Source organism: Rhineura floridana, chromosome 1 (assembly GCF_030035675.1).
Source record: "Rhineura floridana isolate rRhiFlo1 chromosome 1, rRhiFlo1.hap2, whole genome shotgun sequence".
Taxonomy (NCBI): Eukaryota; Metazoa; Chordata; class Lepidosauria; order Squamata; family Rhineuridae; genus Rhineura; species Rhineura floridana.
This window is the reverse complement of record NC_084480.1, coordinates 45,136,791-45,250,230: the sequence shown is the minus strand read 5'-3', so window position 1 is coordinate 45,250,230 and position 113,440 is coordinate 45,136,791. Positions and strand designations below refer to the sequence as shown.

At 41.2% G+C, this 113,440-nt stretch overlaps 1 protein-coding gene across 2 annotated transcripts; it reads right to left on the bottom strand.

Annotated features, from left to right (window-relative positions):
• Window positions 1–1,521: 1,521 nt before the first annotated feature.
• On the bottom strand, window positions 1,522–112,639 carry HOMER1 (homer scaffold protein 1). Of its 2 annotated transcripts, XM_061619879.1 has the most exons (9): window positions 110,949–112,639; window positions 65,220–65,376; window positions 59,899–60,030; window positions 51,857–51,949; window positions 45,773–45,915; window positions 26,456–26,612; window positions 18,847–18,957; window positions 6,564–6,644; window positions 1,522–4,481 (listed from the first exon to the last, which is right to left on the bottom strand). In XM_061619879.1, exons 1-9 carry the CDS (start codon window positions 110,951–110,953, stop codon window positions 4,293–4,295), a joined length of 1,068 nt encoding a protein of 355 aa, XP_061475863.1. In that variant the 5' UTR covers window positions 110,954–112,639; the 3' UTR covers window positions 1,522–4,292. The 2 variants fall into 2 exon arrangements, with proteins under 2 accessions (XP_061475863.1, XP_061475871.1); XM_061619887.1 differs by lacking the exons at window positions 1,522–4,481; window positions 6,564–6,644; window positions 18,847–18,957; window positions 26,456–26,612 and adding an exon at window positions 43,628–45,129 and having other exon boundaries at window positions 110,949–112,636.
• Window positions 112,640–113,440: the final 801 nt, after the last annotated feature.

Below are 113,440 nucleotides of genomic sequence, written 5' to 3'. Positions count from 1 at the left end.
AGCCTACAACTGTGCTACAGCTTTCAACAATTCATTAACCATCCAACCAGACAATTCGTGCTAAAATGCTGCTTGCTACCAGGTTGATATCACATATTAAAGTGTGGCAGTATTTTACATTAGCCTCTCTGAATATTACACTCCGTCTGCCAAAACCAGAAAATCTGTTGGAAATTCTACAATAATATTGCCATTTTGGCACAAAAAGCCTATTTACCAGAATGGAAACATAGCTATCTACTTATGTTTTCCAAAAGGAACCTTGCTTTTCTAGGGAGTTGGCTAGCAACAAAGAAAGGAAAAAGCTAATTTCCAGTCCTGTCCCACTGATGTTTACTTGGAAGTAACTGAGGCTATGCAAGTGTAAGGGTCTTTAGAACCACATCCTTATTAATTTTGAAGCACTATATTATTATCTATTCTCTCTTACCTAAGAATTTTAAAAAATCATTTTGGCTCATGTCTGACTGGAGGAAGGGGTGGTGCCTATTGAAAGAATCCTCCTGTGTACCAGGTTGGGATGAACAGTGGCTGTTGCGGCTGCCTTCTTTTCTTCTTCCTCCTCCTCATTGTTGTTGTTGATTCTTGTGTCTGACATGGCACCCCAGCTGGGTCTGCTTGTCACAAGGTAGGAAGCAGAACTGGAGCTCAAACTGGAGTCCCTGCCTTCCACAGAAGATGTAAAAGAGACTGCTTTGCAGCCCCAGAGGGTGGGGCCTTCTCCAGAGTAGGTGGCCTCCTGCACTAGAGGGGAGAACAGTGGGAGAGGTGGCTTGGATGGGGGGAGCCACTGCAGCAGGAAAATGGGATCTGAAAATTGCCTTGCCTCTTCTTGCAGTGGGAGCATTTACTGGATTATATTCCTTCTGGATTCAACCTTATATTAATTATCACTGCAGATCACACAAAGATGCAAGCAGAAAATTGGCTCCTGTAAACTCTAGATGACTTGTGAATGGGTTTCTTGGAGACCTGATCAATCCATTTGACATTTTGTCCTGTTCTATGTTGCTTACTAAGGCTGAGTTTCTAAATATACTGAAACTTAATTCCCAGTATACATGTACAAGATGCTGCTGCAGTCAAGGTACTATTGGGTTGGATCCTGACTTCATCATGCTTAGAGCAGACCTACATAAATAAATAAGACTTAAGTTAGTCATGGCTAACAAGTCCTAGTGGTTTCAAAGAGTCTGACTAACTTAAGTTCCATTAATTTTAATGGATTTATTCAAAGTATGACTAACCCATTGCTAAATCTAGACTAGGTTTTGGGGGAATGAAGTAGCTGGAACACTCTGGAGTAGAGTTATGAGAAAGAGGCTCCAATAACCAATTTGCAGACGGGGATGTACTTATAAAACCTTTTTATGTCAAAGTCAGAATTTCACAACATGACACTCTAATTCAAAATCCAATAGCACCTGAAGGTTTAAGATAAATGCTGCCATCCCTTGAACGGTTTGTAAAAGAGCTGAAGAAAAAATTGAGTAAAATACATTCTCCAGAACAGCAACTGTATTTCAAAATAAAAATTGTATTTTGTTGGGTTTTAAAAGATTTCTTTTTAAAACAAGACTCCATAATAGTCATATAACAAGTTATACACAAGGTAATTGTTCTCCCATGTAAGATCTTGTTTTTAGTCCACAATACCCAACATTTTCTGGCATATAGATTCCCACAGTTTCTCTTAAGATAGATACAATATGCAATTCCAGGCTCTGGGAAAAATGACTTTTTCTATTATGCCAATTATTACCTTAATAATACAGAAGTGTAGCGGCTAAAGTAGGTATGATTACCTAATCAGGAACTTCAGAATACAATTTCTAGAATACAATTTCTAAACATCCACCTACCATAAATGAACATTAAAATATTCTTAACAATCAGATTTTATTTATATGTGCACTTAATTCCACCTTATCCCATATACATATTAGATGACTTTTGGGAATTCAATGGTGCAGCCCTCATAGATTTTATTTTTACAAACAACAGAACCCAAAGTCAAGCATCTTAGTATACATGAGAAAAGAAATTCTCAAATATTGATTTCCAATTTTTAAATTTAATTTCAATAGGAAAATATTAAAAATGTGCACATTTAAATTTTTCCATGTACTGTATATACATGTGTGTGTGTACATATTACAAATCATTTTCTTGTACCACACATATACACAGCATTTAAGCGGAAATATTTTGTAAACTATTTCCCCACATGTAAATGTCATTGTATTAAAAATTTTGATCTCATTAAAAATAATGTTACATTTTTTGCCATCAAATTTCTGTTCTAACTTGTTATAATTAAGAAGAACCAGCATGAACCCACTTCATTCCTCCCATAATTACACTAATTTTACACTTTGCTGAAGATGTTTCCAATTGACACTCATATAGCAAGAGAATCAGGTACAAACTTCTCCAGGTAAATTAAAATCAGGTAATCACTACTGTCCTGGACCTGATAAAGTTACACATCATCAACATCTACCTATTAAAAAAAATCACCATAGAAAGCTTTTATCTATGAATGCAATTAACAAATATTTTCCCCAATAATAAATAAAATAAGTGGCAGAACACTCTAAATTATGGAGGAAACTTAAATGATGTGTACAGTACATACAGTATAATACATAATAATTTAGTGTTAGCAAAACAGTAATCCTGACATTTCAGGAGACACCTGTTAAGTTACAGATAAAGAAAAATGGCATTTTATAAATTAACCCATCATGTATTTCTCCCAATTTGAATACAAATTAGAATGTGTGTATTATACAGTATATACATAGAGTACACACATAAAAAACCCGATTTATATTACCTAGTTTTGAATAGCAGTCCTTTAGTGGAAAAAAATGTCTATTGTACAGAGTTTATGTTCAAACTGGATTTTGTATTTAACATTCGAATTAATTGGGGTATAAAGAAAAAGTCAGTGCATCTTTGTATTTCATTCTTTTTCTTTCATTTTTAAAAATCCTCTCCAGTATTAGACAATTTACAGCAAGACTATCCCATAATGCAACTCCCATTCGGTAAGCAGTCATGTGACACTTGGCTTATCTTTCATTTTTTTCTTTAAAATAAAAAAGATTATATAAAGATAATACATGGTTGGCAAAAGTCTTTGTAAATTACATCAAAACAACTTTAAAACATGTTCAGTGAGGATAACTGAATTCAGTTCCTGTTTTGAAGTTCAGAATATTGCCTGGTGTAGTTTGTGATAAAGATGTGATGTGAAGATTCAAAGAGGAGGAAAAAAATCTCCAATTTCCTGTGATTATACAATTTCTAAAAAACATTTTTTTAAAAACTGAGGAAGGTCAACATAAAGAAAATGCCCTGGCCAATTGCTGTATATCCACAACGTGATCTATAATAATATGCTGCACTGATTATTCAGAAGACTTTTCTTGCTAAATGAATTAATGAAATGTATTTTGGTGACAGTGAATATTAAACATATGTGATGTTAAATAAGAATAGATTGATCCTCATCCGTATATAGCAAATTATAAAATATTTTTGAGGGACTCACCTGTCTTCATAGATAGGCTTCAAAGTGGAATACAGAACTTCTACATACATGAACTTAAGCAGAGAAAAGTAAACCTTACACTGGACAATATTATAGAACACCAGAGTGAACATCATAAATAAATACAGCATCTTCCAGTATAAAAAAGGGAAGAACTCTATACAAGCAGTTAATCACTAGGTTTGAATTAAAGATGCAACTCTCTCTCACTCCTGGCAAGAATTAACTGGTAATGCACTGTTTCTTAACAGTGCAAAATATCCTGAGAAATTATTAAGAGTACAACAAAAGAGAGGGCCGACATCATAAAGTTCTTGCACAAAACACAACAATTAGTTATCTTAACCAACAAAACAAAAAACAAAACAAAACAAAACAGATAATCTACGTTGTGTCTAACACTGAAAAGGATTTAATTTGGGGCACTTCTCATTATTTCACTGGCTAATAATAGAAAAGGATTGCATTCAATTACTGTTAATATCTTTCGAGTCATCTATGGCCAATTATATACAAGGAGGTAATTTGTAATTCAAGTTATTTTATTTTTTACCGACTAACTACAAGCTGAATTCTAAAATTTTACACGGAAATATAATGTTGAAAATTTAAAACAGGCCCTCCTGGAGGAGCATTTTCCTAATTTTGTGCAACTTTGATGCAGAGCCCAACAATGTCCTATGAAGAGAGACAGTGCATCTTTAAGAAGGTTGGCACTGAGATCCCATTTTCTTTAGCTGCATTCTATTAGCTTGGCCAGGTTATCTCGTAGTTCTGTTAGTTCAAAGATTTTGCCATCAAGAATTTCTAAAAGTGTTTTCAAGTTATTGCGAAAAGCTTCTTGTTCATTCTGACTTTTCTCCAGACGTTGTTCTAGATCAGACAATTGTCCTTCTAAGTCTTTGTTTCGAACTTCCACTTCCTTTAAGAAAAATATGCAATATGTTTCATTTGTAAATACAGTATTATCTTTTTTCAATTTTTTTGTACAGAACATGGGGCTGGAGTGATCATCAAACTCTACAGGGTTGTCTCTGTCCAACTAGAGAGCAAGGCTCACATTCCCCACTGAAGGTACTTGCATAGGATAGGGGAAAATGTTCATGAATGCTCTATCATTGCATGGACAGAAGGGTGTCTTTATCACTACTTTACATAAAATTAGGAAGGAAATACAGGTCACCGGTTTGTGGACTAGCCTACACAATAGGATTTAGCATCTTAGCAAACATATTTTAGTCATTAAAAAGCCATTCAATTAAATATAGTTTTAAAAGGAAGACTTTGTTTTTTGCAGTTTCCAGAGCCAGTTCATTCAGGACAGTTAAACTTTAACACATTAAATCGTAGTTAAGAATGTTGCTTTTTTCACATAGCAAAAAATGTGTCACCACATACACTTGTTCTGCAACAGATTCTTTTGCACTTATTTAAGAATCTTTTTCATAATTTTCTCAAGGGCATGTATACCCCTGAATGTTCTCAAATGTCAAATGAAAATGTAGCATTGAGGCTACAAGAGACCATGGCATCATTTTTGCATGACTATGGTCTCACTTATTACCAAGTAACTGACCAGCCAATGTTGAGTACTCTGAGAATCTAAAGGCAATGAACAGCAAAACGCATGTTTGTTATCTTTTCAGCAACTATTGAAGACCTTCCTCTTTCAACAAGCCTTTTAAGTCAAGACCTTATCCCAGTTTGTGTCTGTCTTGGAATTGCTTTTTAATATGTTTTTAAGTCTTTTTTTTTAAGTAAAAAAAACAATGCTTTTAACCTTTTTTAAAAAATGTCTTGAAAGCTTTTAAAAAACGTTTTTAAGCATGTTTTGTTTTAATTATTTTAAAGTCTGTTTTTATGTTTTAAGGTGTTTTTAGTGCTTTTCTGCGCTGCCCTGGGCTCCTGCTGGGAGGAAGGGTGGGATATAAATCAAATAATAAATAAATAAGTATTTGAAGAGACAAAAGATACCAATGCCTGCAATAATTTGCTAAAGAATGCGGTTCCAAAGGCGATGAACACAGAAACTCCTACCATAAATTTCAACAGACACATAAGGGAGGGGTTATAACATGGTGACTGTTCCAGCAGGAATTAATCCTAGCTGTTTGATTACGTTTGGTTGTTTGCCATTTCGTAGCATTATACAATGCAGCCCAAGTATTCAAGTATTAATTTCAGCATTTTTGCAAATTATTTTCAAGCAAACAAGTTTTAAACAACACTGCTAATATTGGGCATAAAAAGTTTCTCAATTTCTCTATGCTTCCCTCCTGGCAGATGTATTGTTGCTAGGCATTTTCACTAACTTTTACAGGGATGGGGAACCTTTGCCCCCTCCAAATATTGCTGAACTGCAACTCCCATCATCTCTAGACACTGATCATTTTGAGGTTGATGGGAGCTGCATTCCAACAGCAGCTGGAGGGCCACACGTTCCCCACTCCTCATTTAGGGCTCCTTGATTACTGATGGGATTAAATTAAAGTTTTAATTTGTTTTTCATGCTTCTGCTATAGCCAAAAGGCATAATTAAGCTCTACTTGGACTCAGTTGCCTGTCCAGGAAGGCATCAGCTCAAGGCTCTACTTCAGGGCTGGGGACCCAGGGGCCCTCCAAATGTTGATGGACTCCGATTCCCATCAGTTCCAGTCAGCATGGCTAATTGTCAGAGATGATGAGAGTTTTAAAAAGCAAACAAAAAGTGAGAACGTGGGTGCAGAGAAAATATACAAGAAAAAGAAGTGATAGAACACTGCTGTGGGGTGTCTTTCCCTGCACAATGAAACAAACTTTCCTTCTTCCATCACATTTGTTCAATGATCACACTACTCTTGCAGGAAAAGAGCTACCACCACCCAAGCAGTAAGGAGGACTCTACCGCAACCCCAAAATGACTGCCTGTGCAAGTCTTGTACAAAATTCAAGTTCTCCACCATATTTCCCCTTAGTTTTTAAATTTTATTTACATGCACGCTGCCCTCTTCACCCTGTAACTTACTTGTAGCTTCTGAGTTAAAGAGTCCCTCTGTGCCTGAAGCTCTCTGGCATTATCAATTTCTTGTCTCAATTTTTCTATTTCCTAAAGGGAATAAAACAGCACATTATCCAAAGTCACCTTAACGCAGATGCTAATTTTCTTTCGGAACAAATAATCCTTATTCTAATCAGAACTGACACTGAATTCCTGATTACCAAAACATTAAGACCTGGGGTCAACAATTCCTGTAATTTATTTACTTGCCAACAATGAGCGGTACATGCTGCACTATTCAGCCTGGGTAATGAATAAGTGCAGAGCAGGAATGTCATAGTGGCTTTAATTTCAATATAATATAGAAAGCCAGATTTCATCTTTAACTTGAAGAAATATCCTTTAAGCATTATATATAAGAGCAAGATGCTAAGCTTGTACACACAAGATAAGGTGCAGGATTGACAATGCTGCAGCAGCCATTTGTTGCTTCCTTTTCTCACAGGTACTTATGCAGTACAAGTGGGAGCAGAGAGTGGGCCAGACCACATCAATCTTTTTTAAAAGGGCACCCTGAGAACCATCTGGCCAGCCCTAGATCTTTGAACTTCAGCATGTTGCTCAAAACATAACACATTTCCCAGTAGAGAGCACAATTCATGCTCAAGGTTCATAAGCATAGGAGGAGGAGGAGGATTATGCTGCAATAACTGTAACTGAGTCATAAGAATCAGCTGCAAGAGAGCCAGTTTTTCAGTGCACTTTGCTAGTGATGAAGACACCTGGGAAGAAACACTGCAAAGAAAAAGGATGAGATTGTGGTTATAAGGAAGTGGGGACAATTGTCTATTTTATAGCATGAGAAAGCCTGAGGAATCATACTAAAATATACCCAACAATGAATAACAGAGAACATCTAAAGGAATGTTGAAATAATTTAGTCAAGCTAGACACTAACAACATTGGCTTAGATCCTAACTAGCACCCATAATCAGAAAGATTGCAAGATTTAAAGCAGACATTCATGGAACTTGCAAACATCTCCACACTTCTTAGAGCAATAAAGGTCTACCAGTTAGCTGACTAGGAAGAAACTTCCCTGAAGGCATGTTATTTCAGAACTGCAGAGAGATATCTTTAACTGTCTTCTGAAACATCTGGTGCCAATTACTGACAGAGAAAGACTAACATGCTTCTGGGACTATAGATGTAATATTAAAAAAGCAATCCCTACCCTACCTATTACTCATTCTTTTGGGAAGTGAATGTGCTTTGCTAAAGGTAATAAAGATGCTTTTTGAACTTCCTACCAATACATGGCCCCATACTGTAGGGGTCATTCTGTAGATCATAATCACTAGAGGAAGTAACTTTAATTCTAATGCACTAGGCACTTCAAGCACTTTAGACCAGTATATAAAAGCCATTAATCTTTTAGAAACAGGTTACAGTCTGTCTATCTGATGGCATGCTTTCATGCTTCTAAGAAGAACACAGGGAATCTACTGCCTTTTGAAATAAGTATGTATTCTGATATAAAATCCTATTTATTATACAGCCACAAGAGTGGCTATATATTATAGCTAGCATGGATTTTTCACATTCCACCATGTTAAATTGAAAATATCCCCCACACTATTCTGCTGCTTCCCATAAGCTCATTTCAAAACAAATTCTTACAAAACTTATAGTCCTGCTTGCTTAACAACCCTTCAAGTTTTCATAGTTATTCACAAAACATTCAAAGAGAATCTAGAGTTCAAAATGTAAATCAAGAGGGGGGGAAATCCAGACCCTTGTTGAACTTTTCTGTCAGTAGCTCCATACTCTGACCTTCATCTTCTGCAGTTTAAAAGTTAAAAAAATGCATGGCTGATTTTTAATTAATTTAAGAAAATTAAAATTGAAGTCTATGATAAGTGTGGGTATGCTGAGTAAGAACCAACTGTCAATGTATTAAATACTAGACTAACAACTGTTTGGCTTGGCTAAACAGGGGGCTACACCCATGCCAGATATTTATTCCACTTTAAACAGTCATGAGTTCCCCCAAAGAGTCCTGGGAAGTGTAGTCTGTGAACGGTGCTGAGCGTTGTTAGGAGACTCCTATTCCCCTTACAGAGCTCTAATGGCCAGAGGGGTTTAACAGTCAACCCCTCTTCTGGTGATTGTACCTCTGTGAGGGGAATAGGGCATCACCTAGCAACTCTCAGAACGCTTCACAAACCACACTTCATAGGATTCTTTGGGGGAAGCCATGACTGTTTAAAGTGAAATAAAGGTCTGGTGTGCATGTGGTTTAAATTTTGGTGGGATACTACATGTGTCTGCTGTAGAATAAAAACGTGGGGGAAACCCTGAAAAACAATGATATTGTTAACAATGTTTTCCTTTTGGAAAGGAAAGGGGCTTTTCCTCTGCGCAGTGCCCACACACCAAATCTCCTTCCCTCCCCTCCCCCACAGTCAGTTTCATCTGTCCTAAGCATGATTGCACAGGAGTAAATCCCACTGAACTCAGTAAGCATGCAAATTATCAAAGCAGCCTTGCCCTCCTTCCCCCTCTCCCCTCCCTTCCTCCTCCCCTCCCCTCCCCACTCCAGCCCTCCCCCTTCTTCTCCTCCCCTGTAGTCAGTTTCACCTTTCCTAAGCATGATTGCACAGGAGTAAATCCCACTGAACTCAATAAGCATGCAAATTATCAATCCATTCTCAGCAAACTTGCACAGGATCCCAGATTAAAAAGAAAAGAAATTAATGGCAAAAAACCCTTGCAGTTTAAGAATGTACCTATAGACAACAGATATTTCTATCAAACTTTAAAAAGCAGAGAACCTGGGCAGCTATAGTGAATGCATCAGGGGAGCAGGAGACCTGACCTCCTCTCTGAGATATTGTACTGCCCTACAAATTTGTCAAAATGCAAACACCATTTGGGTTGGTCTTTCACAGTTCAATCCACTTCCTGTATAGCTTGGAATAATTTGGTAACATGTGCCTGATGCATTCATCTGCCCAATTTCCCTGCTTTTTAAAGTTTGATAGAATATCTGTTGGCTATAGGTACATTCTCAAACCGCATGGGATTTTTTGCCTATCAGTGAGTTTAAATAGTTTTATTTTTTTATTTTTCCATACATAAATAATTAAAGGAAAGAGAGAATAAGGTTTGGTCAACAGAATGTTGCCCTTCTAAAATAGCAAAATCAAAGCTCAGAAGTCATATTACAATGGCAAAAATGGCCTTCTCAAATCAAAATTAACAGGAAAGGAAAAAGAGCGGAGCAGAGGGAACTGTCTCAGTTGATCTACAGGTGAGGACATATAAGCAAGCCAGCTTTCGGAGAGCGAGCGAACAGAGTGAGCGAACAGGCAGAGCAAACAGGAGTTTGACAAAGGAGCTGTAGTGAGGAAAGGAAAAAGAGCAAAGCAGAGCAGAGGGAGCTGTCTCAGTTGATCTACAGCGCACTGCATACTAGTGGGACTCTCAAGTTTATCCTGAAGTAGGACAGGACAAAGCCACTACAAAACAAGTAGTTAGAAAGAAACAAAAGGTACAAGAGAGAATGAATGGGAAGGATGCTCCAGTGGTTGTGACCTGCAAGGTGTGTGCCATGTTTGTTTTCTTGCCTGAGAACAATATGGCATACACCTGCAACAAGTGCAAGCTCGTGGCACTGTTGGAAGAAAAGGTGAGAGGCCTGGAACGGCGGGTGGCTACACTGAGGACTGTAAGAGAAGAGGAAGAGTTCTTAGACAGAATGCTGGAACAACAGCAGCAAAGAGAGGTGGAGGTGGAGGAGCAACAGCATGTGGTAGCAGAAGAGGAGACTGTGATGTTCCTGTATTAATGTATATATGGTAAGTGCTGTTTGTATAGAAGATATGTGGTAAGTGGAATGAAAGAGGAGGGGGGAGTAAATGAGCAGTAGAATGCTGGATGATTGGCTGAGTGTTTGGATGGCTGAGAGTATAAATGGAAGGATGACAGTTGAATCTGGGTGGACGTGAGTGGGTTGTTTGAGAGGTGTTTGGTGGACGTTAGTGGGTTGTTTTGGTGGAGTTTGGAGGTGGGTGTGAGTTGGTGTATGTCAGGAGAGCGTGGAGAAAGAGGGAGGTGGAGTTCGGATTAGTAATAAGTCAAATATCACAGTAATAGATGAAACCATAAGCTTGTAGATCATTATCAAAGTTATCTTGTTATTAATGTTATTTAATAAATACTATTTTGGTTTACCGAAGGCCTGATCCTTGGCTGGGGTTTCACAGACCAGAAGGGAGGGTAAGGTAATGACCAAGGCTGAAGGGAAACAGTAACAAATGGTGGCAGCGGTGAAGAGGAGAAGATAACATTATAAGTATCCAGAGCAACCCCGAGTTATGAGTTATCTGCATTGATACAAGGGGGTTGGGAACAGCATAGGCACGCAGTCACGAATGTAACCGGATAGAGAGACTCAGGCAAGGTCTCTGGGAACATTGGTTGTAGAACGTGACTGGTGGTGCTGCCTAGCAGGGGGATCTATTGAGATCTGTGCTAGAGCGGAGAGAGAAACCATAAAAAAGGACAGTCTGGACTGGTGGAGTCCCTGGTGGTGCCTAGTGAAAGGCAGTAGCCACGCGCAGGTAGGAACCTGACAGGGAGAGCTAGGGAAGGGCGTCACAGAGACTCCTTTGGAAAGGAATAACGAAGTGGAGGAAACTCTGTGGGAAAGGGTGACAGTTAGCAGAAGAGCTAGAAGACACCCTTCACCAGTGGAGCTATGGAACCGCTTTCAACCACTCGAGGAGGAGACTGGAGGACAACCTGTGTAGGAAGAATTACAGGAGACCCCGTGCGACAACGAACAAGAGGCTGAAGCTCAATCAAGCAGGGCCAATGAAACTACACCCCACAACAAGAGAAAAGTACTAGTAGTAGGAGACTCCCTACTGCGTGCAATCAAAACCCAAGTATGCTGAGAAGATCCGTGGACTCGCCAGGTATGCTGTCTACCAGGAGGACGGATTAGAGATGTGATGGAAAGGTTGCCATGACTCATCAAGCCCACAAACAGGTATCCCTTTCTCCTCATCCATGTGGGAACAAATGACACTGCCAAACGGAGCTATGAAGAAATCACATCAGACTTTGAAGCTCTGGGAAGGAAACTCAAGGACTTTGGGGCCCAGATAGTTTTTTCATCCATCCTTCCAGTACTTAGAAGAGGAGTAGAAAGGGAAAGAAAAATACTCCATGTGAATGAATGGCTACGAAGGTGGTGCAGCCGTGAGAGATTTGGATTCTGGGACCATGGGCTATGCTTCCTGGAAGATGGACTGCTGGCAAGTGATGGGTTGCATTTCACAAGGACTGGGAAGAATGTGTTTGGCCACAGCATGGAGAAGTTCATCAGGAGGGCTTTAAACTGAATCCCAAAGGGGAGGGAGACGTAAACTTGGTGGTAACGACTGATGAAGGCTTATGCACAGTAGCGGGACCAAAGAGATCGGCTCTAATAGGGCCTAGTAACAGCCCTCAAAAAATGTAGTAAGGAAGCCAAGCCATAAATCACATGGTCTTCGATGTCTGTATACTAATGCGCAGAGCATGGGAAACAACAGGACGAACTTGAACTCTTAATACAGGTGGGCAATTACGACTTGATAGGTATAACTGAAACTTTGTGGGATGACTCCCATGACTGGAATACAGCAATTGAAGGATACAACTTGCTCAAGAAGAACAGGAGGAATAAAAAGGGAGGTGGAGTTGCACTATATGTTAAAAATATATATCCCTGCACAGAAATACAGAAAGATGAGCTTGGTAGCTCCACCGAGAGTATCTGGATTAAAATTAATGGGGCAAGTAACAAAAGGAATGTGGTGATTGGAGTCTACTACCGACCACCCAATGAAGGAGAAGATGAGAATGCAACTTTTGAAAACCAAATTGCCAATGTTTCGAGGAGGCATGATGTAGTAGTAATGGGGGATTTCAATTATCCCAATATTTGTTGGGAGACAAATTCTGCCAAACACGGCCCCTCCAAGAAATTTCTGACTTGTCTTGCAGATAACTTCCTCCTACAGAAAGTGGAGGAAGCAACCAGAGGATCAGCTATCCTGGACTCAATTCTAACCAATAGAGATGATTTGGTGGATGAAGTGGCAGTTACGGGAACTCTGGGGGAAAGTGACCACAACATACTTGAATTCTTGATTTTAACAGAAGCAAAAGTTGAGAGTAGCCATACACACACCCTGGACTTCAGGAAAGCTGATTTTAATAAACTCAGAACAATTGTAAGTACAGTTCCGTGTCAAGCCACCCTAATGAGAAAAGGATTCCAAGATGGGTGGGAGTTTCTAAAAAAGGAAATTCTAAAAGTGCAATGGCAAGCAATTCCAAGAAGGAAAAAGAGGGGAAATAGCAGAAGAAGCCAATGTGGCTTCACAAAAAGCGTAGAGATGACCTGAAAACAAAAAAGGATACATACAGAAAGTGGAAAGAAGGCCAGGCCACAAAGGAAGAGCACAGGCAGGTATCATGGAAGTGCAGGGATGGTGTCAGGAAGGCTAAAGCTGAAAATGAGCTGAGGCTAGCGAGGGATGCTAAAAGCAACAAAAAAGCTTTTTTCAAGTATGTCCATAGTAAAAGACAGAGAAAAGAAATGGTGGCACAGCTACTCAATGAGGATGGCAAAATGATCACAGATGACAAAGAAAAGGCAGAAGTGCTCAATTCCTCCTTTGGCTCAGTCTTCTCCCAAAAAAGGGTCTAGGACCCTCCTGGGAATCATGAAGTAGAAGGGTCAGGATTGGACCTTGAGATTGATAGACAAACGGTCAAGGAATACCTAATCATTTTGAATGAGTTCAAATCAGCAGGGCCCGATAAACTGTATCCTAGAGTATTGAAGGAACTGGTTGAAGAACTCTCAGAACCGCTGTCTATTATCTTTGCAAAATCATGGAGGACCGGTGAAGTGCCGGATGACTGGAGGAGAGCTAATGTTGTCCCTATCTTCAAAAAGGGCAAAAAGGGGGAACCAGGGAACTACAGACCAGTCAGCCTAACATCAATCCCTGGAAAAATTCTGGAGCAGATTATAAAGCAGTCAGTCTGTAAGCACCTTGAAAGCAATGCAGTGATTACTAGGAGCCAACATGGATTTATGAAGAACAAATCCTGCTAAACTAATTTCATCTCATTTGTTGATCGGGTAACCTCCCTTGTAGACTGTGGGAATGCTGTGAACATAATATATCTCAACTTCAGCAAAGCTTTTGACAGAGTGCCCCATGATATTCTGATTAGCAAGCTAGCTAAATGTGGGCTGGATGGAACAACTATTAGATGGATCCACAGTTGGCTCCAGAATCGTACTCAAAGAGTGCTTATCAATGCTTCCTTCTCAAACTGGGCGGAAGTAACAAGTGGGGTACCACAGGGCTTGGTCCTCGGCCCAGTGCTCTTTAACATTTTTATTAATGACTTGGATGAGGAGGTACAAAGTATGCTTATCAAATCTGCAGATGATACAAAATTGGGGGGCATAGCTAATACCATGGAAGACAGAAAGAAAATTCAAAGAGACCTTGATAGGCTGGAGCATTGGGCTGAAAACAACAGAATGAAATTCAACAGGGATAAATGCCAAATTTTACAAACCAAATGCACAGTTATAAGATGGGGGATACTTGGCTCAGCAGTACGACATGTGAGAAGGATCTTGGAATTGTCGTTGATCACAAGCTGAATATGAGCCAACAGTGTGATGTGGCTGCAAAAAAGGCAAATGCTATATTAGGCTGCATTAACAGAAGTATAGTTTCCAAATCGCGTGAAGTACTATTTCCCCTCTATTCAGCACTGGTTAGGCCTCATCTTGAATACTGTGTCCAGTTCTGGTCTCCGCACTTCAAGAAGGATGCAGACAAACTGGAATGGTTTCAAAGGGCATCAAAGATGATCAGGGGACTGGAAACAAAGCCGTATGAGGAGAGACTGAAAGAAATGGGCATGTTTAGCCTGGAGAAGACTGAGGGGAAATATGATAGCACTCTTCAAGTACATGAAAGGTTGTCACATAGAGGGCCGGGATCTCTTCTCGATTGTCCCAGAGTGCAGGACACGGAATAATGGGCTCAAGTTGCAGGAAGCCAGATTTCGACTGGACATCAGGAAAAACTTCCTAACTGTTAGAGCTATAGGACAATGGAACCAATTACCTAGAGAGGTAGTGGGCTCTCCAACACTGGAAGCAATCAAGAGGAAGCTGGACAGCCATCTGTCGGGAATGCTTTGATTAGGATTCCTGCATTGAGCAGGGGGTTGGACTTGATGGCCTTGTAGGCCCCTTCCAACTCTACTATTCTATGATTCTATGATCATTTTTCCCATTGTAACATAACTTCTGTAACATAAGAGATCATATTGCAAACATACTTTGGACAATGGAAAGGACCAAGGAATTTCAAAAGAAAATCACCCTGTGCTTTATAGATTACAGCAAAGGCTTTGACCATGTAAATCATGAAAAACTATGGAATGCTTTAAAAGAAATGGGGGTGCCACAGCATCTGATTGTCCTGATGCGCATCCTATACTCTGGACAAGAGGCTACTGTAAGGACAGAATATGGAGAAACTGATTGGTTCCTAATAGAAAAGGGTGTGAGACAGGGGTGTACTTTATCACCCTATTTGTTTAATCTGTACACAGAACATATAATACGGAAAGCAGGATTGGACCAAGATGAAGGAGGTGTGAAAATTGGGAGGGAGAAATATCAATAATTTAAGATATGCAGACGATACCATACTCTTACCAGAAACCAGTAATGATTTGAAATGAATGCTGATGAAAGTTAAAGAGGAAAGCACAAAAGCAGGACTACAGCTGAATGTCAATAGCTTGGCACAGTCATTAACCAAAATGGAGACAATAATCAAGAAATTAGAAGAAGGCTAGGACTGGGGACTACAGCTGTGAGAGAACTAGAAAAGGTCCTCAAATGCAAAGATGTATCACTGAACACCAAAGGATCATTCAGACCATGGTATTCCTGATTTCTATATATGGATGTGAAAGTTGGACAGTGAAAAAAGCGGGTAAGAGAAAAATCAACTCATTTGAAATGTGGTGTTGGAGGAGAGCTTTGCGCATACCATGGACTGCGAAAAAGACAAATAATTGGGTGTTAGAACAAATTAAACCAGAACTAAAATGATGAAACTGAGATTATCATACTTTGGACACATAATGAGAAGACATGATTCACTAGAAAAGACAATAATGCTGGGAAAAACAGAAGGGAGTAGAAAAAGAAGAAGACCAAAAAAGAGATGGATTGATTCCATAAAGGAAGCCACAGACTTGAACTTACAAGATCTGAACAGGGTGGTTCATGACAGATGCTATTGGAGGTCACTGATTCATAGGGTCGCCACAAGTCATAATCGACTTGAAGGCACATAACAACAACAACATACACACAGAGTATATATAGATTGCCATAAGGCAAATCTATAAACAGGCATTGCACCTTTCCTTGTTGCTTGCTCTATTGTGCCTCTTCCCTACCTAGTTCTTCCTCTCACAGGAGAACTGGTTTCTCAGTGGGGCAAACTTTTTTCTGGGAATTTTCCATTCATACGTTCATTCAAATGAGTTATAGTGAGCATTCTGCTGGTCCTTTTCTGTACACATCTGTGTCAAGAGGGTTGTTATTTATAGGCTGTGTTTTTTTGGGGGGATTATAAGGGAATCTGAACCCCATGCAGAGCTGCCTGGAGCAGGTCAGTTACCAAGTTCATGCTAGTTATTCCACAGTGGTTGACAATGTTCAATTCAGTTTAATTTATGTATCGCTTTACACTGCCAAAAGAACTCCCACAACAATTTACAGGGACCGTAACTTCTAAAATATAATATAGAATTAAAACTAAATAAATATACTTAAAGTGCTTCTCCACAAAAACAACATTTAAATAAGAACATAAGAACATAAGAAGAGCCTGCTGGATCAGGCCAGTGGCCCATCTAGTCCAGCATCCTGTTCTCACAGTGGCCAACCAGGTGCCTGGAGGAAGCCCGCAAGCAGGACCCGAGTGCAAGAACACTCTCCCCTCCTGAGGCTTCCAGCAACTGGTTTTCAGAAGCATGCTGCCTCTGACTAGGGTGGCAGAGCACAGCCATCATGGCTAGTAGCCATTGATAGCCCTGTCCTCCATGAATTTGTCTAATCTTCTTTTAAAGCCATCCAAACTGGTGGCCATTACTGCGTCTTGTGGGAGCAAATTCCGTAGTTTAACTATGTGCTGAGTAAAGAAGTACTTCCTTTTGTCTTAACCCTCCCACCCATGTAAGAATGAATATCAAAAATAAAACCAAAAGCCAGGCCATTAGCATTGTCCAAATGTTGGGCAGAATAAAGTATCTGCCTGGCAAGTTATTCTTGCGCATGTGCTGGAGACATTCCCCCACTGCCAGTTATGGACTAACCCCTTACATACGTAGCTGATGTATATCCTGTCCTGTCCTGACCTTGGCAAGAGATCTACAGAGCATGATGGAGCAAGGCAGCATCATGGAAAGCTTCTAGTGAGCAGCTTGCTCCAAAAAAGTCTAGGATTGGACTAAACCCTTGTATGCCTCCAGGGACAGATCTGGGCTCTGCCTTGTCCTTGAGGAATGGAAGGTCTTAAAAAGGCAGGCCTCTCAAGCTTAGGCACTTGTCCTCCCCTCAGTCAGTTCTTGTCTCTGTTTACTAGCCAACATGGTGATGGTGATCCCTGGCATGGAGGAATTGGTTTTTCAGGGGGTGAAGACTCCCAAGAATATGGACTCTAGAAGTTCTAATCCAGGAGTCCCTCGCTCAAGGGCCCCTGCTAAGATAGACTCTGCTTCTGGCCCAGTCAAGATGCTGAGGCCAGAATTGGATTCCAGCACCTCTGCCTCTCGTTCAATGGATCCCAGCTGTCCCTCCTCATCTGAGCTGGAGACTCCCACCTCAGTGGGAGTCCTGACAATGCGAGTGTGTTCTCACACTACCTTATCATGAGTATATTGGTGGCGTTGCCATGGAGGGGAGGAAGTCTGACCTCTTGATTAGAGTATTAACATCTGAATGTGCTGAGAATCAGCAAGAAAAAAATTAAGAGGCAGATCTCTTACATGCTGAAAAAATTATTTATTTACAGAATTGTGCCCAGATTAATCCAAATTCTGCCACGTTGCCATGCCCGCATCCACTTTTTCAAAGCATCAGTATTTGCTTGTTCTCAAATACAATTTTTAATGCACTTTCCAAAATATAGATCAGCTTAGCAATATTAAAGGTATCTTTTTTTTGAGAACAAGAAAGTATATTTTTTAAAAAGTGGATGCTTGAAATGTATCAACAACTGGATTAATCCTGGAATGATTCTGTAAACACATTTTTTTCAATACCTAAGAATGTCTCTTTCCCGCCACCCTTTCTTGCAACCAATTTGGTGCTAGTTTTCTTTTGTCTTTTTTTTTTTTTTTGCTTCCTGAGTACACATGATCCCAACTATATTATGCAGACACTAGTGGACAGCCAGCATAGGAGAACCATAGCAATTCTATCCTGTAATTAAACAATGCCCTTCAATGCAAAAAAAAAAAAAGTTTTTAAATTATTCCCCCCAACAGAGCACACTTTTCTTGAGTGATTTATACATTAAGCATTAAATTATTTTTTCTATAATATGTAGATTAATCAATGGAACTTGCCATTCTAAATCAGCAAGAGCCAAAACTTAAAAGACTTAAAGAACAACTTAGGGGGTCTCTCCCAGCCCCTCCCTCCAAAACCACCACCACCACCCCACAGCCCAATGAGGGCAGGATGCTCTGTAGCCATAGAATTTTGAGTGACAGATATATATTTGTAAATACAGTTATCCAAAATATAAGTTCTAGTTCAAGGGTGACATAGGTCTGTATCCATCTGGTTTAGAAAGATCTTTCTTTACATTTCCAATTAATTATTTTTTAGCTTCCTTCCACCCAATGAGGCATTGTATAATTTTGCATCTCATTCAACATGTTAGTCAATAGAATAAAAAACAGGTAAGAACATTACTTATTTTGTAACCCATATTTCTGTATACAAGTTTAGCTTACCTTTAAGAAACTGGTTGATTTTTCATTATCATCAGTCCCAGAGTGGAACACCAGTTCTTTTTCATTATCATTCAAATTTCTATCACCATTTTAAAATTTAACATTATGAACTGTCTATAAGACCTATTTCCAAGGCTACTTTAAGAGTCAGCTAACAAATGCAAGCAAGTACCTCTTCCTTTTTCTTGAGTGTAGTTTCTAATTCTTGTATTGTCTGGTTTAATTCTGTTTTATGAGTGTGGACCGCACTTGCTTGACTACTAACACACTCCAGCTCAGTCACCTACAAAAAGAAATACAAATAATAAGTATACAACTAAAGGACAATACAGAACATTTCTGCTTTCTTAAGCATCTATATCAAAGCATTGCTTGCTGAAGTGATTAATTAGTTTTTCACAGTATTTTGCAAAATGGTGGTAGAACTCTGCTCAATTGCTGTGGCTGATTCCACAGAAATGACAGAAGGAGGAGGCAGAGAGGCAGAAATAAAGTGATATGTATAAGCCTAAAAATGGGCTTATTTAATTCTGGAGACTCTGAAGGAGAACAAACTGCACTCTTCTAGTTGTCCAATGCACACTTATAACAATGTGACATAAGTGTTGCTACCTTGTAATCCTAAAGACCACATACAAGTTGTCACTCAGATGGTTGTAGGAAAGAAAAATTAATAGAACTTAAAAAATCTTCAAGCAGTAAGCAACATAAAACTGGAAACAATGTTATTAAAACAAAAAAAATTACATAAATTCAGTAAAACGGTAGTACAAAAGCATATAAAAACAGGAATTCCGAAAATTCAATCAGACAAAAACAGAGTCCAATCTGATGGGTCAGGGAAATTCTGGGGGGAAATGCATGTCTTTACAAGACATCTGAAGCAATTGATGGTTACTGCTTCATATATGGCAGAGAGAATGACATTTCATAGGAGAGGGGCAATAGCAGACTGCCACCATCCTCTCAAGCACCTTACCCCCAAAAAAGAGTATTTATGACCAGGCTGTAGTTGTCAAATACCTCAGGATCCAAGGAAGAGCTTCTTTTGGAGCAGTCAGACTACTGCACTTCAATGTTCCAGGCAGCCCCCTCCCAAGTGCAAAGATACATTAACCACTCTCTGGACCCACTGGGCCAGCTGGTGCTACATCAGTTTAAACTGAAGTCCCCTGGCTTGCTAAGTTTAAACTTCAGATTTCTAGATATAGGAAGCCATCTTATACTGGGTCAGCCCCTCGATCTATCCAGCCCAGTGTGTACGCTACATGCAAGGCAGATGCTCTACCACTGAGTTATGGCGCTTCCCCTATCCAGGAAGAAACAACCAACCTAGACTATGCATGAGAGACAAGCTGCATGTACACCACTCAAAAATCTACAAAATGATGAGCTGCATTGCACTGCAGTATAAAAACTGTACAGCCTAAAGTGGGAACAAACAAAAGGATGATGGCCTCAGATAAAAGTTCTGGGTGAAATTTGATTTGCTCTACTTTCTTCACTTCAAAATGCTTTTATTTTTATTATGACTAATGGTCCAGGAACTGTTAAAATAGCCTTTGTCCTGGAGTATGTACAATGCTTGGGCAAAAACTGAAGCAGGAGTTGGTAGAAATACAATGTGCTGATATAGGTGGTTGGAACAGTACCTGGCACAAAAAATATGGATCAATTGAGATGAGTACAAGTTTGCAGTACTGACAATTATAGCAATTCGTTTTTTCACCTACAGAATTAATATAGCAATAATGATAAATTTCTTCATGGATTGGGTTATTCTCATGTGCATGGCTAACTTTGAATTCTACAATTCCTGCTCTTACCAGATGGACCGTCAGAAAAAGGAAGAAAGAACTGAGGGGCACAGACTTTTTAAAGATTTCCAGTAATATCAATAAAGGACTATGAACAAAGATGTGTTTTTTGGCATTCTTCCCCCAAAGATACTAGATTTTATTGTTTTAATTTATGAACTTTTACATGGATCTGTAACTCACTATTACATGAAGAAAGGGGGATATCAAATGGTGTCCCAACACTGACAAAAAGCTCTTTGACACAGCGGAGGCTTTGTCAGCAGAACAAAGACGGAGACAATTTTCACCCATTTTCCTTATCCCTTGAGGTGCCCTGGGTGCCCCCCCCAAAACCTGCTCCAGAGTTTGGGTGGCCCTTTGGAACAGCATAGAAAATGGTACAGGAAGAATGCAGAGGACACGGAAAACAGCAAAAAAGGCTTTATTCTGATGATGGGAGCCTCCAAAGATGAAAGAGCCTTCCATCAGCAGAGGGACACCAGTTGGATACAAAGCAAATTTAAGCAGCAGTTCTATGCACATTTATCTACACGTAAGCCCCATTGAATACTCTGGAATATACATGGATAGATTTACACTGCATATCAATAAATGGCTGCAGTTTTATGGGAGATTAAAAGTGAGGGTGAACTGCTGCCCTGTGCTCCTTTTGGGAGTAAGGGAAGGATATAAATGTATTAGATAATAAAATAAAAGGGGGGATGTGTTGTGCCCTCTGCTAAAACTTGCCCATCACCTACCCTCATTAAACATTCCTGAGGACCAATGATCCCATGGAGAGTATGAGCCAGAAATATGTGCCATTGCTGAGGATGGAAGTGACCCAGGACCACAACATTTCAAGGTACAACTGTTCTCTGGGTTGCTAAGGGGTGCATGTCAACTGTTTGGTGGCATATTGGTGGCCTTTACTTGCCCTTCTGTAATACGGATTCAACACTCTATAGAAGTAAATGGAAAACTGCTATTCCTTATTCTAAGCCAGAAAGATGGAATCAGTTATTGGACTTAAAACAAATAAATGCAAATGTCACGGTAATAAATAAGAAAATAAATGACTACATGCACAATATTGTCTTTATTTTCCTTCAGCCTATGCTTTTTGCTCCATATTTCTTTGGACTTCCAGTTCTGAGTAGGAACTAAGGGGCTAGAGCCACAACTGTTTAAGCTGGGGCATGCAAGTTTAGTTACATGTGATCTGCAGGCACAATGAATTCCTATAAACATAGATATATGCAGTACAATCCAGTTGGAAACTGCTTCTGCTGATCTCCATGGATCAAATGCACATTTCTTATGCAGCAATCCTATACCCTCTTACTTGGAAGTAAGCCCAAGTGAACTTAAAGGGACTTACTTCTGAGTAGACATGCATAGGATTGTGCTGACAGGCATTTAAAGCACAAGCCTTTGCTCTTGTTCACCATCTGCCCTCTGAAGACACAGTCTTATAATGAAAGCTAAAATGGGGGGGGATCCTGGTAAAAGGTGTACGATGTGCGTTTTCTGTTACAGAGATATAGCTATGATTGGCTGCCTTGTTGATTATGACAATATTTAAGCATTTCCTTTCTAGATTTTTCAGCAAACTGGTTTACAGAGATCGGCTCTGAGATGCAAAAAAGAAAATATGTCACTGGATTTACTATCCAACTAAGAGCTTGGCTGAATTCAAGAACTATGCCTAATCCTTAAAAGAAAAAGAAAAAGGGAGAGTAGAAATGTGAAGAATGTAAACAGAATGTGCTCAGCCTTTTACTGGAAAAGGCACATTGATTAATCAACTTTATCCTGCTTTGCTCCACCTCTGCAGCCATCAAGGTGATCGCAAATTTAAGCTGGTTTGTTTTTTAAATACAAAAGTGCCACAAGTTTCCTTAGAGAGGAGGATTTATTAGTTCAGCCTGGACTGTCAGCTTTGCTTAGTAATTCCAGAGAGGACAGCACATGGCATGAGCTTTCACTGTTGTGATTTATGGCCACATTTATAAAAATATCTCACCATAATGTATAGCCAACTTCATAACTAACCTTCCATTATTATAACTTATGTCAATAATTTCAGAAAACAAAAGAGCCACCATCCTAGAAAAAGTAGCAGAGAAAATCTGTAGAAAACTATGGATGCATCATCTGCAGATCCAGCTTTTGGAAAATATGCATTTTCATATTTCTTTGAGTTTATGTTTGTTTATAAGCATATGAGTATGCTTAAAAACCTTTATCTAAGAGGCTAGTGCACACAGTATATTCACCATGCAGATGCTGCAGTTGATGCCACCATATCCGTATCATTTTAAAAATGCTTACATGGGAATCGTCATCATGTTGAGAGTCTTCAGTGGTCACTAAGAACATCTATGGGTGGTAAGGCAGGAATGGAAACTCACAGTGTGGAGACAACAAATGCAGTGATAAGCACTTCTAAATATAGCAGAGGGAGGGATCACTCATCAAGGAAAAAAATCTGTTTTCAGCTGTATCCCTCTAGCAGGTGTAAAGTGTAAACTGGCCTTGAATTGCTACAGGATGGGAATAGAAAGTGGCTTTGTTAAAGAGATGTATAACTAATGTCCCAGAGTGGTGAAGAGCTGGTACTCTGCCTCTGCCGATGTTACTTTGTTCCCCTCTCCTGAAACTTGGCTAGTTGGCTAATTCTCAAACTTTCAGCCTATATTCTACTTGGATCAGTCTTGAGTGCTCAGTCTCTGTGGGAGGGATTGGATGTAATTTGTAGCCCAGCACTGAGTAGTTTAACCCTCTTACCCAGTTTGGGATTCCTAACTCGCTATGTACCTACCCGTTCACTACGCTCGACGTCGAAGGCCCTTCTCCGGGTCCCAACTCATAAAGAGGCCCGGAGATCAACAACTAGATCTAGGGCCTTCTCGGTGGTGGCCCCCGAACTATGGAATGCCCTCCCAGACGAGATACGCCTGGCGCCTTCTTTGTTATCTTTTCGGCGCCAGGTAAAAACCTACCTTTTCGCCCAGGCTTTTTAAACATTTTAAATTTAATTTTAAACCTAATATGGATTTTAATTTATAAACTCATGGCAATTCTATTTCGGATTTTTATCATGTTATATTTTTCACACTTGCTCATATTTTAATTGTGATTTTATTTGTTGTACACCGCCCTGAGAGCTTTCTGCTATAGGGTGGTCTAGAAATGTAATAAAATAAAAATAAAAAAATAACTGGATACTGGACTTGATCCACACAACTTTCAACAATGCACCAAATATCCTATTTGTTATCATTGTAGGGTTGCTGTGGGCTCTTCTGTTGGCAGGTTATCCAGGCCAGGAAGATTTGGTACACTTCAACCTCTCTGCTCTCCTTGGAAGTTAAATGACAATTGGTTGATTAGTTCAGACAGATTATTGCAAATTCTGTTGCAACTTGTGGCACCAAGACCTGGGATGTGTATTACCACGAGCACAGCAAGCCAATGCGAGCTACCTAAGACACAAAAGACAGTCTCAGGACTTACTGAAACATCTCACCTGGATAAACGTCAGGGAGACACATGTAAACATGTTTATAGCCTTTTAGAGACAAACAACATGTTACAAGCAAGCACATGTAAATACTGTTCCACCAGACACTTTTTCTGATGAAATGAGGCTTTGGGAAAGAACCATTTTGAGCAGAGAAGCATTAGGAAGGGAGCAGGTGCTTAAGCCTTTCCCCAACAGACATTTCCCTTTCCATATTATCCTTCCAGGCGAGTATCCCTCCCCTTAAAAAAAATGGTCCTTCCAAGCATGTGTCTCACTGCATTTGGAACTAGCTATCAGGGAAAGGGTGAAACACCCCCCCACACACTTTTTAACTTAGAATGGGCTCCTCCCAACCTACTTTTCTTCAGAAACACAGCTGCCAGGGATTTGTTACACACATTTGCATATCATATGCAGTTTGCCCCTTAGACAACGTCAGAACTTCCATCCTTTATCCTCTGAAACATTTTTATCACTGTGGCATGCTGGGGTAAATACTTTGCAGTGATCTTCCCTGGAGAATGGGATACGCACAGAAAAATCTTTTGCATCCGGTGATGTTGGGCTTTAAGAAATTTGCATCCAAAATACCTCTCCTTTTTGTCTACAGTTATAACCCACCCAGGATTCTGATACTTTTTAAAAATGTTTTTAAATAAGTTGAAACTTGATATAACAAAATAGCACCAAGGCTACTTCTAGCTGCAATGCAAGCCTAGTTTCCTTCCCAGCTTTACAACTGAAATAACAGGCATGCACACCAGCAAATCATGCATGAGCCCAGTCAATATTCTTGCCATAACCTCCCATACTTCAGATGGTTATCTACTTTTCAATTTTTAGTATTATTTTAATATGTTCACTTGGCACCTCATAAATTGGAAAAAAATATTTTTCAAAAGCACAAAACTGCTCTAGGAATCCGTGATTCTTCAAGAGGACCAACTAGTCACCATAGTGCATTGCAGATTTCTATTTTACTCTTGCAGAACTATTTTTCCCCAGAGCTCAACCTTGATGAGGTACAAGGTATGTTTGAACAATGCAGTGAATGTGCTGCAAGGGCAAACGGTCTTCTAAAAATGTTATATATATATATGTCTTCACCCTTACAGCATCTTCTTCATGCAGGTACTTTATTTATCTTAATTAAACTTATTAATAGATCTAGAGAAAGAATATATTTTAGGCTGGGCTAAGTGTACAAACTAGGATAAATGGAACCACGGGAGATTAGAAAGATCAGTTCATTCTGAATGTCCACAGTTGCCTAATTTAAGAATTTACTGAGTCAGTGCTCAATTGAAGATGATCGCATGCAGTATATAAAGTGACAAATGTGTGCTTGCTACAATTTAACAATTAATTAAGGAATTTGGGGAAATACAGTACTTGCAAACAAAAAATGCCATCATGTCTGCCATATCTGGACTGAAATAGTTTGTCCGTGCCAATCTTTCTCCGCTAAGTCAGGAAGAAAGAATTTATTTTCCAGCTAGTTTGTGTTGTTTTCAAACGTTTCAATGGGCCCAAGCACACAGTTCTATATCGGGATCATGGCCATGATCGGTGTAATTCAGTAGCAGATAATCACTGTGGATATCTGAGCAGCATCAAGGTGCAGTGTCTGCAAGCTCACACAGCACTGTGGCACAGATTCAGTTGTGAATAAACCTTGCCTCTCTGATGAAGAATTTCTCTCAGTGGCCTTGTTTGCATGCCATTTTAAACCATATCTAAGCTTAACTATATTTTAAAGGTGAACACGCAGCATGGTGGTGCACATTGCTAAAATAGTGGGTGCTTTGCTCCTCCCCCTCTCCTGCTTCACTGTCAGGAGCTTAAGCCATGATCTGGCTTAGCGTTTTGTTTAAACCTGGGCTTGTGGTTTGTTTCCCCCAAACAAAGCATGAGCAATAAGGCAAGAACAAACCTAGGCTACAGCTAATCATTTGTTTGGAGAGAGACAAACCAAAAGTCTGGATTCAGATGTAACGCTAAGCCAGACCATGGCTTAGTTTTCATCAGGACAGCAGGAACAAAGAGCCTGTAATTTCAGTTTCATGCACCAGAATGCTGTGCATTCAGAGTTAAACTTAGCTATTGTTGAAAGTGACTCACAAACCAGACCAATGTTTGTCCAAGTACATTAGATGGATCTTTATGATTGACCCAGCATTATAGACTTAATTTAGTAATATGTATTTAAATACTGAGATGGTTTGTTAGAAAAATTTGTATGTTAGACTAATAACAGACAATTTCTTACTGCAGGACAGGAAATCAGAGAAATTAGCATATTAGAACTTTATAACTTATTTTCATAATAAGTTTATATTTCATCAGGAACTGAAAATAAAGCTCAGTTTACATGAATGTTGTTAACTGTTAAAGCAACATTTTTACTGCACTTTTTCTTTGTTTATAACACTATGGTAGATCCACTAACTCACCCGCTTGTGTAGACGTTCTGCTTCCTCCTGATATGCAGCAAGCTGTTGTTTCCATTGTTTCACATTGGCAGTGGACTCAAGCAGAGCTGCTGTCAGCTTGGCATTGTTACCCTTGAGCGTAGCGAGTTCTGCCTCCCAGTGCTTGCCGATTGCCGAACTATGGACAAAACAAAAAATGTCACAATAGTGGAGACCACAGCATCACTGGGTTGATTTTGCTCTCTGGTTCATGCCTATGCAGATGTCTTCAAATGTACCAGGGGCTTCTTTTTTAAGATATATGTTTACATTGATGTAAAAATATTTTGTTTAGAGGATGGGGGTGGGTGGAAGCTCAGTGGGAAAGCACATACATTGCATGCCAAAGATCCCAGGTTCAAACCCTGGCATGTTCTCCCCTTCAAATGTCAGGTTACAGGGCTGGGGAAGACCTCTCCCTGAGATAGCAGAGAGCCACTCACCAGTTAAAAGTACACATTAGTAGGGTAGATGGCTCAATAGTTTGACACAATATGAGGTAGCTCTGTATGTTCAAAACTGTTAGTGAACAGACATTAAAAGACAATTATCTTGATTCTATTATTTTATTGTGGACATGGCAATTATTGTTTGAATTCTTACACTAGATACACTCTAATAAATGTTAAAAAAACCCCAATGCAAATACCCATGATTACTTTCCCCAATATTAGGAAGCAGTAAGTAGAACTTTTAGCTGTATTATATTAATTAGCAATCTTGTAATATTCAAAGACACAGTTTGAAAGGAATGCTAAACCAAAGTTTAGTGCTATGGAAAGGAGCTTGGACAAGCCTCAGGCTCATGCGCTGCCCCTCTCCTGATCCAGCACAGCCTCAAGGAGATTAAAAATGGAAGCAGATGCTTCTAAACTACCCACAATTTGACATTATGTCTGAAGAGACGAAACTGTGTTTAGTTTGAACTATGTTTTACTGAAACAAGCCAGGATGAAACTGTGGTTTACAATCTGGCTTGTGTTAACAAACCACAGTTTAAACCAGAGGTAAACAACATGGTGTCTTCCAGATGTTGTTGAACAATTCCCATAATCCCTAACAATTGGCCATGCTGGTTGGGGCTGATGGGAGTTGAACATCATCTGAAATGTACCAAGTTAGCTACGCTTGGTTTAAACTAAACACAGTTCTCAGTTCAGATGTAATGATGAGCACCAGTTAGTTTAAACTGGTAAGCAGGTGTTTCCAATTTCCTTCTTGCAGCCATGCCATGCACATGCACCCATGGCTCACTGAAGCCTGTTCCCATAGCCCAGTGGTGGGGACTCTTCACCCCACAAGCCTAATTAGGCCTGCCAGGCCTTGGGGGTTGGCACACCAGGGAGCTTTGGGCAAACCACACCCACCTTTTCCAGGCCTGACACCATATTCAATGTAAGGCATGGGAAAGTTCAAGTCATGGCTTGAAACCTCATGCTGTAAGCTAAAAGAAAAAATCCAGGATGCAATGGATCTTCCTTTGCACTTGCATTTTGAGCAGTGTCTGTAAAGGAACATTTTCTCTTTGCAGGCATGGCTTGAATGGAAGAGTATGCTCCCAATTCTTTCCTTTGAAGCAGACTCGCCTGACATCAGGGTGATGTCAAAGTGGGATGGGGGAGGGGTGTGGATAATGTTCCTCATGACTGCCATAGCCCGAAAATATTTTTAGCATTAGGTCCAGATTGGAATGCACAGTCCTACTACCACGGTATGCAAATGCATGCTTCAAACTAAAATGTATGTTTATTTCTGTAGCATCTCTGAAAATGATTTATATGGCATAAGTTGTCTCTAGAAAAATAAAGATACCAGAAAAAAAGCATTCCAAGAACACAAAAGAAGCAGAAGATCAAAGAAGGGTACCACAGGGCTCAGTCTTGGGCCAAGTGCTCTTCAACATTTTTATGAATGACTTGGATGAGGAGATGCAGGGAATGCTTATCAAATTTGCAGATGATACAAAATTGGGAGGAATAGCTAATACCCTGGAAGACAGAAACAAAATTCAAAGGGATCTTGATAGGCTGGAGCATTGGACTGAAAACAACAGAATTAAATTTAACAGGGATAAAGGCAAGGTTCTACATCTAGGAAAAAGAAAGCAAAGGCACAGTTGTAAGTAAGATCGAGGATACTTGACTCAGCAGTACCACATGCGAGAAGGATCTTGGGACTGTTGCTGATCACAAGCTGAATACGAGAGAACAGTGTGATGTGGCTATAAACAAGGCAAATGCTATTTTAGGCTGCATTAACAGAAGTAGTTTCTAAATCGCATGAAGTATTGGTTCCCCTCTATTCTGCACTCGTGAGGTACTTGAGTACTGAAGCATGAAGTTTCAAGCCGTGCCTTGAACTTTCCCATGCCTCACATTGTATATGATGTCAAACAAACTTGAGCAGGTTCAGAGGAGGGCAACATGGATGATCAGGTGACTAGAAACAAAGCCCTATGAGGAGAGACTGAAAGAACTGGGTGCGTTGAGCCTTGAGAAGAGAAGACTGAGGACAGATATGATAGCACGCCTCAAGTGCTTGAAAGGTTGCTACACAGAGGAGGGCCAGAATCTCTTCTTGATCCTCCCAGAGTGCAGGACATAGAATAATGGGCTCAAGTTGCAGGAAGCTAGATTTTGACTGAACATCAGGAAAAAACTTCGTAACTGTTAGAGGGGTATGACAATGGAACCAATTACTTAGGGAGGTGGTGGGCTCTCCAGCACTGGAGGCATTCAAGAGGCAGCTGGACTACCACCTGATGGATATGCTTTAATTTGGATTCCTGCATTGAGCAGGGGGTTGGATTCAATGGCCTTATAGGCCCCTTCCAACTCTATGATTCTATGAAATAAAGAACCTTATGAGATGAAATTCAAAGAGTTATACCAGTTCATATGTCAGCAAAAAGGAAGGAAAGACATCACTACATCTTGGATTAACAAAAATGTAGGTATAAACCAGAGTTTAGAGCAATGAAACAAGCAGGGAGAAGGTTTAAAAACAAGTGGAGGACAACTCCAGATGAATGCAACTGATTCCTAGTTAATGCTCATTATCTGGTCTACTGAGTGGCAGTGATGGCCCTGAAGAAGACTTACTTTGGGGCTTCCATTACATCCTCATCATGTCAACTGAAGAAACTTTTCTGCGTAGCACAGGATCTTTTATAATCTAGCCCAAAGGAGGGGTAAAACAAATGGTGACCCACTGCGAGTTGTTTGCAAAGCATTTTGAGAATTCTTCTTCAGGTGAGGCTGTCAATGTGCTGAACCGGTGCCTGGCTGTGACAATGGACTGGATGAGGGCTAATAAACTGAGGCTCAATCCAGACAAGACTGAGATGCTGCTAGTGGGTGGTTCTTCTGACCAGATGGTGGATGTCCAACCTGTTCTGGATGGGGTTGCACTCTCCCTGAAGGAGCAGGTTCATAGCTTGGGGGTTCTCCTAGAACCATCTCTGTCACTTGAGGCTCAGGTAGCCTTGGTGGCACGGAATGCCTTCTACCAACTTTGGTTGGTGGCCCAACTACGTCCCTATCTGGACAGGGATAACCTGGCTTCAGTTGTCCATGCTCTGGTAACCTCCAAATTAGATTACTGCAATGCACTCTATGTGGGGCTGCCTTTGAAGACGGTTCGGAAACTGCAGCTTGTGCAAAATGCAGCGGCCAGATTGGTAACAGGAACCAGACGGTCCGAACATATAAAACCGATTGTGGCCCGCTTGCATTGGCTGCCTGTATGTTTCCAAGCTTGATTGAAGGTGCTGGTTTTGACCTATAAAGCCTTACACAGCTTGGGACCACAATTCCAGATGGAACGCCTCTCCCGATACGAACCCATCCATACACTACGTTCAAGATCAAAGGCCCTCCTCTGGGTGCCTACTCCAAGGGAAGCTCGGAGGATGGCAACAAGGGAGAGGGCCTTCTTAGTGGTGGCCCCCAAATTATGGAATGACCTTTCTGATGAGGTACGCCTGGCGCAAACACTGTTATCTTTTCGGCGCCAGGTCAAGACTTTCCTCTTCTCCCAGGCATTTTAGCATGTGTTTTTAAATTATTTTTATATTGTTTTGAATTTTAAAATTGTGTTTTAAATTGTTTTTAAAATACGTTTTTAAATTGTGTATTTGTTTTAATGTTTTTGATTGCTGTAAACCGCCCAGAGAGCTTTGGCTATGGGGCGGTATACGTGCAATCAATCAATCAATCAATCGTTTGGATCTGCTGGGAGCTTAATGCCTCTGTCACAGCAGGGGATAGCAGAGCACTATTTATTCCTGTTGTGTTGGATGAATTTCAGTTAGTATGGCTTGAGAACATGATCAAGGTAGTAGGACTGGTTCAGGCAACAACTTCTGTTTTTGTCCTTCATGGCCGATAAAATCTAGTAAGGAGGGGATAAATGGATGGACCAGGGAAGTTATCAATACCTCCATGCAAGAAGTGGAGATCCCTGCCTGCCTAAAGGAGCTTGATGGTACGACCCCTCCTTAAGAAATCTTCCCTGGATCCAGATACACAATTATCTGCTGGTCATTAATGTCCCTTCTTAGGCAATGTTCTTAAGCAAGTAGTCACAGGTCAGACCCAGGCTCTCTGGGACGAGACTGGTTTTCTAGATTCATCTAAGTCGAGTTTAGGCACAGAAACTGCCTTTCTCACCCTGTATGGTGTCCTTGTTGGGAGAGAGACAGGGGGAGTGTGTCCCTGTTAATTCTCCTTGATCTCTCAGCTGCTTTCAATACAGTCAACCATGCTATTCTTCTGGAGTGACTGTCTGAGTTGGGGATGGGCAGTCCTGTGTTGTGGCAGTTCTGATTCTATTTAGATGGCCACCTTCAAAGAGTGGTGCTTGGGAGATGTTCGGCTACATGGAGTCTTTAGTATGGAGTGCCACAAGATTTGATTCTATCCCCCATATTGTTCAACATTTACATGAAACTGCTGAGTGGGGTCATCCAGAGCTCTGAGTATGTTGTCAACAATAATTAGCTATAAATAAATAGCTACAATTCTTATTTGCATTGGCAGATGAGGCAGTAAATGTGCTAAACCAGTGTCTGGCTGTGGTAATGGACTAGATGACAGCAAACAAACTGAAACTTAATCCAGATACGACTGAGACACTTCGTAGGTAGTTCCCTAGACTGATGGGTGGTATTACAATCCTTCTGAAGGAGCAGGTGCACAGCCTGGGGATACTTCTGAATCCGCTGCTGTCACTTGAGGCACAAGGGCCTTGGTCCATCAGCCTTCAATCAGCTTTGGCTAGTGGCCCAGCTATGCCCCTATTTGAACAGGGATAGCCCAACTTCTGTGGTCCACAATCTAGTAATCTCTAGGTTAGATCACTGCAATGCATGATATGGGAATGCCTTTGAAGTTGGTTCAGGAACTACAGCTCCTACAGAATTCAGATTGAATTGCTGACTAGATTGCTGACTGGGGCAAGATCTGAGCACATAACAGGTCTGAGCATATAGCACCAATCTTGGCAGGACTGTACTTGCTACGAGTTAGTTTTGGGGCTCAATTCAAAGTGCTGGTTTTGACTTATAAAGCCTTATGCAGCTTAGGACCCCAATATCTCAAGAATCACATGAACCAGCCCAGATACTGTGTTGTTCACCTGAGGCCCTTTCCAATGTGCCCTCTCCAAGGGAGGTGTGGAGGGTGGTGACACGAGAATAAGCCTTTTCAGTGGTGGTTCTCCATTTTTTGAAAACTCTCCCCAAGGAGGCACACCTGGCACCATCATTGTCTGCTTTTAGGCACTAGGCAAAAACATTTTTATTTACCCTGGTCCTTAATCTGGAAGGCAACTAGTTATGTCTATGGCCTCTTTTTGCACTCATCCTTTAAGTGGGGTGGATAGGATTTGTTCTTTTTACATATATTTTTGGATGAGCACTTTAGGTCTGTTTTTATATTTGGTTTTTAATGTTTGTTATTTCTATTTTTATCCTGTAAGTTGCAACAAATAAATTATTATTAATAATATGAAACTAAAGTGTAATGGAGCAGTAGGTTAGGATACATTCTTTACAACATATTGGCTTCCAACTCTGACCAGAAGCTTCATGATGTAAATACTTGTTACACTTATGTGTTATAAAGAGTACACATACCCAAACCAGGTTTGCCACAAAATACATCTGGGTAATGATCTGGAGAGGTTACGCCTCTACTCCTAAGTATTTTAAATGGAAATGTACCTATATATTATAAATTATATAAATTATGTTACATATTTGATATCAGTATTCAGCTACAAAATATCTGATAGCAACTCTCTAGGGTTTCAGGCTCTGTCAGCCCTACCTGGAAACAGAATTAACCTGGGACCTTTCATATACAGAACATGTGCTTTACTACTGAGCTTCAGGCCTTCCCCAAGGTATGGCTTACAACTTTACAGGCTTTGCTGTGAACTGAGAAACAGAGACCAGAGGAAAGAACATATGTAGGAGGCAAGAAATAAGAAGGAAGAGTGGATTAGATAGGGGTCTGAAGAGAGGAAACATCAAAGAGAAAGGAAGGAGAGGAAAATACACGGCACAGTGCCACTGCCAGTCAGTGTAGACAATACTGAACTAGATAGACCAATGGTCTGATTTCGTGTAAGACAGCTTCCTCTTTTCCTAGGTTCACTGCCATTGTGTTGCACGCTACTGGAATCAAGAAAATTAAAAGAGAAACAGTTGGTACATTCTAGGTTCCTGCCTTGCCTGCTAATGCTGTTGTTGAGATACCAAGCTTGCAATCATCCCCTTTTCTAAATATTAGGGACAGATCAAAGTTTTTTGAACATGTTCACATTTAAGTTATGTTTTAAGGGCTTCTGGCATGTATTCTCACCTGTGTTCACCTTAAAGTTTAATTTACAATTTTTAGAGATAATACCAGAACTTGGATGCCATGGAAATAAAACAGCCAATGTTTTGCACAGCCCATAATTTTAAAACCTCCTTACAAAGTGGGGGAATGGGATACCATTTTGGAATTGTTCTTCCATGTAACAGAAGTAATGTGAGATAATGCAATTCAGGATTTTGTTGAGGTAAGGAGTGTAGTCATCTAGGGTCTCAGGGGTGTGTATCTTAGATCCCTTACTTTTTGGGAGCAGGGTCCCAATGTCTCCAACATCCTATGAGCCAATCAGCATGAAAGGGGAGTGTTTTAGCCACTGAGAAGAGTCTTCTAACATGACTCTTCCTTTCCTCTTGATTGGAGCCAATCAGAGTAAAAGGAGGTGAGTCAGTCACTGAGAAGACTCTTTTCAGTAGCTTACATTCCCCCCTTTCATGCTGATTGGGTCCTGTTGTGGGAGAAAGAATTAACAAGGTTCTCATTCTCAACCCAGCAACAAAAAGGGGGGGACGGTGGCTGTGACTATCAAGAAGGGACCCTGCATTTCTGAATTTGCTACTACACTACTGGTCGAGGCGAGTGATTCAACAGTTTCTAATCTTATTCAATTTAGAAGGAAGATGCATAGCCCTCTCTTACAAAAGGAATTACAAAGAATCTCAGATTTTTCTGTATGAATAGCAGCTTTACTATTGTTTGTGGGTGGACTGCACCATCGTCTTTTAGCAACTTAACTTATAGTTTTAAGAGAACTGCATGGAGAATTTTGGAGAGATTCACTTATATTTAGAATAGTAATATACTCCCAGTATATTACTATTACCAAGAGGCAGACAAAGGATTATACATTTGCTAAGAATTAATAATATATTTTTCAACACTGTGACTCAGCTTGTTTTCAAAGAAAGCTGGGCCATTTTAATATTACTTTATTTTCCTCCTCACTGCTGATAGATATGATCACCAGGGAAAAGGTGCATTTTCTATCCAAACTTACATTTACTTTTTCATTGCCACCATGTCTAACAGCTGATTGTGCTAATTGGTTTACCCCATTTACTGCTTTTTCCTAGGCTCAAGGCAACAAAATGTCTTCGCCCTATTAAAAAAAAAACACTAAAAGTTGCTGGAAACTTTCTTTTAAAATTTAGAAAATGCTCTGCAATTGCTAGTTAAATAATCCTTTATTTGACAATATGAACTATTATCTCTCTTGTGTATTGGAATGCAAGGTGTTTGAAAAGATCTAATCTCTCAGCTACTATAAGCTTGGGCTTCTCAAGCAAGCTACCCTTGTACTATTCTGTGTGAGAGAATGATTGCAATTTGATGTCAGCTGCATCCATTTGACCAAGAATAGGATCTGAATCATGATATACCAACTGGACCACATGTAGAGAGATCCGACCTTGCCTTGATTACTCATGCCCCAATCACATCCGGACTAGACTGTAAGACACTCTTAAGTGGGGCTATCTTTGATGGTTCAGAAACTTCAACAGGTGCAGAAGATGGCTACCTACATGTTATCTGGGCCCCAGGAAGTCAGAACATGCAACAATGGTCATGTACCAGCTGCACTGTATTTTTTAAATCTCAGTTTAAAGTGCTGGTTTTGAAGACCTAAACAGTTTGGGATCAAGTAATCTGAAGCATAGCTTACACTCATACGACCCCGCTCGATATTAAGATCTGCTTCAGAGGCCCTGCTTGTAAAGACCTGACTGTAAGGCTGATTCAGTTGCCAGGCACAAGAGGCAGGGCCTTCTCTAGGATGGCCCGCAGGTTATCGCGTGGCATTCCCTCTCCACTGAAGTATGCACAGTCCTGAGATTACAAACTTTTAAGTGGGTTTTAAAAAGTTAAATTATTTTGTACCACTCTGTCTGTGTGTTAAAAATTAGTGAGGTATTTTAAAAATGTTTTAGTATTATCATTTATGTAAAGGAATCTATACTGCTGTTTTATTACTTTTTGAATGAACCAGCCTATTTAATTTTTTTGTGTGCATTGCATACACACACACACACACACACACACACTGTTTATCTTAAAATTGTACGATTTTTGTTTTTAAATATTTTGGTAGGGCTATTCTTAACTCAAACTACACTGGAAAAATTAACAGAGTAAATGTGTGTGGTGAGAACTACACTTTTTCAGTTTTCATACGGCATCTGGTATAGCAATAGGTGGAGTATAAGTAATGATGGCTTTCATGGAAGCTGATATGTCCAGTGCTATTATTAGTGCTGTATTGAATGTGACTGCCCAAAACTCACTTAAGCCTATTGGATAGCACTTCCAGTACTGATAGAGACAAAAGGTCATAACTCCCTCCCTGATAGCCATGAACTTCTGCAAAAGTTATTTCTTATTCTCCTACTGTATCAATTTATTGTGGTGGATTTCCCTTGGATTTTATTTTAATTAAAAACGGTAAAAACCAGTACGGCTACCTCCATCCTTCCAATGCAATTTTTCTGGATGTTTGCCGTTTTAATTCTCCTCCAAGCAGTGAAATGCACATATCAACCAATTCTACTGCAGGGAACAGCTCCCTGCAGCAAGATTTCTCTTCTTCCATGATGGATAGATAGAAGGGTACTGCATGGTCATGGTGTTGGGTTACTACTAACTTTATTAGAAGGGACCTGCAACAAAATGCTGCAGTGTGGAGGGTTCCTGTTCTGGATTCCATCCACTCTGTTTTCCCTCCTTCTGGTTTTCCATTCCTCTGTCATAGTCGAATAGTGTTCCATGCCCACTGAATGCTGGACTATTTTTGAAAGTTTCCCTTCCTTCTTTTCCCCCTCTACAGTTCTTTTCTATTCTGAAAACCTTGAGGTTACCACCCAAGTCAGCTGATAACTCCCTGCTGTGAATGATGCCATACTGGCAAAATAAAGGACAGGGAGTTGGAGAATAAGTTTGCTATTTGCATGTATTATAGATCTATATGAAAAGTGTGTTTTCTAAAGACTCAAGCGGCTACTACAGAATTTCAAGATTAAGATTTGTTTCTATATTCATTTATTTAAAATATTTACAGACCACTATCCATCAAGAACTACTCAAAGGAATTTACATAGTAAGGACGATGAATTTCTTGTTAACATGCATTTCCTCATGAACTGTAATCATCATTAAACCTCTCATTTAAGTCCTCACCAGAGTTGGCTGTGGAGACCATGTCCAAGTGCCTGGACTCCGTGAGTGGATGGATGGGAAGGAACAGGCTAAAGCTGAATCCTGATAAAACGGAGGTACTGCTCATGGGAGACAAAGGAGGGTTGGGAAATATTGACCTGGTGTTTAATGGGGTAAAACTGCTCCTGAAGGACCAGGTCCACAGCCTCGGGGTGATTCTTGATTCCGGGCTGACCATGGAGGCTCAGGTTTCATCAGTATGCCGGGCAGCTTGGGGTCAACTACGTCTCATCCGGAGGCTGCAACCCTACCTTCCTGTCCACCAGCTCCCACTCGTAGTACATGCGCTGGTCACCTCTCGTTTAGACTATTGCAATGCGCTCTACGTGGGGTTACCCTTGAAAACAGTCCAGAAATTACAACTGGTACAAAACACGGCGGCCCGTTTACTTACGAATAGCCGCCATTATGATCATATTACCCCAGTGTTATACAATCTTCACTGGCTTCCAGTTGTATTCCGGGCTCAATTCAAGGTGTTGGTATTAACCTTTAAAGCCCTATACGGTTCCGGCCCAGTATACCTGAAGGAGTGCCTCCAACGTCATAAAGTATGCCGCCCTACAAGATCTGCCACTCAGGGCCTTCTCTCAGTTCCGCCGACTAAGGTAGTTAGGTTGGTGAGGACTCGGGAGAGGGCTTTTTCTGTGGCGGCCCCCATGATTTGGAACTCCCTCCCAATAGATCTTCGACATGCCCCTTCCCTAGACATATTTCGCCGGGGCCTGAAAACGTGGCTTTTTCATCAGGCCTTTACGATCCTTGAGACTTCCAAGATGAATTAGTTCTGGAACTGTAATATGAACAATCTACTAAATACTGTAATTCTTACTGTACTGTACTGGCTATATTGTTATTGTATTTTATTACATTTTATTGTAGGCCGCCTAGAGTGGCCATTGGCTAGATAGGCGGCCTATAAATTAAAGTTTATTATTATTATTATCAGTATTATCTACCACTAAAGCATAAGTACATCCTGAACTCAGGAGCAAGCCACATGATTAATGTCTTGTACAGTTTGGCCCTTGGTGCTGTTATTGCCATATTTCCACCGTAAGTGCAGCCTCTTTCTACTGGGATTATTCTAAAACAGGGGTGGAGAATCTTGGAGCCAAATGTGATCCTACAGGACTCTCCATTTGGCCACTGAGATTCTCTCCAGCCCACACACCTCACCAGCCTTACTTTACACCCTTCTTGAGTGTTTGTGCCTGGCTAAAATGCTTCTTTGAACTCTGATAATGACTCTTACTTGTCTGGAAAGAGAATAGAAAGGGGTTAGTGCAGAAACTTGCCTACTCTACAAATGTAAAGTTTACATTCATTGCTCTGCACAGTTTTGCCTCCAGCCCTGTCCACCACTGGCATGTGGCTCCTTGGAGGTTGCCCAGAAGGGAATGCTGCCCTCAAGCTGAAAAAAAGCCTGTCTTTTTCTTAAACTTCAAGAGCCCAGCTATAGAATCTGCCTTGTTGTTCCACTGTAAGGTAACGTCCTCTGTAATGACAAATTAATGGAATGAAAAGTCCTGTTGAGAGTAAAAAAAACAAACAATTGCTATTTTTCTATTTGCATTCATAGCAGAGGTACGGAAGGAGGTAAGAAATCCAGAGCCCAAACCTAGATATGTCTGTTTAGCCCTATGTATGTTGGCTCAGAAGTAAATACCAATCTGTTCAGATTTGGCTGGTGCGCACAAGTGTCTGACAAAGCTGGTGATTCTTATATTTTACATTGTTCAACAATAATTTGTTCAAACATAATCTGTTCATAATAAACATAAACAAACCTTGATACTAAGCATAAATAGCTATTTTGTTCAATTTCTGCAGAGTTTCAGAAATTAAACTAATAAGCCCTTGATATTCATCCTTGGGAAGATAACATATATAATTATTAATGTTTTCAAAATTGATCTTGAATGAAATGTAAATATAATATGAAGATAAGTTAAGGTTCTCTATGCTTCTACTTGTATTTTTATTTCTTCCATTTTTCTAGTTCTACCTGGAGACATCCAGGATTGAACCTGGGAACTTTGGCATGCAAAGCATGAGCTCTACCACTGAGCTTTTGTATTTATTTGGTAATAAAATACTCTAGCTTTTTTTTTTTTAACAAGGGAATAATCATCACGTAACCTTGTTGCATTTTTTATAAAAAAAAATTGAATCTAACATGAGTTAACTTAAGGGCGTTCACAAAAGGAAAGTTTCCCATCCCTTCTTGCAGCCTCCTCTGTCACACACACCCCATAATGCCTCTTGGGAAGGTCAAGTACCTTCCTGAACAAGGGATGTGAGGGATGCTGCTTTCTTTCTGCACATATCCTTAACTTAGCTTTGGTTCCAAGCTCAATTTTGGGCAATGCTCCTTTCTTCCAGCTGCCCTGCCCCCAGTAGCCCATCCCATTTGGTTCAGAAGAGTGCCACTAATTGGCCAAAGAACAAAATGCTTTTCGGGAGGAGGCAGATTTCTGCAAATGGGAGGAGAGGATGGGGAATTTTCGTTCTGCAAACTTTCTTAAATTAACTTCTCTTAAGATCCAAAGCAACATTTGTTAGATTCATGAGATGACTAATATTGAGATATGCTAAAGAAAATTGTAATCATTGTCTTAGAAATGCAAGCACCAAAGCTATTAGCAAGAGGCAGGGCATTGTGAGTCCTAATTTTCTAAGACCCACTGGCTGTCAGCAGCTCTCCACGGTTTCAGGCAGGAACCTGGAGACACCAGGGATTGAACCAGGGATCTCTTGCAGGCAAAGTATGCCTTCTACCACCAAGCGTTCGTATTTGGCAATGAAATACTCCAACAGTTTTTACTCTGACTTTTATATTATTTTTTCCTACTCTTTGGTTAGGGACTATTCCGTTTGTTCATTTGCTGTTAGAAGGACCTTGTTCCTTTCTCCTAAAAATACCCAAGTTTCCTTATTCAAGGGCTAACGTGAGTCAGCTCAAATATTTCATTAGAACTAGAATGGCATATCTGTGCTTGTATCCTCTCAGGCAAATGGGCTACCCTTGGGACACCTGGCCAGATTCCAATGAGAACTGTCCACATTTTATATGGAAGCTGCTTTTCTATGTGTCTTCTACATGACAGTACATTTGCTTCAAAAAATCTTGCTCAGAATTGAAATTATAATTATAATTTGTTTTTAATAATTTGTGTTACACTACTATTTAATCATAAGACCTTACACTTTGCTCTTATTTATATAGATAATGTATCTAACTATAGGATTTTGGTCACGATGATGGTGATGCCTTAAAATATTCACAAACATTCTAAGTGAGAATTAGAAAAGGAGCCACAGAATAACCTGAGGCAATCTCCTTTGAGAGAAGCAAGGCATCATGGCAGACTGGAGGAGCAGTTTCACAAGATAGGCAGGCTGAGTGAAAAGTGTTCACGTGCATATCTGTCACTCTCTGTATATAGAGAACACTCATATATAGCCAAAGCTCCACATTGTTGGCAAGAAGGAAGGATGAGAGCAAGAGTGCTGGGCAACAAAGGCTGTGAGCTAAAGTAACTGATAGAAGAAGGAACAGTAAGAGGAGCAAGAGCTTGAAGCAACTCAGAGGTTGTGAACCTACCAGTCACCAGAGCAAAGCGTTTCCGTTAGCCATACCTGGAGGGGAATGGCTTGATCTACCAATCAGTTGTGAAATCTCTTTGAAGCTGAATGAAAAAAAACACATTCAAGCTGTTCCCACCAGGTTTTACAGTAAAAGGGGGCAGGTTTGACTAGCACCCTGTGCCCCCATTTTCAGAAGAGAGAGGAGAAGAAGCACTGGAACCGTCAGAACAGTGAGTGTGTTTCTACTCTAAGTGGTGAAAGAATGGAGCTGGAGGGAAATGAAGAGCCAAGAATAAAGCAGAGCTACATAAAATTTTAATACTGGGCTAGGGTTGCTGCCTTTTTTCTGGCAGTGCCCCTGTGCCTTTAACAATCTGAATTGTACTTTGTTTTAACCAATTTAATATTGATTTTTGTTGTAATCTATCCTGGGACCTTATGGCGAAGGGCATGTACGAAAGCCAAATTATGATTATTTTCATTAGTATTATTAACCATTTAATAATGTGATTCAAAGCAAGCTTAAACTGCACACACAGGAAGTGCAAATATAGGAATACATTTGGATTCAAATTCAAGATATCTGCATGTGACCTAATTTGGTATATTAAAGCCTTTCATTAAAAAAAGTTTGCTACAAAGTAGAGTTATGAATACCTTATTACAACTGTAATACATACAAAAAACACCAGCCAGTCTTTAAAAGGTAAATTTCTATATTCATTCTTTAATAATAGCCCATAGGGGAAAAACAAGGATTTAACAAAAAAAATGTTACAGTAATGAATATACATGTAGCATTATCAAATGGTTTGCTATACAGAGAATAAAAATTAAACGTATTTTCTGAAAGAGCCTTTTCACTAAGGCAATCGATCAGATTTTTATGTCACAACTTTGAACATAAAAAAATTACTTTAATAGGCAAACAATTGCAACACCATAAATCTATTTTTGTTAACCTACAATGTATTTTCTAAAAAAACTATATATTAACATGCTCGAACAATAAGATATATAGCACTACCTTATGATACCAAAAAAAGGTGCTTAGGAACATCTTTAAATCACTGTTAAAAAGCTGTTTCAGCAGGATATCCCAAATCTTGTGGGAGGAAACCTCCTTGTGAGAGGAAAGAGGAAACCTTCCTCTTTCAACAAGCCTTTTAAGTCAATATCTTATCCCAGTCTGCATCTGTATTGTATTTGTTTTTAGGATTTTTTAAAGATGTTTTGTTTGTTTAACAATGTTTTTAAAAATAGGTTTTTAGCATTTTATCACTGTTGGCCACACTGGGCTCTCTTTGGGAGGAAGGGCAGGATATAAATTTAATAATAAATAAATGTAAATAAAAATCTCTGAGAAGCCATCTGCCATCTACTTATTAATCCCCAATTTTGAAAGGGTATTAAACAACGGACTTCATTTGTTGTCAACCAGTGTGCTAGTTTTCTTGTAAAAAGAACATTTAGTAACTTAAACACTGATTTTAGAAGCATCCAAAATCACACTCAAATTTATAAATTTGGCTACCTTTCTAGCAAAACCCCATGAGCTTTCACAATAAAAAGTAAATTATACACATGCAAAAACTTAACACATTTAAGATGTTCTTTTTTTCCCCACATGGTCTCCTTTGAAAAATATTTTTAAAAACCTAATTAAGATCTTTTTTGCCACAGTTCCATTATGAGGAAAAGAGAGCTATTGAAACACCCGCTGTTTAAAACACAGTGGGCAGCAAGAAAACGACATATTTACAAATCTTCAGCATTTAAGATCTATAGAATGTTTGTTACCATCAACAAGTCCTACAGAAATAGTTTAACTATAATCCAACTGTTAGCAACATTTTAAACCACAGTACATCTTAACTAAGGATATGTGGACACTATTATACCACACTGTGTGTTTTGCATTAATCCAATTGCATACATAAAGGTAACAAATTTATTCTATAATTCTAGGGTTCGGTCCACTGAACTTGACAAGGTGTAGGCACATGAAACTAGCATACAACTAGACATTACATTAATAAATTAATGTGAAGTATCGCACAATTTTCAGGTGATGGGGAAGTTTAGAAATTGATCCCTTTTGTGCGTGCTGTAAAACTAAATTTCAGTAAACATCACAGAGTATTTTTCTAATTCAGTAAAGGGGAAAATCTAGAGGTGCTGAAACCCTTTCTTGCTATTCAGAAATTAACTCGAACTTTCTTCCCAACGCATAGAAAGCTTTGGGGAAGATTTTCAGTGGGACTGTGGCACAAAGGTAAAGGGTGAAACTCTCTTCTCTCCTCGCTATTGTCTGGATCACATATACCTCATGGCTATTTAAAATTTAAAAAGGAATCATTCAGTGTCAATGTGTTTAACATAATGTGTCATTTAGTCCCAAGAAAGCTACACTGTCAGGATTGATGAACCATTACACTGGTCTAACTCAGACTGAGATAGTTCTTTATACTACATTTTTTTAAACAAACAAACAAAACTCCCAAATGCCTCTTCCAGCTTCAAAGAGACAAGGCAGACAGCTACAATGCTCTTCACAGCTGACATAAAGGCATGATAGGAAGCTGTGTACTGAGCAACACGTGCAATTTACCATTTGTCTGCCAACCTTGGAGCAATCACAACTTGTGTTACAAACAACACAATGGACTTATTTCTTTAACACTGTTCAGGCTTGCACTTAACAGGAGCAGGCTACAGTATTACACACATAAATCCCTCTCACTGCTTCTACTTTTATTTCAGTACTGTGCAGTAATTGAAAAACTGGGTCGCAATAAAAATCTGATTATAAAAGGGCTCTTGGAGAAGTTTAGACCATCCTCATTTTCATTTTATCAGGTTCGCAATTGTTACATATAGAGGAAGTACAGAGTAGAGGGAAAGTGAGTGTGTGTATATACACACAAACACAATAGACATGATAATTTAGCCTATTTCAGATTCTTAAACCTGGTTTCAGAAGCAAGCCTAAAATGGGGAATAGGGAAGTGAAGTAGAGACTATGGGGAAGGTAGAAAGGAACAGAAACAAGACATGCAATTTCTACTTAGATATATGTTCTTATCACAGCAGCCCATTTTCAGATGTGGATTTGAGATCCTCCCCCACTCACTCTCTTATTCATTCTCACACACACATAACTTGCATCATAGAAACCAGAGTATTTGTGTGCAAAAATATTCTTGACCTTCACTGAAATACACCTTTCTTATAAAAAAATTAAGTAGTTGTCTATAAAAATCTGTACCAAACTATAACATATCAATATAGATTTCAAGGTGGTCACCTCTGCATGCTAAATTATAACTTGCTAGTGAAATCTAGCTTTAAGTAACTTAGGGAGAGACAGTTCAAATGAGATCCAGGCAATAAATATAATTTTGTTTCAACAGAAGGTTCAGTACTGGAAGACCAATTCAATATTATAAAGTTTAATAGCACAATACTGTAAACATTTCTCTCTCTAATGTATTTACATATTGTAGAGATACACATAAAGCAGATTTAAACACTCAGACTTCTGTTACTTCTGATACAAAAATCCATAAATTTAAACTGTAGTACAACTGCTTATTTTCAGAAAAAAGGACTATCTGCTGTTGGCCTGAGAGACAATTTTTAAATTGTTACTAAACACACACGCGTAATTTACAACAATATAGTCAGGAGAGATCATTTTGTAATCTACAAGATGGGCCTTTGTTTACAACCTTCCAGAATCACTCCAGCTGCATCCATTCACAACTCAATATTCAATACTACAGACATTTGGAGTTGTTTAGTCCAACTCATAATATCTTTTGATGGCTAAAGGAGGAGTAAATATGTCTAGACAAATTGGGTACAGTTTCACCTGCATCATAGTCTGGATCTTAACATTCAGCACCCAAGTCTGCACATACACTTTTCACCACTGGGATGTCCTCATAGAATCAGTCAACTGTTTGAGATGGGATGGGGGAGGAGATTATATTCTGGTCCCCTTCTCCCATCACACAAGTGATTGGGACTGGCAGGTGTGCACACTTTAGTGCTCAGTAATCTTCAGATAAGAATGTTGTTGTTTCTTACAATGAAAAACCGTTTGCTTGGTTTGGAAATACAGCAGATCAAGAAAACTCAAACCCTGCTCCACCTTAAATTTTTCAAATGCACAAAAGCACATTAAGTTCAGCCCTTCTAGATGTGAGAAGACAGTTCACTATATAATTGCTTTTTAAGATGTTTAAGGGTTTTTTTACAAGATGTTTTGAAGATGTTTTGTTTTTGAGATGTTTTAAGATGTTTTTAGTGTTTTGTTCTTTGCTACCATGGGCTCCTTCTGGGAGGAAGGGCGGGATAGAAATTTAATAAATAATAATAAATGTCAAATCCTTGCCTGCACATCTCCGTGTGAAATATCCAATTCTGATTTCAACAATATATCCCGACCATAAAGCTGAAATTATTATATATAATAATGTGATCATTTTCTATTAAACATGTTTGTTTTGGATCTTAGCATTTCCTTTGCCATTCCCAATCTGCTTAAGTGTCATTTGTAATCCTAACAGAGAAGGATACAATTTAATCAAGAATTTGCAGTAATTCTCATTGCCCGCAAAACACACACACACAAATTAAACCAATAATTTTGAAGCAGTATTAAAAAATTTTGTATACCAGAAATAAATCACTAAATGGCCTGAACTGTAAAAAAAACCCCAAAATCTTAATATATGATCAGGTTACAGCATAACATGATCACCCATTCTATATAGCAATAACAAACTCAATTCTCCTAGTGTGGATCCTTATGTAATAATAACAGCACCATCCGCACACAGAAAGGAGGTATCTGTAGTCTTAGAAGAATCCAAAGGGTTGCAGAAGTACAAACAGTCTTTACATATGCTCCCCCAAAGCTGTCCCATGAAGAATGACAATGCTCAGTAGGCCTGGAATGCTGACTGACAGCTAGGGGAGGGGAGAAAATGGGAGGCAGGAGGAACTGAATGAAGTATCATAGAAGAGGGCATGGCTGGCTTGCATCCTGTACAGAAGTATTCCACACTGCAACATTCTGTTGCAGGTCTTACTTGTTTTTAAATATTCTGAAGTTAATATAAATATTACAGGAAGTCCCTTTAAAGGTATTAACTCTATTAAAGTCTCAGAGGCATTTGCATAGTGCATCTCAGGCAAAGAATAATAATAAATTAGTTTTTATTAAAATATTGTTTCCAAGGGAGATATCTTGAACCACAAAAGTAGCCATTTCATTCCATTCCTTTTTGTTCAAGAAAAGGTTAGGGCTGAGATGCACAGATAGGATGTGCACACAGGAGAATGAAATGTGCACTGGTAGAGCTTAGCTTCTTGTTTTTGCAGCAGTAGCTTCCACTACTGAAGAGACAAGCTTCATTTTAAACTGAATAGTGGTTCCATAGTAATAGTTTGGCTCCTTCACTTCATCCTATGCATACATGCTCCTGGACACTGGGCAATATAGTAAGCATCACGTCTTTTTAAATTTGAAGTTAAACAAATGGAGAAAGGTCATCTTAACAATAAAGTGCATGTATATTACTTAATAAGGATGTGTGAATGAAATCTGTACCTATGCGCAAATGGTAATGCGTTCTGGGTTGGTTCAGCCCTTGGTTCTGAGTTTTGCGTCACTTCTGGGGTTGTTCTTTCATCATCTGTTCCATTAATACTCTCAGGTGTAAGAGGAGATTGAATATCACCTCCTGCAGATTCCTTAAAGAAATAAAGTTGTGGTTAAACACTGAAGTGTCTGCACAAATATTTTTCCAACCAATAAACTTCTAAGGGTTGAATGTTACAGCTATTGTACACTTAGTAGGTGTAAGGAAAAAATGGCAACTTCCTCCATCATTTGATAAACAAATGGTTTTGTTTTTCTGCATCCAGTGCATACCCCCCCCTTACACTTGCCCATCTAATCAGCACACCATGGGATAAAAGTCTTCTTCTTTCCTTCACACCTCGCCTTCTCCCCTCCTGCCACCCCAATTTGTGGTTGTGGTGAAACATCACAAACACAGAACACAGTGAGGTTTTTTTTAAAAAAAAAAAAATAGAAGTATCACGTTCTGGTACATTATGCCCTGAAGAGTTGTTGGAGCAAAGAATCTCACTCAGTTCAAGACAGAGTTAAATAAACATCTTTTCTGATCCTGGCCACTCTGATCAGGGATGGGTATTTTTTCCCCTTCATGTGTTCCCTTCTCCCTTTTAATGTCACTTCAAGAGAATCAGAATTTGCAACTGTGATGAATCAGGAAGTTTGATGGCATGAAGATACACCCAATTAAATTTAAATTCCAAGAACGTGCACTCAGATTCTGCTTGTACTTTTTTTTGGGGGGGGGGATTTCCTAATAAATCATTTACTATATGTGGGATGGGGGGGATGAAAGGACCCCAACCAAAACTGGCAATAAGTGAGTGAGAGAGAGAGAGAGAGAGAGAGAGAGAGAGAGAGAGTTTTGAAAGCAACAAACAGAACTTCACTCAAGCTTGCTCTGGATCCCTTTAAGGATTCCGTTAATCACCTAAAGATATATGAACGTAATTGTGATTAACAAAACAGAGGTTTTTATTGTATTAACAAAATGTTTCAGCTTCCGCCTTCATCAGCTGCTAACAGACAAATGCTGTTACCAAGGTGGCAGTTATAGAGCTTTGAGGATGGAATGCTCAGAGGAGCTTCACTTGCAGAAGCTAAATAGTGGTGGTACTGTCCTCCAGGTTCAGTCCATGTAGTGCCAATATGTCCAGAGAGTATATCCAAAAGTTCTCCCTTTTAGTCAATGCTGCTGGATCTGTTGGCATCTCTATCGCTGTTATGGAAAAGTCCAACAGGCTGTGACCCTCAATGCTGAAATGTTTTGCAACTGGTTGCTCCACTTTTTTTTGTTAAGATTGCAGATTTGTGGTTTCTGAAGCATGTGCGTAGGTCAGTTGTGGTTATTCCTACATATTGGATATGACATCCTGGTCTTTTGCATTCGATTATATAATTATATTGCAGGACCTGCAGGTGATGTTCTGTTTGATGTAATATGTCCTGCCTGTCCTAGTGCTTGTAAAAATAGCTGTCTCCCTGAGGTACACACAGGTGATAGAGCGTTTGGCGGGACAAGGATGAGACCCTGGTGATAGGTGGTTTAAGCACAGCTCTCACTAACGGTCTACGCAAAATGCTACAACAGGAGGCCTGTTGATGGCTCTAGCAAGATGTTCAGAGTTTGCCAGCAATGGGTAGCTCTCGGTGATAGTTAGGAGATGCTGGATGGAAATCTACCACAAATGGAATCATTGCTCTCTGCTCTTTGACACCTCAGTATGATGGAGGAGGTTTTCTCTGGACAGAATGGAAGCTCGGTGAATGTTGCAATCAATAATATGTGGAGGATATCCTCTTAGAAAAAGGCGTTCTTTAAGTTCACTGATCTTTCTCTGGTATTTATCTTCAGTGTTGCAAAATTTATTTATTTGATGTCCCAAGAGTCCCATTTTTGTGTATGAATTTGAAATGGAGTTTTGCACATCAACTTAAAAACAAGTGTCTCGACAATCCAGAACATATGAACACAAATTTGGGCCCATATATTTGCATAACACATGCAGTGTGTTCAATGACTCAAACTCTATATATCAGGTTGTCATAGGCATTTTTTAAAGCCCAAGAGAGATCAAATGCTTCTTGTCACATATTGATAAAAATAACATTAGCTGGAAAATTATTTATTGTCCAGTTGCAGCATTATTTAAAGATACCTTATTGCCAATAACAAGATTTGAATCAAATGGAAGTTACATGTATGTGCGTGGACGCACGTGTGTGTGTATGTAACTGTTCTTGAGAATTCATACTATATCCAATGGTTCACTAGTTTAGGGAACTACATGCTCAGTCAAAAACACATGAATTTAGTATTTCTGTTACTAACTGAAAAATATTTAAGGATTAGGAGCATAGATGCAAGAGTACAATGCTCTCCACAAAGATGACAGTATGATAGTGATCCTTCGTCATGTTGACACTTAATATTAATTGCCTAAAATATTCTTCACCAATCATTGTAAACAGTAACACTCTCAAGCATTAGGAAACAATACAATTCAAACTGCACATTGCCAGCTTTCTCATGTTCCCTATGAAATGATTGTCCATTCAGGGGCATAAATATAAATCCTGGTTCCTGAAGGAGAAAAAATTGAGACACTCACTGCCATGTCAAGCAGTGCAATCCAGACTGACTGGCCAGGGAAGTTGGTGTTTACCCAGAATCCTGGATACTGCATGAACTTACTAACCCTTTTGGCAAAGCTACTCTTTGACAAAGGGGCCAGTTGGACTCAAATACTAATGTTAGGGAAAGAGGAGGTGATCAGTTTTTGCATTCCAATTATATGGGGAAACAAAAGTGCCTCACATGGGCACCTTCAAATTATTACTGCTACATAATTATTTAAGTATGAGAACACATTGCTATTAGTTTTCAAAATATTTAAGGCATGTACTATGCTCACATTTTCAACATTTCCTTTATAACTATAACCACTAGAATGTTCTCTAGGTCAAAGAAAACAGCAGTTTCTTGTTTTCAAGAATCCCTAGGCAAAAACATGAGATTGTGTATTTTAACACAAATGTGCCTAATTTCTAGAAGGCCATATTTCGCATTTCAGAGCAAATGGGACTACTATTTGAGGTGCTTAGAAGGTAGATGAGGAAATTAATTAGGGCAATGATTTTGTAATAGTCACTGTACATACTTAACAGCTTTCCTCTAAGTTTTCAAACAACTAGTCTTAAAGTGGCAGTACCAGAAGACTTCCAGGTAATAAAGGTGAGGAGCTGCACAGAGCTAACAGGTGTAAGAACATTGGCTGCACACACAGGTAAACAAATACGTTTGTACATGACCACAATGGTTCTCAGGTTTTCAAAACTAAGAGAGGGTGGGGAAGTATTAATTGAGGGGAAGGGACAAAACCACAGTGTGTGGATACTTCTCATCAAGCACTGTCCAGTAGTGTGGATGGGAAATATTGAGACAGAGTTCAATTGAAAATGCTCACGTGTGGACAAATGCTCACAAAAGTGCATATGGAAAAAATCCACTCTACGCACCCTACTGCACTCTGATATATACACAGCCTCCTATAAACAGTGAAAACAAGATGGAAAGGAAACCTAGTCTGTGATGCATTTTTTTTTAGCCCAGAGGCACTCCAAGGAGCTGGTACTTTGGTCTATATTCAAGTGGGATATCCCAGGGAAGTAAATGCAGAAGAGACTCAACAGTCTTAATGAGGAAAGTCCTACTAGTTGAGATTTAGCATCATGAGATTAAAATCTGTCTGCAATTTCCCACACCAGATAAAACTGGGTATATCCAACCCTTTTTACCACAACCTTCAATCTGAAATGGCATTTTTAGCAACTCTTAAAACAAATTTAAAAATGAAGGTTTTCTCTTACTGGAAAAGGGTCATATGGTGCACTGTGTGATTAAACAAATGTAACACAGACGGTATCTCTTACAACTGTCAACCAGAAATTAGGTTGATATCAGAAGCAACTAGGAAAGCATCACCATGGTCATGATGATTTGACCAGCACTAGCTGGGAGATGGCAAACTGGAGTAACTTCTGTGAGCAGACAAAAGTCAAAACAAATGATGCATAAATCCAAGTATGACTGTCCAGTGTAGAAGTACCTGTATTTATTCAAAAATTTATTAAAAGCAAGCTAAGATTTTGTGACCTCTATTTTGGTTGCAGCTCCTGGGCTTAAATACTAATGATGATGTAAGCAAGTTACAGAATACCATGAATCCTTAAACTGCTTGATATATAGCAAAAAAGTAAAAGAGGCTTCCCCTACACGCAACATTAAAGTAAAACAGGAGTTTATCAGCAGGCCTGTCATAAAAAATATATATATAATTCCCTCTATTTCTAATTTTCAGGGGTAAATGTCAATCATTATGTAGTCAAAATGGCACCACTTATGCACAAGAGGGAGGCCCCTGCACGCTTAGGGGATCCCTGAAGAATGCACAACTATAAAAAACCATTTACAAGAAAAATCAAAAGGGAATAAAAAATATGTATCACACACCAAAACAGAAAAAAGGAAACTTGCTCATGTGTGTGCCTGCATGTGAGAAAGGGAAAAGAACAGGAAGAAAACATGGTAGTAAGGACTTGCCCACTCACAGCACAAATTACTTTTTGACTATTACGACTGAACGATGGTGCTAGCTGTTTGCACGTGTGCAGTAAGGAGGAGGAGGAAGCAAGGGATACAAAGAGGTGGAAAGGGGATAACAATGGTGAGAGATGGGGACGGGGATAAGCCAGCAAAAAGAAAAAGACACAGGAGGCAACAGAAGAGGAGAGGAAGAACATAACAGATTGAGCAAAAGGGGAAAGAAAAGGAGAGGAAGGAAATGGGAACCAAAGGGGGGAAGACTGACTGAATAGCAGAGTAGGAATGTCAGAAACAGCAGTCAACTGTTGTATGAGCCATAGTGGGGAGGTAGCATTTTCAGTATGTTCATGCTTTTGCTTGCCTGCTTGGCAGACATGCACAACTTAGACAGATTGTTAATTGTTGTTTGTTGTTATCTCAGGCTGCTGCTGATAGTTTCCTTCTCTGTACAATATTGATATGTTTTATCATTTTATTGTTTTAATATTTTAAAGTGCTGGTCATCGACCGTAATAATAAATGATTGACTGATTGACAGACAGGACCAAGTTCTCAGTCTTCCCTGCAGGCTTTCCTGTGTCCCTACACCAAGCTCACCTGCCCATTAACCCTGGCAAGTATCTGGAGGGAAAGAAATCATTGTTTGGGGCCAGAAGGTACCCCAAGTCCCCTTTTCTCTCTCCATCTTCCAAAACACACTTTTCTTCAGCCCCCCAACCCACACTCTGCTTGGCTTTGGCCTCCTCTATTGCCCTCACTGCCCAAAATCCTTGCTATCCTCCTCCCCAGCCCCTCCCTGACACTTGCGCCTATCATTGCCCTGGATTTGATATAAGGCAGCAGTTGCCTGCCTGGGAAATTATCCTGCCTATCTTCCCCCCCTGCTCCTTATAGTTCCTGCTTCAGCTCCTTACAGTATCCTAGAAGAAGAGAACGCTAGCTAGCAGAATCCTGTACAGGAACACTCTCGTTAGAGGCAAGAATCCATAGCAGCATTTTGTTGCAGGTCTCATTTGTGCAGAATAAGAGGGATTAGGTAGAAGAGAGATGGAACCCTTTTCCGGTGATGAGCCGCTGACCCATGGGAAAAAGTAACACAAGTTGTGTGTGTATGTGTGCACATGCCTTCAATGATGAGCAAAGCCAGAGCCAAGAGGGAGCCAAGTTTGCAACATCGACGGACTGCACAGCTCTCTCTCGCTTGCTCTCTGTGCCACATATCTCTGTCTGTGCAATTCCAACCTATAGATTACTGCTACTGGAGCTGCATACACTCCTACAGAACCAATTGCAGAGCATTCCCAATGTATGATATGAAAGCCTTGTGCAGGAGTTTGAAGCAGTCTGCATGCAACTAAGCCCGTGTACACCATTTTATGAATTACTGAAGCCAATTTAGCAAAGCCATTAGTAGCATACAATCTGAACAGAGACCAGAACAAACGCACCTGTGAGGGTGTACTTGTTAATTCCATCTTTTCTTGGGATTTTTCCTTAGCTAGTCGTGCAGCTTCTTTAAATTCCTGAAATTTTTCTGCAAACTGAAGGAAAGATTATATAGTTATACACTATACATAACATAGTTTTGCCAAGCAGAATACCCTCCATACTAATAACTTGACTAGCAAGAAACATCTGCTCTCCAGTATTCGACAATGGTTCACAGATAAGCTCAACCCCAGCCAAAGTTTGAGAACACGTCTCCAACTCGAACATCTCAGAGTTCTCAAACTATGATTATGGGCTCGAAACTCTGTATGTGTAACAATACAACTAATAAACAACAACAAAAGCTACACGAAAATAAGAGTAAAAAAACTAAGAACCACAGACTAAAATGCAAATCACATATGAATTTTGGGAAGCTTTTTACTCTACTGGACACTCCAAAATCCTCAGGAAAAGTGAAAAAGAAAAAGAAGAAGAAGAGGAAACTTAAAAAGCCAGAAACAAAAAACTTGAGTGATAGCCTCTCAGTGGATGTGATCACCGTCTCTCCTACTGACGATATATGCTGTGAAGATTTCCCAAGACCTACATTAGAGGAAATTCCTGATCAATTGGATCGCTCCCAGTATATACAACAATCCTCTAGTGAAGATAAAAGATCAATAGATCAATTGCATCGCTCCCAGTATACACAACAATCCCCTAGTGAAGATAAAAGATCGATAGCAGAGGCAATTCAAGACCAACTTGATCTCTCCCAATATTCTAACGGAGACATAACAATGAATTCGAACACAGAACAATGGAAGCTTGTGCTAAATAAAGAAAAACTGGTTATACTGAATCTTACAAAACCTACTAGCTGGCTCAATCACAGAGGTCGAAGACAACATTTTTGGCAATTCTTTGAATCTCTACTGCCGGGTATGATTCAATTTAATGTAATTAAATCGGTACACTACCTTTCTTCTAATTATACGTCGATTAAAGTGTTAGTAACTTTTCACACTTCCACCGCTGTAAATTGTCTATATGAAGAAAGACTCTTCCTGGCATCCCATCATATTGAGTTAGCAAGAGTCTTTGAAAATCAGGCATCACTTCAAAGCCTTTGTCTACCTCACCTAAAGATATCTACTAGACAAACTATGACAAAGACAATTGGAAAATTAGAGAATACTCCACAATCAAACTTAGAGAATCAGTATCCCTTGGTAAAGACTTATTCTCGACTGTCGGAGAATATCTCATATACCAATTAACAACACTGTTAATCAAAAGAAATGTGATAATCTACCTGAAGAGCTCTTTCTGCTCGACTCCTACAAAGACTTTACCATAGATGAGCAGACTAAATTAATCACTAGACTGAAGCAACTGTTGATCGCTTTAGAAAATACGAAGACTTCAGAACCTTGACTAAAAGTAGTCCCTGAGAATGATAGAAATCAATTGCTTATACGAGGGAATGAGGAAATAGTGGAGGGGATCCATGGGATGGCCATTGGTGTTTTGAAGGATCGAGGGAGATACGCCCCGGGGAGACACTTACTTGATCGAACTAAGGGGGAATCCAACAGAACGTTGTTAACCCCCAAGTTGCTCTCTCATTCAGATACCCTGGATAGCCTTGGTGACAATTCCCCCGGGCTGAAAATGCTGCTTGTAAACGCCAGGTCAGTGAATGGCAAATCTAGTGCTATCCAGGAATTGATTCTGGATGAGCGCGCTGACCTGGCGTGTATCACAGAGACCTGGTTAGATGAGGCTGGGGGGGTTAATCTCTCCCAGCTTTGTCCTCCTGGTTTCTCTGTACACCAGCAGGCTAGACCTGGGGGACGGAGAGGTGGAGTCGCAGTGATTTTTCGAGATACCATCTACCTGACCAGGTACCCTCTCCCACAGTCCACAGGGTTTGAATGCGTTTTTTTGAAGTTGGGTACTCGGGACAAAATAGGGATTCTGTTGGTGTACCGCCCACCCTGCTGCCCAACTGTCTCCCTTCCTGAGCAAACCGGGGTAATCTTGGCTTTGGTACTGGAGTCTACCAGGCTTGTGGTACTGGGCGACTTCAATATCCATGCCGACGTTGCCGTTTCTGGAGTGGCTCAGGACTTCATGGCCTCCATGACAACCATGGGTTTGTCCCAAGTAATATCTGGTCCCACTCACGCTGCTGGTCATACCTTGGACCTTGTCTTCTGTGTTGGACGAGATGTTTGTGATCTCGGTGTGGAGGAACTTTCATTAGTTCCGTTGTCATGGACAGATCACTACCTGATTAGTTTTCGACTCACTGTGACTCAGAACCTCCGCAGGGGTGGGGGACCAATTAGAATGGTCCACCCCAGGACACTGATGGATCCTGATGGTTTCCTGATGGCTCTTGGGGATTTTCTGGTCACCATGGCAGGTGATTCTGTCGAAGCCTTGGTTGATTTTTGGAATGAAGAAATGACCAGGGTGGTGGACACAATCACTCCTAAGCGCCCCCTTCCACGGATCGGAGCCAAATCTACTCCCTGGTTTACTGGGGAGTTGGTGATGATGAAACGCGAAAGACGGAGGCTAGAGCGACGTTGGCAGAAAACTCTGAACGAATCTGATCGAACACGGGCTAGAGCATACCTTAAGACCTACTCCATAGCAGTGAGGACCCAGAAGAAATCTTTCTTCTCTGCTTCTATTGAATCTGCTGGGTCCCGCCCAGCAGAACTTTTTCGAGTTGTCAAAGGTCTCTTAAACTCTGACCCTCATGAATATACTGACCACTCCACAGCCCGTTGCCACGAGTTTGCACATTATTTTGCAGACAAAGTCGCTCAGATTCGTTCTGACTTAGACGCCAAGATTAATACAGTCTCTGTGGATGTAACTTTGGCTCCTGCTTGCCTAATTAGAATGGATTCTTTTCAGCTTGTTCTACCCGAGGATGTGGACAAAATCCTTGGAGAAGTACGCCCTACCACATGCATGTTAGATCCTTGCCCTTCTTGGCTTATAAAAACCGCCAGAGGAGGACTGGTTAAGTGGGTCATGGAAATGATTAATGCCTCTCTGGGACAGGGCAGAATACCGCCCTGTCTAAAGGAGGCAGTAATAAGACCTTTGTTGAAAAAACCCTCCTTGGACCCCTTATTATTAGGTAACTACCGCCCAGTCTCCAATATCCCTTTTCTTGGCAAGATAATAGAGCGGGTGGTGACTGCCCAGCTCCAGGGATTTTTGGATGAAACGGATTATCTAGATCCTTCTCAATCTGGTTTCAGGCCAGGCCATGGAACTGAGACAGCCTTGGTCGCCTTGGTTGATGACCTTCGCAGAGAACTGGACAGGGGGAGTGTGTCCCTGTTAGTTTTACTGGACCTCTCAGCTGCTTTCGATACCATCGGCCATGGTATCCTTCTGGGCCGCCTCGCTGGGATGGGCCTTGGAGGCATGGTACTACGGTGGCTCCGGTCCTTCCTAGAAGAACGAACCCAGAAGGTTGTTATGGGGGATGCCTGTTCGACCCCTTGGCCATTGACCTATGGGGTCCCACAGGGTTCGGTTCTGTCCCCCATGTTATTTAATATCTACATGAAACCGCTGGGAGAGGTTATCCGGAGTTTTGGGGTTCGGTGCCACCAATATGCAGATGACACCCAACTCTGTCTCTCCTTTCCGCCTGATAAAACCAAGGAGGCCGTCCAGACTCTAAACCAATGCTTGATATCAGTGATGGACTGGATGGGGGCGAACAAGCTGAGATTAAATCCTGACAAGACAGAGGTGCTCCTCGTCAATCGGAAGGCGGATCAGGGAATAGGGATTCAACTTGTGCTGGATGGGGTTACACTCCCCCTGAAATCACAGGTTCGCAGTTTGGGGGTGCTCCTGGACTCGGCTTTGAACCTGGAGGCGCAGGTCTCTGCTGTGGCCGGGAGTGCCTTCACTCAATTAAGATTGGTGCGCCAACTGCGTCCGTTCCTTGATCTGTCAAACTTGACCATGGTGACACATGCCTTAGTGACATCCCGTTTAGACTACTGTAACGCACTCTATGTGGGGCTGCCCTTGAAGACTGCTCAGAAACTGAAATTGGTACAAAGAGCTGCAGCCAGAATGTTGACTGGGGCGGGTTATAGAGATCATACAACCCCTATGCTGTATCAGCTCCATTGGTTGCCCATTTGTTTCCGGGCACAATTCAAGGTGCTGGTCTTGACCTATAAAGCCCTATACGGCTTAGGTCCAGGCTATCTGTCAGAGCGCTTCTCCCTCTATGAACCAGTCCGGACTCTAAGATCCTCCAGCGAGATCCTTCTTCTCACTCCTCCTTTTTCGCAAGTCTTTCTTACAGAGACACAGAATAGGGCTTTTTCGATCGCTGCCCCTAATCTGTGGAACTCTCTTCCTAGTGAGGTTCGGCTGGCCCCTTCATTATTGGCTTTTCGTGCACAGGTGAAGACTGCTCTATTCAGACAGGCTTGTAATTATAGTAGTTAGTTTTTAACTTACTTTGTATCTAACTCACTTAAATTGTTTAAATTGAATATAGTGATGTTTTTTAACTGTTTCTGTTTTATTGTAAGCCGCCCTGAGTTCCTTCAAAAATAGGGCGGGGTATAAATGTTTAAAATAAATAAATAAATAAATAATCTGAGGCAAATGGCACGTCTCATTTTTGAAAGATCATGCCATAGTGGCTACAAAGAAATCTGTTTTGCGTCATCATTCTATCTGAAAAATGCAATGTGGCACAGCTATTTGATTGTGAAGCCAGGCTCTATTGAGAGAGGCCAATCTATACTCATGGCAAGATTTGCCATCTAGCTTTTAGCCAAAAATCACGTATGTGGCTAAACTCTTGGTATAATAGTTAAATAGACTGAGAGCCCGAGGTATTGGGAGGGGAGAGGGAGAATTTTTCAGGGAACAGTTACCTTGCAGCTTTAGACACACTTGAATGCTGTCACTTTTTGACCACTGACAAGCTGAGTTTCTACTGAAGTATGGCAGAGATTGCTAATATGGCTGTGGCTGATTATTTCTGCCTAGGGATTGTTAAGGAAACTGGTACCTTACTGATCCTACTAGATTCTTTCTTTTTTTTTAACAGCTTTCCAATACTAGTCATCATTAATTTTCAGAATACAGCTTGGTAACCATTTATTTTGCGCAAGAGGCTGTGTGAGTTTTTCCTAACCCTGTAAACAATCCATTTTAAATGGCCTTCCACTTCAGGGCATCTGAATTCCTCAGTTCTTTTGGTAGGTCCCATAACTTCCCCTACTCCGTTGGAAAAACAAAGGATGAGAACCTTTGAATCCAATCATTATGAAAATTAAGGTGAAGAAACATTCTGCAAATGTACAGGATCTGGTATACACTTCCCATTACTCCTGCTTATGTCTCTGTTTGCAGCTATTGATTCTCACACAGGATTCATACTCTGAGCTGGGGAGCAAAGAGAGAAAAATGAATTCCCAAGCTCAGAGGAAAAGGGGCAGCATTTTCTTTATCTTCTTTAACACTTTGTTTCATATAAACCAGGAATGGGGAACCTGTGGCCCTCCAGTTATTGTTCAACTCCCATCATCCCCAGCCAGCATGCTAATGGTCAGGAATGATGTGAGTTGTAGCCCAACAACATCTGGAGGGCCAAAGGTTCCCCACCCCAATATAAACCTCTGAATTACTTGGATGTTTATCTCCAAGAATCATGTACGCATGCATTCAGGCACTTGTATTTAAAAAGTAACCCTTTTGTAATTTGCTAAACAGCCATTTTTTCCCCAGTCTCCTCACTTGTACTTGCTTTTTCATTTGTTTAATTTTTACTACTATTTAAGCACCTATAACCATTTCCAAATTCGATGCTTTCTTCAAATTCCATGCCAAGCACCAGCTGTACCCAGTCATGTATCACTCTCTAGAATGAGTGCATGCTCTAACAATTTCAGAGAATGTACGAGATTGAGCTACCTTTCCATCATTCAGAGACATGTCCATGTGTCAGCGGCGTCACTAGTGGGAGTGGGGGGGGGGGCGGACCTCCGGTGCGCGCCCTCCCAGGGGCATGAACGAAGTGGCTGGGCTTGCGTGCGCGTGCACTCGAGGCCAGCCACCCCGTCCATGCCCCTGGGAGGGCGCGCGCCGGAGGGGCGCGCGCCGGAGGGGCGCGCGCCGGAGGGGCACCCAGCCGGAGAAGGCCTGGGAATGCCGGTGAGCCTCCCTCGCCCCGCCGACACTGCTCCCGGTCTCGCCCACCCGCCTTCGAGGAGGAGTTGGAGCAGCCTTGCCAGGCAACGGCGCGGGGCGGCTCTGGGTGTCACCCCCCTCATGGTGACACCCGGGTGCAGGCCACACCCTCCGCACCCCAGTAGTGATGCCCCTGCCATGTGTAACCTTGTGTCCAAAATTGCAAATACAGCTTTTTAAGTTATCAGATAGTATACATAACCAAAATGTATTTTAAGCATCTTGTTCCCAAATCTACTTCCTAGTGCTGCGTTAAGGTGAGCAGTGTAGATTTGTATTTTCTCCAAGATGAAATTATATACAGATAGTATTGGTCTTCGGTGTTCATACAGTTCCATTCATATGTCCCATAACTGTAGAGAAGTTTTGAGTGTTTTCACTTTGCTTCTCATTGTTCAATCAAAACTTCTGTTAAAATACTCTGCCCCATTCATAGGATCTTCTTAGAAACCTACATTGCCCACAAAGAAACTATGCAGCTTTAGATGGAAGGGATCATAATTCTGTAGTATGGCATATGCTTTGGATCTAGAAGGTCTCAGGTTCAATCCTCTAGAATCTCTAATTAAAAGAATCAGCTAACAGATAATGGGAAAGTTCTTTGCTTGAGGCCTAGATGGACAGTCTGATACAGAGCTCTCTGTATCCCTAGGTCTTGAGTTACACTATAGCACTATTGCAGAATAAGCTAAACCATAGCTTGCTAAGTGCTCACAGCCAAATCCCTCTACTACCATGGCCATTGTAGGATTCAATTATTGTTTACAGCTGGAAATATTCACTGGAAAATATTCATTGGAAAAGAGTAATTTTTAGCAGGGAAGAGGTTTCCATTTGGGATGCCATACCATCTTAAAAGTGGCTATGGACCCACTGAACAAGATTAGAGAGCTGGAGGGAGGCAATATCTGTGCCCTGAACACCCAAGCTCACTCTTGCCTCTTCACCCAGCCCACACAAAATTGAACAAATAATAGCCTTCAGGCCTACTGACTTGGTCAACTCAAGAAAACAAGTCATTGTCCTGTGTAACTTGTACTGGCTCCAACCTAACACACAAGGTCACCTTGTCCATCTTGTTCTGTAATTGTAAGACTGGAACTAGACTCAACTAGAGAAGTGTAGCCAATTACTTCTCTGTAACTCTGGAACATCTTCCCCTGGAAAGTTGCCAAATTCAATCCTGAACAAGTTTTTAAGGACTTTGAATTTTGGCTGTGTTTTAGTCATTTGGCTGCCTGAGGCACACAAGATGACATTCCCCCAGTTCCATGTACAGAAACTACCCAGAAGAGCAGTTGACACTTAGTTCAACACTAGTGATGGGTCAAGCATCCTCCACTTACCCAGAGGTCAGCAGCCTAACTTAGGGGGCTCAGGTCAAGCACACACACCTCCAACACCTTGCTGCACTCCATGACTGTACCCACCACCACCTCGCATCCGAGTTCAGCCCTAGTTTGGTTAGCCAGGGTTCCACTGGTACATGGTTTATTATTTTAACAGTTTTACTAATATATCATTGATTTAAAGGTCTATTTCAGCCTTTGGAATGGAATTCACATACAAAAAGAAAATATTAGAAGTGCAAAAGAACATATTTCATAGTTAATGCTTGTGTGACATTATTCTTTTCAAACCTTCAAATTATTTTGCTTTTGCTGACATGAATTACAGGAATGCAGTAGGAACTTTAGGTTTGCTTGATGAGTATTTGCCCTGTGGGCAGCATTTTTATGAATACACACTACATAGCGCTCCAAGACCATTTTGAAATGTTATCTTGTCTATTACTTACTTTTGAGAGATGGTGTTCAGAGGAAAATCCCAAGCCATAAACAGTATTTGCTCTGCTATCTGCCCACTGACCAAACTTCTGTGATGTTTTTGTGAATGTCATGTTGGGAGTGATGGTACTATTTATTATTGCCTGCAAAAAAAAGTTATGAAATAACTAAGTAAAACAGTACACTTATGCTGACTGACCACTGAAGAGTAGGGAATACGTTTTAGAAAATAAATAAGGGAATTCACTTCATCATGCAAAGCACCATGTCCAAAGCACCTAAGCACGCCTTTATAGCAGTGGTAAAATGCACAGAGAATCTGCTCCACTGACAACTGAAACAGAATCTGCTAATTATTAAATTCTACTACTGGGCAGTGGAAAATTATATGACCACTCTCAGCAAAAAGTATTTGACATTATATTACCATAGACACTATTCAATTGTTATTCTCCACACAATCAGAATTTTGTGGAGATGGCCCTCCCCACTCCCCAACTGTTCACACATTATTTAATTTATTTATTACACTTATATCCCACCCTTACTCCCAAAGGGAGCCCACAGGGAACATTAGGAATATGTCTGTAATGTACACAGGCTCACTCCATGATTTGAAACACTATGTGATCAGGGTTTCAATCAAGGGGAGAACATACACAAGTACAGATATTTCCTCAGTGCACTGACAGCCAGGGAGATGGCTCAGTGTGATCATTATCACATGAAAAACAGTAATTGAATATGGCTGTAGTGACATGTGATTAGCCACCATGTGAAGCAGAATGCCTTTGGTCTGATCCAGCACAGTTCTTATGTTCTTACGTTCCATTCAGTGGAATTTCTGTACTTCATACTAACTCACTGAAAAGATATAATTAATAGGAATTTCAATTTTTTTATATGATTATGGCTCATTAAGCAATGGTTTTGTGTTGTGGTAGACCAATTGTGATACCTTCTAGACCAGCCTTTCCCAACCAGTGTGCCTCCAGATGTTGTTGGACCACAACTCTTTCCTGAACATTGGCTATGCTGGCTGAGGCTGATGGGAGTTGTGGTCCAACAACATCTGGAGGCACACTGGTTGAGAAAGGCTGTTCTAGACAGATAGCCTGGCTACAATTTGGACAACCTCTAAGTTTGGATTACTGGAACACCTTTCAAAACTGACAAGATATGGTCTGAATACCTAGTCCCAGTTGCCAATCTGGCTGTAGTGCTTTGTAAAAGCTAAAGCTCCCAAAACAATTTTCAAATAACAGTGCAGGCAATACTTTTATTGGGAGTATATATGCATCATGCAGAAAGTGCTGTATTAGTTTTGTGTTTGTTACATTGTTAATCATTTGTTGGAAATTATAAAAATAAGTATTTTTTAAAAGTGTTTGTTTCTGGCTCAATTCTGGACATGATTCAAAATGTCCAGTGTAGAGACAGAATATCGCAAAGACTGGTTGTTGCCACATGAAGCTTCTTGCAACCCTTAGACCTTCTTTAGAGACCCTTCTGGGCCTCCTCCTGCCATATGTGGCCAAGTGGGTGGTGACCTGATATGGGGCTGTTTCAGCATTCATGACCTACCTCTAGAACAGCCTTCCCAGAGAGGCCCATCTGGCAACAAGTTTGTTATCTTTCTGATGCCAAATGACAATGCTTTTATATGCTCATAGCTGTTGCTATGTTTCCTACCTTACTGCCTGGTTTTGTGTTGTTTTTAAACATCTACTATGCTTGTTAGTGTTCTGCTGGTTTACATTTTAATAGTGATGGTGCTTTAATAGTTAACACCTCTGAGAAATCTTTGGGAGTGAGGCATGAGAGGTAGTAAGATTAAATGAATAAAAAAATCAGTGTATGCTGGGCTCATGCGTTCCTGTCCAATGTGTTGTGTTACCTTTAAAATCAAAAGTAAGGGTTTCCTATAAGGTTGAGACGAATCATTCTGAAGAAGTCTTAGCACAAAGATTCAAAAGAAGTTAACTCTATTAACCCGTTGTATGACAGCGTCACCACACTAAAAAAAATGTTAGAGCTGCAAATAGAGCTCAAATTACAAACCCATCCGGTTTGGCAGACAGCCAATTCTGGGGGAAATCGGGAAACTAGCACGGGAGTATCTGATCAGTGGAAACATTTGGTATAACATAATCATATGCATGTCTGCTCAGAAGTAAGTCCCATTAGGTTCAGTGGGGCTTTCTCCAGGTACTTGGGCAAAGGATTGTAGCCTAAACTCTTTCTTAACAAAACCAAACTGCTGAGGGGGCAGGAGCACTCATTAGTAAAGCTTCAGAGAGCACATTATTGCGGTCAGGAATGTGCTTCTCTTCAGTAGTTGTAAGCTCCTTATGGCAACTGTAACATCAAAACACCATGTACAACAGTGTAGACAGGGAGTTTTGTTTCTTCTGCCTGTAAGCACCTAGAGGGCATTGCTAAGAGATTTGAAATGTGTTGAATTAATGAAAAAATGGCTACATATAAAGCATGGGTGAAACTGCACATTCCACAGATAATCTGCAATTCAATTTCCCAAACACTGCTTTTCGTTCAATTTAAAGCAGCCACAGGAAAGCTCCAAATTTGATCAAAGCTGTGGCACTGTGCCAGTGCAGATCACTCCTCCCCTCAAAAAAGCTGCTGGCCCATAGGAAGTAAAAGTAACAACATTTCCCCACTCTGCTAGACTAAGAGTAGCTTGGCTAGCAGTATCTAAATTAGCAAAGATTTAAACAGCCGGCTGTTGCTATCAAATCTGAAGTTCTTCTTACAGCTGCTTTAGAGTAAAATAGTGCTGGGTGATCTAATGTACAGATCTCTTGCATCACATGTAATTTTGTCATGTGCTTTTTTATATGCAACTATGTGGATGAAACTGGGGAACAAAAGACTCTTCACATCACCAGACTTTGGGGCTACATGACATCCTTACTCTGTACATTCTAAAGCTATAATCAAAGAACAAGTTAGCAGCAACACTCTACATTTAATGTATTCCAAATGTCTAAATTAACAAAATGTAATCAGCGACTCTGTACCATAAATTGTATTCTGTATTTTTCAGGTATTAAGAATATAGTCAACATACTGTCTATGCACTTTACAGCTCAGAAACTGGAGAAGGTTCATTTTAAAGCAATAATAAGCTCTGGATTTAGATCAAGGCTGTGGGAAGTTTGACTCCTATAGCCAGATCAGTTCCTGAATGCAAAGGTCATCTTTCCTGGGATTAGAAATTGAGATTTACCACAGGGGCCTGAAATCTGCCATTCAGCAAAACTAGAGAAAGAAATACTTGTCTGAAGCTTGGTAACTCTAAATTGCATCTTGTTCCAAGGAATAGGTTTTCAAAAGGGACAAATGGCACTGAAGCCATTGAAATACTAATTAACATGCCTAGATCAGACGTTCATATTTTTGGCATTGCCAGTAGCTGCCTTTCATCCAGATGAGGAGATGGTAATGTTGAAAAATGAATGAAGGAATACTTTTAGCTTTCTAGATTTAAGTCATCCAGTTGGTGGTGCTAGATAATTGTATAAACTGATTCTCACATGAAACACTGCATGTTTTTTCTGATGTCAGCAAGAGTCCACTTCAGCATGAATGAAACTGGATGGCAATGTCAGTATCTTCAGAAGATTACTTTGTGCCTTACCAACAGGATGCAATGGAGAAAGTTCATTTTTGGTGTTTGAATTAAATCAAATAGTATCAGTATCTGTTTTGCATACTGGCATCAGTGAGCTCTCTCCATGAACTAGGAGACTGATATATTACAAGAATACAAACTACTCACAGTATTGGGAGCCAGGCAAGCTAGATTTTCTAAGCAGCAGATCATGAAATGAACACATCTTTAGACACCCTAGTCTCAAAAAATGCAGACCAATTAGCGATATGCAGATTTAAAAAAATATTCCCACCCCACAGCAAACAATGCAGATGTTTTACATCCCTCCTCTATTGTGTGGTGTAGTGGTTAAGGTGTTGGACTACGACCTGGGAAACCAGGGTTTGAATCCCCACAAAGCCATTAAACTCACTGGGTGATCTTGGGCCAGTCACTGCCTCTCAGCCTCATGAAAACCCTGTTCACAGGGTCGCTATAAGTCGGAATCGACTTGAAGGCAGTACATACATACATTGTTTCTCCCACTATCAAAATGTAGATTGTATACTCCTTGGAGGCATGGGCCTCATTTTTTCTTTTGCTTATATTATACCATGAACTTAGATGACAAACAATATTATATACAAATATACATGAAGCTGGAGTTTGTTTTCCAGGTTTCTCAGTCTAGTAAAAAAAGATGAGTTTTGGTGAATACAAACTAAATACAATGATGAACCAACTGACCTAAGCAATTAGATTTATTTCAACCAGATTAGGATTTTAAAGAAGAATCAAAGGGAAAGAAAATGTACTATTTGGGAATAATGGCATTATTTTGTCTTATAACTTGCTATTCCAAGAGCTTAGAAAGATTGTGCATATTTACAAATATATCAAATTCATGAGAGATCCCCCTTCCTTTTATTTGCTATTCAGGTGCCACTTTTCACACTGACATTCATCTAATTGCAAACTTCCTTCCTCTCCATCCAACCTCAAAACTCTCCTTTCTCCCTGGCTAAATGGGAAAAATTCTCAAGTTTGTCAAAGTGACATTTCTTTTATAAATGACTTTACAACAAATATTTTACATAGTCAAGCTGTTTATATCCAAATTTAGACTTGAAGTCTCCAAATCTAACCTTAACAGCGTTCCAATACATTTATTTATTTACAGAATTTATATCCAATCCTTCCTCCCAAAGAAGCCCAGGGTAACAATAAAATGTAATAACTGGATGGACTGTTGAACAGACTGATTAAATGCAAATATTAGAATATTCCTTGGGTATGTAGTGTTATGTTTAGTAGAAATGCTTTGACATTTAAGCATACAGGAAAAATAAGTCTAGATTCTCTATTGGAAAATGGGTTCTATGTTGAGTTAATATTTAACAGCAAACTAAAGCTACTCAACAAAATATCAACCATTATTACCTAGGACTGAAGATACATACTTCAAGCAGCATGAATTTTAGCCTCTGTCCTCCTCTATACTGAATTGACAGGCACAGGTCAAGGGAAGCAAACAACCCCTGAACATCTGCTATCGGTTTCTCAGACTTCAAATGTTAATAAAGTATTTTATTGTATGTAAAGATCCAAAAGAGGTGGTATCATGTTGGATCACTTTTCAGTTATGTTTAAATGGGGGGGGGAGGACAGTTTATCTAAGCTTAAGTTTATCTAAGCTTAAACTGCCAAATAGCTTACCTTTGAGCCATCCAAGCTGATTATCCTATAGACATTTCTTGTGCTGTCATAGAAGTAGGACACAGTAACAGCATGCTTGCTGGTGGGAACCCAGTTCTTCTTTGTGTTAGGGTCGATCTGGAAGACATGAGCTCGGGTGCTGTAGATGGGTTGCTCCCTGAAGGGCAGAAAGTAAAAGTGATGAATCTGATTTGGACGCAATATGGTTGTACACAAGCCATTTGGATATTCCATCCATTGGCCCCTGTGGACTGCACTTTGCGTGAGTAATGTACTTGCCCCCCACAGGCTTGTGTGTATGGAATGGGATATAGCTGTGAAGCACATGGAAAGTAGTCACAGGAAAGGGAAGCACAAGTCCTTTAAAATAAATTGAGTGGCCAGCTGTACAGTCAGATAAGGGAGACATATCTAAATATAGAGGCACTACTGATACAGCACCAGCACCCTCCCCCTTCTCCATCTGTCAACCTCTTTTACCACTGGCTATCAATGATACAAGTGTAATTTTCTTCCACTGAGGGAAACCTAGTTAGATGTGTTTCTCAACCCTTTTCTTAATAACCTAGAAGCCTTCAATAGTTCAGGTTTGGATCATGAGCTGTGATTTACTGAAAAATATTTATTTTTCCCCCATCAAATACTTCATATGGTAGATCACAATGACTGCCTCCTTTAGCTATTATCTCATAATCTAGTTTTATAGCTGTTGAGAAATATATAAAGTATCTACCTTACATCTGCCTAGAAAAAAAATGTAAGAAATGTGAAGAAATATCAAGGGATCAGATAATCTTGTCCCTGTGATAAGCAATCTAGCTTATCAAAAAGCTACAAAAGTTAGGCAATTTTTGACCCAACTTCTTCTCTCCTCATGATATGGCTTTCAACCCAAGGACCCCCTTGTAGATTCAGTTCCCAAAGGCTTACTTATCCCTTTTAGCTGCCAGCTGATCCCCCCTCAATTGCCTGTTACATTTATTAACACTCCATCAATGGCAAATTTTGGAGTTGAATCTACAAAAACTCTTGACTTTCCCTCCCATTACTTCTGTTACTTCCCTCCCTTTATTTGTATGTGTGTGAGTGAGAGACAGGTGTATGTGGCTCGATGGTGTATATGAGTGTGTCTTTTGGTTGTGATACAGTGACTCTTTTTCTTTTGTCACATAAGAAAGTGCTGTTTGATACTGAATATTTTTTTAAAAGAACTCCATCAATGAATATTTTTCGCGTGGGCCACATTCATACAATACCACCAGCCACAAACCATGGCTTATCACGAAAAAGCAGCAAGCTTGTGCACACTACTGAATTGCTCCCTCAGCTACATAAGCAGCAGGCTTGGCTTACTGTGATATCATGCCTGGATTCTCTCCAAAGAAGCCAAGATGCAAAGCTATGGTTTGCTCCTGGCTTCCCAATGATGGCTTGTTTAGAGAGAAACAAAGTACCAGTTTGGATATCATAAGCCAAGGCTTGTAGTTTGTTGCTTGTGCTTGGGGAGGAGCAGAGTGGGAGCAATTTGGCACTGTGCACAGTAGTTACCAAACATTATCCCCTGCCCCCCAACAGACCACTGAAAAATTGCTAAGGATCTTGGTGGAGCTTTTTCTGTATGCTGTAGCAATTGAAATGCGCTGTGCTAGATGCTCTATGGTTTTTAACTGTATTTTTACAAACATGCCACAGATCACCTGAATGAAGCTCACAGACCACAGCTTGTGAACCCCGGTTTAAATGGTTGAATAGTCAAGCAGTGAAATATCAAATAACGTGTCTTATACGCGAATTAATCCCTTAGCCCAAATCTCTGCTCAGCAACAAAGCTTGTGGGATAGTTTAGGCACTAAGGCAAGTGCAGATTGACCACAGCCTACTTCACAGGATTCTTGTACAAAGTGGCTTAAGCCATTTATTTATACATTTAAAGGTCTAAACTATAATATTAATGGTCCCAGTTTTTCCCTATCCAGTTGTCAACCCTTTAAATTTTTAAAGTTTAAAACATGGAGAGACAGAGTCCTTTTCTTATAAGGCTGACTAGTGTTGCTACCCATCAGGGTTCTTGTACTGAACTGAACTGCAATTGCAATTAAGAATTCAAAGACTTTAGCACATTCTCCATTCAGTTATGCAGGGAAAAAGCTGGGCTGACAGGTCTGTGATTTTCTGGGTCTTGCCTCATCTTTTAAATATTTATTTATTTATTAGATTTACATCCTGCCCTTCACCCCAGTAGGAGCCCAGGGCAGCATCCAGTTTTACACTTGATTCCATAAAGGAAGCCACAGACCTGAACTTACAAGATCTGAACAGGGTGGTTCATGACAGATGCTCTTGGAGGTCGCTGATTCATAGGGTCGCCATAAGTCATAGTTGACTTGGAGGCGCATAACAACAACAACATTTCCCATATCGTCTTATTTTAGTGGGAAGTAGCATATTTTATTTAATAGTTCGCTATTTCACAATTTAAGTCTTCACACATCAAAATGTAACTCAGGTAAATGCAATCTGACTCTAGCCATGTCATATTTTTGCAATTGTCAATTAGTTCTACACTTTATAAAAAAAACCTTATACTAAGATTTTGCAGCAATATCCTAAGCACTACTGCAACACTGAAACAGAGTTACACTTTCACACTTGTGTACACAAAACAAAAATAAAAATCAGATTTCTTGGCAAAGTCTTTCTTTTCTGCATTCTTGAGTCGCTGTCACCAAAGCATTAGAAATACTAATGAGAAGCCTTCTGCACCTTCATCCCACCCCAATTATTTAATTTATTTATTTATAGAATTTATATGTTACCCTTCACTAATAAGAATATAAAACACAATTTGCATTAAAAAAAAACCTAATCAAAAATAGGCTGAAATCTAACATCCTTAAATGGTCTGGTAAAACAGGAAGGTTTTTGCTTGATACATAAATGATAGAATAGGTGCTAGGCGAGTCTCTCTGCGAAAGGAGTTCCACAAGAGTTGCATGCGAGTTCTGCAATATGAATCACAAGAGTCTCAAATTGGTGGACAACAGCATTTAGATATACATTCTATTTATCTATAGTTTCCCAACCTAAGGTACTTCAGGAATAGACCTATACTCACCTTTAGTAGAAAGCAGCTGTGCCTTGCCACCTATGCTGTACACCTCAAACCAAGCTCAGATACCAGAATGCAGTGATGGTAAAATGAGCTCCCATTTTCACAAAGATTTATTTCCCCATCCTAGCTGCAGTCTCAGTTTGATCCCAACATCATCTCTGTTTACTGACTTTGCATGGAAGGATGACAAATGAAGTAGCTTATTGACTGGCAGCAGATAGTAAACCACGAGAAAGATCCCTTGAACAAGCTTGTAGTTGTTTTGCTTATGTAGTTTCTATTTTTGAAATATGACTGTGGCATGATTGAACAGGTATATTTTTAAGAAAAATCAGAAAGAAAAATTGAACTCCCCCTGCAATAACAGGAGTCTGTTACCCCATCTAGTCTCATCTCTTGTTCTCTTAACAGTATTATCACCAATCCAGAGTGGGTGGCTAGCTGGGCTGTTTTTTCCAATGTCTGTATGCATTGAAGGAGCCACAGGCTACCTAGGGTTATACTAAGAGAAGCATCAAATACTTCCATGTTGCTCAGCATTAGTAAAGATAAAGCTGGATTATTGTGTCCACTTTGGTAATGCCTCTTTAAGATGGATGGTGCAATGTACACTGATGACGCTATCTATAATTAAGGAGAGAAAGAATGGAAAGGCCTTGGGAGACAGAGGAAATAAGGGCACTGAGAAGACTACAGTGGGGCTAAAGCAGTAATTAGTAAATTAATTCATTATTCACAGGTTTAAATATAGAAAGCCACATTTGGACCTCGGAACCATTTTCCAAAAATATTCAGCCTCAAGTGAGGAGCAAGTGATGTTAAGGTAAGAAGTAAGTCTTTTAGGTACTTAAAAGGAATTCCTCCCATTTCACTTAAGGATAAAGCAAGAAGGAATTAGCAGAATATTGGTACCACTGGTCTGCTGATTGTGTTTGTTAGGCAGATCACTGATTAATAGCCCTTAATCGTCAGTTGATGCCTTTTTATGGGAGACCATTGTTAGGAGATGGTTTCTTTATACAAAGATCTCTTATTTGGCAATAGGCAAGTCATTAGACACTCTCTCAAGGAAAAAGTGTGTGTAACATAGGCCTCCCCTACAAGGCTCTGGCTCTTGGAAGTCACTAGTTCAAGCAGGTAGTTCACCAAGTCCAAACTCCCTTAGTGGTCCTCGCAATACCTGCTGCCATCACCTACTGAGTTAGAAGATCATAAGGCATCTCCTCCTAAAGGCTTACTAAGTACATCCACACAAGACACATAAGGATGTAATATACTGACCTTAGAATCCACCTAGCACAGAACACAGGTAGTTAAAACAGTAAACTTAATTTTACCACAAAATTTCAGGAACTTAATATCTAGAACAGAATATCCTATATACTAACAGAACATAATAATAATAATAATAATAAACTTTATTTTACCCCTCCCTTCTCCAATAGGACTCACAGCGGCTTACAACTAAAAACAACATCGTTAAAAACATACAAATATATTATTAAAAAAGAATTAAACTATAAGGGAAATTAAAAACTACAACATATAGGTTAAAACAGTGAACAATTTAAAATAATAAAACCATATAATATGATCACCAAGCCGATAAGACGTTAACCAGATTGGCGGGTACAAGAGAGAGGGCATTCTCAGTGGCGGCCCCCACTCTTTGAAACTCCCTCCCACAAGATCTCCGGCATGCCTCTTCCCTAAATGTATTTCGGAAAGCCTTAAAGACCTGGCTTTTTCAGCAGGCCTTCGGGGTATCCGGGGAGGGTTAATCGATATAATTGTAATGCCTCCTACCCAGTTTTAATATTGTTGTTGTAGATCTATTGTTTTTATTGTATTACTGTATTTTATTGATTGTATTTTAATAATTTTGTAAGTCGCCTAGAGTGGCCATTGGCCAGATAGGCGACGAAGAAATTAAATTTATTATTATTATTATTATTATTATTATTATTATTATTATTATTATTATTATTATTATTATTATTATTATTATTATTATTATTATTATTATTATTAATCCTGATCATTCTCTGTCCCAAATGCCCGCTGAAATAAAACAGTCTTTACTTGTCGCCGAAAAGACGGCAAGGAGGGAGCTGATTGTACCTCACTCGGGAGGGAGTTCCACAACCTAGGGGCGACCACCGAAAAGGCCCTATCTCGTGTCCGCGTCAAATATGCTTGCGAAGGTGTAGGAAGCACAAGAAGGGCCTCACCTAAAGATCTCAAGTCCCGGGCAGGTTCATGTAGGGAGATACGATCTGTCAAATAGTCTGGACCTGAGCCGTATAGGGCTTTGTAGGTCAAAACCAGCACTTTGAATTGAGACCGGAAACAAATTGGCAGCCAGTGGAGCTGTTGTAACAGGGGAGTTGTATGATCCCTGTAACCAGCTCCAGTTAGTACTCTGGCTGCAGCTCTTTGTACCAGTTTAAGTTTCCAAACAGTCTTCAAAGGCAGCCCCACATAGAGCACGTTACAATAGTCTAAACGGGATGTAACCAAGGCATGCATCACCCTGGTCAGATCAGGCAGGTCAAGGAACGGGCGCAGTTGGCGCACCAGTTTTAATTGCGCTCCTGGATACTGCAGCAATCTGGGCCTCCAAATTCAAAGCTGAGTCCAGGAGTACACCCAAACTGCGAACCTGAGACTTCAGGGGGAGTGCGACCCCATCCAGTATCGGTTGAACCCCTATTCCCTGATCTGCCCTCCGACTGACCAGGAGTACCTCTGTTTTGTCAGGATTTAATCTCAACTTGTTTACCGTCATCCAGTCCATCACTGATGCCAGGAACTGGTTTAGGGTCTGTACGGCTTCCTTGGCTTCAGGTGGAAAAGAGAAATAGAGTTGAGTGTCATCAGCATACTGATGGCACCAAATACCAAAACCCCGGACAACCTCTCCCAGCGGTTTCATGTAGATGTTAAATAACATGGGGGACAAAACAGAACCCTGAGGGACCCCATAGGTCAATGGCCAAGGGGTTGAGCAGGAGTCCCCCAGTACCACCTTCTGGGTTCGATCCTCCAGGAAGGACTGGAGCCACTGTAAAACAGTGCCCCCAAGTCCCATCTCAGCAACGCAGCCCAGAAGGATACCATGATCGATGGTATCGAAAGCCGCTGAGAGGTCTAGTAGAACCAGCAGAGACACACTCCCCCCGTCCAGTTCTCTGCGTAGGTCATCCACCAAGGCGACCAAAGCCGTCTCTGTCCCATAGCCAGGTCTGAAACCAGATTTATTATTATTTATTATTATTTATTGCACTTTTAGACCGCCCTATAGCAACAGGCTCTCAGGGCGGTGTACAACAGGATAAAAACACATTTAAAACCAGCAAATATGAGTACAACATATAAGTATAAAACACATTAAAAACAGATTAAGACAAAATTAATAAAAATTACAATTAATTAACTATAACATTAAAATTAAAAACTAAGACTAAATAAAATCCGTGTCATCCAAGAATCTCTGGAGTTGGGTGACCACCACACATTCTATTATCTTGCTTAAAAATGGAATATTGGAGACTGGCCGGTAGTTACCCAATAAAGAGGGATCAAGGGAGGGCTTTTTCAGCAGTGGTCTTATAACTGCCTCCTTTAAGCATGATGGAATTCTGCCTTGTTGTAAAGAGGCATTAACTATTCCCCTGATCCAATCGACTAGTCCCCCTCTGGTACTTTTAATGAGCCAGGAAGGGCAAGGATCCAATACACACGTAGTGGCACACACCGCTCCAAGGATCTTGTCCACATCCTCGGGTAGAACAAGTTGAAAGGAATCCATTTTAATTGGACAAACAGGCGTCGAAGTTACATCCTCAGAGATTGTATCAATTTTAGCGTCCAAATCACAGCGAATCTGAGCGACTTTGTCCGCAAAGTGCCGTGCAAATTCTTGACAGTGGACTGCTGAGTGGTCAGAATTACCTTCACGGGGGCTGGTAGTTAAAAGCCCCCTAACCACTTGAAACAGTTCCACTGGACGGCTTCCAGCAGACGCAATGGAGGCCGAGAAGAAAGATTTCTTCTTAGCCTGTACTGCCTCGGAGTAGGCTTTCAAATAGGCTCTAGCCCAAGATCAGTCAGATTCGCTCCGAGTTTTCTGCCAACGTCGCTCTAGTCCCCATCTGACACGTTTCATCACCACCAGCTCCTTGGAAAACCATGGAGCCACTTTGGCTCGACTCCGAAAGAGGGGACGCTCGGGAGTGATCGTGTCCACCGCCCTGGTCATTTCCCTATTCCAAAGATCAACCAGGGCATCGACAGGATCGCTTGCCAAGGCAACAGGGAAATCTCCAAGAGCCATCAGGAAACCATCTGGATCCATCAGCCTCTTGGGGCGGACCATTCTAATCGGTCCCCCACCCCTGCAGAGCCTCTGAGTCCCAGTGAGTCTAAACCCAACCAGGTAGTGATCTGACCATGACAACGGAACCACCGTAAGTTCTTCCACACCCAGATCATCGTCATCCTGACCAACACAGAAAACAAGGTCGAGGGTGTGACCAGCAATATGAGTGGGGCCAGATACTACTTGGGACAGACCCATGGTTGTTATGGAGGCCATGAAGTCCTGAGCCACTCCCAACAGAGCAGTCTCAGCGTGGATATTGAAGTCACCCAATACCACAAGCCGAGGGGACTCCAATACCAACCCCGAGACTACCCCGGCTAGCTCAGGTAAGGAGACTGTGGAGCAGCGGGGTGGACGGTACACCAACAGAATCCCTATTCTGTCCAGACCACCTAACTTCAGGTACACACACTCGAAACATGAGAACTCCGGGAGAGGACACCTGGTCAGGGGGATAGTATCACGGTAGACTGCTGCGACCCCACCTCCCCGTCCCCCAGGTCTCGGCTGGTGTTGAACTGAGAAACCGGGAGGACAAAGCTGGGAGTGATTACCCCCCCCAAGTTCATCCAACCAGGTTTCCGTGATACAGGCCAGGTCAGCATGCTCATCGAGGATCAAATCCTGAATGAGCATCGATTTTCCATTCACCGACCTGGCATTCACCAGCAGCAGTTTTAACCCAGGGGCACTGTCACCAAAGGCATCCAGATTGTTTGAACGGGAAGACAGCTTGGGGGTTATCAACTGTCGGTTACACTTTACCCTCCCATGATAGCATGGCTGTCCTTACTCTTTTACATAGCTATCCTTACTCTTTTACCTCTGCTTTCATTTCCCCCCTCATCTCATTACCCCTCATGCTTTCTTCTGAACTCTTCAGCGGTAATTCTCAGACATCCTCCACCCGACACTCACTCTGACTCCACCCAGCAGTCCAGCTCCTCTGCTGTCAGTCATTCTTCTACTACTCACTCTTCTGTTACAGTGTTCATATTACTTTTGCAAGTGATCTTTCCTCGGTCCGTGCCATCCCACTACTGCATTAATCTGGTTTTTTTAAAAAAAAGCCCATGCAGGAATACATATGTATTTACAGTGTTACACAGTGGTCTGAGGCCTACCTTTTAAAATAAACCTTTCCCCATCTCCCCACTCCAAGTAATAGCTATTGCAACCGTCTTTTTCTTCCCCTGAACGATATCCCTGGAAGGGATGGCATGCCATTACAACCTACTGATGACTCAGGGCCAGCATTTTTTAAGAAAAAAACAAAAAAGAAACTGAATTTTATAAGGCCTAGAGAAGTTACATGCTTTCTGAAGCTTATCAGTAAAATGGAAGCTGCTGTTGTAACGGCTAACTTGGAATGCAGATATGGGTGGAGAAATTAATGTGCCGTGTGCATAAGAGATGGTGGGCATAGTCAGAAGATCAACCAATGGAAAGGTGTCAGGTTGGCACTAAGGGGCCAATTAGAATGTGCCATGAATTTTTGCTTCCAATGTATAAAAGTGTAGCACCCCCATAAGGGGTGTGCTTGTTTTGCGAATTATCACGTTGCACCTCTTTCTGGCCAGAACGAAATAAAGCTTGTTGGACCCTTCAACCTGGGTGTGGTCATTTGGCTGTACTGCGCACCGGGCAACGGACCCATTTGGGAGACAACACTACCACTGCTAGGAGGGCTTTTAACCCTATTTTGAACATGCTCATGCAGCAGTAAATGGGGTTTCTAGCCACTTACAGCACTGATTACTCAGGTGTGGGGGAGGGGAGATGGGGAATTTAAAAGGCAGGCCTCAGACCACCTCATACACTGATGTTTCCCCAAGGAACGTCTGCTACATTTTGAAGTAGTGTAAAATCTGCGGGATAACTAAGATTTAATCTGCGCATTAGTCCAGGTTATGTGGATCAGGTCAGTTTACTGCAGAATTTGAAATTAACAAACTCCACACTGAAAGAAAAAAACCACCCTCAAGGATCCCTGCTTGTGTGTGTATGCATGTGTGCTCATGCGGGGTGGGGGAAGGTTGCAGAAACACCAATTCCGACAATTTGGAAACAGAGACCAAAGCAGAGAGAGAGGGCTGATTCACACGGGAGCTGTAACTATGAAGCTTTTGCCATCGCATTAGATTTCCAGCATTCTTTCCTTTAAAGTAAAGCAAACACCAGTCATGCTGTCCTTGGAACTTGTCACTGCTCAGGGCAGTGGGGAGTATGCAGCAGTCTATTCATGAAACTGCACTCTATACAGTACTAACTTATACAGAAGAAAAAAATCTAGCAGCCGGTTGTTGCAGACAGCAATATTGTAGTTACTGTTCTTTCACAGTGGATAAAATGAGTAGGGTTTTTTAAAAATCACTTATCTGTATTTTAACAGTTTCATCAGTAGAGAAGAGACAAAGGGAAAAACCTAGTGAAAAGAGTTAGGGGGAAGACAGGCATGAATGACGAAAGCTACTGAGTGAATCTGAAAGAGTCCTCACTACATGCAATCAAGATGTACCTGTCCTCTAAGGATCAAATAGTCCATAATTCATTTCTGTAATTTTGCTGCAGAGTTTTGCTACAGGCACCACCACAACAACCTTCCCTCCCAGAAACACCAACACAACTTTAACAACAAACATTTTAAAATAAGAATATATGCATATATGGGTGACCGTGCATATGGAACTTTAACATTTGTTTAAAGGTTGGCAGCCCAGCTGAGACACAGAAGAAGGTCAAGACTAAATACTGAACTATCTTTGATTTGCTGGTATGTATTAAGCTGTTATTCAAATTCAGAAGCTGGGAAGAAGCCGGGCACACTGCAGCGGAGAAATCCACTGAAAGGTTCTCTTTTCTGTGTCACACCTATCTTTACCTCTGAAAACAGGGAGAGTTGTGCTGCTGCTCCTTTAGCAAGTTCTGCTCCCTGCAAAATATTTAGCCAGAGGGCATTGTAGCTTAACAATTTTATTGTGTGAGGAACATGGATGGAAGCAGTTGCAACATGTATTTGGTAGTGCAAACATACTTAACATATCTCAGCCTACTACAGTTTACCATACCTATAAAATTTCAGTTGAAGCCAAGTGCAATGTAAAGCAATGCCCACAAAAATCCTCCCTAGAGAACAGGCTAAGCAGCACCAGGAGATAGGATGCTCCTCAGTTAAGGTCACTGTGACCCAGACATTTGTACCATGCGCTTGTTTTCACCTCTTATTGTGTTTTATATAACTTCATAATACATGGAATGCACCAAGGACATTCAGCAAGATGGTTTTAAAAGCAACATTTGGTATTGGCATTTAAACAACAAGATCTACTGTAAGGTATATTGATTGGTATATTCAATTGGCAAGTCAACCTTAAAGCCTTTCAAAAGTCCGCAGTTCAGTTACAGCTGTCCTCTGTCATGCATTTCACACCCATACAGTACTTGCTCAGATTTAAATCAGGAAAACATTTCTGGTACCAGCCCTTAAAAACATTTCATTGGTTAAAATATATTTTGAGACCTTGCTTAGATTAATTAATGTAGCAGACACTGCCCTCTTGCTTCTTAACTTGGAAATCACTTCAGTCAACACATCAATCACTAATCATCTTCTATTCTTCCTTCTGTTAGGATTGTTTTGCAGTCTTGCCAGCTTTAAACTGCCCTCCTAGAACAAGAAAAATACCACCCAATTTTAAAGTATAAAAAACGGGAATCTCCTCTTTACGCAATTAAGAGTTTAGGAGTTCTTGCCTAACTATTCCAAAATTCAGTTGGGTACTACCTCTGTTAGGGAACCCACCAAAATGTCACATCTTTTGAGTTCTCAATTCTCCTGAAGTTTTTGTCATGCAAGATGTTACAAAAAGCAGGGATTGGAGGGATAAGGAAAAACAAAAAAAGTACAAAAGTTAGGCTGGATGTTTTAGCCATGAGGTCATGGTGTTGACCAACTGTGGATTTTGAAGTTTTTTCTTATGCACCAACATTCCTTCTTTGGCTTTACGTGCCCAACTATTGTATTATTTAGAAAGAACACCAGCCCTCCAGATATTTTGGTCTACAACTCCCATAGCCCCCAGCCAGCACAGCTGGAATTATAGCCCCAAACATCTATGGGGCACCAGGGTAGGAGTGGCTGGTGTACACCATATTGAAAAGCATTCAAGCTTGACCTATTCTCCAACTTTTTCTAACCTCCGGCACTTTACTGATCACTGGAACCTAAAAACAGTGAATATTGTTTCTTGATACACTTAGGGTTGTTTGCCACTTTTATTGAAACAGTGATCACCTCATGCCACAGATTCTCTCTAGGAGAGCTTACTGAGCTAGTTTCTAGAATTCAGAACTTGTTCAAGGGGATTCCAGCACCCATGGAGACAAATTCTTCGGAACTGGCTTGTGACTGAGTGGAACAACTATGGGTCTATTTCAGATTATAAACAGGCTACTGCATGGGGCAGGACAAAACATGGACCTTGTTTTATACTGGGATAGGGAAAAAGTGTTCTGATTACTGAAGATATGGGGGGATGCCATTTTCATTGTCAGATCATTACTTGCAAAGGCACAGATCTCTGTCCCCCTAGGATCTGCAGGTAGATCAGCAATGTTAATCTACCCTCAGATACAGAGCTAACTAGATTTCAAAAAAAATCTCTGGGAAAAATATATGCTAAGCTTGAGAGCTACTAGGTTTAATTCATGGGGGCCCTTGGGGAACAAAAAATGGGCTATAATTTTTTAAAATTAATAACATTATATGTTGTTAGGATGCCATTGGTAGGACACATGGTTTGAATACATAAAGACCCCAGATTCAACCCATGCTAGAAAAAAAATTCACTGGAAAGATTGCTTCAAGTACCTGCCACATGGCAGGATAAACCACTTGATGAACCGTAAGGTGCTACAACACTTGGGCAGCCCCAGAAGGTGACTATGAAAGTCTTTGAGAGCTCAAGACCACTCTTCTTCAGGTCAAAATAAGGGCACAAACAATTAACTTCAGCGCCTACATAAACGTAGTTCGCACCCTGAAGCTCATTTACACACTCTTTATGAAGTAGGTTGATCCAACAATTTTTCACTGTCCTCAGTAGGGTTAATTTGCCATTGTTCAGAGACTTAACAGTGGTATTAAAATTCTTTATTCCCATTGTGAAAACATATAGCTAACAGTATAGGGGAAAACAGGTCTGTTGTATAAACTTAATTCTAAGGACTGGAGTGAGAAAGGAGTTTATTTATCTATTTTTAAAACTTATATACCACCCGACTAGCAATAGCTCTCTGGGCGGTGAACATAAATACAATAAAATACAATATAGTACAAAAGCATCACAATCTAAAATCAAATTTCACAATCTAAAAACTGCATAAGCTAAAATCAAATTACAAACATTACAATCATTAACAAAAAAGAATTAAAATGCCTCAGAGAAGAGAAAGGTTTTAACTTGGCGCCGAAAGGATGATAGTGTCGGCGCCAAGCGGACCTCCTCGGGGAGACTATTCCATAATAATAATAGTTGCTCCATTATTGTATGTTCCACTGTTATTAAGGTTCCTTGCACTTGTTACTGTACACTTATGTGAACAGCTACTTTGCAGAGGGAATTAACTTCAGTTCAACTCATCATTCTCAAAATATTAAATAAAATACATTTGTATTAGCAGTAGCAAGATTAAAAGTAGAGTTGTCATTATTACCTTGAAATAGCCAGCTGTGTAAAAACCAGTAGTACCATAATTTTTGTTCTTCAGAAGCATTATTTGCAATTTCTACATCAGACATTCTGTCATACACTCTTCCGCCAATTCAATTATATGCCCCAAAGCCTCAGATATAGAACAGTTCCCAATGTGTATACACAAAGACACTGTGTATACACAAAGACTCTTAGCTAGACAATTCTAGTTGTACCAAACTGCAATTGAAATCACCAGGTTCAAGCAAAAACAATTAAGCAATAAAGTCCCAGTGGGTCCACTTATCGTTCTGAATTGTACTCAATCTTTACTATTAAACTCAGTCATTTTAGTACTATCTAGACTACCAAACTAACAATTGTTTGGAATGTGTTTTCTGTTGTAGATAGAAGGAAATATAGAAGATAGCACACCTTCGCTATCCAGCACCAGATAGCCTACTATCCACAGTTTCCATTATTTAGCCCACCCAACCCCCAACCAGATTTTCCCACAAATAGCAGCAGGCAGGATAATATTTCTCCTTCAAACCATAATTATTGAAGCATTTTACCATTTTGCAAAAATCTAAAATATAAGCATAGTTTGTGTAGAAGAGAGAAATGTATATTAATTGCCATGAAAGAACTAGCTGTTAAGGTTAGGACAAGATTGTACAGTTATAAGATGTAGAGGCTTGTCTAGGGCATTACCATCCATTTGTGCTAGAGGAGTAAAAGGGAATAGGGAAAAGTCAGGAAACAGCATGACAATCAGAACTTTAACCCAGGTTGGAATAAAAAGCCAGGCTCCACACACACACACACACACTCTTTTGGCTGAAGGAGAGGGGCATCTGCATGACCCCATCACCCACCACACTGGAACACTGCTTGCAGAAGGAGTTGATGCAACAAGAGTTGCCTGCTCCCAAAGAGACTAGAAGTAAGGCACTGAATTTGTCAAACCGATCTTTGCTTCAAGCTGTGTTAAGCCCTCAGGCACCAATATTCCAGGGTTGGTGCGTGGCATGACTGAATCCAGAAAAGGAGAAAAAACTCCAGGCTCCAGTCACCACTAAAACAGCTGCCTTTGAGCCTGGAGAGCAGTGGAAACCATTTTCTCCAATACCCCAACCCCAGGGGTAAACAACCTTGCCAATACAGGTAATCAAGTTCTGCCAAGTTTGAAGTTCTAGCCTTTTCCAACCCCCCAAAGCTGCAAGAGCTTTACTGAGCCTCTAGCCAAGCTGCACTGTTGGAAATTGTTCCTGGGGTATTCCACAGCAAACAGCATGCTCCCCTTTTGTCACTTTTTAGGAAAATGACAAAACTACACTCCTTCTCAGTACATCTACAATACCTTTTTCTAAGGTTAACTGTTGTGTTAACTGTTGTTCTGCGAAATACAGGGGTGTCAGTGGGTGGGTCCTGGGAGCATTTAATACCTCACTACTCACTGTACTATATTTTAAAATGTTCAACAGAACAATAACAATCTTTAATTGTTTTATATTTGTATTTTAAGATTGTTGTTAGTTGCACTGGGCTCCTGCAGGAGAAAGCGCAAGGTATAAAAATATTAATTAAATCTTTCAACAAAAATCACAATATTTTGAGTGGAGTAATGCTCAACATAAAAATACGTGAAAATAGTTTTCCAGGCAAAACTATTGTGGCATTATAAACTCTTCTTTCCCAATCCTTTGTCATTCTGCTACCATTTTTAAACAGGACTGCATTTTGAAAAATCAATATATTTCCATAGCACATTTTGTATTAACTAGAGGGTAGAAGTCGTCATTAAGTCCTTAGCTTTTAAGAAGATACCAAATTTGGCAGAGACAACTCTGACTTTATTTTTACTACATACATATTTTAGTGACACCCAGCAGTTGCCGAGACAACTGGAGATTTTCAGTGTGTTTAGAAAGAAAAAGGATGAAATTTATAGTTCTGCTCCTAAACAGAAGGCACACATATCTGGTTTAGTTGCATTAATGACAGAACAAAACAAAACAATGCAAGAGAAATTTCAGTAGATGATAGTGCTTAGCGTTAAGGAGCTACCAGTCCTACTCCTATAATCAGCTTTTGTAGGCTCCAGTGCTTCTGTTATCTTCATAGCATTTATTTTGGATTTATTTTTCAAGTGCTTATCTGAAGCTCTTAATTTCTCAAGAACTGGTGCCTAGCATTACAGCTCTTAAAAGGTCAATGTCAGAGTTATTATATGGAACAGGGCCACTATACCTATCCACTAGCTTTTCAGTATTTTTCCCCTTTCAAGTATATATTTATAAAGATAGAACACACAGCTTTTTAAGCATTTTGCTTGAAAGCTAAGCTTACTCACTTAAGAGTCTAATGGCAAAATTCCACAATTTCAAAAGGCAATTTAGAGGTGGCGAACACCTACATGTGCACCCTCATCTTTACCAAAAAAGAAATCAACTGTCCTTAGTAGTAGTCACAAAAATTCAGAACCCAGATATATCCTATTCAAGAAGACAATACGCCAGTTTTACAATACAAGTGAATGCAGTCAGTTGTGTATATTGACATACAGATGTAAGTTTGATGTGTATTTGGAACCTTGATTTTTTTAAAAAAATATGGTAGACAGTGCCAGTAGATCAGGTAGCCAAGTTAAAAAAAAAAGTTTTCTTAAATCTTACCATTAAAGTTTGGACTTGTTTACTAATAGAGACAGCAATCCTGAAGCCACCAAGTGAGCTCCTCTATAGGTCAGTTCCTGGACAAAGCAACTAAGACAGAGTTGTCAGAGCCAAAGTACTTTTTTCTAACTGAAAAGCAGCCTTTGTGAGTTGCCATGAAACAGCAGAAGAGCCACTGCTCCACGCTTTCTCTTTCTGCAGTTTCTGCTATTCTCCCCACAAAGGAAAATGTTACAGTCCATATGGCCTCACCCTGCAGGTGGGGGCTCCTACAACTGAATTATCCTCCATACAAAAAACAATTCCCCGTACACAGAAAGACTATCAGAGGGGAAGGTTCTAGGCTAGCCTTTGTCTAAGTTGTGTGTGTGTTATGTGCCTTCAAGTCAGTTATGACTTATGATGACCCTATGAATCAGTGACCTCCAGTAGCATCTGTGGTAAACCACCCTGTTCAGATCAAGTTAGACAATGTCTATTTTGGGCTGAGACAAGCAACAGCCTACCTGCACGCTTCCCCAAAGCCAAAATACCATAATCACTCATTGCTTTGGGGATGAAGTCCAGCTGGTCATGCTTATTCAACTGTCAACTCTGAAGAAATCAGCAGGATCTACTTTCCTCCCAGCTCAAGCCCCTTGCTACCTATTTACTTTAGGGCTGCTTTCACACATGGGGCTGATTGTGTTAGTTTAATGGATTAAAAAGGTAGCCCTTCTGTCCCGATTTCTAAAATCCCTTCCACGCTGCAGTACCTGTTGCATTAAGGAACAGCAGCTGGCATTTCATGCAACTGTCTTTCACACGGCTTGTTTTTGTCCCTCACCCATTATACACATGTGCACTGTTCCCCACTGTGTAGGAGGTCTAAGATCTCATCCTGTCGCTATGCAAACCCTCTCCTTTTAGGATCTGCCGTTTTAAATTGTTTTAGTTGTATCAACACAGAGTTGTGGGTGGGAAATGCTGCTGTATCTGCGCCGATGCCAGAATACCGGTACAGCGTTCTTCAGGCAAAAAAACCCCCGCGCAAGTAAAGGGCGGGAATTCACTGCATGCTGGCATGCCTCTCACGTGAGCAGCTGAAGCTAGTGAAAATCTCCCATGATCTTCTGGGTTCCCAGCCTTGCTAACGGATTATTTCTGGTATCATTTATCACGGAAATTTAAGCTAAACTTCAACTATATTCCACTAGAATTCTGGAGCTAGCTTGTGTGTCGTGTGAAAGATCAAATATAACGCGCAAATTTCCAAGTAAGAAATTGTCAGAACAACAGAATAAAGTGCAGTGTGAAAGCAGTCTATACCTACAATGGAATTAAAAGATAAGCCATGGGGGGGGGAGATCAGAGAGTGTTCCTTTGTAAGCATGTTGGGATAGTTTCTCTCTCTCTCTGCCAACTGCTTCCATAGATGCATGCACCTGTGTGCGCCTCTACCCATCCCTCTGTTCCCTACCAAGCACTGCAAATTCTCGTGGGTCCCCACTTGTTATACAATACTCCTATGGCATACAACAAGTGCTCACCCCGATTCATCCATTCACTCAGTTTGGAGGTGTCCTTATGGAACTCTTCACTTTCCCTTTTTGTTTTAACGACCCTGAACAATTTAGACCACCAGCCAACTTGGCCACTTCACTGCTCACCCCACCTCTAGATCGCGTATGAACAAGTTAAAAAGCACAAGTCCCCCTATCAATCCTTGGGGAACTCTACTTTCTACATTCTGAGCCAGTTGCTGATCCAGAAGAGGACCTCTCCCCTTATTCCGTGACTCGTAAGCTTACTCAAAAGTCTTTGCCTTGTTGAAAGCTTTTTGAAAGTCCAAGTACATTATGTCAACTGAGTCACCTCTATATACTTGCTGACGCTCTCAAATAACTGTTCAATAGGTTAGTGAGACAGAACTTATCCTTGCAGAAGCCATGCTCGCTCTGCTTCAACAAGACTTGTTCTTCTATATGCTTGTTTATTTTTTCTTTAAACAGTACATTCCACCAGTTTTCCTGGAACAGCAAACTTGTGTAAGCTAACCAGCCTGTAATTTCCAGGATCCTCCAGGAAGCCTTTTTAAAAATTGATGTTACATTGGCCACTTTCCAGTCCTCAAGTATGGAGGCGGATCTGAAGGACAAGTTACATATTTTTGTGAGAAGATCAGCAATTTCACATCTGAGTTCTTTGAGAACTCTGGACCTGGCAATTTGTATAAATCTATATAAATCTATGGTGCGCCCACATTTGGAATACTGTGTACAGTTCTGGTCGCCTCATCTCAAAAAGGATATTATAGAGTTGGAAAAGGTTCAGAAGAGGGCAACCAGAATGATCAAGGGGATGGAGCGACTCCCTTACGAGGAAAGGTTGCAGCATTTGGGGTTCTTTAGTTTAGAGAAAAGGCGGGTCAGAGGAGACATGATAGAAGTGTATAAAATTATGCATGGCATTGAGAAAGTGGATAATACTAGAACTCATGGACATTCAAAGAAGCTGAATGTTGGAAGATTCAGGACAGACAAAAGGAAGTACTTCTTTACTCAGCGCATAGTTAAACTATGGAATTTGCTCCCACAAGATGCAGTAATGGCCACCAGCTTGGATGGCTTTAAAAGAAGATTAGACAAATTCATGGAGGACAGGGCTATCAATGGCTACTAGCCATGATGGCTGTGCTCTGCCACCCTAGTCAGAGGCAGCATGCTTCTGAAAACCAGTTGCCGGAAGCCTCAGGAGGGGAGAGTGTTCTTGCACTCGGGTCCTGCTTGCGGGCTTCCCCCAGGCACCTGGTTGGTCACTGTGAGAACAGGATGCTGGACTAGATGGGCCACTGGCCTGATCCAGCAGGCTCTTCTTATGTCAGTTTTTATTTTGTCTATTAGGTCTAGAACTATCTGCCTCAGTTCTTCAGAATCCCTTCATGCAAAAGTTAGTTCAGGCACAGGGATCTGCCCTATATCTTCTGTCATGGTCAGACCACTTCCTAGTGAAGTTTAGACTTATGGCTCCAATTCTTCCCTGCAGGGTGGTGGACAGATTAAGATGGTCCACCTGCGGAGACTAATGGAATACACTAGATTCCTGAATGCCCTGGGGGAATTCCCAGTAGATAGAGCAAGTGACCTGTTGAAGTCCTTGTCACTCTGTGGAACAGTGAGGCACATCAGGCTCTTGACATGGTTGCCCCCAAGCGCCCTCTCCAGCACTGTGGAGCCCGGTTTGCACCTTGGTACACCAATGGGCTAAGGGCAATGAAACAGGCTGGACAACAGCTAGAGTGCAAGTGGCAAAAGACGTACACTGAAGCTGATTGGACACGAGTAAAACATCATAACCGTGCCTACTGTGTGGCAGTGAGGGCAGTGAAGAAGGCCCACTTCTCTGCCTCCATTGGATCCTCAAGTAGCTGTCCAGTGGAGCGTTTCTGTATTGCCAGGGATCTGTTGACATCAACTCCAGGAAATGGAGTATCAGACCTTGCGGAGGTCCACTGTGAATTGCTTGCAAGGCACTTTGAGGGCAAAGTTGCTCACCTCCGTAGCAGTCTTGATGCCCCATACACATCTACCGTAGTCCGCAATGAGGTGTCCAGTGCAATGTCTGCTGCAACTTCTTGGGAACGGTTTCAGTTGATGTTTGCACTGATGATGTAGACAAGGTGCTTGTGATGATGCAGCCAGTAATGTGTCATCTCAACCCTTGCCCGTCTTGGCTTATTAAAGCTTGCTGAGGGGGTGTGACCCAGTGGATCCAGGGTATGGTCAACGCATCATTGCGGGAGGGAGTGGTTCCAGCCACCCTGAAAGAGACTGCTCCTGAAAAAGTCCACACTGGACCCATTGGTTTGTGACAATTATCGACCGGTCGCAAATACCCCCTTCTTAGGGAAGGCAGTTGAGAGGGTTGTGGCGCAACAATTGCATGTACTCTTGGATGAAACAGATTATCTTGACCCATCCCAGTCTGGGTTCAGGCCTGGTTATGGGACTGAATTGGCCTTGGCTGACCTGATGGATGACCTTTATCAGGAGAAGGACAGGGGGAGTGCAACCCTGTTACTATTGCTTGATTTTTCAGTGGTTTTTGATACCATTGACCATGGTATCCTTCTGAGCCGACTTGGTGAGATGGGTACTGGAGGCACTGTTTTACAGTGGTTCCGATCCTATCTCCAAGGTCATTTTCAGAGAACAGCACTGGATGATTGTCTTTCAGCCCCCTGGCAGTTGTGCTGTGGGGTGCCGCAGGGTACCATCTTGTCCCCCATGCTGTTTAACATCTATATGAAGCCCTTGGGAGCAGTCATCAGGAGCTCTGGGGCAAGGTATCAGCAGTATGCTGATGATACCCAGCTCTATTTCTCCATAACTTCTGAATCAGGAGAGGCCGTCCAAGCCCTTGACCACTGCCTCGACTCGGTGGTGGGCTGGATGAGGGCTGATAAACTGAGTCTGAATCCTAGCAAGACGGAGGCGCTGTGGGTCGGTGGTTCTTGAGTTCAGATAATTGGTCAGTTGCCTGCTTTGGATGGGTTGTATTCCCTCTAAAATAGCAGGTTCGTAGTCTGGGGGTGCTCCTGGATCCATCTTTGTCACTAGAGGCCCTGGTGACCTCCGTGACTAGGAATGCCTTTTACCAGCTTCATCTGATAAAACAGCTATGGCCGTATCTGGACCAGGACAGCTTGATCATTGTTGTCCATGCACTGGTAACCTCTAGGCTCGATTACTGAAATGCACTCTATGTGGAGCTGCCCTTGAGGTTGGTCCAGAAGCTGCAGCTGGTGCAAAATGTGGCGGCGAGACTGCTCACTGGGGCAGCATATCACCAACATGTCACACCGCTGATGAAAGAATTGCACTGGCTGCCCATTTGCTACCAGGCCAAGTTCAAGGTTCTAGTTTGGGAGTACAAAGCCCTATACAGCTTAGGACCAAGATAACTGAAAGACAGTCTTATCCCTTATATACGCAGTTGATCACTGCACTCTGCAGGTGAGGGCTGTGATGTTCCTGTATTAATGTATATATGGTAAGTGCTGTTTGTATAGAAGATACATGGTAAGTGGAATGAAAGAGGAGGGGGGAGTAAATGAGCAGTAGAATGCTGGATGATTGGCTGAGTGTTTGAATGGCTGGGAGTATAAATGGAAGAATGACAGTTGAATCTGGGGGGAGAATCTGTGGTGAATCTGGGTGGACGTTGGTGGGTTTTAGAGGTGTTTGGAGCTGGGTGTTTGGAGATGGATGTCAGGAGCGTGTGGAGAAAGAGAGAGTGGGAGTTTTAGTTCATGATAAGTCAAGTATCACAGAAATAGATGAAACCATATGCTTAAGTACCATTAGAAAAGTAATCTTGTTATCTCTGTTATTTAATAAAAACTATATTTGGTTTACCAAAGGCCTGATCCTTGGCTGGGGTTTCACAGACCAGAAGGGGGGGTAAGGTAATGAGCAAGGCTGAAGGGAAACAGTAACAAATGGTGGCAGCGGTGAAGAGGAGATTATAACATTCATAAGTATCTAGAGCAACCCTGAGTTATGAGTTATCTGCAGTGATACAAGGGGGTTGGGGACAGCTTAAGCACGCAGTCACAGAGGTAACCGGATTGAAAGAGACTCAGGCAGAGTCTCTGGGGATACTGGTTATAGGACGTGACTGGTGGTGCTGCCTAGCAGGGGGATCTGGTGAGGTCTGTGCTAGAGCGGAGAGAGAAACCATAAAAAGGACAGTCCGGACTGGTGGAGTCCCTGGTGGTGCCTAGTGACAGGCAGTAGCCACGAGCAGGTAGGAACCTGACAGGGAGAGCCAGGGAAGGGCGTCACAGGTGTTGGCTGTAGCGGTGGGATACGAACAACAGAGAATCCAGATTCGAATACTAGAGAATCCCTAAAAGTGGTGTGGCAAACAGAAATAACAAATAAAGATTACTAGAGAGTGACTGGCAAAGAGTGTGTGGCAAAGAGTGAGTGAACTCCAACAATATTGCTGAATACATAAAGATGAAAAGAGAGGAGCTGGTGGAGAAGTGCATAACATTCAATTTACCTCACGAGGGTAAAGGGGTAGATGAATTGCGGGTAGCACTGATAGCATTTACAACTGTCCAGCAAAAACAACCTGTTAGGGAAGAGACCCCAGAAGGATACTCAAGCAATCCTGCTTATATAGAGTATTTGAGAGAGAAGTTAAGATGGGAGGCTGAGGAAAAAGACAAGCAGCGGGAGTTGAACAGAGAGATTGAGATGATGAAATTGAAGATGGAAGGGGGAGAGAAGGAAAAACAGCTGGAGTTGGAATTTGAGAGAATGAGAGTAGATGCGGAAATACAGGTGGAAAAGTTAAAGTTTGAAAGAGAGAAGTTTCATTCTGATGAAACAAGAAAGGACAGAAATGAAACTAAAATAAAGATTACCCTAAAAGATTTTGTAGTGTTTGAGCCAGGACAAGATCCACAAATTTACCTCAGCACTTTTGAAAAAGCGGCTCAATTGTGGGGGCTACCGGAGGATAAATATATGCAATATTTATCAAACCTGATCAAAGGGGAATTGGCTGAGGTATACCAATATTTCCCCTCAGACAAGCCCGTCACATATGCCGAGTTTAAAGAGGCAGTATACAAAAGATTCAGACTGGGACCTGACTATTTTAGAAAGTTATTCCGAAACTGTCAGATCCAAGCAGGGAGGTCTTTTGTTGAACTGGGAGCAAAGTTGATGGATATATTTGGAAAGTGGATGAGTAGTGCCAAAGCTCAGTCAGTGGAAGAGGTGAAAAACCTCATGATACTGGATCAATTATTCCATCAGTTACCACCAGAAATAAGGCTCCTAGTGAAAGACTGTTCCCCTACATCGGTGCAGGAGGCCGCAGAGATGGCGGATCACTTTGCCTCCAACAGAACTGGCTGGGTGGGGAAAACATCAAGAGAGTTTAAACCCAGACCATATAATGGTGGCAGAAAGGATGTGGTGCCACAGCCAGTGAGTCCTCCAGTAAAATCTGAAGGGCACAGGACACCCCAGAGTGGATCTGTGTACCCTAAAATGGAGGAGAAATTATGCTATAAATGTGGTAGACCGGGGCACGTACGTTTTCAATGTGAGGTTGCCAACCCCATTAGTAATCCTGCTCAGGCAAGGGCAGTAAAAACAGAACCAAAAGATCTAACAACGAAAAAGGTTCAGTTCTGCCAAATAAACTGGACAGAAGTAAAAGACTTGGATTCGAGTCTAAGAGAAGAAGTGTGTGTTCAAGGGGCAAATTATTGGGCATTTGCTTGATACTGGTGCCGCTCAGACGTTACTGAGGCCAGATTTAATAAAATCTGAGGAAATATTACCTCAGGAAACGGTGACTATCCAAGGAGTGAGGGGTCAACCAGAAAGCTTACACATGGCCCTAGTGAAAATGCAGTGGAGAGGCCGAGAGGGAAAATATAAAGTAGGTATTAATGCCCAACAACAAGAACCAGTGATACTGGGAAGAGATGTAATGGGGGCACAAGGAAAAATATATGTGGTAACCAGACAACAACTTGGCAGAGAGACAGAAGCCATGTTAACAGAGGCTGAAGAAAACAGGGTGCAACCTGTTTTCGAGCCTACGGTCACCATAGCAACCCCTGGAAGGCCTGCTGAAGGAGACAAACTGTATCAACTGGTCTCTGGGGAAGAGGCAGAGCAATTCAGGGAAGAACTGAATAAGGATACAAGTTTGAAGCAAATAAAGGACCAAGCCCTGACAAAAAAGATTCCCTTTACTGACAAGTTGAGGAATCAAATTGTGTGTGAGAATGGGATTTTATATAGACTGTGGATGCCGGCTGAGAGAAAGGATGAATGTGAACCAGTGAAGCAACTGATAGTACCTAGCAAATACAGAACCAGATTGCTAGAGGTAGCCCACGATGTCCCATGTGCAGGACATCTGGGAATAAAAAAGACCAAGAGGAGATTGGCTGCACACTATTATTGGCCAAATATCTCCAAAGATATAAAACAACATTGTGTATCTTGTGGTGTATGCCAAAAGGTGGGAAAAAGTGGAGTAAAGACTAAGGCACCCTTAAAGCCCCTTCCTATAATTGGACAACCCTTTTATAGAGTGGGAGTAGATTTGGTGGGCCCTTTTTCCAAACCCACAAGGCATGGCAGGAAATATCTATTGGTGGTGGTGGATTTTGCCACCAGGTACCCAGACGCGGAAGCATTAAGATCCGTAGAAGCCCCTGTAGTGGCAGAGGCTTTGTTAAAAATATTTATGAGGCTGGGTTTCCCTCATGAAGTGCTGACGGATCAAGGCAGTGTATTCATGGGAGAAGTGATGCAATGTATGTGGAAGTGTTGTGGTCTAAAACATCTAAAGACCACCACTTACCATCCAGCCACTAACGGATTGACTGAGAGATTTAATGGGGTTCTGAAGGGCATGATAAGAAGTTATGTTCAAGATAACCCACAAGACAGGGATGAACGTTTGGGGTGCTTCTTATTCGCGTACAGAGAAGTCCCTCAGGAGTCAACAGGCTTCTCACCCTTTGAACTGATGTTCACTAGAAAAGTGAGGGGACCTTTGGAACTGTTAAAAAAATCATGGGAAGGAACCCTGGGAGAGTACAAAACATCTGTAGTTGATTTTGTATTAGACTTCCGCAGCAAATTAACATCGATGATGGAAGCTGTACAAAAGAATTTGAGTCAAGCTCAGGAGAAGCAAAGTTACTGGTATGACAGAACAGCCAGGGAACGTGTGTATGATGTGGGAGATATGGTTATGGCATTCATACCCAGGAAACATGATAAATTACAGGCTAACTGGGAGGGACCATATACCATAAGAGAAAAGCTTGACACAGTGACGTATGTAATTACCACAGACCAATTAAACAAAAACAAAGTGGTTCATGTAAATATGTTGAAACCTTACCATACCAGGGATGCAAAGGTGTTGCAAGTTACCTTATTCCCTGAGGGAAGTGGGCCTGAACTTCCAGATTTGGTACAGGAAAGCAAAGACAAAGGAGGGGTAGATCAAGTGGAATGGTCGGAGGAGGTGAAAGAAGTAAAGGAAGAGATTCTGAGAGTTTTGAAAAACTATGGGAATCTCTTTAGCAATAAACCTGGCCAAACCAGTGTAGCCAAGCATTCCACTGATACTGGAGATCATGCCCCAATCAGATCTGTGCTGTACCGTGTGAATGGGAAAGTTGTGAGTGAAGTAATCTATTTAGGACATAAGGTGGGGAGTGGGAAAATAACCCCCTTATGGAGCAAGGTGGAGGCAATACAATCGTGGCCTATCCCCTTAACTAAAAAACAAGTTAGGGCATTTCTAGGTGTGGCTGTTTTTTATAGAAAGTTTGTGAAAGATTTTGGGGAAATAGCAACCCCCTTGCATGAGTTGACAAAGAAAAAGTGCTCTGAGCATGTGGTATGGACGGATGAATGTTAGAAGGCTTTTGATCTGCTGAAGCAAGCCTTGTGCCAAGGACCTATATTAATAGCACCAGACTATGAGCAACCATTCATCGTGGCTACGCATGCGTCGGACCTCGCGCTGGGAGTCGTCTTGCTGCAGGAGAGAGAAGGCACCAGACACCCAGTGGCGTATCTGAGTCGCAACCTGACGACGAGGGAGAAAAACTATTCGTCGGTCCAAAAGGAGTGCCTAGCGGTCGTGTGGGGACTGAACAAGTTGCGCCCATACGTGTGGGGACGAAGATTTACAGTGATGATGGATCATCGGGCCTTGTTATGGTTGCAGACTATGAAAAACCATAACACTATGCTGCAGAGGTGGTCCTGGGCCCTACAAGACTATCAAGTGGACTTCAAGTTCATCAAAGGCAAGGACAATGTATTGGCCGATAGACTTTCCAGGCAAGTGGCCGGGACTGCAGTGACGTGACCCAGACGGAGGAACAAAAAAGACATTTTCCCCATAGAGACTTGTTTTACTTGTTAACGCGACGTATAAATCCTAGAGCAGGAATACTCTGCCGTTATTTTTAAGGGGGGCGAAATGTGATGTTCCTGTATTAATGTATATATGGTAAGTGCTGTTTGTATAGAAGATACATGGTAAGTGGAATGAAAGAGGAGGGGGGAGTAAATGAGCAGTAGAATGCTGGATGATTGGCTGAGTGTTTGAATGGCTGGGAGTATAAATGGAAGAATGACAGTTGAATCTGGGGGGAGAATCTGTGGTGAATCTGGGTGGACGTTGGTGGGTTTTAGAGGTGTTTGAGAGGTGTTTGGAGCTGGGTGTTTGGAGGTGGATGTCAGGAGCATGTGGAGAAAGAGAGAGTGGGAGTTCTAGTTCATGATAAGTCAAGTATCACAGAAATAGATGAAACCATATGCTTAAGTACCATTAGAAAAGTAATCTTGTTATCTCTGTTATTTAATAAAAACTATATTTGGTTTACCAAAGGCCTGATCCTTGGCTGGGGTTTCACAGACCAGAAGGGAGGGTAAGGTAATGAGCAAGGCTGAAGGGAAACAGTAACAAATAGTGGCAGCGGTGAAGAGGAGATTATAACATTCATAAGTATCTAGAGCAACCCTGAGTTATGAGTTATCTGCAGTGATACAAGGGGGTTGGGGACAGCTTAAGCACGCAGTCACAGAGGTAACCGGATTGAGAGAGACTCAGGCAGAGTCTCTGGGGATACTGGTTATAGGACGTGACTGGTGGTGCTGCCTAGCAGGGGGATCTGGTGAGGTCTATGCTAGAGCGGAGAGAGAAACCATAAAAAAGGACAGTCCGGACTGGTGGAGTCCCTGGTGGTGCCTAGTGACAGGCAGTAGCGACGAGCAGGTAGGAACCTGACAGGGAGAGCCAGGGAAGGGCGTCACAAGGGCCTCCTGCAGATACCATCTTATCAGGAGGTCCATTCTGCACAGCATAGGAAGCAGACCTTTAGTGTGGCAGCATCTACCTTGTGGAATTCTCTTCCCTTAAATATTAGACAGGCTCTGTTATCTTTTTGGCACCTATTGAAGATGTTCCTCTTTCAACAAGCCTTTTAAGTTGAGACCTTATCCCAGTCTGCATCTGAGTTGGAATTGCTTTTTAATATGTTTTTAAACCTTTTTTAAAAAAAAAAGTTTTCAATCTTTCTTTTTAAAAAAATGTTTTGAAAGCTTGTTTAAAAGAATGTTTTTAAAGACGTTTTGTTTTAATGTATTTTAAAGTCTGTTTTTATGATGTTTTAAAGTGTTTTCAGTGCTTTGGTTTGCCTCCCTGGGCTCCTGCTTGGAGGAAAGGTGGGATATAGATCAAATAGATAAATAAATGAAGACAGATGCAAAGAATTTATTCAGCTTTTCTGCAATCTCCTTATTCTCCTTTAGCACACTTTTGACTCACCTGGATGATCTCTTGCTACTAATGTATGTAAACGATTTTTTTGTTGTTGGTCTTTATATTTTTAGCAATATTCTCTTCAAATTCGTTTTTAGCAACTCTTATTGGCATTTATTTTGCCAAAGCTGGGTTCTTTTTTGTGCTCTTCATTTGGGCAAGACTTATAGTTTTTGAAGAATTCTTCTTGCCACTAATACCATCTTTGACTCTGCTCATTAACCATGCTGGCATCCTTATCACCTTGGTAGTATCTTTCCTGATCTGCAGTATAATTCTAGTTGAGCTTCTAATACTGTGTTTTTAAATAACTCCCAAGCATTTTGGAGTAATTTGACCCTCTTGACTTTGTCTTTCAACTTCCTTTTTATCAAGCCCCTAATTTGGGGGACATTTCCTCTTTTGAAGTAAAATGTGACCATGTCGATTTTCTTGTCAATTGGCTGTTTACATGTATGTTTAATTTAATAGCACTACAGTCACTGATCCCAACTGATTCAATATTTACTTCTCACACCAGGTCCTGGGTGCCACTTATGATTAAGTCAAGTGTCGCCACTCCTCTGGTCATTCCATAACCAACTGTTCTAAGGCATTACTACATTTCCTTTTTTGGATGCTTCCTTGATTTCATTCTTCATCTCAAGATCTCCCCAAGGACTTTGATCAGAGGGACAACAAGTCCCCAGGACTAAATAGCTCTTGGGGCCTGGTATCACCAGTCACAATTGTACTGTGGAGGTCTGCTCCTTCTGCAGTTTCTAGCTTGTTGGACTCAATGTCCTCTCTGAGGTACAGAGTGATACCACTTCCAGTACATCCTTCTCTGACCTTCTTATAGAGTTTATATGCAGAGACAACCATATCCCACTGGTTCTCTCCATTCCACTAGGTTTCTATTATGCCCACTATAATCAATGCTCTCCTCTAAGATCAAGCATTCTAGTTCTCTCATCTTCGTTCAGAGGCTTCTCGCATTAGTGTATGAACACTTGTATACAGTATCTCCCTTCAAGTGTGTTTGGCACTTGTGTTTGGCCTGTGGTGTTTTGGCATCTCTGAATTGCTATCCTATGCCCCTGCACTCAAATACCTACTTCTACAACTTCCCAAATTATCATTTTTTTTCATCCCAGGGGAGATTTATTCTGCTTACGGTTGGAGTTCGATTCCAACGGAAGGAGGAAGTCGAATCTCCGGTAAAAGGAGTCGAGGTCCACTCAGCCTTCCATCCATCCGTGGTCGGTAAAATGAGTACCCGGCGTACGCTGGGGGTAAAGAAAGGCCGGGGACGGAACTGGCAATCCCACCCCACATATACGGTCTGCCTAGTAAACGTCACAAGACGTCACCCTAAGAGTCGGAAACGACTCGCACTACAAGTGCGGAGACACCTTTACCTTTTTAGACCTTCCTCAGCTCCTGTCGGCTTTTCCCTCACAATCAGATCTCCAATATTCACACATGATTAGAGAGAAGAGCAGTGACTGATTGTAACTTATGCTCAAGACTAAAGTGAATCCTGACCCAAACAAGTATTTTAACCCAGATGTCTCACATCTATCAAATCTATTGCACTATACTGGCCTTCTCAATTTAAACTAATTAAATCCAAGGGTTTAATTTAAGGATTTCAAGGGTGTTCCACTGCAGCTTATCCAAAGGATCACTAAAAACATGTGGCTTGGCATATATTTAGCAATGACCATTACACAATAGTTTGTGAATGCCACAGTGGCTTTAACCAGAATCGACAGTAGGAGATATATCCATGTTTTTCAAATGAACAGTCCTGCTATACCAATGCAAGTTGCCAGAGCTAAAGTCTTGCTTATGCTAGTGGGAAAAACATAAACAAAGTATTTTAATTAATAATTGAACGCCTAAGCAAAGAACTGAAGAAAACATGTCTAGTTTTGAGGCATAACCAGTTCATGAAGTATTTGTTTGCAACTGGACACTTATCTGATATCCCCACGCCACTTCCTTCACCTTCACCTATACAAGACTGCTCCTATGAGGAAGTTTAAGATGAGCCACCTCAGCAGATTTCAGCTGCTACAGCAGCTACAACTTCCAAAGCGCAATCCATATGTACCAGTCAATATTGTCAAAGTTGCCTCATGCAAGATCCTTGAGTGCCTAGCTCATATTTTTAGACAACGCTTAGTGGTAGATACTGCTTTATACTGAGTCACACTACTGGTCTAGCTCAATATTGCCTACAATGACTGGCATCTCCTCTTCGGGGTTTCAGGCAGGAGATACTCCCAGTCCTACCTGGCAAACCTGGGGATTGAACCTGGGAACTTAAGCATGCAAAGCAAATGCTTGAATTTCACATTCCTGGACAACTGGAAAAAACAAGAGACAGGACAATGTCTATTTGCCATGTCCTTGCTTTGTCAGAGTTTTAGGTAACAGCCTACAAACTACAACAGGAAAAAATGGAAATGGACTGCCTTCAAGTCGATCCCGACTTATGGCGACCCTATGACTAGGGTTTTCATGGTAAGCGGTATTCAGAGGGGGTTTACCATTGCCCTCCTCTGAGGCTGAGAGGCAGTGACTGGCCCAAGGTCACTCAGTGAGCTTCATGGCTGTGTGGGGATTCGAACCCTGGTCTCCCAGGTCATAGTCCAACACCTTAACCACTACACCACACTGGTTCTCTCTAGAACAGGAACATACTCCATTTATTCTACAACCACGAGAGTGGCTATATACTACAGCCAGCATGGGTTTTTCGCATTCCACAATGTTACATTGAAACTACCCCCATGGCATTCTGCTGCTTTCCATAAGCTCATTTCAAAATAAAACCTTACAAAATGTATAGTCCTGAACTCAGAAATGCTTGCTTAACAACCCTCTATGTTTTCATGGTGATACACAAAACACTCAGAGAGAATAAAGAGTTCAAAGTGTAAAACAAGAGAAAAAAATCCACACCCCGTTGGACTTTTTTCTGTCAGTGGTCTTATAATTTAAATCAGACATGTTCACAGAGTACCTGTAATCCTATTACTGACGTTGCCCCATACTCTGACCTTCATCTTCTGCAGTTTAAAAGTTAAAAAAATACCTGGCTAATTTTAATTAATTTAAGAAAATTAACATTGAAGTCTATTACAGTGCGAGGCATGCTGAGTAAGAACCAACTGTCAGTGTTCCAGACTCACTGGAACTTGCTGTTTGGCTTGGCTAATCAGGTGGCCACACTCACACCAGCCATTTATTTCACTTTAGACAGTCATGGCTTCCTCCAAAGAATCCTGGGAACTGTAGTTTGTGAAGGGTGCTAAGAATTGTTAGGAGTCTCCTATTCTACGACAGAGCTCCAGTGGCCAGAGTAGTTTAACAGTCAGCCCATCTGCTGATGATTGTAGCTCTGTGAAGGGAACACGGCATCTCCTAGCAACTCTCAGCACCCTTCACATGTTCAAAGGCACATATTACCAAATTCTTCCAAGCTACACAGGAAGTGGATTGGACTGTGAAAGACCAACCCAAATGGTGTTTGCATTTTTACAAATCTGTAGGGCACTACAATATCTCAGAGAGGTCAGGTCTCCTGTTCCCCTGGTGCATTTGCTATAGCTGCCTAATTTCCCTGCTTTTTAAAGTTGGATAAAACTATCTGTTGGCTATAGGTGCATTCTTAAACCTCAAGGTTTTTTTGCCTATTAATTATGCTCCCCCCTCCCTGGCCACTCAAAGTTGATAGCAGCAACTGAGTATGGACAATGTGAAAGAATCATAGAATAATAGTGTTGCAAGGAGCTTTTAATGCCATCGAGTCAATGCAGGAATCAAAGTTAAAGCACACCTGGGAAGATAATCTTTCACACTGTTTTGACTTTGGGCAAAATATTGAAAATTAATGACAAAACTGACGACTTCCGGGAAGGGTGACTTAGCCTGTGCCTGCTTTTGAGACGGGCTCCTGCCTCAAAAGAAGCTTATTCAGATATATCAGTCAGTTTTTTCTTTTTTTTTTGACTGATTAAACTTCTCCCGGGTAGGGAGAAACGAAGAGATTAACCTCAAAGCCTATTTTTGTTGGGACGACCAGATCTCATTAATTTATGGGACGAGGTCTAGCCGACGAAGGTGGGACGGATTTTCAACAGCAAGCTCTATCTGTTAAAGCGAACGTTCATCTTATCTTCTAAGAGAGAACGCACTAACAGGCAAGCACCCTTCTTTCTATATTTTTCTTTTACTTGACTTAAATTGTTGCTATTTAAAAGAGATTTGCCAGATTGATCGGTTTTTGACATCTCACTGGGGAGCCGTAACTTCTCTCTGCTACGCACTAATTAATAGCTTATCTCTGTTTTTGTTGCAAAAAGCTGTCCTGGATTTGCATTCTAAAGATACACACAGAAGAGGGATTTCTATTCCAGATTTTTATTTTGAAAAATATTATACTGTTTTGAGACTACTCTCTTTTTGGTCTATTTTATTTTGACGAATCTGTTTCTTGACGATTGCCATTAATTGCTTCGATCCTGGGAACTGCATTTTGTTTACTTAACTATTGGAGAGATAAGGCTGTCTGCTCTGTTTATACTGTGATGTCACCAAGTTTGGAGTATTAACCCAATTGTTGCTGAAATAAGAAGTGGTTTTCCTATATTTTTCTTTTAAAATGGCAATTAAGAAAGTGGCTGAGAATCTGGAAATAACTATGTTTCAGAGAATAATGAATGAGATTGAGATAACGAAAATTGAATTGAGTAAAATGAAGCAGGAGATTAAAGATATAAGGGTCCCTGTGAGAGAGGTGACCCTGGAAGGGGTCCCTGTGAGAGAGGAGACCCCGGAGATTGGAATAGGGGTCCCTGTGAGAGAGGAGACCCTGGAGACTGGAATAGGGGTCCCTGTGAGAGAGGAGATCCCGGAGATTGGAACAAACGTGCAACAGGAACAAGATTTGGAGTCTATGGACTTTAGAAATAAAATCTATTGTTTGGAACTCAATGTTATCTCTGAAGAAATTAATGAAGATTCTAGAGATAAAGTTATCAATGGCATGGATTATCTTCTGGACTGGAATGATGTGATGGAGCCCAATATAGAGAAAATCTATGGAATTAACTGCAGCCATGTGACAATGGAAAAACTTTTAAGAGATGACCCAGTGTATTTTGAAAAAAAGAACAGAGATATGATTTTACAGCAGTATTTCAGCAACTTATTCAGAATGGATGGCAAGAAAATATTTGGGATAGAGGTAATTCCCATCAGACTCTTATTATATGACTATGGCTTTGACAGCAAGATTATTATGGAATACTGATAATGGAAGATTGGATATTGAAATTACTGGACTTAACAAGACTACTGAAGATGGAAGATGGAAAATGGAACTAATAGAGATAATAGAACAATGGCTACTGAAATTACTGAACCTAACAGATTCTGATGTGATGGATTAATTGAAATGTTTATTTTGACTATGGTTATGACAATAAGATTATCATAATTAGTAATGAGATGGATTAATCGATATGCTTATCTGGAAAAAAAAAATTGATAGATATATTTCTTAAAGAATTGAAACCTCTCTTTGACTTTTTGTGGAAAGAATAAAGTAATGTTTATGAGATTTGATGATTAAGTAAGATAACTACTGGAGGAAAGTGATTTTATAATATGACTTAAGAGACAGGATTGCTATATATTATAGACTTATAACTGATTTGATCTTTGACAAATGGGAAGTCAATATTTTACTCTTTATTTTTTAATTTTTTTTTTTCTTCTTTTCTTTTTTTCTTTTTGTTTAATTATTTTTGATTTTGTTTTTTGTCTTTGAATGTTTTATGATTTTGTCTTGTATGTTTTATGAAAATCTGAATAAAAATTATTGAAAAAAAAAAAAAAGAAAATTAATGACAAAACTGGGATACTGAAGATTAGTTTGGTGCAGTTTGTTGTTGTTGTTGTTGTTATGTGCCTTCAAGTCAATTACGACTTATGGCGACCCTATGAATCAGCGACCTCCAAGAGCATCTGTCATGAACCACCCTGTTCAGATCTTGCAATTTCAGGTCTGTGGCTCCCTTTATAGAATCAATCCATCTCTTGTTTGGCCTTCCTCTTTTTCTACTCCCTGCTGTTTTCCCCAGCATTATCGTCTTTTCTAGTGAATCATGTCTTCTCATGATGTGTCCGAAGTATGATAACCTCAGTTTCATCATTTTAGCTTCTAGTGACAGTTCTGGTTTAATTTGTTCTAACACCCAATTATTTGTCTTTTTCGCAGTACATGGTATCAGCAAAGCTCTCTTCCAACACCCCATTTGAAATGAGTTGATTTTTCTCTTATCCGCCTTTTTCACTGCCCAACTTTCACATCCATACATAGAGATTGGGAATACCATGGTCTGAATGATCCTGACTTTGGTGTTCAGTGATACATCTTTGCATTTGAGGACCTTTTCTAGTTCTCTCACAGCTGCCCTACCCAGTCCTAGCCTTCTTCTGATTTCTTGACTATTGTCTCCATTTTGGTTAATGACTGTGCCAAGGTACTGATAATCCTTTACAAGTTCAGTGTCCTCATTGTCAACTGTAAAGTTACATCAATCTTCTGTTGTCATTACTTTAGTCTTCTTGACGTTCAGCTGTAGTACTGCTTTTGTGCTTTCCTCTTTAACTTTCATCAGCATTCGTTTCAAATCATTACTGGTTTCTGCTAAGAGTATGGTATCGTGTGCAGTTTAGTACACTGAAATAAATTTTGCATGTGCTTTATTGAACCTTCAGTTTACAACTCATCTATGTTACCATGATAAAAAAATCACAATTTCTTCACCATGCAGTGAACTCAAGACATATCAACGTATCCACTTAATCATTTGAATTGCCTCTACATGAGTTTGCTACCAAGAGCAATTTGTATCCAGTTCAAATATTGTATCTCTATGCAAGAGGCCTGGGAACTTGGCAATATTCTATCAAACAGAAAGATCTTACCTTGATTCCAGGGCACAGCCTGTGTTCAATGACTCCATTGCTGTGACTACCTCTTCCATACTTCCACTATAAGGCAGAAGAAGAATGCAGGAAGGAAAGCTCCAGATCGGAGTGACATGGGATGACCTGGCAACTGACACAGCTTCAAGTGCCAAGCAATTTCTCTTATCTGCCAATTGGATCAGGTGGTTGGACTGTTCATGAGCAATGCAAAGCAACTCTACCATGCAACCCAGGAGGAAGCACACAGATTTTGCCTCTGCTAGGGAGGTGTACAACTCCCATATGACACTGCTAGTAGTTGTAGAGTTTTGCTTCCTTTAACAGTGCCTTCTTCCATTCTCCATCTGCAGATAACTATTTAGACAGTAACTTTTATGAAGTCAGTGTGCGGAATCTCTTGGCACTTTTAATGGCACATAATGAAGAATGTCAAATTCACTAAACATCCACTCTTAAAATTCCATTGAAGCAATGGTAATGACTTTCCTGCCTCTTTTCAAGAAGTCAAAAGTGTGTCAGTCTTATCCTTCTAGTAAGAGGCAGTTCAGCAAAAGAGTCCTTGTACTGACACAAGGACCACATTCACCCTGTACAATTATTCCATTTTAAACAGCCATGGCGTCCCTCAAAGAATCCTGGGAAGTGTAGTTTGTTCAGGGTGCTGAGACTTGTTAGGAGACTCGATTCCCCTCACAGAGTTCTTTGGGATGAGGACTGACTGTTAAACCACTCTGGATTCTTTGGAGGAAGCCATGACTGTTTAAAGTGGAATAAAAGTGAAATAAATGTATGGTGTGAATATGGCCAAGGTCTGTCCCACTGGTGGGACCTCAACTCTAACCTTTCACTGGCAGAGAAGCAGCAAGTATGGAAGTGCAACACTTGGCTGTGTAGGGGTAGAAACACACGCGCTGTTCTGCTGCTTCCAGTGCATCTCCACCTCTCTCTTCTGATAACAGGGATACACAACGCTAGTCAAACCCCTTCTCTTTTATTGTAAAACCTAGTGGGAGGAGCTTGAGTGTTGTTGTTTTTAAATTGACCTTTGAAGTGATTTCGCAGCTGATTGGCAGTTCAACCTGTTCCCCCTCCTGGTGGGGTTAATGGAAACACTTTGATATGGCAATTAGTGTCTTTACAGCCTCAATCAGAAAGGCTTTTACTAAAAGAAGTCCTGTCTCATAGAAGATAGAAAGCTGCCTTATACTGACTGTCAGGCCATCACTAATCCATTTGGGGTTCTCAGACACTGTAAATAAAGATGGGAACAGGACTGCTCCAGTAGACATTATATACTTGGGACTTCCAAACACCTTGTGACAAAGTTCCTCACCAAAGACTCCCGAGTAAGCTTAAGTCATCAGTTAAGATGACAGATCTTATAAATCAGCAACTGATTAGAACCCTAAATGAAACTGATATTGTCGCAGTCAGATCGCCCTCACATTCCTCAGATATTGTGGAGATAAGCAAGCAGTGGGATCTCCTAAGAATCTGGATTGGATCAGTGCTATTTCATTTGTTCATGAATGACCAAGAGTCAGGGGTAAGCAATGGGGTAGTTATACTTGTGCATGACAGCAAATAATTCAGGGCAGTGAAACCTCAAGGAGGTTGAAACGCTCCAAATGGCTCTCCCCAGACTGAGTGAATAGACAACAAAATGACAAACTAGACTCATAGTGAGTATAAAGGGATGCACATTAGGGCAAAAAAAAACCCCAACTTCACAATGATAGAATCTGAACTAGTGACTAGCCAAGAAAGATCATAGTAAATAGTTTAAAGACAACAGCAACTCAATGGTTATGAAAAAGGCAAAATCCATATTTGGGATATATTAGGGAAAGGTCTGAATAAGCCTGCTACAGCACCATATTTAAAGAAACCTACGGCGGAGCCCCATTTGGGCTACTGTATACAGTTCTGGTTGCCCAACCCCTTCAAAAGGGTACAATGGAGCTAAACAAGGTACAGGAAAGGGCAACCAAATTAATCAAGGAGGGAGCACTTTGCCTACAAAAAGTGAAATACCTGGTGCTCTTCAATTTTGGGGGGGGGAGACTAAGAGAAGATATGGTAGTAATCAATTAAAAAAGAAAAAACATGTATTTAATAATAAAAGATAAATCAAATAATCATCAAAGGTTGACAAAATACAATCTACCCTGCTACTCTCAACTGTCCTAAGTTGTTCTGCTCTCCTGAACAGTTTCTACTTGATTGTAGTTTGTTGTTAATCACATTTGTTATTAAACAATACAAAAGGTGTTGCACATAGGAATCGCACCATTTTAACCTCACAGCTGCCCTGTGAGATTGGTTAGCCATAGACAGAGAAAGGGAATGACTGGCTCAAGGGCATGCAGTAACCTTTATGGCTAAGATCATTTTTTGCCCTTTGGGTCTGGAATTTCACCCCAAAACACCTTTCCAAATCCCCCCTCAGGAAAGTCACTGCTTAGTCCTCAGTTTTCACCCCCTCCCCCATCACTGCATTTGCTAACACTCATCTCTCCCGATCCTTGCCTCTCCGAGTCCTCCTTCCCTTCTCTTCTCTTCTTTCTGCCCAACTTCATTCTATGCTCCACAGGACAAGAGGTAATGGTAGTGAGGAATGTTACTACAGAACTGTGCTTGCCTATGGGACAATGCACGCATTTCAAACAAGATGTCCTGGTAAATGGGAGTGCTATTTGCAAAGAATTATGCACTCACAGAATGGCATCTAGGTAACTGATGTTTCAGGTAATTTCAGGATATGTGCAAATGAACAATAAAAAGCTCTCTTTCCATCTGAATCAGGAGAGGTGGTTGAGGTGTTAGACAGGTGTTTGGAGACAGTGATGGGTTGGATGTGGGTCAACAAACTGAAACCAAATGCTGAAAAGACAAAGGTGTTACGTTCCAAGTTCTCGAGTCCAAAAGGTGGGAAGACAGCTTGTTGTGTATGGAGTTGCACTTCCCTGGAAGGAGCAGGTTTATAGATTAGGGGTACTCCTGGATCCAACATTGTCACTTGAGGCCCAGATGGCTAGGAGTGCCTATTTCCAACTCCAGCTGGTTCACCAGCTACAGCCCTTCTGGACAGAAATGACTTGGCCACAGTACTTCATGTTCTGTTAACTTCCAGACTGGATTATTGTAATGTGCCCTATACGGGGCTGCCCTTGAAGATGACTCGGAAACTTCAACTGGCCCAAAACGCAGAAGCCAGATTACTGGCTGGGGTTGCTTTTATAACATGTATAATCCGTATTCTAAAGCAGTTGCATTGGTTGCCAGTTCATTTCTGGGCCCAATTTATGGTGCTCACAGTAGTGCTGAAAGCTTTAGGCCCCAAATATCTGAGAGATCGCCTTCTTCTCTACAGACCTTTCAGGTGTTAAGATCAGCAGAGGGGCCTTTCTTAGTAGTTCCACCACCCTCAGAAGTTTGGGGGATGGTGGTCCAAGAGAGGGCATTCCCTGTGGCAGCCCCTAAGTTGTGGAATTCCCTCCCCACAGAAGTGCATCTGGCATCTTCACTGTACAGTTTTTGGCAAATGTATGTTTTCAGACCTACCCTATTCATGTGATTGTAATCTGTTTTGTTGTTTTTAACATTCAATTTTAAACTGTTGTAACCTGCCTTGGAACCTGCTGGTGAAGGGCTGGTAATAAATTTAACAACAACAGAAATACATCTGACAGTAGTTAGAGACAAGGATTTGAGATGTCAAACTATGCTATCGAAGAGCTGTTCATGTTTGCTTTTGAGGAAAACTAGTCCTTTATTCCACAATTACAAGATCCTCCGTGTCGCAGAGTGGTAAGCAGCGGTAATGCAGCCGAAAGTTCTGCTCACGGCTGGAGTTCGATTCCAACGGAAGGAGGAAGTCGAATCTCCGGTAAAAGGGGTCGAGGTCCACTCAGCCTTCCATCCATCCGTGGTCGGTAAAATGAGTACCCGGCATATGCTGGGGGGTAAAGAAAGGCCGGGGAAGGAACTGGCAATCCCACCCCATATATACGGTCTGCCTAGTAAAACGTCGCAAGATGTCACCCTAAGAGTCGGAAACGACTCGCACTACAAGTGCGGAGACACCTTTACCTTTTTATTCCACAAATGTCAGTGCTTAGTTGTATCTATCTAGCCGAGGTCTACAACTAAGAATTTTTCAGGATTCTATAAAAAGATGACATGTAAAGTTGCAATAATTCACAAAAAGTTGCCAATCTTAAGAACATAAGAAGAGCCCGCTGGATCAGGCCAGTGGCCCATCTAGTCCAGCATCCTGTTCTCACAGTGGCCAACCAGGTGCCCATGGGAAGCCCGCAAGCAGGACCTGAGTGCGAGAACACTCTCCCCTCCTGAGGCTTCCGGCAACTGGTTTTCAGAAACATACTGCCTCTGACTAGGGTGGCAGAGCACAGCCATCATGGCTAGTAGCCATTGATAGCCCTGTCCTCCATGAATTTGTCTAAACTTCTTTTAAAGCCATCCAAACTGGTGGCCATTACTGTGTCTTGTGGGAGCAAATTCCATAGTTTAACTATGCGCTGAGTAATGAAGTACTTCCTTTTGTCTGTCCTGAATCTTCCAACATTCAGCTTCTTTGAATGTCCATGAGTTCTAGTATTATGACAGAGGGAGAAAAACTTTTCTCTATCCACTTTCTCAATGCCATGCATAATTTTATACACTTCTATCATGTCTCCTCTGACCCGCCTTTTCTCTAAACTAAAAAGCCCCAAATGCTGCAACCTTTCCTCGTAAGGGAGTCGCTCCATCCCCTTGATCATTCTGGTTGCCCTCTTCTGAACCTTTTCCAACTCTATAATATCCTTTTTGAGATGAGGCAACCAGAACTGTACACAGTATTCCAAATGCGGCCGCACCATAGATTTATACAACGGCATGATGATATTGGCTGTTTTATTTTCAATACCTTTCCTAATTATCCCTAGCATGAAATTTGCCTTTTTCACACTGGGTCGACATTTTCATCGTGCTGTCCACTATAACCCCGAGGTCTCTCTCCTGGTCAGTCACCGCCAGTTCAGACCCCATGAGCGTATATGTGAAATTAAGATTTTTTGCTCCAGTATACATAATTTTACACTTGTTTATATTGAATTGCATTTGCCACTTTTCTGCCCATTCACTCAGTTTGGAGAGGTCTTTTTGGAGCTCTTCGCAATCCCTTTTTGTTTTAACAACCCTGAATAATTTAGTATCGTCAGCAAACTTGGCCACTTCACTGCTCACTCCTAATTCTAGGTCATTAACGAACAAGTTGAAAAGTACAGGTCCCAATACTGATCCTTGAGGGACTCCACTTTCTATAGCCCTCCATTGGGAGAACTGTCCATTTATTCCTACTCTCTGCTTTCTGCTTCTTTCTGCTTTCTGCTTCTTAACCAATTCCTTATTCACTTATTCTGCTTCTTAACCAATTCCTTATCCACAAGAGGACCTCTCCTCTTATTCCATGACTGCTAAGCTTCCTCAGAAGTCTTTGGTGAGGTACCTTGTCAAAAGCCTTTTGAAAGTCTAAGTACACTATGTCCACTGGATCACCTCTATCTATATGCTTGTTGACACTCTCAAAGAATTCTAATAGGTTACTTCAAAACCCTTCCATCTCTGCAAGGCAATAAATAGTTGCCTTTTTGCCACTACATCTGTTATCCTAAGCACACATTTTCAAGTGACTTACATCCAAGCAAACAATCTGGGATTATAGTAATAAACCAAAGTTTAGACTGTCATTTCTCATATCAATTAAACTCAGTGCAGGGAAAGAGGGAAGCAGTGACATTCCCACAAATATACGCAGGCAAGCCATGCTCTAGAAAGCCAAGCTAGTGTAATGATGGCTCTTCCTTCTGCTTAAATGCAGAAGTGCCTCAATCACATAGAAAAGAGGGGTGGGGACCAATTTTAAGAACAAAAAGGGCCAGCCAAGGAGGCAGCCAGACCCTGAGCACAGCTCCGAACTCCAAGTACTTGTTGTTCAACTGAGTAATGCCACTTCTAGTATGGATGTCCAGCTGAGGAGAACAGTGCTTGAGGTACTACAGGAAACAAAGCAGAGGATAGACTAATGCACACTCTTAAGTCAGAGCCCTATCCCAGACTCCCCTATCACAAAAGGCAGCCTATAAATATTTAAAACATAAATATGCAATTTTCACATTTTTGTGTTTTAAACACAAGGAGCAGCCACCATCACTTGCTTGATAACAGGATTTTAGAGCTTTGATTAATCTACTCTGAACAAACATGAAATGTTACCCAGCTGCTATGTCAGTAGCAGCTGGCTATCATGTATACCTGAGTCAAAATTAGAGCAGCCCAATGACTGATGGGAATTTAGAAAGGTGCCAAAAAAGCTCAGGCAAAACTTAACACACAACTTGTTGTGGATATCTGCTTCCATTTGTTTAACACAGACAGAGTCTACGGAAGACTCTCTAGTATCAGCTGATGTTTAAGCCTGCTCATTATAACTTTTGGATGAGAACAGTTAAAAAAGAAAGTACTAAGAAGATTACATACTGTAACAGTTCCTTATCTTTAGCATGCCATACAGGTTCAACTGAGAGTCTGTTCTGGGTTTGGAATAAAATAAAATAAAGCATATCACTGGAAAAAACTATGACCAAGCTATTGTATACTAGTAGCCCATTCTTCCAGTAAATACCAAGAAAAAGCTGGTAAAACTCCAAAATTTCTAGCACCACCTCTAAAAGTAATTTTCTCAAGGAAACTGTGACTCTTGAAATGAATTATACAAAACAAATTTCTGTGCCAAGCAGCAAATACAAAAAAACAATTAAAACAAAGTGAAGAAACAGAAAAAATACCCTAAAACAGGATATCCCAACTTACTTCCCCCCAGGTGTTGCTGGACTACAAGCTTCCATCATCCCTGAGGGTCATGTTAGCTGGGGCAACAGGAGTTGGAGTCCATCAACATCTGGAAGGAACCAGGTTGAGGAAGGCTAGCCTACAAGTATTTAGCAGATCTAGGGAACATGAAGGGAAAAAGCAAAAGTATGACAAAAGTTTTCACATGGACGGATAAAGCCAGTAGCAGACAGAAAATAAATGACTTAAGTACTACACTAAGGCATTTAAAATGAGAAGTTCTGTGTGCTGAGAGCTAGCAGCCAGTCTCAGAAATGCAACTTGAACAGGACACCATGGGCTCTGCACCATGATGTACATTTATGTTTTGCCTGCATATATACTGTTAGATTGTGTATGGTTTCAGAGAGATGCCTTCAAGATATGTATATATATGTCAATCCAAGCAGAAAGCTGGCTTGTTTGTCAGTAGATCAAATAGACCATAAACCGAGTTCACAGATCCACAAGTGCAGCAGCATTCAAGCTTCTTCTCCAAAATAGCTAATCAGCAAGAAGAACCACCCCTTCCATTACAGTAGCAATGGAGTGTTCCCTACCAGAGCAGCAGGTATACAAATATGTGTGTAGGTCATATGGAGACCTCTTTGCAAACACAGACTAGGCAGTTGATTGTGGGGATTTTGTATTCAACAGCCACTTGCTTAATCAGGTATGACAAGGCAATCTGTACACAGAAGCTGTTTTTATATGTATATTGCCTGCCATTAAAATTGTGTCCATGCACTTCAATCAATTCAAGCTTCAGCTTGAGGTTTATTTTTTAAGAATCCCAAGACACTGACACAAAAGAGGAAAGCACCTACGGTCTTTCAAAAACAAAATCCATTTAAAAAAAACCTCAGGCTTATGCTATCTTTCAAGATGTGCCAACCCATTCTATAGAATATTCATGTTTGCACAGAGTATGCATAGAACATACACAAATTCATATGTACTAATTGCAAACTCAGATGCTGAATTATGCTGGCTACATAGCCAAATTAGAGCTACTACCAAATAACAGAGGTGACAGCATGCGCAGGGAACCCTAAGGTTTTCAAAAGTAGAAAAAAGAATTAGGGGGAAAAAACCAATCCGAAGCATTGCAATGAAGACTAAGCAGGTGTCTGTATGGGTTCAGGCTGTGGGAGCAGAATGGAGTATCCTGAAAAACAGCATGGATGGCTAGCAGGCAGGCATAATGAACAGAAGCACCCCACACTCTTGTTGTTGTTATGTACCTTCAGGATGATTACAACTTAAGGCGACCCTATGAATCAGTGACCTCCAAGAGCATCTGTCATGAAACCACCCTGTTCAGATCTTGTAAGTTCAGGTCTGTGGCTTCCTTTATGGAATCAATCCATCTCTTGTTTGGCCTTCCTCTTTTTCTACTCCCTTCTGTCACTACAACATTTTGTTGTGGATCCCACTTATATGTTTATAGCGCTTAAGGAGCTGTTTTAGCATTTGCACATATAAACAAGTGTAAAATATTTACACTTTTGTTTGTGGAGAACCTTGATTTGGCTGTTAACTATTGAATGTTCTAAGGATATTCAAGTAAGCTAACAAGTCTTAAGATCTGAGGGCTGCATTCCCTGCATGTAGATGCAAATGTTTGCTTCTAGGTGGGTCCATTCACCAACTAACAACTTCCTGAAGAATATTTACCACTTGAATCATGCTGCTACATTCCCTCTTTCCCCCCCACACACACATTTGGTAGTACATACTCAACAATTCAGCCATAGCATTCATATAGTAAAATAATCAAGTTTTGTCCATTGGCTGTTATAAGCAGAAATAAGAAAGCATGCTGGTTTAATCACTACACTTAGCATGCAATGTTCAGAGTTAGAGTTATGCCAAGAATAGTATTCTTTCTGTAACTTTGTCAGCATTTCAAAAAGTGACTATTCTAATGTACATAGTATATACAATTTCACAGTGGGTGGATGGGTGTAAAGCATTATACCCATGTACTCTCTAAATAAAACCCAGAATATCCTCACCTGGGGTTACCAGTTCTGATCATGGTGGCTCAGCGTTATATCTTTGTCACATTAACTTTCTCGGAAGAGTAACTGAAAAGTTTTAAAGTCCTTTGGCAAGTGAGAAGTCTAAGCAATAATTTTTATATATTTTTATAAAAGATTTTCTATATATTTTTCTTCAGTACAAAACATATGTATGATGTAAGTATGTCATGGATTTCACTACAACCTACTTCTAACTATTAATTACATGGGTGAAAAAACAACTTAGGGAGGGAGCTTTTGAGCTGAAAAGCAGCAGCTTCTGTCTGTATGCCCTTCTTCCACCAAGACAGCAGTTAAATAAATGTCACACACAAATGCATGTAAGTGAACCCTTTTGTTTTCCCAAGAAAAGCCACTTTAGAACAGCAGTGGGGTCGTTGGGCCTATTAACACATATCTGCATGCAACATATATTTTGGTCTTTAGATTTGGGGTGTAATAGTAACATTCATCAAGGCCAGAAGCTGGTTTTCTAAAACAAAATTCAAAGCATTCAGTAGCAATATTTGCACCCAGATCCAAGTAGTTCTAGGGCAAAACAGAAAATAAGGCCACACAACCCTATGAATTGGAAAAGCCATTGAAATCTACAGGCAAGATTGATTGTCCCATTGAGCTGAGCCTAAGTATGCAGTCTCTGGCTTCCCAATGACTGGAAGATAAGTTAGCATTCTACCATTTTGTACAATCAAGATACATTAAGTTTCAAGTTACAGATTAAGCAGCATTCCAGAATTCTTTCCTCTGACCTTTTTTTTTTAATCACATACAAAGCCTACTTAGGTGGGTAGGATGTGGCTGTTTAGTCCTTTCCCCCATTTTTAGGTCAAAATCACCCTTCCAAGTTACTTTTCTACCCACAGAGGAAATATACACTGTTCCTTATTATCTCCATATCTACCCCCTTCCCCATGGGTGAAAAATCAACTTAGGGAGGGAGCTTTTGAGCTGAAAGCAGCAGCTTCTGTCTGTATGCCCATCTTCCACCAAGATGCCCCTGGCTGGTTTAATAAGCAGAATAAGAAAGGAGAAAAACAAGACTACAGAACTCCACATAACACACTGTTTGGGTTTAAGAGGTTACAGAAAAGGAATGCTTATCTACTCTACAAATGTCTCTGGCCCCCTAGCAAGGCTTGCCTCACGGTGAAGAAACCTGTGAACTAAGAACACTCATTGAAGATTCATATAATACATTGGGGTCTACTTACATGGAAGACAGCCTTAACTTATGATCAGCTTAGATCGGTACACAAAACATTACACATGCAGATGACAACTTTCATTGGGTTCCAGCAATTAAAGCAGGTCTGACATAGCTTGCAAGTTCATTATGAACATCTGACCACGCAACTAGGAACTTGGACCAAATTCCCCTACCCCAAGAAATTGCCTGGTCTCCCCAGCTGCCAGCCTGAAGACAAAAATAGAGGAGCTGCAAGTTATACTTGTGGCGACAGAACTTGCAAGCAGGGCAGTTTGGGGGGTGGGGTTTAAGGTGCTGGCCCCTCCTGCGGCTTTTTGAAGAAATCTTCCAGGACAACTAGTTAAAGACCACAGCGCTACAGACACCATACATCATACAAGAGCAACCCAGAAACTAGAATAGTACTATCTGTTGCCTTTGACTTGTTAAGCATGGCATGTGCTTTGCTCTGGAAGTTAACTCCACATATATAATCTTGATGCGTAACAAGAAAATCTAGATTACAGTACGTCACTATTTCACTTCATTGACACTGATATTATTTTTTTAGTTGGGCATGTATAATTTAAGAATGTTGATACCCAAGCATAGAAAACAGAAGAGAACCTTTTTAAAAACTGCATGCACATTCCAGCCAATGTAGATTCTACAGTCCAGTTACATCTGCAAAAATACAGCTATGTATATATGTTAAGTGTCACTTTTGAAAACTCTTGAAGCTGTACTGAGAGTTGGCACCAATGAACCAAAAGGCAGTGCAAGCAACTTTAGAACAGCCATTCACCAAAGCCACAAGCTGCTTAAGAAGCCATTTTCCTCACTTTTGAAAGCAACCAACGGGCTAAAAAACCCCAAAAAACAGTAATTTTAAAATATTTTGTCTACAGAGCATGTCCTCAGAGTGTTATGTGCTGCCAGGAAAGAAAAGCTATATATCCCTTCGGTCATCTTACCAGTACCTATGGGAAGCAGGATCAATTATCAAATGTGTCAGACCTAGCTGACAAAAACCAAAGCAACAAATGTTTTCTGCCTAGTAGCTGAAGCATTCCAGTAATATTTTAATGTTACCCATATTCAAACCTGAATAAGTCAATGGTTTCATGGCCCTTGTAACATTTTACAGTGTTGCTGCTGAAGTAAGATATCTACTTAGCTATTAAAGAAAGTATTTTGAAGTTAAGATTTAAATTCCAGCATATTTACCTATTACAGTGCTTTCCTTACATGTGTATAGCAGAAATGATTTGGCCTATCTTTAAAAGACAAACAGTCCATATTTCATTGAAAGCTGAACGTGGTAAATACACCCAGTTCCCTCTTTTACAACTCCTGGATTCAGAATGAAATCCTTACCCCATGATGACCAATGGAGACGTGCAGTGTGAGTCGTTTAAGCAGACCAATTTCTAAATGGATTTGCCTCGCACTTTAGCAATGCTGATACTCCTCTCAGTCTGGTTTTCTGCCTTTCCCTGTAGTAGATCCCAGGTGTTTCCACGAAATCCACGGGGCCCTATGCGCCTTATCAGCAGGATTTAAACGCCAGAGTCTACAGGCATGTGGGAGCGTGGCCAGAGCGGGGAAGAAACCCTTATAAAAATAATGAAAGGAGTCTGCCTAGGGAGTCGGCCCGAGGGAAATCTCCCCCATAGCCTCCCAGAGCCAGTCCTCTCCGCACCCCCTGCACCACGGGGTCGAGGGGCAGCTCCAGCTCCCTACCAGGAGGCGGCGGACAGGAGGTAGAAGCAGAAGCAGCAGCAGCAACAGCACCAAGCCAACCCTCCTTCTGCAGGGAGAAGGGGAGGCACTTGCCCGCCACGAGCGGAGAGAGTGGGGGATTAGAAACCCCACAGCAGCGCTTTATGCCGTCGGCAGTTAATTGAAATGCCCTGGAGCGGCGAGAGCGCTGGATCGCCGTCCGTCTCAGGTGCAGAGCAGGATTTGGGGTCTTGCGGTGTGCGCAGCGCTCCGCGCCCCCCTTCCTTCTAACACCCCCGCCGGCAGCAGCAGGATGGGGGATGTCGCTTCATTTTTCCAAGCAGCAGCAGGAGGAGGCAGCGGCGGCGGAGGAAGCCGTTTCGCCGGCGCGGACATGGGGCACCGGTAGAACGGCGGCTGAGGCAGGGCACCGGCCGCGCATCCCCTACAAGAGCGGGAGGAGAATGGGGGGCTAAGGAGAGAGGCAGGAGATGCAACACACGGGGGGGGGCGCCGCTCCTTATCCCGACGGGGCTGGGCAAGTCCCCTTCAGTCACGCCTGTTTCTGCAGCGGGAGAGCATCCTCCTCGGGCACGGAGCTGGCAGATCAGTCATTCGCAGCAGCAGCAACGAGGGAGGGGTGGCGGTGGTAGCCGCGTCGACAGCAGCAGAGCCCCCTCTCGCCCCTCTCTGCAGTAGTGGGGCCACAGCGCGGGCTGCTGCGGCGACAGCGGGGGGGGGGGAGGAAGGCGCCTACCTCCACAGCACTACAGACACCGATTCCGGGAAGATGCGGGGCTTTCCAATCCCAGGGTCAATCTGCGCCCGGCCGCTCAGGCTCTTTCCTCCCCCCAGAAAGCACCTCTGCAGAGCCCGCTTACATCCTCCCTTCGGTCCTCCTCACACCTCCTCGTCCTCCTCCCCCCACCCGCGTACACGCCTCCACCAATCACTCAGTCGCTCCCTCACTCCCTTATGTCGGTTTCCCGCTCAGGGGCATTGAACAGGAAAGCGCGCCTGTTCCCACTACACTCGGGGAGGCGGGTGGAGGCAGCAGAAGAGAGGCGGGCGCCCTGCTCTCCCTTCGCCCTGTCCCTCCCTCAGGCGCCCGCAGCCACCAAAAAAGACAGGGGGAATAGAGCGCGATGGTGGAAGGCAGCGAAGGCTGATGCGGCGTGTGAACAGCCCAAGCTAGGCACGGCGTCTACTCTTCCACTCGGGCCCAGCTTTCCTGCGGGGTTCCGCGGCGGCGCAGTCTCAGCTACTCTGCGGCCACGAACTCCCCACGCGGGAGGACTGCTTATTCTGTCTCCATCCTCTACTTGGGGACCTTTAAATAGGAGACGTCACCACGTTCCCCTACGCACCGACGTCACACACTGCTCCCGGCGCTGACGTCACTGGGGTGCGGGGGATGATGTCAGAATGCTCCACGCCGCCGGAAGCGCTTCTATAATAGGGAATGGAATAGTGGGCCGCGCGAATGAAAATAGAGGAGAGGCTGGGCGGCTGGCCCGGTGTAGCCCTCCTCCAGGAGTTAGGTTTGTCCCTTGGTGCGTCGTGTAACCACCCACCCCCGCAATTATCCTCAAAAACTTGCATGCCAAGACATAGGACGGAGTTTTGACTCCTCGTTTTTCGCCAAAAGTTCTAAAAATGAAAACATACCTGGAAAGTAGCAAGTATGTTCTGCATCAAGCCAAATCAGAATGCTGATGTTACTAGGCACTGTTGGAATTGAAATTGCAAACTAGGTAGCCAGCTAGCATTCACAAGTTCGGAAACCTAGTGCGCAGAGGGGGGAAATGGGCACGTGATACAATATCGATTTATTACTTGTATGTCGCTTTGGAGACTTATTAGAAAAGCAAATCATAAAAACTTAAATAAATAAAATGGTATACAGTCCTAAGTCTAAATCTGAAGTGGGGAGCATTAAGGCTATAACTGTATACCGAATTACCTAGGAGTAGGCCCCACTGGACTCAGTGGGACTTCCTTTTGAGTCCATATATGTAAGATTGCACTGAAAGACATTTTTATTAGAATCCTAAAAGTTACAGCTGTTTTGTTTTGAAAATGGCTTATAGGACTTAATGACTTAAATTAGGAAACATGATGGCAAAAGTGTTGAAAGCTCAGAAAAA

Excerpts from the sequence above, each read along its gene's own strand:
- HOMER1 (XM_061619879.1), bottom strand. Across the intron at positions 51,950-59,898 it reads CTGAACACCATCTCTCAAAA|TTTGCAGAAAAATTTCAGGA; the intron begins GTAAGTAATAGA and ends TCTTTCCTTCAG. Across the intron at positions 18,958-26,455 it reads CAGAACGTCTACACAAGCGG|GTGACTGAGCTGGAGTGTGT; the intron begins GTGAGTTAGTGG and ends TTCTTTTTGTAG.